At 41.6% G+C, this 144,179-nt stretch overlaps 1 protein-coding gene and 1 long non-coding RNA gene across 4 annotated transcripts; both read right to left on the bottom strand.

The window, feature by feature from the left end:
- Nucleotides 1-4,307: 4,307 nt before the first annotated feature.
- LOC308397335 lies at nucleotides 4,308-8,163 on the bottom strand. 2 transcript variants are annotated; one of them, XR_013971726.1, is made up of 4 exons: nucleotides 7,407-8,163; nucleotides 6,881-7,033; nucleotides 6,423-6,510; nucleotides 4,308-5,831 (listed from the first exon to the last, which is right to left on the bottom strand). It is a non-coding gene; the product is annotated as an uncharacterized lncRNA (long non-coding RNA). The 2 variants fall into 2 exon arrangements; XR_013971725.1 differs by having other exon boundaries at nucleotides 6,881-8,163.
- Nucleotides 8,164-51,760: 43,597 nt separating this feature from the next.
- On the bottom strand, nucleotides 51,761-132,103 carry mei4 (meiosis-specific, MEI4 homolog). 2 transcript variants are annotated; one of them, XM_080883774.1, is made up of 5 exons: nucleotides 131,955-132,103; nucleotides 130,687-130,932; nucleotides 128,944-129,461; nucleotides 102,835-102,966; nucleotides 51,761-54,222 (listed from the first exon to the last, which is right to left on the bottom strand). In XM_080883774.1, the coding sequence occupies exons 1-5, from the start codon at nucleotides 131,980-131,982 to the stop codon at nucleotides 53,977-53,979; spliced, it is 1,170 nt and encodes a 389-aa protein (XP_080739900.1). In that variant the 5' UTR covers nucleotides 131,983-132,103; the 3' UTR covers nucleotides 51,761-53,976. The 2 variants fall into 2 exon arrangements, with proteins under 2 accessions (XP_080739900.1, XP_080739901.1); XM_080883775.1 differs by lacking the exon at nucleotides 102,835-102,966.
- Between the last annotated feature and the right edge of the window lie 12,076 nt (nucleotides 132,104-144,179).

Here is a 144,179-nt window from a genome sequence, read left to right as displayed (position 1 = left end):
AAAGCTCTTCTTTGGATGTTTCTGCCTTTTGTTGTGTTCTCTGCCAGGATGATCTCACACTGCTTCAGTAATGCTGAGGTCAGAGCTCTGATAGAGTTCCCCTGTGTGTTTCTATCCAGGTTTTACTCCACAGCAGTGTGTTTGGATCATTGTCAGGCTGAAACATGAAGCTACTATAATCAGATGTTTCCAGATGTTACTGGATGGTGGATCAGACTCTGATGGAACTTTTCTTCTTTCATAATTCATCAGTTCATCAAAGATCTCCAACACCACTGACTGACCTGCAGCTGAAACCATGACAGAGTCTCCACCCTGTTTCACTGATGGCTGCAGACTCTCACAGTTGGACTTCCTCCTTATATATACTCTCTTATATATACTGATCATGATGTGGATCCATCTCTCCATCAGACTGTTCTTCTGATCTTCAGACTCAGCCTTTCCTCCTGTTTCCCTTCATTAAGAACGGTTTCCTGTCAGCCATCCTTCCTCTGAGAAATCCTGTGATGAGGCTTCAGAGAACAGTAGATGATCAGCTGACGCTCCTGAAAATGACTAGAAAATCTGTCTCCTTGGAAACAAAATATAAATAAATCAGGGGTGGCTCAAGACTTTTGCACAGTACAGGATTTGGTAGCTTTCCTTTAGAATTTTCAGCAAGGTCCGAAGAGATGTCAAAGATGTTAACAATGCTGGAAAATCAAACGCAGACTCTACATTCATGATCATTTTTCAGAGTGCGCCAGGTGGAAGTGAGAAGACGAGCAGAGACCTTTTCTCTGTGTCTCATTAATGTTAACTGGACGCGTTGCAGCCTCCTAATTGGATAATTGTGTCTGACTCGATGTGAATAAGTTGTTCTAATGAATCAGGCAGTAAACGGAGTCCCGTGGTGGTAATCAGTGTCTCCACTAATGAGCACAGCTTTTATTAATCCCCTCTAATTTCAGCGGCGCTGGCTTGCATCTGACCTCGATGTAGATGAGATGAAATGCCCCCACAGAGATCAAACGCACCATGAAGACTCCACATGGGGGGCAGGTCACCATTTCTCTTTCCTTAAAACAGCTGCAAACCGTCCAACAACACATCAGCTCTGATTCAGAGCCGTGCGTGGAGGTTTGGTGGGTCACAGAAGATTTCCTTCCAAAGGTTTGAAATATTGGCGGTGTTTATTTGTTTTCTGAGCTCTGATGGAGTTTTCCTGGTTACTGTCCCGAAGCCTGATGTCAATCAAATACGACATTTAGAACAGGTACAGGTGTCACAGAGCTTGTGGCCTGGTTTAGATTTATGCCCACTTTTCATTAAGAGGCTGGGCTCCTTTCGTCGACCTCTGTTGGATCCCCGTATTCTGGCCTCCTACCTGTGACACCAACCTGCTGAACCTTTCCTTCTTTGTCCAGCAGAGGGCAGTAGAATGATAGAGATGAGTCTGGGCCAGCCTCTCAGAGGCAGAAGAGTAACAAGTGAAGCAGAATTAAAGCTGATTTGTCTCCATGTGTGTCTCTGTGTTTGTATGAATAATGGACTGGTGGTGCTGGTCTGTTATCATGAGGGATGTTTGGGTATTTTGACGCTCACTCTGGGGGAATAAAGGAAATGGATGAGGGTGTGTGGACCAGCAGAGTGACGCAGCCTTTTCCTTTCAGCCTTTCGTACTCCGGCTGATGGATAACAACGGCTCTCCAGAGAGAGGCCGGACGTATCAGGAGGACAAGAATGCAGCAGGCGTACGGCAAATAATAAAACTCCTCCTTCACGCCTTCATCCTGCTCGCCCTGCATTAATACCGCACGCAGTGACGGCGCGCCCCCACGGATTCATTCTGTTGCACCTAAAACCCATTCGACGGCGAAGGTGACGGAACATCAGCCGCCATCTTTGTGAACTTGTTTCACCTTTTCCTCGGAGAAGATGGAAAATGGAATTGAGTCACAAGGTTCTGTATGAGGGATGAGACCCTGTAGATGAAGGTGACTCGTGTCCTGCGCTCTGCAGAAGATACCTGGACAGTTTTGGCTACGATCACTCTGGATTTCATTTAATCGTTATTATTCATCTCATGCTCTCTTCCACAGCGTGTCTTTGTCCTGTCCTTTTCCTCTCACCCCAACAGGTTGTGGCAGATGCCCACCCCTCCGTTCTTCCTGTTAAAATGCAGTTTTCCCTTCCCACTGTCGCCAAGTAGTAGCTTATAGAAGGTCGTTTGATTGTTGGGGTTTTCTTTGTATTATTGTAGGGTCTTTACCTTATAACTTTAAGAGTTCATTAGTGAAGAGGCAGTTCAGAAGAAGCACGGTTTCTAATGACCAGCAGTGGGTTAATGGTTTCAGTTGTTCATTTCAAGTTTAACTGAATGAAAAATCATGTTTTTCTTTCTTTCGGGGGAAATTATGATACTCACCAGAGTGATACAAGGATACAATGGGAATCTCTTGTTCGAGCTTTGTTTAAAAAACAACAACAAAAAACAAAACAAAACAAAACAAGATGGTGATGGCAAAAACAAAAACACTCAGCTTGATGCTTCAAAGCAGTAATCTTAACACAACTGGTTGGCGTCACAGAGGAAATGGCCATCTTTTGTGTTGTTATGAAACGGTTTTGTGCAGGCAGGAAAAGGACCCAAAGTGCAGACTCCGGAAACAGACGTGAACTCAAAGTAACAAACTTCCAAAATACAAGTGTCAATGGAAAATTGTATTTAGTAGTCAGTATAATCTTTTAGTGATATAAGTTTGCATATAGTAGAATACTGCATGTAGTTATTTGTATTAGGAAATATTCAACCATGTATACTTAGAGGCATATAATCAATTGTGTGTGATCTCTAACAGGCTGCAGGCTTGGTGTGCACTCCAGGAATGCACCCCCACGTCCTGGGAGCATGAGAGTTCGTACCTTGTTTTATTGTTTTACGGTAGGATTAACGTAGCTATGTTTGTTTTAGTTTAAGTGCTTCTTTACATATAGATGAACTGCTGGACTTCCTCACCATGTTATTTAGGGTGAGGGGGAGACTGCCCTCTTTGTGACCAAGGATGTACCTTTTGTGCCTTCATGTTATATGAAAGCACACACACACACACACACACACACACACACACACACACACACACACACACACACGCAAGTATAAATAAAGACCGGGGCAGTTTCTTAGTGCGAGTCTCAGTCTGGAGGCTGCCCTTGCTAGCAAGAAGTTCTGTGTGTTTCTCTTCTCTGAGTCTTTACTGAAGAAGTGTTTTAGAATATTTTCCCTAACAACAAGCAATAAACGCACGCACGCACGCACGCACGCACGCACGCACGCACGCACGCACGCACGCACGCACGCACGCACGCACGCACGCACGCACGCACGCACGCACGCACGCACGCACGCACGCACGCACGCCACACAGCATAGTAAACGGTAGATCGCAACACTGACACAGAGAAACACAGGGCTTAAATACACAGAGGGAGCAATCAGGGAATGGGTAACAGGAGGGAAACACAGCTGGGGTAAATCAGGCCTAATGAGACAAAGGAAGCACAACCAGACACATTCACATGAGACACGGACTTTCAAAGTAAAACAGGAAACATAACACAGACTGAACTTACAGACACAGACTCACAGGCAGGCACTGCAACAGAGGGAACAGAGACGTAGACAGACACAGCGGTACAGCAACTATGGAACAGAACAGAAAGCAGAAAGCACAACTCTGACAAAGAAACCAAAAGACTAGAAATGATAAATAAAGGCAAAAATCAAAGTACAATAATAATGAACACTCAGAACTCTGGGTCAACGACCCAGGCACCCCAACACAGTCAGTGACTCATTAACTGCCTTATAGGGGAGATTTTTCTAATGACTCAAACATTTGGATTTTATTAAGGCTCAAAGTTTCAACGATTAACTGACAAATTACATTGTTTACTTTGAGGTACTTGACATCCAGTTTTTATTAAGGTCCCAGATCCCAACAAACACAAACACTCTTTCATATGCAACTTCAAAATCTAATAAATTGTGCATGACACTGCCTGTCATTTAGGACGAACTCTATCACATTATTCCTAACTCTCTTCCTGAGTAAATACAATAAGGATAAAAAGGAAGCCCGGGTTTGTTCTTAAGGTCTTGTGCAATGGTCTTCTTGCACTCCTTTTATTTCAGCTGCTGTCCTGCTGGGAACAGTTTTTGGGCTTCAGTTTGGATGGAGTCAGACTTTTGTTTGGCGTACTTTTATCTGACACTCATACTGAGTCACATCACACACATTTTCCCTCCTGCACTGAAAAAAATATGTTGTTGGATTTACTTAATTCAATGGTGGACATTTGTTGCACACAGATGTTTTGCTTTGGCAGCAACTTAAACAATTGAGTTAAATTAACACAATTTATTCATGTTCAATAAACCTGTGCAATTTGTGTTGATAAAATGTGACTTAAACATGTTTTGATGAAGTAATTTGAGCTCTTGGAATATTTTAATCCTTCACAATTTTTTCACTTTATCCCAACACCATTCAATAACTTTTACCCAATACTACTTGGTCACTTAAATACTACATGTTATCTTCAAATTACATTTTGCTATTATATTCTAGTATCAAATACACAATTTTCAAATGGAGGCCTTATAACAGATTGTATTGTTCTCTTCCAAGATGGTTGCTGGCATCCACCAGTAACCTTTAAAAACAAAATGTCTAATTTCACTGCATTGACAGTAGGTAAAGAATTAAACTGACATTACTCCTCCACTGAATCTATATAAATCAACAGTTAAATAATGTCAGTTCTTCCGTGTTCTCTGGAATCAATCACAGCAAAGAAATTAGACTGTTTCTTTTGAAAAATGTTACAGGACAATACAAAACATTCTATTTAAGGCCTCTGACGTCAAGATTCAGTTAAACAACAATTATAACTAAACAATTTGAGGAAATGTTAGTTTCCATTAACATTAAATTAGGTTACTGAATTGGCAAACACCTTCCTATTAACATTACCCATTTTACCCCAATAACTAAAGAAATTAGCACTTGCAGGTCAAAAACTTTATTCAAGAGACGCAAAAATAACATTGATACAGTGACTGTCAAAAATTACAGCACTGATCATACTGTGACATCTTGGTTCAAAACAGCATACTTAGAAATATTCAACGTTCTTTACTTCAACTGAATGAAACTGAAAATACCATTTCACACGACCCATATGGGATATTTAGACTGTATAACTGTTCACGCTACATCTCTTCACTAGTAAAAGAAAGAAAAAATACAAACAGAAATTGAAAAATGCTGCCAAACAGACAAACAGAGAACTTGTACAGAGCAAAAGGAAAAACAAACAACAACAACAAAAACAGCTTGTCCTCATGGCAGTTGCAGAGTATATAAAAATGAACCCTGCGATCTGCTCCTGGAATTGAGCTTCAAAAATGCAGCAGAACAAGTGTGAGATTTAAATGTCCTCTCACCTAGAGCTGATCACCTTGCATGCATAACAGTGAGCTTTCCTTGCAGGAGCAGTTTTGTCTTAGTTGTGAGCTTTTCTTGAGAGCTGAGTTGCATCCAACTCCATTACCACCCATTGAATCACCTCAAAAGTGTAGCAGAGCTGTGATGGGTAACTCATATTGAAGGAATAAAAAAGGTCCAAACAGCATGGCTACTGCAAAGGTCACGTTATCCAGATCTTGAAGAACTACTATACCCTCGATGATGATGCCAACATCAGAAAAGTCATTGCCTGGCGCATCTCTGGAGACAGATGTTCATTGTGGTTTTCTCAATCTGTGCAGTGGCCTCAGTCAAGTCCTGGTTAAACACAAAACATTTTTTTAAGATTCCCTTTTAAACTCATCTCTTTTGAATCTACCAGTTCTAATGTTAGAGTAATTTAAACCATAGTAAATAGCTATAGCCAAAGAGTTGCCTGCCATGCTGCCATTCATGGTCTAACAGAGTTTCTAAGAGAGAGTGAAAAACATAATAATTTCAAATGCTTTACATTAGTTTTTGTTAGAAAGACACCGGCCCATCAGAAATCCAGGTTATGTCACTCAGAAGATGTTAGAATTTAGACTTTCAGCCCCACAATTTGGTTAGCTGTTGGTCAGTTGGTCTTTTTTTTTTTTTTTCCAAACAAAAGCTAATGTAAATATTGGGGGGATTTTTCTTTGTTCACTAGAATGACAAATTTAAAGTTTTTTCACACTGATGTGACCCCTAATACAGGGGTAGGGGTGGGGCCTCAAGGGCCGGCGGCCGAGTTCACTACTAGGCCTCATGTGAACTTCAAATTATTAAAGAGGACTACTGGTCCTAACCAGTCCAATGAGGATCAAGTGGATAACTAAATGCATTTTTAAATGTTGCAAAGCCACAATCTACTCATAAAACACTCACCATGAACTCCTGCACCAAGATGTTGCAATTGTCTTTCACACAGATGCGGAGCACTTTGATGAGACTCCCTTTGAGCATTAATGTCATCCTAAAGTATTATAACAAAGAAAACAGAGATTTGTGAACTTTTCAGTAGCACAGAAGAAAATGATCCCAGACAAAAACTTGACTTTTTAAACCAGTCAACATGCAACACCAGCATCTACAAAGCAATATCAAAAATTCCTGTTTGACATCAACTTTATGGATATATAGTTTCCAGAACATATATTTTTAAAAAAAGATAATTTTTTCTCAGTGGGCCAGTAAATGCATGACAAAAAAGAATGGCATCCTTTCAGTGGAATCAGTACTCACAGGTAATAGTTGACTGTTTCAATGGATGCAGCATAAAAATCTTTTACTGACCTAATGCAATACATATACACTTTGTAGTTAAAGAATTTTAAAGTTCTTACTGTCATCATGGCAGCTACATCCTTTAGCTTTGTGCACTGTTCCCCCGATCACTTTGCAAACACTTTCAGCAGACTGTCAGAGAGAAACTCAGCTCCGTCAGAAACCTTGACTGTAAAGGCATGGTTGGGATGCACTGGAATGCTGCATTTTATCTGAAATAACATTTTGAAATTTTGAAATAACAGCAGGCACTGTGCTTGGTTAATCAGTAATGTTTTGTTGAATAAAAACTGTGTTTCCAGATCTTATGGGATTAAAAAAATCCAAAGATGTTTGTTTCTGATTTGCAACCCAAGAACCCACAAGTTACAACCTCATTTTAGTTCAAGTGTGCATTAATGTGAGTCCAGTAATCACCTTTCTGACAATACATACAGGTATAAGTTAAACCTATGGCAGATTTTGGATTTCTCAGTTGTTTTAATAGGGTGGTCTATTTGTGTATGCATGCACCTAATAATTATACAAAACCTATTATAATTAAGTTACAGAAACCTTAAGCGAAAATAGAATATACTTTCTTACCATAACACCTTGAACCCACAATCCATCAGCTGACTCCTGGTGAAATGCAGAATAGATGTGGTCTCTCAATGTGCAGCAAAAAAAACAAAAAGAAAAGGACAGCAGGTGAGGGCAGGAGGGGTAGGGATGTAAGCTAGCATAATGCCGCTAATGATATTAGCTAAAGCTGTTCAATGTCCAAAATCTCACTAACACCACGGTGCAGTAAATACACAATGTAACTGAAGAGTCAGTTGGCAAATCTATTCACACAGAAAACCAAATTATGTTATGAGTGCCTCATAATTAGGTTTAATGTGATATTACGGCTCTTGTGCCAAAGACAAATTCAAATGAAAAAGCGCCAATTCTTTGACAACAGATAAAACAGCAAATAAGCTAATGGCTCTTTTTTAGCATGTTACATGGCGACACTCTAGACGTTTAACTACATTTGGCTGAAATATGGTAAATATTAATTCAAAAAATCAAGACATACCAAAAACGTAGAGTTGGCTGCTCGACTTGACTGAGATGGATGCCTTTTTTGAACCACGATCCAAAGCCCGCGAGATGAAATCACGCGTGGTTTCACGAGATTTAACGTTGCTATCTTATTGACTTACTTCACCTGAACATGATATGAACAATTTAATACACCCTTTCTGCATATCATGTAGTTTTTACACTATATAGTTACATTTATCTTTAAAACATGAGGTAATTGTGTTAAATACATGCAAGATGCTTACATAAATCCAAGAGATGGCCAGTCCCTTTTTTTCAGTGTGTGCCACGCAAAAAATAACTCTAGCCAAAAAGACACAAACAGTTTCTCAGAATATACTGGCCTTCGTCTTCTGTGTGATAGTTTCTATCATGTTCAACATAAGCACCATTTCATCGATACAGGGTGGCACAGTGGTGCAGCGGTTAGCACTGCTGTCTCACACTGCTGGGTCTGTCTGGGTCGGCCAGGGCCGTGTGGGTGGAGTTCCCATGTTCCTCCAGTGTCCTTATAGGTCCTGTCTGGGTGCTCCGGCCTCCTCCCACAGTGGCGACTTTAAATGGGTCGTAGGTGTGAATGGTCTTTCTGTGACACACTCTCCAGGTGTGCACCAGCTCGCCACGAGCCTGAAGTGGAAGGATGGATTTCACCCATACTGTCATGGTCAGAAGTTCACTTCACCAGGAGGAAATCTGCTGCACGTGCTCCTTTGGGACCTCTGACTCTCTCATGGTCACCGATGGACCACACTGGAGGATTTTTATTCAATGTTATGATACAGAGACACCACATTTGCTCCTCCCATGGTCAAATTAATGCTGTTAACATGACCTCCACTCCTCTTGTACTGACGTTCCTCCAACACTGCCATCGTCTTTTCTCTCTTTTATGCAGTTTGTGGTTTTTCCTGTTTGTTGTTCTTAGCGATTTATTCCTGTTAAAAAGGAGTTCTTCCTCTCCACTGTCGCCAGATTCAGCCCATAGAGAATCATGTGATTGTCGAGGTTCTGTTGTTATTATTGTAGTGGCTTCAACTTATAGTCTGAGAGTCTAGAGCTGATAATCCCCACACAGGCTGCTTCACCTGAGGTGGAGCAAACAGCGAGTGGTGAACACAGTGATTTACAGAGAAACCCATCTGTCAGCAGAACACGGGAGATACTACAGGTTAAAGAAGGCTCAACACCCGCCAACACGCCGCTCGCCACCTGTCACGATTTGCGTCACGATCTCCTCTCCGGCTGTCGGCGCACATCAGCTGCCAGCGACGCGCCTCCCACGGCGAGCACAGCGTGGAAGAGGTCTGATGATGAAGTGAGATCTGCTGCCCTGTCACAGCCGCTGAGAGTCAAGACCTCAGCTTCAACTCAATCTGTCAACCCGTCCGTGTCTGAAATCCTTCCAAACAGGCAACGAAGACATCGGAGAGGCCCCGAGGACGGAGAATCAAACTGAGGTGCAAGGGGAACACCGGAAGGGGTTTCTCTACAAAACAAGATGTCATAAATGATGGAGAGCGTGTTCTTCTCCTCATACGCTGATGCCTCAGGTGTACCCGTCTACCACCCAATCAATACATGTCAGTAGGTACAAAGAGACACGGCAATCTTCCAGAAAAACACAGTTTTATTTTTACATTCACTCTGAATCTCGTGATTTCCGCTACACGAAAAGCTTGGATGTTTTCATTCCTCGTTTTCCACCTCTCATGTTGAGAAAAAGCCATCAAGGTTATTATCTGTTCAAAGACAATCATTACCACTACCGGAGCAGCCACGCTTCTGAGGATGAAATCTGCAGTTTGCAAACGCAGTCACATATCCTGGGAATCACATTTTCTTCTTTTGAAGACCACAGACATGGAAAACTTAGATCTGCTTCCCTAAACCAGCCTCTGACTCTTCTGCTTTCACCAGCACTTCCCAGAAATACAGACAAATATTCAGGGGCTCCACATCATTTGTCAAACGATGAGAGGATTAATAAAATATTTGATTAGATGTATGAGCAGGAAATACTGCGAAAGCAGCTCAATAAAAATAAAGCTGCCAAAAGCTCACAGATTTTACTGATCATCTGTATTTTATTAGTCATGAAATTGCAATAAATCTGGTAAAAACCCAACACGAGCCCATTAAATGCTTTGCTCTGCTGTGTGAAGAGTTTGCATCTTCTCCCTGTGTCCTGGTTTCATAAAGATTTCTTTTCTTAGGGGTCACCAAAGTGGATCATCTGCCGTGTTCTCACCCTATCCGAGCATCCTCCTCTGTCACTCCAACCCTCTGGACGTCCTCCTTCACTACAACCTACAACCTCTGTGGTCTTCCTCTTTTTCTCCTCCCTGGAGGAGCCGCTACATTTAAAGGATTTTATACTGGAGTGCTTCCCGACACCCCCCTACCCCCACTGATCCGAGCTTTGGGCTTACAATATGAGCAGACTGAACCTGCAAGTTCCACATTAAATCTGAACCTCACGTTACAATATAAAGCACCTTTAGGTGACTGTTGTTGTAATTTGGTGCTATACAAATAAAACTGAATTGAACTGAATATAAAAGGTGGACACAGCAATTGATCACCTGCTGATTGATGGATGTTCTTTGGAGCCAGAGGTCACCATGTTGTACAACCGAGAGCCTAAAATATGAATAAAGGCACACTTGTTGGTTTTCAGCAGTGACTCTGGTGTTCTGCCTGCCACCATGTCGTTTCAGTCTCGGGGTCTGAGGTGACGATACATGGATGGATAGATGGATTTCCTCTGTTTGTGCTTCTACTACAAACTAAACTCTGACCAAATGTCATTGGGACAGAAAAGCATAAATCATGTTGTCAATCAGTCCCTCACGTGTTGAGCTGCACAACAACGTTGGAGTAAGAGCTCAAAAATCATTACAGCCTTCATCCTCCGAGCAGGAAATGTATCCCCCACTCTTGGGTAGAGGGTGAAAGTAAAATGAGCATCACAAACAAAACATAACAAAACGATGACCTTCAGGGAGCTGGGTGTAAATGCAGATTGCATTTACAAGTCTAATACAGTCGGCATTCAAACACACTCACCGCTCTCCGGGATTTCCGAGGACGAGGAGGGAGCTGTTATCATTGGCTTCGCGGTACGGCTCTGACGTAAGCCTGTGCACCCGAGAGCCTGAAAACCAAAACTTAGTTAAACACATCGGAAAAATGGAGCAGTATAACATTTTGGGAAATAACTCTTTTCAACCTGGCAGGAATATTTTCCACCTGGAGCCAGGAACTTCCCATCCAGATGTCCACACGGACATCCGAGAGACTGAGACTACCCCTTAGCACCCATTCTCCCCCACTTCAGTTAAGTAGCACTCCTGAAGTTTTCTATTATCAGGCAAAGCCACATGAGGGTTTTACTGTTAAACAATGGTGCCAAGGTTTCTCTATATGAGACATTTTTGGTGAATAAATGACTTTATAAAATAAATGATTGGTTTTATTGTGAACTAGCCCCTTTTTCTCGAAGGCACTGTTTCAGAGATGTTCAAGTATGACCTCCGAGCCAACACTTTCAATCACTTTTCCAAGGATTTTTAGGTTAGTGTGGTGGTAAAGACGAAGAGTGAAGAAAGCAGCAGGTGATTCTGAAGGAAGGATGTAAGCCACCTACCCAATCAGAAAAAGATACTGAAACTATGAGTGCTATTTTTCTAAACAGAAAACAAAACAAAAAAATCGATCTTGAGGGCTGAGTGACTATGGAGGTGGCATAAACTGCAGTTCCTCAAATGTCCACTTGAGGCTCTAGGTGAGTTAGTCCCCCCAAGACTTCCATGTTAAAAAGTCTGCCTTGTTTACAGCCTGATATTTAAGAGTTTTGGCTTCTCTGAAGAAATCTATCTCTTCATAACCACTGTCGGGTTACCTGAGGGGTTTTCTAAAACGACCAGCAACCACTCGCCAAACAGAAGAGAAATGTAGTTTTTTTCCCTAGCAGCTGGTGGTTACCAAGGGTCTCACTGACCAGTCTCCAGGCCTCCATGACTAGGGCTTAATCACTGCTCTGGATGCTGTAATTAGGGGTTTGGTCACTTTGATATTGTGACCATAAAATGCATGATGACACCTTGATGTCATTCCATGTTCTGAGGCATTAACCTCAGGGTTTTGTCCCAGCCCTGCCCCATAGTGACTGCTGGCCTGCACCGGTGCCGTTCAAAGAGCCGATGAAGGTTTAAGGTGTGACACACTTACAGTTAGTAGAGATTATACATCGCCAGTCCAGGATTTCTTGGCTGCTTCGGAGTTCGTGTGAGTTGTTTGCAGAGTGTCACAGGCCATAAATCAGTTTGGGGAGAAAATTTAGCGTCCACGCAGACATCAAAAATGACTTGGATTAACATTTTGATGAGATATAGGTGGAGGAGGAGAGGAATATTATTCATTCATTTCCCCACACATATTTTTTCCCAGATGGTCTGGAAGTTGGAGCCAGTGATTTGCTGCTCACACGCCCACTTTTCTATCCTTGAGGCTCGTTGGCAAATGACAGTTGGAGCAGGAGGAGGATAAGAAATACTTTCTGCCCCAGAAAAAAAGGGGGATCGGGGAAAAAGATTGTGCAGATGACAGAATGATGCTGAAGATGAAAGAGTAAAGGTGACTTATAAGAAGTAAAAACGGCGCCTTAGCACGGCCGTCCAAATCAGCGTTGCTTCTCTGCAGCATAAATTTTCATGCAAACATTTCACAATAGTTTGTTGTGAAGATTAGATTTTCCTTCAACAAAAGCCAGATGGTTAACGGTGTGTGAAGTGCTTTTGAGATGGCTCGATACCAACAGCAGCCTGCCGCTCATGAAAGGAAATCTCTCCGAGCATGCTCAGAGACCCGGGGGTGCTTCAACCATGACATGATTAATAACCCTGCACTTAAAATAGGCTTCACAAATAATTATAGAAGATGGATGGGGGAAGTGAAGTTTCTGAATCAGAATCACTTTAATTACAGAGTACAAAGGACGAGGAAGGATTTGTGTTGGTGGGATCAGTGCCAAGTCAAAGCAACGATAAAGGCGAGGGTCTGATACCGCCAGGGATCGTTGGGTTAGACCAACTCAGCACAAAAGGGCGAAACGTGCACCAAGCGACGTGGAAAACTCCATTTCCATCACATTAATCCATCAACGTCCTCTCACCGCTGAGTTTGGTTGATGTTTGATTGCATCAGTGCCGACTCCTCACAGCAGGTTTCAAACAGAGGTCGGGTTATTAGCTCCGGTTTGATCTTCTGAGCTACATGCAGTGAAGTGACGAAAGGGCTGCTGGGTTAAAGGTGAAATGACAAGAAAAGGGCCAAAATGAATGCAAGTTACAGTGGAAATGATTAACCAAATGACTGATTACATCGTTTTAGTGGGAGCGTCTGCTCATCTGCAGACTTCTTAAACATCTGGAGCAGAGGGCGGCATCACCCAGCGTAAAAAACAAGAACTCATGCACAACAAAAACTGAGCCCCGAAAACAACGAACAACAAGATCCACTCAGAGAATGCCACCATCTGCCAAGGCAGCGCACAACAGGCAGTATTTACTTTTAAGGAATTAGTATTATATTTTCTGTATATTCAGTTTTCTTTGTTCCTTTAAGTTTAAGACGTTTGTAGTGCAGCAAAACCAGTGTGAAGTGCAGCTTATTGTGTCTTTTGCCCCACTGAAACTTGTTTTAATCTACCATAAACTTTATGTGGATATAGTACATGTGCAGCACTCACTGTTTAGTACATTTTGCTTAGGTGTTTGGTAATAAATACGAAATGAAAAGGTTTTTTTTTAATCAAGTTTGCTTTCCACAAAAAAGGCACCCATGAGTTCATCTCTGCTTTTCTATTGGCGGATTTGGAGAAAGTTGACTGGACATTGGTCTGATCCAGACTCAGGAAACTGAATTGGGCACGGTGGAAACAGAGCTGAGGTTTCTGACTTGGGTCGGTGTCGTACTCATGCAGCAGGCCAGCAGCAGCAGCAGAGGTCTAACAGCAGCGACATCATCAGCATCTCTTTGTGCGTTTGCATGTTTTTTCTACTTAAACCCAAACTGCTGCCACGGATCGTCGAGGCGATGACGATGCGTTCTCCTCACAGTTCTGGGAAACTTTTATTACACTTAAGGTCACGGTAACATGTTTCCATCAACTCGGTTATTAATATTTACCTGTCTCTTATCAGCACGTAACACAGAGTGAAAACAGAAACAGCTCTGAGCTAGTTCAAATAAATGAATTTCCTCAGTCTAATTACTTTTCATTTTATTTATCCTGGGCCTAATGCCGCCTTAAACATAAAAGACACTTGTGTATTAAATTAACACTGAACTCAGATCATGCTCGGCACAGGCAGACAGCCAAAGCCAAGGTACTGGTATCAAATCAGAAACAGAGGAAGTTGGATCGGTACACAGTGTCAGAAAAAAGATTTATCGAATAACAAACTGTGCAGCTGTAAAATTGTTAGCCTGGATGTTTTCCAGACCACAGACCAACCCGTGATTCTGGTAAACAATAAAAACGTCCTCCCTACATCACAGCAGGAAGATAAACCAGAAGAATACTCGACACAGGAAGGCGACAACGGCAAATCGAAAACAAAAAATATCCCATAAAAATGCTGTAAAGCGATTTTCACAGCCAGCATCAAACTGGAGCCGCCATCTTGATCCTCTTCCTGGTCGAATGTGGTTTTATTGGCCTCGCTTGAATCAGCATCTCGGTAAATCTGTGACATCTTGTCTGTGCATGGCCGTGGAGAGTATTGACGAAAGCTCAGATTGTACTTCGAGTACAAATTCAGTGGCTTTTGGGGCGCAGTGGCTCATCTGGGTATTGACTGTTTGCTGCCATAAAATGGATCTGCTGGCTTCCTCTGAATAAAAGTTAAATAAGTTCACCTTGTGCAGAATAAACCTCACGTGTCACAGCGCAGTTTTCTTTATACCACCTTCCACATCTGCTCCACACTTGAAGAGGAATAATATGAGGCTGTGCTCTCCATGCTGCTTCTACCAAAGTTGACCTCGATGCCTCCAGAAAGATGAACTGAAGATGATCCACCTGAAAAATTCTCCACCGAAGAGCCTCTACATTCTTGAGAGCTCCCACTCTCTGTGATAGCCACACTCAAAAAACATGAATACGGCTCGAAACGGGTTTCTTCTGGAAAACGTAATTATCTTTTAACAGAAGGGCCTAAGATGATGGTCTTGTGAATTTTGAGATTTTCATCATGTTTATGCCACAGGTTTGATTTTTGTCGTTGGCTTTGAGTTAACATCACACTGCTCCGAGGCCGGTGCCTGCAGCGTACCCTATGGGAGCGATAATTAAACACAAAATAAACACAACTTTGGATTCAGTACGACTTGAAACACTGAACTGACACGTTTTCGAGACAGAGACCACAGAGTGACGGCCATTAGAAAGAGTGCAGGTTTGAGGACCTCTGCATTGGCTTGGAGTGAATTCAATTCAATTTTATTTATATAGCGCCAAATCACAACAATTGCCTCATGGCGATCTATATTGTAAAGACTAGGGATGGGTACCGGTATCATGGCGCCGGTTCTGACATAAACGGTAGTAACCAGACCGAAAAGCAGCGCACATTTCGGTGCTTTATTTCGGTGCTTTTTTTTTCCTGAGCTGTGATACACTTCTAGCCAATCATATTACGTTTCCGAGGATAGTAGGCGGGTCCAGGTACGTACGTTCTTTTAGAGCAGAGCTACAGCTTAAAAATGCCCAAGGCGAAGTGGTCAAAAGTCTGGCTGTACTTCACAGCAAAATATGCAAACTCAGCAGCCTGCAACAAGTGCTTTAAGCTGATACTGTGATACTGTCAAAGGAGGTAACACCAAGAATCCGATGAAACAGCTGGTGATGCAAAGCGTTTTTTTTTTTAAAAGCCGAGAAATGCGCCGTATTTGATAGCTTGCTGTGAGATCTCACACCGAGCACATCTACTGTGGGTGTGGTGCCTGTTATCGGACCCGGAGTTAGCAACATCCCCCAAGAACCCGAAGAGGAGAGTCCTGGCCCCTAGCCCTGCCAGTGTAACAGAAATGATGATGGCAGCAGCAGCCGTTCTTCTCTGCGTGAGTAGCTTAATGTTGTTCATGTGTAATTTACGTTGAGTAGGCTAACCACGTTATTAAATTAATGCATGTAAGGTGAACTAGCAAACATCATCATAGCTACATGTGGCTGTCTTCTTGTTTGATGGCAGATACTCCCTTCACCCTGGCCAAAAAGGCTAAAATGACCAAAGGAAAAGTGGAAAACAGTTAAACATGAGAGGTTTTTGGACAAAGTTTGTGTTTTTTCCATTGTTTAAGCACTGCTTCCAGCCAAGAGTGATACCATATGTGCCCCATAGCTGCAGAAAAGGCTAACATTGTTATCTTTTTACAAAAAAACAGCTGAACATGAGAGGTTTTTGGACCAATTTTGTGTTCTCCATTCTTTAAGCACCGGTTTGAGCACCGTTTAAGCACCGGCACCGTTTCAAAAGTACCGGTACCCATCCCTAGTAAAGACCCTACAATAACATAGAGAAACTCCAACAATCAGGCGACCACCTTATGAGCAAGCACTTGGTGACAATGGGAAGGAAAAACTCCCTTTTAAACAGAAGAAACATCTCTGGAAGAATCAGACTCAGTGAAGGACGGCCATCAGTCAGAAATGAATAATAAATAATGATTCTTTGGCTTTACCCCTAAAATACTGGTAACACTATGCTCGGCAGTCAGACCTGCAGTCAGCTGAGACTGAAGAAGTCACTTGGATGAGTGACGAAACGTTTCTCCCACTGAAAGCGCTACGTCCAGATGAACAGAATAAACTTTTGGGGGTTTTCACTGATATTACAAATATATAAAAATCAGCCAACGTCTGTGGTGGCTGTGGAGAGGCAAGTCTGGGCATCTCTACTTGGACTGCTGCCCCCATGATAAGCAGCAGAAGATGGATGGGTGGAATTTAGACATACTTTGGTAAGAAGCAACTCGCTGTTATCATTTTTCTGCTGCTGCTTGTTTCACGCCTCAAATCAGGGTGTAGGTGATGTAAAGGCTCAAGGTGGTATGAAGGCAAAAACCCATCCATCCGCTTATTTGGGTTCACAGGGGGGCTGGGGCCTATCCCAGCTGTTATTGGGTGATAGGTTGGGTACCGTGGGCAGGTCACCAGTCTGTCACAGGGAATTCACGTACTGAATTCTATACATGGAAAACATCAAATACTGAAATGGTGCAAATAATGAGGTGAACAAGCTGTTTAGCTCCATTTACTCTGATTCAGTCAGGACTCCGAACAGAGGCAGTCACTGCACTTCCCCCAAGTAATAATCCTTCACATTCGGCAGGTGATTTTAGTGCTGGTTGGGTGAGTCATGTGACTGCAACATGCTGCAGAAGTGGGTTTGAGTGGCAGTGGCAAGATCAGATAAAATGGGAGAAGCGTGGAGTATCTTTATTCTCTGCCTCCATTAGGACACTGGAGAGCTGGTCTGATGCTGCAGAGCTGTGAGCGTAACGCCACATCGCCTCACAGGCCACGTGTTTATCTTGTTGCCAAGCAACGTCACTACAGGGGGCTCCGACAAAAAGCCTCGAAAGGAAAAGAAAGGGCTTTTAAAGAAATCTCAGTTTAATATCAGAGTGCTGTGAGCATCCCTGACATGTGCAGGTGGAATAATAATACCTGCGACCTCTTTCAGTAACATCTTTGAACTCAAGGTTGAACTTAAGTGGCGTGCAATTTACACGAGTCATCCATAAACATTAAAAACTAAACACAGATATTATTTCCTTTCATTTATGGTTTGTAGTTTTAGATGCACAAAAATACCTTAAAATAAATGAACTGTAACCACTTTAATGTCAAGGCAAATCTTTGAAGTTGTTTCTGAGGAAGAAAAGTTGTGAAAGTCATGGCAAAAGCGAGAAGAGCGATATTATCAGCGCGTATAAAGATTCTAGACATTTTGCGTAGTTAGTGTGCAGTATAATCGAAACATGAGGCAACTCCTGAGGGTCGCAGGTGCTGGCGAAGAGCCACCAAAGCCACGAGGAGTGATACACCTGTGTGTCAGGCCTGTAATGTGCCCCTCTGTCTCGTTGTGGTCAGGAACTAGAATGGGACGAATAATCTGTGTTGCATCTTATTGTGACACCTGATGCTTCTGCAAATAGTTGTAGAAGAAACGCCAGAGGCACTGCCTGCATGTTAATGTAAATACTTATATATAACGTTGCTGTTTGCTGAATTTGGACATAAGTTTGCACCTCAAGTTATAAAAAATGATCTGGTCTGAAACCAGATCATGAGAAAGCCAAATGTTGATGAGGCAATGTGGCGTTACCCCTCCTGAACCTCTGCAGAGCCCCTCATGTGCTCAAACATAGATATCAGATATCCTAAAGCTGACTCCTCAGACTAAATATCTTGACTGTCGATTCAAAAGTACTGATGAAAATGTTTCTTCAGTATTCAAACTGAAAAAAACCTGATAAATACAGACTGAAGATACACTCGGGGCTAATTAGCTCCCTGGTAACCCCTCGCTAGCTCAGCAATGATTTCCAAGCATATTGTACGGTGTGCTGTAAGGCTCAGAGAGCCGTGCAGCCGGCTGACTGCTGGGTTCAAGGTGTAATTAGGATGCAAACAAACAGAGACACCCATGGAGCCGCTGACTGTCACATACAAACACAATCTGTGCAAGCAAATCTGGAATTCAATTAAAACTAAAGTTTACTTCACCGAATGTCCTAGGAAAATGTTTCCACTACTCTCTCCTGACAGCTCGAACATCTTTATTAAACTTATTTTACTGTTTTCAACGATGACTCACACACAAAGCTTTTCCAGAATCCAAAAGACTGAGAGGACATCATAAAGCAGGAAATATAAACGCACGTTCATGTAAGTCAGGAAAGAAATCTCCTCTCCTGTGTGTACTCAAGCTGTCCAAGCAATTAAAACCATCATAGAAAAGCAACAGCAATCAACAATGACTGTGTACAGGGAAGAGGTGCTCCACCAGAGAGTTCCCCCTCAACACCAGGAAGACCGAGAAGAAAATAGTGGATTTCAGGAAGGAAAGAGCCGACCTGAGCCTGGTGACTATAAACGGAGAGATGACTTTGTCAACTTTTCCTGCAGTTTAGTTCTGCCGCAATTACCCCAACACAGCACGAGTGGTGGAGCACCACAGACTGATGTACTGGAGCATTTACCTCGTTTTCACAGAGTGAACTTTTTAAATAACTGATGAGTTCAGATGTAGTCAAGCCTCCTCTCACCAGAGGAAGGACCGTGCCAGGCTAACACATCCACACCTACCTGAGCAAACACAAAAACAGAAAAACATACAAACTGCAGAAAGGTCCCAGCCAATCAGGTGGTCCAAACCAGGTGACGGTGCTAATCATTGCACAAGCGTGCCCCCATGATGGGGCCGTCGTGCTCGCTGTTCTTGTACGACAAACATGACGTCACAGCTACTCACGTGTGGCGCGCTTTGGTGTCGTTTCAGCCGGCCGTGCACGTCCTGAGTTTTGTAACCACACTTTAATGGCGGGTAGACGTGTTTTTCGCTGTGTGATGACATCACTGTCATTATATGAATCAACCAATCCAGCGGGCATAATGAACCCTGAGTCACAAGTCTTTGCTAGCAATGATCAGCTTAAAGGTCTGGTGCAGAGGTCAGCCCTCATGAATCATGAAGATGAAAAGTGTTGAACTGAACTGTTCAACTGCTGCGTGTTTACAGGAAGTTGTCCTTCCTGTTTGATAGCAGCAGTTTAAGAGACAATAAATGTTGAGGAGAAAGTGTGAGCATGGATGCGGGACACGGTCCGGACTCCTCGGGCCATGAGACTTAACCAGCCGGCCCAAGTTTGCAGCTCTGATTACTGCTGTTCACATCCACTTTGCATTTACAGACTCATGGTTGCATAATGAACATGCTTCATACATATTAATGCAAACATTACGATGCAGTGCCACAAGCACACAGCCCCGCTCGTCTACTGCACACAGACCGCCGCAGTCAGCGATCAATAATTAACGCTGGCATTTTTGCTGTTTTCTAACATAACCTGTCAGTTATTTAGTCATATAAAGTGACCAAGGTGATCCAACTCACTGACCATGATCCATGATCCACTGCCACAGAAAGTATGCAGTGCAGTGTGGTAATGCTGGGGTGTCGCTCAGAGCCACAGTATGACAATGTTTAGCTATAAGCAGTCAACCCTGCTAAGGAGCCGGCTCTGGGACCAATCCCCATCATCAGCTGTGCACACGAGACCCACACAGCAGAAAGAAACTCAACACAACGTTCAACATCAGGGGCAGCTCCCAGAGCCAGCTGCTCACAGTCGGCTCATCAGCAACAGGCAGCCTAAGACTTAAGTTTGCCTACATTTCTTTATTTAATGTATTCCTTCGTGACTCTGCACTGCAGAAATGTCAACGTTACCTCCAGGTCTCACTCAGAGAGGTCTGGTTTTCTCTTGGTTTTGGTGGTATTGCTGGATCCAGACACACGAGCACAGATGAGAACCATACAAATGACAAACCTTTAATCACACTGTCAGAGTCGACCGGCTGGCGTTGGAGAGATGGACAGAACGGCCACTTCCTTCCATTTGCTTTTGAATCTGGTGGGAATTCAGAGGTATGTGAGTGTGTAACGTAGCATCTGATGTGTGGGTGGGGTTTATCATAAAAGTTCCATCCATCCATCCATTCGCTACCGCTTTTCCTTTTCAGGGTCGCGGGGGGCGCTGGAGCCAATCCCAGCTGTCGTAGGGCGAGAGGCGGGGTATACCCTGGACAGGTCGCCAGTCTGTCACAGGGCTAACACACAAGGACAGACAACCATTCATACTCACATTCACTCGCACATTCACACCTAGTGACAATTTGGATTTTCCAATTAACCTATCCCCACAAACTGCATGTCTTTGGACGGTGGGAGGAAGCCGGAGTACCCGGAGGGAACCCATAAAAGTTTATAAAACAAATTAGGAAGAGTTGATGCTTGAGGAAAAATCTGAGATGAGCTCTATCAGTAGCTCTGATTTTGTCTGACAAGAAGTCAGAGAGGTAAAGCTGTTGTACGGAGATGAATCTGAGAAAAAGCTTTCATTCAGTAAGCTGTTCAGTATTTTAAGGTTTACATTCATGACAGTCCGGATGATTGAGCATGATTTCGGTTAAGTTAAAGCATAAGTCTGATTTTCATTGATGAGAACAATGCCTGCATCTCCTCTCAACCAACCAAGGAGCCAAAACGCAAAATGTTTTATTCACTGTTACCTCGATCAGTGGGCGAATATGGACAAACATACAAAATAAATTCTTTCTCATAAATACTGCAATGTCTCTCGAGCTAACAACCTTGATTTGGGGTTTAAAGCAAACCCAGTGTAGCACAGATAAATGCAGCAGACAGTGAGCTGCACTTTTTCCCTGTGCAAACTGATTTTGAAGTTAAAACCAACTTTCCCCGGAGAATGGCTCCCAGGAAATCACAGGGCAAAGGTTGAGAAGAAGTTTAAGGTAGAAAGAGAGCCTCGGCTCCTTCAGTCACACTGTACCTCTCAGCCACAGAGAACCTTTACCCTAATGATTCTCTCCACTTTTCAAAAGCCTAACATGAACTCCAGGAGTCACTTTTTACTTTCGCAGCTGTGTTCCACTCTGCTGCGGGCCAGGGGATGACCTGCGGAGGAGGCCGGAGATTTAGCCCAGATTTCAGAGTTCAGCTCATCTGAAGAGCCGGCACTGCCCTGCTGACCGACTGCAGACGCTGCCTCCTCAGCCAGAATACTAACAGGCCTCATCTGTGAGTGAAGAGGCTGGAAGTGGAATCTGATGACAACACGTCGGCACAGCGGTAAATTAAACTGAAAAGACTCCCGAGTCTTCAGCGGTGCCGTTAGCCTGATCCAATATCAGTATGCAAAGCAGAATAATTAGATTTCTGTCTGCCGGCAGCATGACTAAAATTAAAATATAGATTCAGACCCAATCACCAGGAATTATTCTAATTATACTTCATAATAAAATTTACTGGAAACAGTCAGTTTTAAACACTGAAACAACCCCAATTTAATTAGATTAAATCGGAGAGCAACACAAATGTTTTTTTAATGAAGGTGAATTTTAAAGCTTTAAAATAATTATATTTTCAATTATGATCAAAGACAGGAATAAATTCTGCAACAAACTCGAATTAAGTCAGTACGACAAGCAGCAGATGATTAGATGGATGAATGATGGATGGTTGGATGGATGAATGATGGATGGATGATAGATGGTTGGATGGATGGATGAATGATGGATGGTTGGATGATGCATGGTTGGATGATGGATGGATGATGGATGGATGGATGGATGGATGGATGGATGGATGGTTGGATGATGGATGGTTGGATGGATGGATGGATTTATCGATTAACCCTTGAACTCTGCGGCAGTAACAGAGGCCTGACTGTAAGGCCAGCAGGAACCAGCAGTAAGTAACATGTACTCTCACAGTGACTCAGTCCCCTTGTTAAAATGTCCAGATTTACAACAGAAAGCCAAACTCTCCTTCATAACACCTGAACAGGAGTTGCTTTTTCATATATCTCACTTATTGTGTTGAATTAACACTTAAAGTCTGCATTATCTGGTTGGTTTTACCCTTCTATTTATTGTATTTCTTTTAGCTGCTCCCTTCAGGGGTCCAATCGTCTGCCTGAATCTCACTCTGTTTTTAGCATTTTCTTTTGTCACTCCAACCCCCTGCATGTCCTCCTTCACTACATCCATGAATCTTCTCTAAAATCTTCTTCTCTTCATCCTGCCTGGCAGCTCCATCTTCATTACACTTCATCCAGCACCCCCACTCTCCCTCCTCTGCACACATCCACACCATCTCAGCCTCACCTCTCTAACCTTTTCTCCAGACTCTTGGTCCTGAGCTGTCCGTCTGATGGACTCATGTCCAATCCTGCTCACAAAGATCTCACCATCTTGAGCTCGACCTCCCGTCTTTGTGTCAGTGCCACAATTTTCAAACAAAACATAAGACCAGGTCTCATTACCATCTTATAAACCTTCCCTTTCACTCTTGCTGCTATTCACCTGTCACACATCATCCCTGATACTCATCTCCACCCACTCCAGCCTGGATGATTCATCCAAGTGCACCTTGCTTGCTAGGCAGAACTAGCGTTAGCTCAAAACTCTGCAACGTCTAGCCTCTCATCCAAGTATGGTGGCTTCAAAGCAGCAGTCCAGAAACCAAAGGATGGTGAGGTAACTTAAACCCCTGATATCTCACTCTGCAGTCACATTTAATCCTCCTGAGCTAACTCATGGAAATGACAAGAAGACAACAGGGGACAGGAAGTGGACAAGCCCCAAACTCATAGTTTTGGACTACCAAATGGAAACATCCGGGGTATGTAGGAGACCCCAGAGAGCTGTCCACTGTAGAAGACCATAGAAGACGGCGTAAGACGCCCAGACGTTCTCCTAAATTACACCAAAACCATTTTTCGATTGATTAACAGGCTTTTTAATTAGCTGAAAAAACTAAATAAAGCCACCAAACAAGCTTTGAAACTAATTAGAAATAAGGCGGAATAATTACAAGCAACCTTTAAGAAAACCCCTTGCCCCCGTTCCTTTGAGACTAACCTCCCGTCTGCTTTACTGGCTGCTGACAGCAGGGTGAGTCCTCCAGCAGAAGGTGGCAACTCTGTGCAGTCGTGACAATCCTGCGCTCATTAGGATCAGCTCTGAAGCGATGCTCTGACTGACTGCAATTTCCTGACTGCTGGCTGTATCACAGTCTCCTCTCGCAGGAGCTCACTGGGTATTTGTGTCAATCATTCCCAGCTGAAATCATTCCTGCCCGGCTGCTGACAGGCTGTCCAGACTGCTAGGCTGTAATGGACTCAATAAGGGTCTGCAGCACACGGCAGTCCAGATGGATGTGCCACAGGTAAACAAGATGCTGTCAGACACACCAATAAAACAAAAGCAGAATTACTGGCATTAGGGACATGCAGCCTGAACTTTAGAGAAAGTGCCCACCTGGCCTCCTCAAAATCAGCAATAATTTTAGTATATCTAATGAGGACATGCACTTTTCTACCTTCATATGATGAAAATTGAGTTACAGGCCTTCAAAATAAATTTAGGCAGGTTGGAATTTGCTGCCAACTACCATACAAGCCATTTCAATCATGGACATCAGAAATTTGAGTATACATCTATCCCAGCTTCATCTGACCTGCTGACCTGTTGCACAATGAACCTGCACACACCTGTAACTGCTGTCTTTACTCAAACTCTATTCTCCTCCTAAATGTGAGGCCATGCAGGCTGCCGTCTATCCTAAGTAATAAACCAGACAACCCAACTTCCTTTTACAGGAAATACATATTTACAGCAAGAAACAACCTTTCACCCCTCAGCCATCACAAGTGAAGTCCTAACCAACCATCCCAGCCGCATATCTTGGCAGAAAAATGAACTGAAGACGTGTTGGCCTTACCCTTTTAAAGATTTTCCAGCCCCCTCAACTGGTGCTAATATTTTGTCTGTTCTAATCACTTCAGTGTTATTTCTTTGTTTTGGATGATAGTAGCCTTACAGTAGCTTTGCATGACTAACAGTTCAAAATAATCCTTCTTTATCCACTACAGCACCTTAGTCCATCATCTCATTCAATGAGCTAAGACATTTTAGCACCTCTCCCTTTAAATCCAACTTTCTTCTGATTTGCTACGTCTTGTAAGCAAAGTGTTTAAATGGAAGATGGGAGGGGCTTCTGCAGCTGAGATAACCGTATTAAGGGGTATCCTCTCTCTATGATATCATATAGATCCAGGAGTAAGAAAAAACAGCCTCAAAGTGAGTGTTTGGAGCAGTTCGAATAGTTTTTAGTTTGAAGGGATTAAACTGACCTCATTTTAAATTTTAATTACTATAAATATAAATAGCTAAAAGTCATTATAGGTCCACTTAAAGTCATCATGTCGGCCTGTGGAGTCATAGAAACTGAAAACCCACTTTTGTCCTCCTGTAGCTGCAGCAGGTAAAATTGAAAAACACAAATCTGTCTAATTCAGACCCAAATCTCCTGAGTTACAATTCCCCCCTCCCTGTTTCCAGACGGGGTAAATCTCATTTTGGATAATTTGTTCCAATTACCAGCGAGTCAATGAACATGATTAAAAAAAAACATGATGTAGCTTCGGGGAGCCTTTCATCCAAATCTCTAATTGAAAACTGAGATTTTCCAAAGGGAAATACTACAGTGGCCTTGTTGGCTCTGACACACACACACACACACACACACACACACACACACACACACACACACACACACACACACACACACACACACACACACACACACACACACACACAGTTACCTGAGAAATGAAGACACTTTTTCTGTCTCCTGCCTCTGCTTTTGAATTGAAAAGGAGACACAGCATGAGTCATCAGTCACGAGTGATGAAACCGAGTTTCTCTGAGTGTATCTCATCACTGACTCCACTGCATCCTAATTAAGATGTGTTCACTGTGTTCCTGACAGCTCCACTGTGATAGAAGTGTAGGTAGTTGTTCAGCACCAAACTCAGACGGGATGTCGTGATTTACTGGAACCGACTATGGAAGACAGATGGAGTTCAACCACAGTACTGTGCAAAAGTCTGGAGTCACCCTTCACCTCTTTAAATCTTTGTTAGTAAAATGCGAAATTTGTACAAAAACAAAGTTGGTACTATTCTAAAAAACTTGAAAGTGAATATTTGGTACGACTGCCTTTATTTTTCAGCACAGCCTGAACCAAAAACAAATTATTTTCGTTGTTTGTTTTCAGTGATTCAGTTCGATCATTTGAGAATCTGCGTGTTGAACTTGAATTTGGATCCAATCCAATCCAAGGATTTTATCCCACAGAAGCAGAAAACGGATCCTATCCTATAAGTTCTGCTGATAATATCCTGTATTATGAAACATGCATGAAATAAAGGCTGTTACTCAGAGGTGGGGGGGGGGGGGGGGGGGGGGGAGGGGGTCTGTGAAGCTGCATTCATTTTCTAATATATGCTGATGGAGACTTCTCATACCCAGGAGTATTTTTAAATGTAGGCCCACATTTGTGTTTCCGATGGCAATTGAAGCACTGCTGGGCTGATCTCCTTCCTCCCTTTCAGACCCTCACATGGCTCGCTAATGGCTACAGATGGTCCTTCACCACACTGAAACCTACTTCAGAGGATCCTGGAGGGGGAAAGGTCCTCCACCTCCAAAGAACCCTCAGCGGCATTCACACTTTGTGACTGTGTTGCTTTCCATTTGTGTCTCTCTTTTCTGCCACAAACACACAAACACCCACACACACCTGTGGTGGAGATGCATGCAGGTCCATACAAAATCAAACTGATTCACAGAGCGGTCGGACTGTGTCTGAGGGCAGGGTTTACTCGAGTTCCCACAGCAGATGTTGATATTTCTCCGGCCAAAACCACAGATGGCTCATCCGTCACACTACATTGCCATAGACGAGGCATATTCAATATTAACAGGTTTGTTAGAGTTTATTCACCATTCTAGCAGTGAATAAACATTTTATGCTTTCATCAGTGGTTGTCAACTTACTTGAAAGTAGTAATTAGTTACTAATTACTGATTACTTCTCCAAGAAAGAACTCCAGTTAGTTTACTGATTACTTATTTTCAAAAGTAATTAGTTACTTTATGACTTAGTTACTTTAAAAAAAAGATACACAACCTGAATATGTAATAAAGCAATAAACCTTTCAGCCCAATTCTACTTTTTTCTCTTTTTAAAACTTGTTTTATTAGTTTTATTCTTTTAACTTTATGAACATTGCCTCAAGCAAAAATGCAATTATATGCAACAGTCTTTGGCTTTAAGAAATGTGTTTAACATTTAAACCAATTTTCTGCATATTCCAGCATATACAATAAAATAATGTTTTGTGTTTACACTCACTCTTTCAATTACATTCAAATAAAACACAGAAAAAATAAATAAAATCAAAGATTCAGCGGCACTAAGTCCTGTCGCTCTTACCGGTAAATCTATTATCACCTGTTTCACAGGAGTGGAGCAGGCAGAGGTTTGCCTGGTGCCACAGTGGTCATCTCAGTTTGGGGACCTGGGAGATTCTCTGTGAATTTCACATTCCCGTGGCAGCGTGCTCGGTGCTCGCTCAGATTTGAAGTTGAATTTTTTGCTGTAAAAAGAAGTTATCCTCCCACACAGATATGGAAAAACGGATGCTGCACGGACGCTGCATGGTCGTACGTCATTGTCATGAGACACTCTCACAAACAAAATCACGGTTTAGTAACGCAGCGTGCTTATGGGAAAGTATCGGTAATCTAATTATTTTTTTGTAATAGTAATCCCTTACTTGTTACTTTAAAAAGTAATCGGATTACAGTAACGCATTACTGCCCATCTCTTGCTTTCATGTTAAAACCAGTGAAGATTCAACTGATGTCAGGAGGCTGGATTTGACCTGTTTGTCTTTCATTTTATCACTTTTCGACACACTTTTCCTTCCATTTCACGCTCAGCAGCTTTCGTTCTGAAGTTTTTTATTAAACCTGCTGCTGTGGGTATTTATCATTTTAGTTATCAATAACATTATGAATCCCATGACTGATCTGACTCCTCACCTGCAGATGCCATGTTTGAGAAACTTGGTCAAACATCAAACTGAACTGTTCCCATCGTGGCCCAAGCAGTCATCTCATTTCTCCACATTTTTATTCACTTTCCACCGGGATTAAATCTCAGCATTCCTGTCAAAAAAGGAAAAAGCTTCTTTCCCATCCTGATAAAGGAACATCTGCACATTTGCACTTCTGCTCCGTGCACTCCACTCGCCGGCTTTCATCCCTCGCTGTCCGGAGGAGGCTCCGGCCTGGCAGCTTCTTTTCCCCCAGGAGGCGCACACACAGATGACTTTTCCATCCCTCATTATTCCTGTTAGTCACATTAAACAGCCCTGCTGTAATGAGCTGAACTGCATGCATGGAGACCACCACCCAGCAGTCGAGACAGCAAACAGTGTAATTCTGATGCCGCACAGAATTCCTCTGCAGATCCCAGGCTGTGCAGCTTCGATGTGGCATTGTTCATCTGTTCGTGCCCTCGAAGAAAAGCTGCCAATAATAATTCATTCAGTCCTCTTGGCTAAGGAGACACTTCATCATCACAACTGTGGGAAAGATTGATTTAAAAACTGTGATTTTATTCGATTAAAGCTTGTGTGTCAGTCTGCATTTTGTACAATATTCTTTAACTAAATAAAGAAAATAATGGTTTCAGTTTCTGAAAGGTGAGAATTTGATGCGTTTCCTTCTGTTATATGATCGTGTAAAGACCATTAATGATGAAGGTTAATAGATACTGGAGATGTGATCGGAAAACAGACTGCTGATCGTATATATGTAAAATAGGAATAGCAGCACGTAAAACCAGAGATTTGGTCTCAGTGGGAGAAAATGTGGATGAGGGATGTTTGCAAAACAAGTACTGCAGCATTTTATGGCAAAGCATCACCAGACGAAACCAAACCAGAGACAAACGAGCGCTAAATGTCAAAGCTATCTGAGCCTTTAAAGAGGTCTCAGCTTCTGCCCATCCAGTCTGTGGCTCTCGAACTAAAACTGGAAGTAAAACACATTACAGTACTACCGTTTACTACAGTATATGGCAATATATTGTGTTACTTGATTACATAAATATGAAATGAATGGACAGAAAAGCAAGAAAAATCAATGCAAATGAAGTAAACTGACATGTTAATGGAAGTGAAATAATGCAAACCTGTTTAAATTGTTTCATAATGCAGTTTTATTCAAATGTACTCACACATTCACTGACCGCATCATGTGAATAATGTAAGCAGAATAGTTCTTAATATTTATGCCCAGAGAATAATAAATGTTGAAGCTCAGACACTTAATTTTAAAAACAATCTGAATCTGCCTGCAAACTCAGATTTTCAATTACTGAAGAGAATAAAAAATACTTGATATTTGTCTAAGTAACTGAGGGTGCTCTCAAAAATTAAAAGAGGTAACAGGTGATGATGAGAGCTTGGGTCTGCATCGATGTTACAACCAAAACTGTCGGTAAAAGTTATTAACTTGCATTTCATGAGTGTGTGGTATGTGTGGCTTCAGCCCGACAATCTGCTGCTCCGAAAATCCCTCAGTGCTCCGTAATAACGCCCACGTTGCCATGGTTTTTGTAAGAGATGCTGGATTTATAGAGGGAAGGAAATCTATGAATTATTTTACCCTGTTTGAGGCAAAACTTTAACCCACCCACTGACAGTCAGAGGGCTAAATCAAAGGCTGGTCGGAATAATGTGACGGGTATAAGTGGGGTTAAAGTGCAGACTGTTAAAGGCCCTTTTTTAGACCTTTATGGAAGCAATTTACGACCTAGTTAACAGTCATATAGGAAAAGGGTGTAAAAAAACATGAAGAAAAACAGTATAACATTGCACTAGGGTCACTTTGGGGTTCGTTTTTTTAAATTGAAGGTGGCTGGAAAAAGTTCACAAAAAAATACCAAAGCAGCAACATTACATTACAGTTCACTGTAACGGAGCACAGCTAATTGTGCATATGTACAGTGATATGCATGCATGCACAGTGTGCATTGGGTATTGTTAGTGTTGTACAGTCATGTCATAAGAAGTCAAAGATGGCTCGTTTTACTGAAAATGAGATTGTGATTTGTTGTCGGCTTTAATGGTGTGACTGGAAGAGTGCTTGCTGGCCTTCTATTAATGTTTCTAATGAGTTATTCAGTTCTTAACCTTGAAAAGTGAAGTGATGTAACTCAGAAAAACACTATTTTTACGAGTGTGAAATGTTTGGTGAGTCAGTGTAAGGCTGCTTGCTTATGGCAAAAACCATAATCTCCAGTACATTGGTCAGTAAATGTACTTTCTTATTTTAGTCACATTTGTTGATCTCTTTCCCCATAAACTTTAAATATATTTAAGTAAAAACAATAAGTAAATAATCATGCACCACCCTGGTGAAGCATTTCATGCTGAGGCCAAAAACATTCAATTCAGTTCTATTCAATTCTATTTATACAGCTCCAAATCAGAACAGCAGTCGCTTCAAGGTGCTTTATATTGTAAGGTAGACCATAGACCAGGGGTCGGCAACCTGCGGCTCTTTAGTCCTTATAGTGCGGCTCTGCGTGGTTTGGGAAAATAAATTAGAAGTATTTAGCTGAAGTGTATTTTATTTATGTTAGTTCTTTTTTAACTTGTAGTTCTAAATTGGAAGATTATTGTGATATTGAAATATAAAAATAAAATTATATTTATTTATTTATCGAAACTTTCAGCCCCAGGTAGGCCAATTATGGATCTTCGGATCCACATTATGTCAGCAGCTGTTCTCCACCGTGAACTATGTTAAAAACAAACACGGCTCATGCCTCACAGATGACAGCTTACAGTCCTGCGTAAAGATGAAAGTGACTTCGTACAGCCCCGATTTGCAGACGCTGTGCGCAGAGGTTCAGGAGCAGAAGTCCCATTGTACCATGGCAAGCCTGACGATGTTTGCATGAACACGCTTTTCAGCATCTCTTTATTGACCACTTTTCACACACAGTTGCTGTACACATACAGCCGGCTGTAGTTTTGCAGCTCACAGCCCAACATATATACCAACAACAGCATAGATAGCACATACGTTAAGGTGGCGAGGCGTGATTGCGGGTGCCGCTCAGGTGCATCCGCGCTGCAGACCACGCCCCGCCACACACATTAACCAAGTAAAATACATATTTAGGCAGAATTTTGCCAATATCTATTTTTCATCTTTAGCAGCATAGTGCTTTTTTTCCAATAATTTTTTAAAAGTCAGGTCAAAGCTCCAAAAGCCCAAAGGCGATATAAGGGTGGCGGCTCACAACAGTTTTTGTTTGCTACATGGATCATTTTAGTTCAGCTGGGCGTCTTTCCTTTTGTTATATTTCTTTACGTTCAAAATGTGTTAATTACATAAATAAAATGTTATTTTATCTGTAGCACTTCATGGATTTCATAAGCAACACACCTTAGTTGTTCACACAAAGCATAAAGGTAAAAAACAATATATACAGTGTTATCTTCATTTTAGATGTCAAAAAGGATTTGCGTCTCCCAGTGTTTTCATTTGCGTGGAAACCGGGTCCAAATGGCTCGTTGGGTGTTAAAGGTTGCTGAGCCCTGCCATAGACTAAACATGAAAATTTTCCTACTACAGGAACCCCTGAGATTGTCTGTGACAGAAAACAGTCACATTATTAGTTAGAAACCTGCATTAAAAATGCTCCAAAAGACACAGACTCAACAAACACAGTCCAGAGGTCCAGCTCAGAGTCTCCAATTAGCTGAGGTGAAGCCTGGCAGAGAGGTGGAGGAGGATGGAGGTTGGCGCTTTGGGTAACCCTGTATTCAGTATTAATGTACACTGATGGGATCAAACAATAATAATGCTGATTAACTCCAGGAGTGGAACATGGGGAGGTCTGGGATATATTAGTGGTAGCTGGAGTCAGTACGGTGGATGTGCCGGGGGTAAACCGATAATAGCATGATGGAGGACGGGGTCGAAGCATCTCCATAATCAAAACGTGTTGGCACTTGTTCTCAGGCAGCTGCTGGCCGCTATCAGCAGGTTCTTAAGTGCCACTTTCTTAACAAACAAGAAAACCGGAGTCAAGGAACAACTCTGTGCTTTGAGGGGAAGTCTGGAGGCGGTGGGCGAGATCCTGACTTTGACTGATGGGTAAATCAATGGAGCCAGACATAGAGACCTGTCAAGACTTCAAAATATCAAAACTGCAATTAGTGCATTTTTTTTCTCCTCCTGATGAGACTCAATGTGATTTGTGATAAGGCTGGCTCAATGGTGGGGATATTTCACAATAAAAGTTTACCATCTTTGTTTGAATTCTCTGAGCCTGATAATTTAAAAAAAAAGGACATTTTGCACTCCAAATGTACTTTCCCTCATGTTACATCTAAGAAAAACAGTGGAAATTGTGTACGCTTCCAAAACACGAAAATTATACAGTTATTACCACATCAAATACGGTGTAAAGGGCTATCCACATGCTAAAAGAAAGAAAAACACAGTAAATCACTTAGTTGTAAATCTTCATGTCATTAGCATTTACTTCTACAGTAGCAGCTAGCTAGAGAAAACCTAACTGGCATGGTTGCTGTTGTTATACGAGCATCTCCAAACCTGCAGCTGTGTTCTCGGTCTACAGGCGTCAGTGTTGATCAAAGTGGTCCAAGCAAGGAATACTGCTGAACCAGCGACAGGACAGTCAAGGCTCACTGATGTACATGGGGAGGGAAGGCTGGTCCATGTGGTCTGATTCAACAGACGAGCTGCTGTCGCTCAAACTGCTGAAAAAGTTCATGCTAGTTGTCCAAACACACAAAGCACCACAGTTTGGGGCGATCGTGGTTCAAGAGTTGGGAGTTCGTCTTGTAATCGGAAGGTTGCCGGTTCGAGCCCCGGCTCGGACAGTCTCGGTCATTGTGTCCTTGGGCAAGACACTTCACCTGCCGCCTACTGGTGTTGGCCAGAGGGGCCGATGGTGCAATATGGCAGCCTCGCTTCTGTCAGTATTCCCCGCAGGGCAGCTGTGGCTACAACTGTAGCTTGCCTTCACCAGTGTATGAATGTGAGAGTGAATGAATAGTGGTATTGTAAAGCGCTTTGAGGGGTCCCGAAAAGCGCTATATAAAATGCAATCTATTATTATTATTAGTAGTAGTAGTTTGTTGTATATGGGGCTGCAGACCTGGAGACCAGTCAGCGAGCTCATGCTTAAGTGGTCCAGACAAACATCACAGCATCTTTAATCTAAAGCAGAATCGCTGGGCCTGCCTCAGTGTCCCACGGAGGACCGGGGCTGTATCTGCCGGAGAGCTGCTTCGAGGAAAATCGTGCCAGCTCAGCAACTTCTCCACTGTAAAAATAAAGGTCAAACGAGCAGCCAGAGACAAAGTTTCATCCTCTGCTGAGTCAGACTGCGCTGCTGCTGACCTTGGTCACTGCTATATGCCTCACCTGAAAATAAAGGATTAAGTTGTTGGTACTCTAAATCAATAGCTACCAGCAGCTTGTATCGACAGTGTGAGGTACTTCTGACAGATATTGTTCTTTACCTTTTCATAGTTTATTACTTATCGAGCTGCAGGTACAACATGTGACACTAAAATCTGTGAAATAAGAAAAGAAGTTGACCTCATGCTGTTAGTGTCCTCCTTTTCCTTATATGATGATATGAGGAATACTTGGAGGATCCTGGGATTTTTTACCAAAGCTTCATCTTTTAAAATGTGACTAAAGAAGGTTAAAAAAAAACCCTGAAACAAACATTTAAATCTAATAATGTGGATGCTGATCGTGTTGCTACTGACAGATGAATCATAGCGAGATGAGGCAGGTATGAGCAAGAAGTCTGATCATATTAAGCTCTGCATTGTTTGCAGCACGACAGAAATGAGCTTCATGCGTTTCATCTGAGTCATTTTCTGTCATTTCAGTCTGAAAGGTGGATTCAGCCTGGCAGGGAATTCCTAATTCATTAGTTATCCGTACAGAGTGATTAACTGAGCTTTACAGAAGGTCTCAGCCTCATATTTATTCTCTTCCACTTTGCAGAACAGAGTTGAAGTATCACGATGTGCAGAAGACTAGAAAATTAACTTCTACAGGATCATATTTAGCAGTTACTCCAAACAGACACCTATGTGAAGTATGAATAAAGTCAGCTCTGCATGTAGAGACTCGTTCATTTAATCAGTGCGAGTGTAATAAAAAAAAGAATATTTGGTATTGACATCATGAAGCAGCTTTCAGAGAAAACTCATGCTTCTCTAAAAAGTAGATTTTGTGAAAAGACATTATTTTTGCCACCAATAAAGACACCTTTGTATATATGAATACACATACACATGGATTTGTGAGAGTAGCAAAGTTTGCAATGATCTTTTTTAGCACGCCAGTCGAATCCTTTAATAAACCAGAGGTTAAGTGGTTGAATATATGCAGGGATGGTGGCCGTGATGTCACCCGTTTGTTGGTGCTTTAAAACCAGATTTCTTTTTTGCACCCAGACGAGTCACCCTGTATGTTTAGAAGCTAGCATCTTTTAAATGCAATCTATTGTGAGAGACCGTGTAAGACAGACTACACTGAAAAAAAGAGCATGTTGGATTTACTTAATTCAATAGTGGACATTGGTTGCACACAATTGTTTTGCTTTGGCAGAAACTTAAATGACGTAGTTAAATCAACACAACTTATTCATATTCAATAAGCCAGTGTATTTTGTGTTGATGAAACGTGACTGAAACATATTCAGATGAAGTAAGTTGAGCTCTTGGAATATTTTAATCCCCACAATTTTTTCATTTTATTCCAACACTATACAATAACTTTTACGCCAATACTACTTGTGTCACGGTTCGGCATGGCAAACCGTGGGGGGTGTGGGGAAGGAGGACCCAGGCGCGGTGCTCTATGTACAAGCAGTGCGTTTATTTACAGTGATGGAACTGATACACAACAATAATACATCCCCGTGTGCTCCCAACTTCCACTCCGTGTCTTCTCCCCGTGTTTGTGCCCATGTGTCTGCTCCCTCGTGCCAGTGCACTCTGTGTCTGCTGCCCTCTCATCCAGCAATCCTTCCTGGGAAAATAGAGGCAGTAGTTAGTACCCTCAGTTCACTTGGTAAGCTCACACTCACAAACAGACCAGCTGGAGAACTGACGGGAAGTCTCACGAAATGATCCCGTGTCGGTGGGAGCTCCAAGACTCTCTTAAGTAGCTCCCCCGACGAGGCCTGATCAGCAGCAGGTGTGTGGCTTCGGGTGTGGCCAGTCCACCAGCAGGGCCACACCCACCAGGCCTGAAGGCGCCCGCAGAAACACACACACACACACACACACACACACACAAGCAGGGATAACGAGGGACAGCAATACAAAATATACATTATAATATTAGTCCATAACTGCTCAGGGATCCTGGGTCGCTCAGACCCAGGACCCTGACAACTTGGATCTATTGAACCAACCACCATGCCACCAACCCAGGGTTAACAGAAGTAGAAAAGCTGTGGTTTGAAGGCTTGATGCTGAATTTCCTGTATGTTTTTGTCCTTGACAGGTTGTCTGCCTTTTATAACTCCAGTGATTTTCCTGCAGTTTGAAATCTCATGCGATCTTGTAAATTTCATCAGTCCAGAAACTAACCACTCTTACTACAGTGTATCATGTCATCTCAACTTACAGATCCTACATGATTTAATTACGTTCACCATAGAAACATTAAATTATTTTGTTCAAATTACAAGTTAGACTTTTGTAAATGTAACAACCACACCGAAAAAAGTAGAGGCGACTGCTCGACTTGACTGAGATGGATACCTTCCTCAAACCACGATCCGAAGCGCGCGAGATTAAATCATGTGAGATTTAACATTGCCATATTATTGACTTACTTTGCTCAAACATGATATGAACAATTTAATATACCCTCTCTGCATATCATGTACTTTCTGCACTATATAATTACACTTAACTTTAAAGCATGAGGCAATTGTTTTAAATATACGTAAGATGCTTACATAAATTCAAGAGATGGCAAATCCCTTTTTTCAGTGTAGACACTTCTCTCTCCTTGCTTCTGAGGGATCTTGATGTGTTCCTATGGTACATGAGATGGTTTCTGCAGACCTTTCTGGGTTGTCTCCACAAGACACCAAAGGCACTATCGAACAGTCTCCTTCAACTCTTAGCTGCCATCACCAATTGACAGCTGAATTGAGAAACATGTCAGCAAGTCGTGTTCTGCGGATGGCATAGTGGTGCGGTGGTTAGCGCCGTCGTCCAACAGCAAGAAGTCCTGTGTTTGAATCTGCTGGTCCACTAGGTCCAAAGGTGATCAGAGAAAAAAAAGAGACTATGAGCTACGATGGCAGAACTAACATACCTGGTGACAGCTGAGATTTTCTCCGTAAGAAAAGGGATGGATGTTTTTTTAGCTGGTGCTTGTGAGGACAGGAGAGGTTCTCCACAGGTTTGAAGTTGTAATGTTGTGAAACTGTGCTTGGATAGGAAGGAATTTCCCCATTCAAATAGGCTCATTCAAACCAGGAGAACTTAAAGTGTGACAAAAACTTTATAGAGACTGAACAGCAGCTCAATACCACAACATGAGAAGGGCCTAATGAGTCAGTCAATAACTGAAATGAAAGTGCTTAAATGACATTTGACAGAAATAAAAGTCCCTGTAGTACTCCATTTAAAGCTCTCTGACAGTTTGACATATGATCTTTCAAAATGTCACATGAACTACTTGAGTTACATTTCAATTCAGCTCTCCTGCTGATGGCTGAGGCCAGATGACAACACTTTGCATGATTTACAGCCTTTTCACACCTGACAGCCCAAACCAAGACTTATTTTTTATTACAAATGCATAATATTTGGTGCAGTTAGTTTCTGTTCACATATCACGTACACCCAAGGACTAAATTATTCTACATGACTTACCTATATCTACTTCAAAATGACTGGTTTGTAAAGCAGTGTGTGTCTAGCATCAATGCAGTGCTTAGAGTATTATTTGAAGAAATCAATTAACAGATTAATTTTGTAATCACACTGTATTGTGTTTGCACACTGCTGCCGCAGCTTTATTACCTCCAATACCTTGCCTCATCTTTCTCACCACCTCTTTTTTGCTTGACTTTCATCCTGCATTATTGTTTTTCTTTGTTTTGGTTCTAAAGTTAACCTGACATTCTCCACATTATTAGTCTGAACTATCCAAAATAATGAACAAAATGTCTCTAGACTGAGACCATCCCTGTTTCCTTCGACCTAGAAACTGCTGTTTGGTCAGTCCGGAGATAGATGACGAGATCTGTAAAATCACAATCACGAGAGAATTAATCGTACCAGGCTCAAACAATCAAAGAGCTGGTACAGACCAAATACTGGCCAACATGGTTGTAGCTATGAATGAAGGTTTATCCAAACCTGTCAACTTCATGTGCACATTTTCCTTACAATGACAACAAGAATCACTTAACAGTATGCTAACTACAGAGCAGAGAATTGCCGTCCTTACCAAAAGGTTTTCAAATGATTCTCTGTAGGCCTAGGTCATTTAGGTTTTATATCAAACTAATTCGTCTGATGTTCTAGGCCAAATAATTTATGCTTGCATATTTTCTCCTGCCATGTGAAAAAAAATTAGAACAAAATGTTTAATGTCGTTAGAGACAGAAATTCTGAAACGGTGCACGATGGCTTAACACAGCGGTCCCCAACCTTTTTTGCGCCATGGACCGGTTTATGCCCGACAATATTTTCATGGACCGGCCTTTAAGGTGTGGATAAATACAACAAAATAAAACTAGTACCGGTACTGAAAAAAATAAAATTTATTCATAACACATGTGAAAAGACCCAGGAAAACCGAGTAAACGATAAAAACGATAACAAAATAACGCTGAAAACCGATAAAAACCCTGAAAACTATACATTTCACACCTGAGCCTCAACTCTCACAACAATTGTTGTGCTTGTATATATCCAAATATATCGAAAGGCTTAATAATATCCCATCGTTCTGTGGCTGCCCAAACATATTCAAGACAAACGCATAAGAGATATCAGATGCAATGAGAGAGCTAAAGTTTTTCAGTGATACCAACGTCACCTTCTTTTGTACCTCCTTTCGGTGTGCCAGCTAATTTTTATGAAGCTCCACAGAAATCTCATTATGACAACTTAAACTTCTTTCAAACAGAGCAGATCTCTTCTGTGTCCAACTAACTCGACTTCTATAGGAAGGAGCTTTACTGGTGATGAACTCCTGGGTTTCAGCTATTGACTCAGCTCTGACTTTGGATGCCCATGTAAAATCTTTGGTTCGCTCCTGTTTTTATCATTTGAGAAACATTGCTAAGCTGAGTCCCATTGTATCGCGCTCCGAATTAGAAATTGTCATTCATGCATTTGTTTCATCTCGTCTGGACTACTGTAATTCTTTGTTTACTTGTTTATGTAAAGCCTCTTTGGATCGTCTGCAAGTTGTTCAGAATGCTGCTGCAAAGCTTCTGACCAAGTCCTCCAAGTTTTCCCATGTCACACCCCTGCTGATTCAGCTGCACTGGCTCCCCGTTAAATTCAGGATCCAGTTTAAGGTTTTGACCTTGACTTTCAGGGCCCTGCATGGACAAGCACCAACATATATAAGTGAACTTTTGCATCCATACATTCCCAGCAGGTCCCTGAGGTCATGTGACCAGGGCTTGCTTGCTGTCCAGCACACGAGGCTGAAAACAAAAGGCGACAAAGCTTTTGGAACTGTGGCCCCCAGATTGTGGAACTCTCTCCCTTTGAGCCTGAGATCTGTGGACTCAGTGGTCACTTTTAAAAAACAGCTAAAAACCCATCTTTTTAAACTTGGTTTTAGTTGATTTTTATTTTTAGGTTTTAGCTTCTGTGAAGCACTTTGTGATTTTTATCTTGAAAGGTGCTATATAAATAAAGTTTTACTTACTTACTTACTTACTTTCGGCTGTGACCTTTACAAGATTGACACTGTCAACGAGAACACCACAGTTTTAGCTCACCACACATCGACTTGACAGATACGCCTACCTGCAAGTTCACCACCTTTCCCCGACGTTATAATTCAAAGTTTACCATTGTGACAAGGTAGCGGAGATCCACTGAGGAATGCAGAGGGACAGGTACGAAAGGGTAGAACTAAACGGAGCTGGTCCGAGGCTCGATAGATGAAGTTTCCAAGATTATCAGCCTTTACACAAACACACACAGAAATACAGAGGAGGATCTTCAGACAAACTTAATATCTCTCAAATACATAAAAACCAAGACCTTTTTATCATGTCAATCATATTTCTGACAACCCTTTTCTATCTTTGGAAGTTCCAGAATGACCAGTGAGCACATCTTAGAAACACATCTCTATCAGTCTAGGCAACCCTGCAGGAATATCAATATTATATGCATGGATGGAAATAAAGCAAGAAACTTACTGCAATTAAAACTTTATTGCCAAATTGAAACTAGGCAAAGTCCCTGAATGCCTTGGTCTCTGGCATCATCAACATCATCTCAACGCTGAAAAATAATCCCCAACAAATGCTGTTACACCTGTCTGAGCAAAGTTTTGTAAAGGTTAACTAACTGTGTTGACAAATGACTGAAATTTGTGTTTTATATATAAAGCTGAGCCAGTTATCTTAAAGAATCATAAGCTATAAAGGAGGAAAAGTTTCAGTATCTTCTTAAAGCACACTTTGACAAAGTTGACTGCTTCCTGTCATGGCACCAGTTTTTCGAATCTTCTAACACCAGTGGACCCCGGCTCTCACCAGCTTTCACCAATCACTGCCCTCTGACTACTCTCACAAATCCATGTGTATCTGACGTGACAAAAGGTATAAAGAAGGTGATCAATAAAGGATGGCACAAGACAGAAAATAAGGGATTGTTTGGAAGGATGCACGCTCAGCTGCACTCTGACAACCGGAGGCAATTCGAAGACACCCAAGCTCCCGCTGCTGCTGGAGTTCAGCTCGCTATTTGTTGAATATTTTAGAGGGCTGCATGGCAAGAGGGAAGCAATGAAAACTTCACTCTAGAGTGAATTAAGTAGACTCTGACAGAAGTCAGATCAAACCGGCCAGTAACACAAGAAAATGAGGGTCCTTCCCGTTGACTTAGCTCTCACGACTTACAGTGGGGCAAAAAAGTATTTAGTCAGCCACCGATTGTGCAAGTTCCCCCACTTAAAATGATGACAGAGGTCAGTAATTTGCACCAGAGGTACACTTCAACTGTGAGAGACAGAATGTGAAAAAAAAAATCCATGAATTCACATGGTAGGATTTGTAAAGAATTTATTCGTAAATCAGGGTGGAAAATAAGTATTTGGTCACCTCAAACAAGGAAAATCTCTGGCTCTCACAGACCTGTAACGTCTTCTGTAAGAAGCTTTTCTGTCCCCCACTTGTTACCTGTATGAATGGCACGTGTTTGAACTCATCATCTGTATAAAAGACACCTGTCCACAGCCTCAAACAGTCAGACCCCAAACGCCGCCATGGCCGAGACCAAAGAGCTTTCGAAGGACACCAGGAAAAGTATTATAGACCTGCACCAGACTGGGAAGAGTGAATCTACAATAGGCAAGCAGCTTGGTGTGAAAAAATCAACTGTGGGAGCAATCATCAGAAAATGGAAGACATACAAGACCACTGATAATCTCCCTCGATCTGGGGCTCCACGCAAGATCTCATCCCGTGGGGTCAAAATGATCATGAGAACGGTGAGCAAAGATCCCAGAACCACACGGGGGGACCTGGTGAATGACCTGCAGAGAGCTGGGACCAAAGTAACAAAGGTCACCATCAGTAACACACTACAACGGCAGGGAATCAAATCCCGCAGTGCCAGACGTGTTCCGCTGCTGAAGCCAGTGCATGTCCAGGCCCGTCTGAAGTTTGCCAGAGAGCACATGGATGATACAGCAGAGGATTGGGAGAATGTCATGTGGTCAGATGAAACCAAAGTAGAACTTTTTGGTATAAACTCAACTCGTCGTGTTTGGAGGAAGAAGAATACTGAGTTGCATCCCAAGAACACCATACCTACTGTGAAGCATGGGGGTGGAAACATCATGCTATGGGGCTGTTTTTCTGCCAAGGGGACAGGACGACTGATCCGTGTTAAGGACAGAATGAATGGGGCCATGTATCGTGAGATTTTGAGCCAAAACCTCCTTCCATCAGTGAGAACTTTGAAGATGAAACGAGGCTGGGTCTTCCAACATGACAATGATCCAAAACACACCGCCCGGGCAACAAAGGAGTGGCTCCGTAAGAAGCATTTGAAAGTCCTGGAGTGGCCTAGCCAGTCTCCAGACCTCAACCTCATAGAAAATCTGTGGCGGGAGTTGAAAGTCCGTGTTGCTCGGCGACAGCCCCAAAACATCACTGCTCTCGAGAAGATCTGCATGGAGGAATGGGCCAAAATACCAGCTACTGTGTGTGCAAACCTGGTAAAGACCTATAGTAAACGTTTGACCTCTGTTATTGCCAACAAAGGTTATGTTACAAAGTATTGAGTTGTATTTTTGTTATTGACCAAATACTTATTTTCCACCCTGATTTACGAATAAATTCTTTACAAATCCTACCATGTGGATTCATGGATGTTTTTTTCACATTCTGTCTCTCACCGTTGAAGTGTACCTCTGGTGCAAATTACTGACCTCTGTCATCATTTTAGGTGGGGGAACTTGCACAATCGGTGGCTGACTAAATACTTTTTTGCCCCACTGTATTAGGTTGTTCCCATGGGGGTCGAAACACACAGCAAAGGCCAAAATTAGCCTAGATAAATTGAAACTGAACTTTAGCAGTACCCGACATGCTTGGAGAAAAAAAATCTAATCATGGTCATTCTGTGTTGAAGTAACTTAGTGACTAATCAGCAGCTGCTAAAAAGTCATTCTGCTTCAAAGGGAAGGCTCTCTAAGAGGTTTGACAGTTCATTTAGGGTCACTTTTAACCTGTAAATGACATAATAAAAAAGAAAATTACTTAAGGTGGATTTTTTGTGTGTTCAAAATAAAAATAAGACAGCTATACTGTTTATTTTATACAGTTTGATTAAGGAAATATATTAGCTTTAAAACAATCTGGCTGCCGTGTAAGAAGGAATGAATTAAAATCAGATTCTGGCATTTATAGATATTTTACTCCACTGCATAACAATCCTCTGCTGCTGCTTCTGCTTACTCACATATGAGCCAACACTGTTTACAAGGAAAAGCAAACACTCTTCTTGTGCTGCAGGAAAGCTACAAGTAATTTCATTCTGCAAAACAGATTCAGTCTGGCAGGATTTTCAAATTCATTTCATCATCCTACCAATCCAGCTGCCCTGCACTGCAAATACACACTGTGTTTGGTGCTTTATTTCTAATTTTAATAGCCTGGAGCCTTTTGTAGGACATGTCAAAACAAGTACAGAAAAAAAGTATAGAAAATGTGAACACTAGTGTTGTTTCTGCATTTCACAGCCATACAGCTACAGTCGCCTACACCAGTAAATTATTTTGAGACAGAACTAGATGATCCTGGTATCAAATTTAGGTAAAAAGGACACCTGTCATACGTTCTCACTTGTTCTGAGTAGCCATCTATCCTTCGTGGTGATACAGCCAGAGGGTACCACATGTTACAGACAAGAAACTGGTACAGTTTTCTGACACTGGGGTATAGCCCATGACACCAATGTGCAAACTCTAGCCCACTCGTAAAGGTCAAAGATTTTTATAGTATCAAACTATAGATCAAGGGTCATTAATATACAAAACAATTGCTGATTCTGAGGGGATCAGATGGGAGCTTTGAATGACTCTATATCGAATGACACATTTATTGTGTCATAATTTAAAAACAATGAGCTGATGATACAGTTAATATTAAAAAGACTGTTTAGGAGAAACGGTTATTTTATTCCTTACTGTACAGAAGTGCAAGAGATAATGACAAAGCATTCAGTTCAGTGTAGATGTATAAATAAAAGTATAAACAATATATTCATTATTGTTGCATTTAATTTCTTTTATAAAGTGTTAATTTTAAGTGAAAAAAAAAACCCAGCAGCTAATATTCAAGAATCTAAGTGTGTCCGCATTTTGTAGAAGGACCCGGGATCGAGCCCTGAGGAACACCAAATGTTTGCGCAGTTGCACTAAAAAACACACAGTTTCACCTTACAGAAACTGATTTTAAGAACTTACCACGAAGTCTTATGATTTCCTCTCTGGTTTTCATCTGAAAGAAAAGTTGGACAGGTCCTCCTCTTTCTGACTGGTGGTATCAGGAAATCCTAGCTAATAGGTTTTCATGATGTAAGACAAAACAATCCTATTTTATTGTTTTAACCAATGTTAAAATATTTCAAGTCATGAAATGTGGATTTGCCTCCGTTTGCATTACCAGGCGCAAATTTCACATCAGCAAATGTGTACTTCCAGTCTGAGGTGCTAGAGTGGCTTATTCATACACAAGGTTTCCTCCGGAGGCGGAGCTTGACACACCTGATTATGGCATTATTGAGACATATGTCACTCCTGACTTAGACTGAAGAGAAAATAAAAGAAAACCCAATTTAGGAAGTATAAAGTTCCCACCTGCACGTTATGCCTGGTCTTCTGGCTCCAATGGACTCACAATCAAACAGAACTTTAATCTGCAAAAACATGTACAATTGGACTAGCTACATTGTTGAACCAACAATACAACAGCACAGGTGTTAATCTTGAGAGTTTTTAGCAGGTAAATCACACTGAAAAAAAAGAAGTATTTTTGTAGTGGTGAGAATAATATCCCCTATTCTCCTGAGTGAAATAGGGGACATCAGTATAGTTCTGAGGTATTCAGGTGGTTCATTTTCACCTGCAGGAGTTTCTGTAGGCTCTCGTAATATGCTTTTTTTTTTCCATGGAGGAAATTAATTAGTGAAAACTGTAAACAGCTTTTTAAACTCCCCACATAAATGTCCCACAGAAAAGAAGCAGAAAGAAAGTCTGTCAACCATCCAAGAATTACAAATGCCGCAGATGACAAACTCAGAGAGAATGATTCAGAGCTTTGACAGCCTGAAAGAGGAGAGTCTGCAAGAGGTTTTTATCTATGCATTAGCGGGTCGTTATCATTCCGTGGGTTTGAAATAATGTTTGTGGCATGAATAAGGCACGGCGGGACCACGGAGCGACGTTCAGAGCCAACTTTATTTGATTCACGTCACACCACACCACCACCAACCCCTGAGTCCCCGTGTTTTAACACGGCGGGCGTGATTGCGGATGCCCCACCACAATGTTGTTTTGTCAAAGCTGCTGGAGAGTCTCAGTTATGCACACCATGTACTTTGGAGGTGGTGCATGACACACAGGGTTATGGTATTACTGATATGAGGCTGTCACTCACAACTTCTCATTTTCCAATGCAAAGGTGGCGTGTTTTTCACCAGACCAGCGGGTTTTCCTAAAACCAGATTTGGCAAGGAAAGAACATTTTGACACACCTTTAGGTGGATGAAGTCCATCATCTCCTGACTGATGACACCTGATGAAGAGAAATGTCTTGGATTAATGGTCCTCAGAAATTTCCCCCAATGTTTCCCCAATGTTCATTAATGTTTTTCCCCTCTTTTCTGGGAAATCTGAGGTATTTTTTCATCAGGGTGGCCCTTTATTCAGGTAATAATAAAGATGGGGTTCCAGGAGTCCTAAATAGACCACGAAAGTCCCCAGAAATATAAAGCTGAAATCCATTTATCGGGTCTAAATTAGATTCAGGTGCAGAGTGGAATTAAGATGAATGAAAACATTCAGCTGGCTTTTCGAATCAATCATCTACTTGCAGGTCTTACTTGAAAACTTCCGGACTGGAGATGCGGTCTCCGGGTGGGGGAAGCTTTTTAACAAACATGCACTCAGCCGCTGTGGCGGTGGGACTGGCATCACAAGCAACACTTCCTGCTGACTGTGTTATTGACAGTATGCATCCATTACTGGTTGTGCTCCTGATAAATGAGTGTCATTAATGAGGAGTGGACAGCACCTGGTACTGATGGTCACAATCAGCCTCTGGAAAGACTGAGAGCTAGCCAGCAGGAAGCCGTGGAGGACAGATGCTGGCTGTCAAATTAGCCTAAATTAAAGATAAAATCATCCATTTACCAGAGAGGATGGATTCAGACGTGTAAATCAGATTCAGAGGCACAAAGCCTCAGCTATTTTCCTTTTTTTTTATTCTAACACAGATTTAACACGGAAAACACGGAGGTCGTGTTGGTGGCTCTACGATGGAGCTTATGATGAATCGGTGTTTGGAGTCTGACTCTGTGTTTATACTGTTGGTCATTTGATCACGAGTTCTAAGCTAACATAGTTAATATGGCTGCCTTTTAATCCAAGAGCAGAAGAGAGGCAGTGGGGCGTTCAGGAGAGAGCATTGATTTTGTCGCTCCACCGAAAGGTTTGAAGCAAGCAAGAGAGCTAGAGAAGATCTCATTTTTTAAATTAAGTTACAATAAACTCACACATTGGCAATAAAATGTTTAATACATGAAAAAAGGTAGCAAAAGGTGAGCCATTTCTAAAATGAGCCGCTGAGATGACAAAACTATGACAGTGAAAATGAGATTTCCTTTCCCAACATGACTCGGTCACATCATGATAAACAAAAGAAATGAGAAATGTGAGCACTTTCCCTGGCTGGTATTTGCTCGACAGTGTGTGCGTTACTAAGAAAAGCTTTATATACTGAGATTGATTGACATCATCTCTTCCCCTGTGTATTTCCACTGATAAGCTGAGACACAAACTGAACGTGACCGGGGTGGAAATTGTGCTGCAATATTCCAGTGATGCAAAAACCTGTAAAATTAAGATGAATGAGCAGAGTCATCCTGAATTTACAGCTTGCTAAAGCACATTACATTCATCAGCCTGACTGTGTTCCCACAGAGCAACCATGGGAATAAGCGGAGGCAGTCACTATGTTTGCACTGACTTGACAGCAGGTTATTAGGGGGAAACAGAAGGCTACAGGGACACTGGCGGATACGGATACAGCTGAACACGTCTGCTTGAGTTAAAGACACTTTCTGTTATTACATCAGGGTGCAGCGGTTTACACATAGTAAGAAGTTGCAGTGAGTAGCTGGTTCCCCAGTGGTTGAACGCTCTGAGCGACTATTTTTGACTCCAAGACACAAGGTGGGAGCCAACCAATCTCTAACCTTTTTTCCTATTGTGGCCTGCTTTGGACTGACTGCAGTCACTCTCTCAATGTTTTTAGATTACTGCTGTTTTTCTGCAATAAGGGATTCGACTTGCCTGGTCACCATTGGGCTGGAGTCTCCTTATATAAAAGCGAGGTTGCCAAGTTTGCTGTAACACAAAAATTTGTGGACGAATTTCTGAACATCTGTTTCACATTTAGGAAGCTCGGGCTGGATTTTGAACCAAAGTGGTTAATAGGAATTTCTGTGCATCTAGACAGCAACAAATTTGTGATTGTCACCAACTTCTCACATTTAATTCACTTTTTATCACAAATCGATTGCATGTGATTCTAACCTGACTCCATTCAATTGTAAATTTATTACTATTTTATCAAAATCTTAACACATCAAATTTCTCAATAACTTTATCTCTGACCTGTCTGGTGTCTAAATCCAATTGAGAATCTGTGGCAAGATCTGAAAACTGCTGTTCACAAATGCTGTCCATCTAATCTGACTGAGCTGGAGCTTTTTTGCAAAGAAGAATGGGCAAGGATTTCAGTCTGTAGATGTGCAAAGCTGGTAGAGACATACCCTAAAAGACTGGCAGCTGTAATTGCAGCAAAAGGTGGTTCTACAAAGTATTGACTCAGGGGGCTGAATAATTACGCACACCCCACTTTTCAGTTATTTATTTGTAAAAAATGTTTGGAATCATGTATGATTTTTGTTCCACTTCTCACGTGTACACCACTTTGTGTTGGTCTTTCACGTGGAATTCCAATAAAATTGATTCATGTTTATAATAATAACATTGCATTTATATAGCGCTTTTCGGGGCCCTCAAAGCGCTGTACAATTCCGCTATTCATTCACTCTCACATTCACACACTGGTGGAGACAAGCTACAGCTGTAGCCACAGCTGCCCTGGGGCAGACTGACAGATGCGAGGCTGCCATATCGCGCCATCGGCCCCTCTGGCCAACACTAGTAGACGGTAGGTGAAGTGTCTTGCCCAAGGACACAACGACCGAGACTGTCTGAGCCGGGGCTCGAACCGGCAACCTTCCAGTTACAAGACGAACTGCCAACTCTTTGAGCCACGATCGCCTACATGTTTGTGGCTGTAATGTGACAAAATGTGGGAAAGTTCAAGGGGGGCCGAATACTTTTGCAAGCCACTGTATATATAAAATGTATTGAACTGTACTCTGTTAGTGAAACAATACACAGGGACCAAGATAAATAACACAAAAAGTATTTAATCAACGTATTCAGATTTCAGCTCAGTGTAAAAGTCTTTACTGCTCTTACTTCCATACACGTTAGTTTCATTTCTCAATGTCAGTGTGCATTCTCAAACAGAGCAGATAAGATTCAGGTGATTTAATGAAAACAAAATGCTATGTTGCAAGAAGGAAAGTAAAAGGTTAAAAAACAAGTGACAAACCTGACAGAACAACAGTGAAAGTTAGTGCATGTGAGAGGCAGGTGATGAGTTCTAGTCTTTGGAGCTTCCAAACCAGGGGTGTCAAACATAAGGGCTAGGGGCCATCATTGTTCTGACAATCTGGCCCTCTGGACAGTTTTGGAAAATATGAAGGAGGGCATAGATCTGAGACTTCATAGGTTTTCCTTACTGATAAAGACCCTTCCTATGGACATTCATACTACAAAGAAAGTAAATGAGTAATAGATAAACAAATGACAGAAACTTCCTGTTTTTCCACTATCCACAACAGAAATGTATGACTCTTGCAGTGGATTCACTGTAGGAAATTTAAATTAAAGTGTAAACATACACGGCAGACCCAGTGGCATTTTGATGCTTTTTATTAATGCTTTGACGGTTGCTGTCCACAATACTCACAGAGCTGCAGCTCTCCCGCTGCCGACTCAACATTATCACAACAACAACGCCAACCACAGGACCCAGTACAATATTTAATTCGGCGGGGCGTGATTGCGGATGCCGTGCAGGTGCGTCCGCCTCCTCTGCACGGCACCGCAGACCACGCCCCGCCACATAAAGTCTCTGAAATTGTGTCAGGTAACACAAATTTTCAGTTTTGCGCAGACTGTCATTGCCCAGAACAGTCTGCGCAATGAGGTCACAGACCTTTTCTTATAATTTTGATGAGGGTCATCGATGGGCAAAGACAAACGGCATCATACGATGGGAAGAAGAAGAACAGACCAAACCTCAGCCACAAGAACACCTTACATGATCCATCCACAACATGAGGTCATTCATTAATATGCTGCTGCATGGTTTGGATAACTGGCTGTGAAAGTCCTGATCCTGAGCTTCATGTCCATACGGAAAGAGCGTTACTTTTCCAAGTCTTCAAATATCTGGTGTCCAGGCCACTGTGTGCCCAATTTTTAATGTTTATAAATCATAAATCAATGTAAGAAAGCAAGCACTTTGTTTTTTACCAGATAAATCACATTTATCTGTCTTCTCACGCAGAGAGAGACTAACATCAGTTCAACGAGCACCTTGCAGCCCAGTTATTAATATCCTTTCAAGGTCCCAATTTGGTGTGCCAATTACTCTCTGGTAATAAAATGATTCGCTGCAGTTACAGTTGATTTCTGAATCATCTGTCATATAAAGCCACAGACTGAGCATCTGGAAGTTCAATCAGCTCCCGGATCAGTCAAGGTCACAACAACTCAAGAAGTCATCTTTATCAGTCTAAATGGATCAACCCCCCAGCCCCAGCCCTCACGGATATAAAGAAAAAGTCTTTATACCTCCCATTTGACTCCCTTTAAACCTCCTTTGCATCCAAAATGTGCCAACACATAAAGGCTTAATCCTCTTCTCTTGCTCAGAGGATTCGGATGCATGTTTCTTTGAATCAGTTCTCTCACAAATTCAATTCTCTCTGTATTTATGGTGATCCTCATGTTAGCCTCCATGCTGTCTTTTCTCTCTTCACTTGTTCTGCTGCTTAACTCCATTTTTGTCATCCTTTCAAATACAGATTTGATGAAGCATGTGCTGAATTTAATAAACCTGTAGAAAGCTCAGAAACCTCCAACTTCACATTTCTGACCTTTACACCACTAGATGGTTTTAAGTATTTTCCTTACCTATAACAGCAGTGACAGAACATATGGAAAATTAGCTTCAGATCAATCAGGGTTGTGTAGTTTGAAGAAGTCAGAGCTCATAAATTATCCAATCCCAATGGGAGAGTGTGGATAAAGCTTAGTGATGCATTATTTACACAACCTGCTCAGTTTCTGTGGGGCTTTCCACACTAAGCCGTCTCACAGCCTCACTGATTTATGCTCTTGCACCCGAACTTCAAGCTCTCTGTGCTTTTCATCATCCCTTCAGTATTTCACGGTCAGCCCGTCCAGCAACTGCCACAAACTAGATTCATCTCCGTCACAACAACTCGCAAATAAATAAGCATAGACACACTTGAGGGTGCAGCTTTTTGACCCAACAAACGCCATGAAATTACCAAAAACTTGCCTCTAATGGTTTTCACTTCTCCACACCGAAGAGGATACCCCATACAACTTCAGCAGTACAAACTTAAATCAAGCCTTGTGAGGCTGCAATGCATCTCTTTGAGTCTTCAGTTTGGAGTCTTCATTATGGTTATAGGGTTGCACTGCCTCCCCCACCGCTCAGTGCAAATCACAGGGTTTAACGTCCCTTATTTTCCCTCAGTACATCACTGTAAATAATAATAATGATGATAATAATAATAATAATATTACAGGCAGTCAAAGTTGTTGAATTAATGATAAGTGAAAAACAATACATCACTTATATTCCTCAGAGAGGTTTGGTCTGCTGCCTAAAGTACCACTGCTCCTTCAGAGGAAGTATAAGAAAACATTTCTTCTGCCACGCACGAAAACTAAACATATTTACTGCTGTAACCAGACTATATTTCCCACTCACACACTGACTCGTGATCTTCATGACTCACACGATGGGAGGCGGGAGCATCGTCTCTCAGGACGACATTTGAGGTGGTAAAAAATATTGGGAATCCCCATCAGGTGTCAGAACTGAAGAAGCCTTTTGTTATCCAGGCACCTGTTTATTTGGCATTTTATTCTGCCTCCACAGTCTTCTCCTGAGGTTTTGCAGATATGTGACCACCAACTACGTAACTTTGACCTGTTTGCCATTTTCAGTGTGTGAGAAGCAAGGTAGGCTAGTGTAGGCTCCAGTCACACAGGCCTAAAGTCTGATCTGCAACCACCTGGCAACCAGTGGTCATTGGGGGACAAATGTATATTTCCGACTGTTTTGGCTGTTAGCATACCGCTGCAGTCATAGATTGAATGGAAGCAATAGACTCGTCCACAAACACGGAAACTAAAAGTTTTGCCTTTGAAAAAGTTTGCCTTGCACTTTCTTGAGTTGTTAGCAACCATTTGCAGATAAAAATGAAAAACCAGGCAATCTTCTAACAACGCCAACATGCCTTCTTGGGAACTGATTTCACCCAGCAAGAGCCAGAAACCTCCAACAACTACTGCCAACCAGAATAAATGTCTCCTCAGCCAGCGTTTGAATCGCATCCAATATGGCACACAACCCTTAATTCATGTCGTGTGAGAAATCTCAATACACGCAGATGTCATTTTTCAAACACAGGTATTGCCCCCTGGTCGCCATTAAATAGAATGCAGATTTCAGGAACTTCAGCAGAGGCAGTGACACTAATATTTACAGACATTATCCAGTCGAAAGACCAAACAGAGCCTGAACCAAACAACTCCTTTATGATTCGAATGGCCAGCTAATATAGAGCTTAGATAACGTCAAAGGAAAGAAGATGAAACTAATGTTTGTCCAATTACTAACTTTGAACCTTTGCTGGAAGCATGCAAGAGGAACCACATCACAACAGGGGCAAATTTTCATGTAAAGCTAAAAAGCTAATAAAGTTTGAAGATTTAGAAAGTGCAGACATGTAAAAAGAAGAACAAATGATTCAGGCTCTATATGCTAAACACAAATAAACCAGGACCAGCCTCTGAACTTCTCATGTTATGAAGTCATTTTCCCATCATCCATCATTGGGAGTGCCTCTCACTGGGGTACTCAGCTGATGACCCAATCCGCCATGCCTGCGCCCGTCAAACACCCCCAACAGGAAGAGACGTATCCACCTCTCCACAGAGGCACATTAACCAGCAGCGCACGTATGAGCGACCCAATTTTCTTTTTTTCTAATGCGAGCCCTATGCCTGGTTTGCTGTTCTCAACAGGATATGAAAGATGAGGAGATCACAGACGGAGAGGGCCAGAAGCCTGCAGCAAACACAATAGGAGCGATGGTATCGATGACGTACCAGGAAGCTTATTTAGCCGCGCTCGTGCCCAAATTATTATTTCACACGCCGAATGAACAGCAGGGGAGAGAGCAGCACTGCTGATGGAGCCTCTCGGCTTCCCGAGGAGGGAGTTGGAAACCGAACGATGGCAGCCCACATCATTAGGATGCTGACAGAGATACAGCCTCCATTAGAAGAATCCGATACCAGAGACAGTCAGGGAGTCATTTACACTCCACATAATAGAGCACGTCTCCTCTGACTTTTTAAAACCTCGTTTTAGTCCCTCTACATTTTTCCCTTCCTAAAATTCAGAGAGAGAGATGAGTGGATGTAAAAGTCAAATAATTTCCATCAGCCGTAACATTTACAATAATTTCACTGTAATAACCACAGTGAGTTCTATTTTCATTTATTTTTGACTGCAAATTAAAATCGGAAAAACTATCGGAAAACTAAGCCATTACTTAAGTCCCAAAACATGCAGTTCCTCTGAGGGTCTCTAACAGTGCCTGAGTCCCCACAGGCACACATGTTAAGATGTCCAATCTTACCATAGAAATAAACTTGTTTACAGCCTAATAAAAAAAACAACCTGTTACTAGTTTCTATGTATAGTTTGCCTGTTAATCAGAGGCAGTGATTTTTTTAATAACGCAGCCTTAAACTTTGCATTATTAGGGCCGTGACTGTTACAATCATCAAAGATTGTGCTCCAATTTTAGTGAATAAGGAAACTTAGTTAGCACTAATTATCAGCCACAGCGTATGGACACAGTTTAGTTTTGATCACTTCTGGCATCAAAACAACTAACATGGTGGATTTAACGCCGAAGCTGATGTTTGTAAGCCGTCAAACACATCAATTCCCTTTGTGGATGACGGAGGAAAGGAAAACTTGAAGCTCATAAACGACTAACCATTATTTCATCATTATCCAATGCATTCTGGGAAATAGGATCCCTCTGTTTTATTATCCAGATGGACTATTAACCTGCAGGAAACAAAAACTGAAGCTTGATTGCAGTTTGAGCTTAACTGGCCAAAATGAAACCAGAAAACAAAACAGCTCCTATACACTGCCTACAAATGGTTTGTTTTAAGTGATCAGCCACGTAATGTCTTTGTTTCAGAAAGAAAAACTTTTCTCATTAGTTAAAATGTATTTATTAGATATTCTGTAAGTCTTAAAAACTCAAGTTGGTGCAAACTTCTTTTTAGGTTCATGAAGATGTTTTCAGCCTGCACAGAGATATGGTTATGCCCGGCTCGCTAAGGACATAAAGCAGATTCCTTTGTTAAGTATAAACTGAGGAAAAGAAGGACAAAAGAAAACTACGTGCTAACCTATAACCAACACGTGACTGAAATTAGAAATAACTACAAACCAAAGCAGAAAGATGACCTAAGTGGGGCGCCAGAAAGGCACCAGCTTTCTGGGAGGAGAGAGAGTGAGGAGCTGCCATCTTGGAACGATATCAGCTCATATAGGCTCCCAAACAAGTGAAGTTCTTTTTTCCTAAAGAATGGGAGGGGCAGTTAATGAGGACCCGGACAGAAAGAATCAAAACAAATGGATGGATGGATGCATGAATGCTTCACCTTTTATCTGAAAGGCTTCTTTAGTTATCAAAGCTGATGAGGAGTTTGAGATAATGAACCTCTAGTGGGGTTGTCATCTTGAGGTGTTGCCAACCTATCAGGGTCACATGGGCCTAATCTAAGGCTGCCATGACCTGGAAGACAGCAAACCCACGGGGACCTGCTGTACATGGCCTTTAATAATAAATGGTACCATTCATCATGAGTCATTCATAGTCTTTACCCAAACGTTAACAGCGTGGCCTAAACCTGTAGAGGAGTTTAAAGACCTCCAGAACGTTTCATCTATTCCATGTCAGATTTTTAATGGATTCATTTTATACCTGCGTTAAGAAATACATGAATAAAATGGATGGATCAAATTATCAGATCAAAGTTTAAACACTTGCCTTCCAACAGCTAATAAGTTTCACAGACCTGCTCTGACTCTGTTAAACACCAAAAGCTCTGATATCAAAGGTCAAGAGCTCCAGTCATTATTCACAGAAATAAAGCGGGTCTGTGTCGGCTTCACGGGGAAATCAATCCTATTAGCGCTCACCGTGAATCATTTCAATTATGTTTCAGTGTCATTCATCCAAAGACAAACACTTTAAAGTCCAGCAAATCCCCACAGAGCTCATAATGAAATACTGAGACAGTTAATGTTTTTGTACCACTTAGCAGAATAAAGACGCTTAAAAAAAACAGACTCCAGTAGAAACATTTCACACATTTTTGGTGGTTTTATCTAAAGTGATAGAAGGAAAATATATTATCTCCTAACACAGGAGCTAACGCAGATAAATTCATTACAAATAGATCAAATTAAGGCTGTAAATAGAGAAAAATACTTGCTATGTGTTTTTAATTTTTTAATATGTCTGTGAGACTTCTGTGTATGGGAGGGTTGGGGTCGTCTACCAATGCCAATTAAAGCCTTTCTTTTTTTACAATAATAGGGTGTGCTGGAGCTCTGTCTGCTGCACCATCTGACGCCTTTGGTATTTGTGGCAAATAAATGATGTGTTTTGGTTAAGAAACTACAGTGTGTGCCCGCTGTGGCACAAAGAAATGAGATATCTGAAAATAAAGCACTCAAAGCGATACATTTATTTAATGTTTGGGGGTTTTTTTGTCAGATTTTTTGCATTAAGAGAAAGGAATAATGTTTCCAGACATATCCTATCTGCTCAGAGGGGTGAGGAGACCTCGTATCCCCCACATTCGGATGGAAAATAACGGAAACTCATCGGACAGGAGGAAGACTTGCTGCTCCCAATGGCTCAGGAATTCCAACTGTTCCGGGCCCACCTCGACCCTGTGCGCCACCTCGGGTTTCTGCAGGAGCTCCTCCAGGACGGTGAACAGGTAGCATGACTTCTGGTACCGGTCGACGGGAAACGTGTCAAGCACCGAGCCGTCACGCCCCTGTAAAGGAAAATTAGTTTAACCAAAACTCGAATCTATGAAAGGACCAGTTTCCTGTGTGAGGTTTAAGGTCAGAATTCAGCACAAAACAAGGAGTACTTGTTCCACTCACTTCACTCACTGTTACAGCGATACAAATCTCATCAACATGAGGGGAGAAATGCGGCAAAAAGATGAACAAGGACAAGAAAAGGGGCAAGAGGAAAGACAAGGATGAGAAGACAGAAGATGATGATGAAGAGGAAGGAGAAGGAGGACATGAAGAACAAGCAGAAGGAGATAATTTTGTATTGTTGATCTTTTTAAACGGGGGGTTTCCAAACTGGTCTCATGTGATGGAGGTCTGCGTAAGGTGCTGGCAGGTCTCAGACATGACAACAGCGAGACGAGCTGTCGCAACTCATCCTCGTTTTTAAGGAGACAACAACAACAAAAAAGTAATTTGAAATATTTTAGCGTCAATTAAGGGCTTATTTTCAAACTGAGATCATTGACTTTGAAGACTTGAAGGATCTGCAGGAGCCCAAATGATTATTAAAAGAACTGGAGCACTGGGGTAATCCCTGAGACGATGGGTTTTTAGATGATGAAACAACAAATACTCGTACCACGAGTTATTTAACTGCAGATGAAAGATGAGAAACATGAGATCCGACTGTTTTCAGAGCACAAACTGAGTGAAAGGAAATACAACACACAACAGCTCAAATCAAAACGTAATTATTCAAACCAGCAGAAGCTGCCGCATCTCATACCAACTACATCCCAGTGAGAGAGAGAGTGTGTGTGTGTTATTTGCATGTCAAAGTTGGTGTGTGAGGGATATCACAAAGAAAAACAAGCGCCAGATGGCTGTCAGGTATTCCTCCTGGCAAAAACCTTCAGAGAACCGACAGGATGTGACAACAACACCCTCTTAACCCCACACACATACACACGCACACACACACACACAAACACAAACACAAAGGCCCGGACCCCATCAGCATCAGGTCAGCAGCCATTTTTTAAAATCCCGATTCATGTTTTTCTGCCTGAAAGCTCTCCAGCTTCTCCTCTGCTGACACAAAGAGACAAAACATTGAGAGACACACAGATTCACCAAAAACACATAAACTGTCAAAAAATCATTGAAATATTTCAGGGAAATGTGAAATTGTGAACACTTCAAATATGTCATCTTCCACTGTAACAACTGTAAAAATCTAAATCTTTGGGATCTCTGGTCCTCCGGAAGCGCTGATTCTGTGGAGACTACGGATCAGGAACACTTCCAGAAATCACTGAACACAGATGCCATCAAATTTAAAGTGACTTCAACTGTTTCTCAGTGTAAGCATCTGATGCTTTGTGCGTTGTACTGTGAATAAATATTTATATTTTCCAAAGTGTCCCAACATTTTTGGGATCCTGGGTGTATTTTAACTTCCGCTCACGCAGAATACTAGAACTGTGTTTTTGTTGTTGTTCATTACTTGAACTCACTGAATTAAAAATGCCTCTGATAGTCTGACTGGAGAAAGGAAAAAGCCAATTTCACCATCACCAAATAAGATAATATTTAGTCGTTGTTGGGTCTGTCTAGCACAGGCCCACCGCTGGAACGAGACAGTTTAACTACACAGCCAAAAGCATTGAACAGCAAGTAGGCAAAGTTCTTCGTGTTACTCATGCATGAGGGAGACCTGCCTGGAGCCAAGTGTCGTTCCACCCACTTGACCTCCGCCAGACTCTCAGCCAGGTTCCCCATAGCACTCCTGTTATTGTGGTTTACATGAATATGCATTGGTTCATTAACATATAACATCTTACATAGGTATACTTGTCTGTGTGTGTGTGTGTGTGTGTGTGTGTGTGTGTGTGTGTGTGTGTGTGTGTGTGTGTGTGTGTGTGTGTGTGTGTGTGTGTGTGTGTGTGTGTGTGTGTGTGTGTGTGACCCCATAAATGACTTCCCTAAATCTGGAAGTCCAGCAGTTCATCTAAACAAAAGGCACCTAGCCTAAAACAGATAAGTTTATCCTACCATAAAACAATAAGACAAGAATGTGGGTGTGAATGCCAGAGTGCTCTGGAATGCACACAAAGTCTTTGCAGACAACTAAGGATCACACATCCTATCACTACACAATCGATTATACACCTCCAAGCATATATGGTTAAATATTTCTAAGCATAAATGACAATAAACAATACAAATCTAACAGTCGTGATGAGTTGCTCAATCACTGCGTCACATTTCTGAGATCAGAGCTCCAGAAACACCTGCAGGTACATTTAATCGTTCCACCAACACATTTAAACCCAAGCAGCTACAGCACTTTAACTAACTAACCTTTAACTTGTATAGTTATAAAAATGTCAGTAATTCCTGAAGAGTTCATGAAAAACTTTTGTTGAACTCCTTGAATTAAAGCCAAAAAATTCTTGACTAATTTAAAATCTACTGTGGTGTTGTACAAAGGCAAAGCTACAAAAAATCAGTTAAAATCCTAAAACGTAAGAATTTAAATGTATTAACCCTTTCACGCATAGTGGTGACTACAGTGGACAGCTAGTCAAAGACTGTTCTCTTGTATTTGTGTCAGTGTTAATGGTATACTTGCACATAAACCACAACATTGGACAGCGATGTGTCACTCCACACCCTGCCACCCACTGGTCGTTTAATGTAACTATAGATGTATGACATGTTTCATGGTAATGAAAAGAGCTCCCAAAAAGCCAGCTGAAGCTGAATTACAACCGATAAGACACTGTTAATAAACAGATTCAGGGAACACTCGATCGGCTCAGTACAACACAAAGTCAGGGATATCAAACCACTGTTAATCCATTTCAGCTGCTTTCATCCAAACTGACGTGAAAACAGATGAACAGGAGAGGGAACAACAAACCAACCCTCACTTCTGCAGGTGGTGGTCACAGACCGCTGCATTTTCTTCACTGATTTTTCTTAGTGTCCTCTACGTCACCTTCAGCCTGTTCAGCTTTATGTTAGCACAGGAAGTCCAGCTTATCCATACGTGTCACCTGAAGAAGGTTTGCCAAGTGTCCTGGCACAATCACGGGGGTGTGAAGGAGACACCAGGAGGCACCAGTAGGGATGCGAGCTCCACCGAGGCTCAGGGTGAAATAAAGGATGTTTATTATGATCCGTAAATCATGCAAAGCTACTCTAATAGAATCCAAGAGTAACAATACAAAGCTGGAAATGTTTAATGTTTATAGCTCGTTGGAGGGCTCACACATAATGATTATTCAATATGTGCTGTGCTGTTTCCAGACTGCACCACACACATGCAAAGCTCATGCTTATGTAACTGTGCTGTTTATTTAGAGGCATGTCAGTCAGTGTGAGCGTGACAGCAGGTTACAGTCCTGTTAGCTCTGCGTCTGAACCGTGAATTTATGGTATGCACATACTCACAGCATGTGGTTATATTTGGTGGAACACGAAGAGGCCGCAGATATTCGCACAATCGGCCGTCAGCGGCTGTCAGCAAGATGGAGACGGTTTCATCTGATGTGGTGAACACAGGCGTGAAGGCAGAGACGAGGCTTCGCAGGTCTTTGCTAGAGAGGCGACTCAATCCGCTCTGAGTCCTTCCTCTTTCACGTCGTTGTGCCGCCGACAGGCTTTGGTCTACCATCCGTTTAAAACCAACAAACCAACCAAGTGGTGAAGCTGAGACGAGGGAATGAAAGCGGTTCACACAGAGGGATAAGTGCAGAGAGAATATCATGATTAATTTTTAAAAGAACCTCTCGCTTTATACCAGAAAAACAACCAAAGCTCTGCACTGATCTCAGGAGGGCTGTCAACCAGTGTTTCATAATTTGATTATATAATCAGTTAAAAAAAAAATTTGACATTCAGCTGTGAAATTAATATTCAATCGTGGGGGGGAAAGCAGCTCGCACAACTGCTGTCTGTCTCCTGAGCAGCAAAGTGGAAAACCTGACAGAAATACATGGAGCTATTCAAACATAAAAAGTCCTGCTCATTACCTGCAGATGAGCCGGCCCTTTGTTGTGTTACACCCCTCGAGTGAGAACGTTCTGTTATTGTTTAATCTAAATGCGGCGTTTGATTAGTGAGAGTGGACCAGCACTGGTAGCTAATCACTGAATGCAAACGTCTGTGTTTGGAGCATACTAACAACACCAGGAGAGTCAGAGCATTAAAGACTATTAGTGCATCAGCTCGGCCAGCAGATCCATCGCCTGAGTGAAATACAGCAGCTGTGGATGAGAGCAGAGCTCAGGCTTACATGCTGCTTGATTAACTGCTGTTTGATATCGGACACATTCAGCGTCTGATTTCAGATTTTCAGTTCAGTCTTAAGGCTACATACGTCGTTGCATTTACCCTCAGACTTACACTCAGGTCATTTTCTCCAGTTTGCATAAAAATGTTATGATAAAAAGTTTGGACACATATATAACGGTGCCTGTGAATTAATCAGTTAAAATTAGAGTAGTAGAAATCTGTTCTATTCTATTCGGGTTAGACCGTCAACTTTTTGTTTTTGTGGCACAGCTTGTGATATTTGCTAAGTCAAGCATAAAAGTGAAAATAGCATTTACTTCATTTTTGTGACAAAGAATTTACAAAAAGTATTCTGTTTTATTTGAGTATTAATGTGAAATATAACTATGTACAATTCAAAAATGATCACTACATAGTTTTTGTGCTATAAATTTTTTTGTTTTCTTTTTAACGCTCAACTAAAGGACTTTGAATGTTTGAATATGCAAAATGTCAATCACACTTCGGGCTTCACATGAAGCCGCTGACTGTAGTTCTGTTATTACCTTCACTGAGTTTATGTAACAAAGATATGACCTATCTTTGTTCACCTCTGTCAGTGCGCCCCAGGGTGGCTGTGGCTACAAAGTGTGAATGTGTGTGTGAATGAGTGGATGAGTGGTTGTGTAAAGCGCTTTGGGGTCCTTAGGGACTAGACCTCCTCTGACCACTGGTGGTGGTCAGAGGGCCCGGTGGCGCCTGTGTCCGGCAGCCTCGCCTCTGTCAGTGCGCCCCAGGGCAGCTGTGGCTACAATGTAGCTTGCCATCGCCAGTGTGTGAATGTGTGTGTGAATGGGTGAATGACTGAATGTAGTGTAAAGCGCTTTGGGGTCCTTAGGGACTAGAAAAGCGCTATACAAATACAGGCCATTTACCATTTACTCTCTTGTAATTAGCACAGGCCTAAAAACAACCAGACCTAATCACTGTTGATGAAGTCCAGTTATTTTCATTACTACCCATCACTGGTTCAGCTAACCGACTTGCGGTTTAATTGATAGAAATCTAACATGACAAACCGGCCAGAGGACACACAGAGGGGCTGCTAAACTGTTCGCGAGTTCAATCAGTCAACTTATTGGGGAAACATTTCAGTTCTAACAAGGTCACCAAAAAAACAAAGTCAATAATTTAATGGCTCTTATATTATGACTCATCAATATCAGTGAAATCCATCAGCCTAAAAGAAATACTGCAGGTGATACAAAACCAATCAATTCGAACAAACCGACAAGGAATTCGTGGTCTCTGGGTCCTCCTTCAGGAAAGTCACAATCTCATTTGTGGGCTTTGGACTGTTGATAAGAGGAAAACAATAAAACCCAACTTTTACCTTTGAAATATGTGCAACCTGAATGGTTTATTGTCTGCAGACCTGTGCGTCCACCAGATTTAAACCTCTGTAAAGGAGAATATACCACGACTTTCATTTGACAACAACAAAGCAACGTCAAGGAGGTCGAGCAGCTTTATGCCCGTGAGGTTGGCGAGATATTCCATTTTAATCTCCAACCTGTCAAACACTCACATGCCCATGAAATTTATGAAGCCATGAAGCGAGATTCAATGAACGGCAGAAATCGATAACTGGAACGAGGATCCAGAGGGAGCGGTGATGGAGCATCTGCGAGGAGCATATAGAAACATAACGGGGGCTCGAGCTCCGCTGCAGGAGACAGAAATACTTTCAGAGGACCTGCTGGGCCTCCTCCTATCAAATCTGATTAAGAAACTCAACAACCTCCCAAAGTTTCTACATTTACTCCAATAAAACTCATTTTTCAGGGAGTTTAATGTTTCTTTAGTCACAGGCTGTATTTTACAAAACAACAAAATCAACTTCAGGCTTCATTCAGTGAGCCAAGAAACTCATCAGGAAAGCGCTTGCTGAGGTCACAGAGCAAAAGTGTCAAGATCTGCGGAGGCAGATCGTGCGGAAATGTGTGTAATGGACCCAGGTGCGTACACAAGTGAGTAGACGGGAGTGAACTTAACAGAAAGCGAGCCTTTATTATGGCTGGAGACAAGGTGTACAAACAAAGCAAGGATAGCGTGGCTAGGCTATAACTAAACTGGGAAAACTACTACTGTGACAAACTAAGGAAACTCAGAGACTATGATGTTCGCTGTAAAGACTGACCGGGAAAACATGGAGGTGAGAACACAGACGACGCGACACAGACTGTATGAAACACAGAGTCTAAATACACATGAGGGATGATCAGGGGAAGTGGCCACACATGGGAGCACAGCTGACACACATGAACCTAACGACAGGACAGGAGGAGTGAAACTGAATACACTGACAGTGAATACAGACTTTCAAAGTAAAACAGGAAACATGGAGATTAGACATGACACATGAACCGGGGAGACTTAGTACAGGGGAAGATGACATAAACAACTAAGGAACAAAACTAAACTGCAGTCTAGAAATTAACTAGGTGAACTAAGCTAGGTGCAAATGAATACAGAAGATACATGGAACTCAAATACTGGGTCGCTTGACCCAGGACCATGACAAAAAGCACCTAGGGCCTTTCTGCAACGACAAGAATCGCCCCCTGCTGGTCATTAAAAATAATACCAGTTTAAAGCACTGAAAAGCTTCATTTTTCAGAATCTGAAGCTGCATCCAGCTTTCTGCATCCACCCACTGGTTAAAGGAGCCTCAGCATTAGCTTTGCGGCTGCTGCCATGTTAGTTTCAGTTAGAGGTCACAGAGTTATTGAACAACTGTCCACCATGTTTACATTAAAGTCTCTGCAAAGACACAAATTGGTGGCAGGAAAGGTGAACATATATGAATCTGCTTCTGTGGGACTACAAATAAAAAACTTTGGGAATAAAATCAGCTTCACGCCATGTTTGCTAAGATACTTCCACAGACTGGATTTTCACGATGCCACCAACAGTAAGAAATGGAGGGCAGGTTTTGTCGTTGCTGTTAAATTTTGTTTTACAATACAGAAAAACAGAGAGAGGAAGCTTGGAGGAAAGCGAGTAAAATCATGAAACTTCGTGTTAAGTCCTGAAAACATGTTTGTGATTGTAGCCATCACCTCATCGCCTCCTCCTCATCCCATTGGCTGTTGGGGTGAATATTTATGGGATTTCAGTGTGACTACAGAACTTTGCTTCTTATTTAAAATGAAAGCGAAATGAGGATCATTGAGTGAAATCTGAGCTTGTTTGGCTTTGTGTCATAATTAACTTGTAAGTCTTCAGTTAATTCAGCCTGTGATTTATGGCATTTGTGTGAATCTTGCAGGAGAAAGCTCACAAAGAAAACCTTCATTTTGTCCCATCTTTCACCCGAGCTGATGGGAGTATATTTTCAGGCTGTAAATGTGTTAATTTCTCCTATAAAGACATTTTAACCTAGGCGGTTATGAGGACTGACTGCCAGCCACTAGTGGACATTAGAGGAACTGCAGCTTTTGGTGCTTCCACGCTGGCTTCACTTCTTAGTGATCAGATATTAGAAGTGTGAGGTACTGTACTGTAAGCTTCTGTAACATTCAAATACATCTGTGACTTTTCAGCAGACTGCTTAAAGGCAGTCTGAACCAGTCCTCCTCCTCCAATCCAAAGTACAATGCACACCAAACCAATCAAACCAAACCATTTTCTCTCCCTCATCTAGGAGTATCTGCCCCAAAAACACGAGGTACAAACACCACAGACTTTAAATAATCACTCTTCCATTTCCCCCGCTCAACAGCACATCTAACTCCTCCTTTAATGTGCTGCAAAAAAAAGTCAGCGTGAACTCTGCTGTGACTACAGAACTACAGTCCGACCAGAGAGAAAACAAGCTTTCTGAAGAAAAAGTGGTTAAGAGCGTCCGCACGCAGAGACGAGCAGCATCTCATCTACTGCACTCTTCCTCAGGTCGTCTCCAAACAAAGGAAAGGAGATGTTAAAGAGACTTTCTAATGAGCTGAGACCCCTCCATCAGTGGGTGCTTCTGATCCTCTCTGTGGGTCTGAGAGATTAAAATCTCCCTCGGGTAATACTTCTCTTTTACAATCCACCAGATGATTTTAATGAGTAAACAAAACCAAATAAACCTCCAGTTAAAATTGTGGGACCAGCAAAAGAACAGACAGCAGCTGAAGGGAACGAGAAATCCAGTGGACCAAGCAGAAACAAACTTATTTGCAGAGTTTCTCTTTTTGTGTTCATTCAGCAACTTTGACAGAACTACAATAACAATAATAATAATAAAAAAAAAAGCTTCTGCTACATGAAAAATAATAAAGTTTGTGTTTCTGGCCACACAAGCTTCAGGTCCCTCCCTGAAAAGCGGACCTCCTCTTCCTGCAGTTCTCTTTACAGTGATGAACTGATTGTGTTGATTGGTTAACGTTTTAATTTTCATTTAATGGTGCTACAGGTCTGAGGGCTGAATGCTGCATTCAGCTGAACTAAACTGCACATATGGCAGCAGATTTGCATTATTTACACCCAGGAGGGATATGAGAGGATCATTTATACTTAACAGGCTGTGTCTATTATAGGCTCAAAAGCAGCTTTAGAAGTTGCCAGATCCTGGTATAGGCAGGAAGGCAGCAGCAGCAATCATTATAAACTCACTGTAAACGTGGTTATTCACAGAACCACAGAGCTGGCATACAGGAGAAACCAGGAGACAGCAGAGGATAACTGCATGTTTCCTGCTGTAAACGCAAAGCTGGAGACAACATGATGGGCTGAGTGTCGGGTCGTTAGCGCTCCTCCTCCTCTGCAGGCTGACAGTGATGAGACAAGCTGATCCTGATAAACTGCCCTATCCCTCCACGCCAGGTACAGATTTTTAATCCAGGCCAAACCATGAGGTCACAATGAACCTAAACATTTTCACAGCGACCTGAGTCTGAGGCCGAGGTCCAGGCAAGTGCTAACTTTGAAAGCTGGCAAAATGGAGTTTGAGCCAATTTTCTGGAGGAGTGCAGGAAGTTGAGATGTTACAGAGACGTGTCCTCTTAAAAGACCACAATTAGAATCAGTTCATGTTTACTCTGTGCAGCAGGAGCTCAGCACCCAGATTTTAGTTTCATTTTAATGTTATTCAGTAACTCCACAGGAAATAATACATTTATAGCATGTGATCAGAGGTGTTGTGTGGTGTTTAGGGCTGCCACAAACGATTATTTTGATAGTCGACTAGTCACCGATTATTTATGCGATTAGTCGACTAATCAGATCATCATCCACTGGACGTAAAACTACAGCTTATTGCACCAGCAGCATCTGCTCTTATATAACTATCATTAGCTTACAGCTTTAAGCTTTTAAGGTGCTAACTAAAAATAAAGACAAGATGATAGTTTATTCAATTTTAATGAAATTTGCAGATTGTTTCGGTGAAGTTTAATGAACTCCTTGCTATCTAAAATATAACAGGACAACGGAGTATATTCTCCAGCATCTCACACTTCTGATAATCAGCTGTCTGCTTGACGTTTATTCAGCTGTGTAAAAACTATAACTTTAATCTCAGACAAACCGATTTACTCAGGAACAAATAAAATACAAAAAAAAAAAAAAAAGCCAAACAACAACATTTTTAATTTATCTAAGTGACTCATATATATTTAACCTGAGTAGCGAAAGACGGCGGTGGGTTTGAAAACAATTTGCCGGGAGTCCGGTGTTCTCACCGCGCTAGTGACCTAGCCCCCGGCTAGCTATCGAGCTAGTGGGTAACAGATGTCTCCGAAAACGTCGGAGCGCTTTTGAAAATATGTGGTGTCCTGATAAACTGAGCCGATATTTGAGGTTTACACAGCTACATTCTCGGCTGAAAATATGTTAAACGTTTATTTTGTGACCCAGAAAGAATAATAAGAGTAATATTAAAACTAACTAGCTGCCGCCATTGTTGGAAACTGAGCTGGGCCGCGCTATGAATTCTGGGACACAGCTGCTTCTTCTTCTTCGGGGTTTAACGGCAGCTGGCATCCTTGTACATGCAGTGCTGCCATCTTCTGTTTCAGTCCGTTATTACACTCTTAAATCCTGCTACTTATTCCTGCGTCTTTTGGGATCTTACAAAGCTTCAAACGACGCGTCGACTATTAAATCAGTCGTCGACGATTTTGATAGTCGACGTAATCGTGACTAGTCGACAAATCGTGGCAGCCCTAGTGGTGTTGTGTCATTATTCGATTTGAATATGGACTTAACTGTACTACAGCTCCTGACATGTTTAAAAGCAGCAGGTAAGGAGACTTACCTGGAGAAAGGAGGGGAAAGGAGTTTGTGCTTCTGACTCTGCAGTTACCTCTTGATATATTTCAGGTGTTCATGACGGTGAAGTGCAATTGAGTTATAAAGGCATTAAAAACTTGTGGGCCTTTAAAGAAAACACTTAGAGTACCTGATTAAATTATCAAAACACAAACAAGTCTATGTTTTTACAGTTCCATAAAAAATATATTCTTTAACTGTGCTAGCAGTCCATCACATCGATCCAGACTAAAATATCTACGTTATGAGCCAGAGTCCATTAGACTGGGACATACATTACTGTGTCCCTCAGGAAAAGTTGTAACAGCTTTGGTGATTTCTAACCCTGTCATCAGCGGGTCGAAATCTCCATTCATTCACCCATTTCCTCCATCATTCATCCAAGCGGGGTCGCAGCGGGTCATTGGCTAACAGGCTGGGTGAACCTGTTAATTACCACTTCGGGGATTTGGAAATATGCGGGGCAATTTGCACTGAGGTGGATGGGTGGAGGTGGAGGACCTGCACTTGGCAACCCTTTTAGATCTGTATGCAGCGAGGCAGTCTGAAGCACCACGACCCAGATAGCATCAGCTGCCCTGAGATTAAAGCACAGCATTCTGAAAGGTATTTAATCGTCCATTTGATTAGACTCGGAGCTCGTAACACCACAACTGGACCGCAGCAACGCACACCGTTGATGGTGATGGAGGGATGGTCATGCCGAGGTGTTAATCAGAGTTTCTCCAGTAGAAGAAAACAAGAATGGAGGCAGAGAGAGCGAGATTAACAGTACATAATCACAAAAGGAGTCCAGGAGTCATGACAATGATGTCAAATGTGTTTCCTGGTCTGAATATCAACTAAAAACTTTGAGCTGAACATCTCTGACCACAGAGACAAGACGCTACCACAGGCCTGATTTTTAAATCTTAAAGCAAAAATTAGACAATACAAACACAAATATGTTCACAGCTGCATCTTCAAGAGAAAAAATACACCAAGATTTGGCTTGGAAGAAGTATCACCCCCCCCCACACACACACACACACACATCCGAAAGAAAAATGCTTTTAAACCTTCTTTAACCTCCTAAGACACGAACTCTTCCACAGCATGCATTTTTAATTTCTCTTTGATATTTGGGGATATTGGGGCCCGATGAATGTAAAAACAAAGAATTACCATTATTTTTTTTTTACCTTATTTTTGTTTTTAAGAAAAATAAGAGCCACATATGAGGATATTCGTTTAAAATTTTGATAGAACAGTAGCAGTAAGTGGATATCAGGCCCTTGTAGAGCAAAATGGAGTATTTTGGTCTAAATAACCCAAAATGTGATGTCCACATATGTGGACGCCAGGTCCTAGGAGGTTAAAAGCATTTTTAAGCATTTTAAGCCAAATTCAAGCAGGCATATGTGAAACCATGTGATGTATTCAGCTTATTTGCTGTGGATCTAAACTTAGGTCAGATTCATCAGTTTCCTTGAATTTTCCTTAAGACATGTGGAAAACGTGACTGAAGCCCACCGGCAGCAAACTGAATAGATTACACAGAGTTAACGACGACTCGCACCTTTGGTCCTGGCGTTTACACCAAACATCAGGACAACAAAACTCAACTCTCTCTATATGATCAGACCCGAACCCAACCGAGACCGACAATAAAGCATCGAGGATCACACACACCAAAGTTCAGGCCCTTTTAAATGTGAACCGGCTGATTTCTGGACTTCAGTCCTTCAGAGGAGCTTCTTACCATTGCTTTCAAAAAATCTCACATCAAAGTGCTAATTGACGAAACTCCTTTAAAGCAGATAAATGGTGCTAATTAGATTTGAGCCTTCAGTGACTCATCGCTGCACGTCTGTTTGCAATTCTGATGTAGACTCCAGAGTTTACTCAGTTTTTTATATGCTCTTTTTTATAACTATGCAGGTGCAGACACACAGGAAACCACATGGAAAAGCAGAGGGAAGGTGGTTCACAGAAATTGGTCCAGAAAGCCAAACGGAGAAGTCTTTTTTTTTTTTTTTTTTTTTTTAAAGGAGGAGAAGTGGGAATCAGAGGCAGAGCGGCAGAGGGAGAGGCACATAATGAAGCTGTGCTCGGCCGCCAGCATGAAGGGCAGTAATTTACAGATCAAGGACGGGCTCATCTGTCACCCGAGTGCAGGGGAAAGCCCACAGTGAGAGTGAGAAGCTTCAGCTTCTCAGCCCACACTCACAACAACTCTGTCAGTCAGTCAGCCTGCACAGCAGCACCGTACACAGAGCTTCAACCCACCCGCCATCACTCATTATATTTATTTCATATGTTAGAAATCACAGAAGACATAAGAGCTTTAGATTTGGAACTAAACTGGGTATTTTACATCATTGTGACTCAGTTTGTCTCGATCTGAACGTGCTGTCGGCTTTTAATCACTTTTTTATTCCAGAACAGTAAAGCCTGGAAGAACACGAGCTTTCACTGAGAAACTAGAGTAACTGATGATAATCACTTCACACCCTCCAGTGGGATGAGTTCTCTCTCTGGGCTCCTGCTCCACTGGGAGTTACAGGTAGCTTGGCATGTCACGCATTAGCTCCAACGATTTTAATTGCTCGGAGTTGAGATCAGTTTAACTTCCTGTTGAGTTTAATGATAACCACATCGCTGTCAGTCTCTTCTTGTTACTGCATATAGTGTTGGTGGAGTGTTTATATCTATGTCAAATTTTAAAATCTACTATTGTATCTTAAAATCTGGTTTCTTTTTCCTTTTAAGGGAACTCTGATTTGAAATTTGGGATTGTAAGGTTATTCTAGATCACTAAAATAAAAAATAAAAGCTTGACACTGGAAAACAAAACTATGTGAAATGATTTTGTTGACTCTGAAAACTAAACTAAAACTACAACTAAGCCCTAGCTTCAGTATTCATTAACTTGGAGAGAACTGGTTATCACAGTTTGCAGATGAAGCTTAGATGGGCCTGTTTATTGAGCCTTTGGAGATTCTTTCAGAAGATTCTGTGTTTTTATGCTGATTTCCTTCTGGCATTAAACTAACACTAACACTAATAAAAACTTAAGCAAAACAATCAAAACTCACTCTGGAAACTAAATGAGACTAAACTGAATTAATAACAAAAAGTCAAAACAAACTAAAACTGCAATAATTAGAAAATACTCCAGACGTGTTTGGATGTGAAGAATTGCTTCCTTTCTTAAAGCATAATCAGTTTTACATTGTTGCGCTGCTCTTTCAGGCTGACTCACTGCATTTATTAGCTGTTTATACTGTAAAAATGACCAAAGTATTTAAACATGAAGTACTGTAAAGTTGGTAATGGGCATTTTGAGCAGTGACTATTCACTGAGAACTATTCGACAGAGTTCAGCAGTGGCAGACTTTTTGATCTCTGAATGTCTACATGTGTCAAAAAGCATCTGTTATGCTTCCAGAAATATTATTTCCACATAAATAAAACCACAATAATCTTAATTATTATTATCTTAATGTTTTGTTGACTCTGTTTACCTGGACCTAAGGTGAGGAACACAGACTATTCCTGTTGGTTCTGCACTGACGTGAACACGACCACTCTCTGCTTTCCGCACAAACAGAGGAGGAAACAAGTCCCCGAAACTGACGGCTTCCTTTTTCCTCTCTTTGTCCGTTCAGGAGCCTCTCCTACCCGTGTTTTATTTTCCTTCCCTGCTAACCATCTGGTTCAGGGTGGTCCACTGATTCAACTGACAGAAAGTCGATACAATCTCATCCTAGTCGGCGTTCTCTTGGCTCATATCTTGACATCTCGGCTGCCCGGGGAGGTGGAAGAACACAGGTTTCTCTGACACACACACACACACACACACACACACACACACACACACACACACACACACACACACACACACACACACACACACACACACACACACACACACACACACACCTGTGAGTTTCTCATGATCAGAAACTTAGAAAGTTCCACTGGGTTGGGTGATTTGTCAAGTGGAGGTGGCAGATCTGACAGCGGCGTTCCCCCATAGACCAAACCACAGTATTTACAGTGTTTACCCAGTTGGAAAGACTTGATAGAGTAGAAATGCCAGAACTGACAAATAAGCTTTACTCTTTTTCCTCCTTCTGTTTGCCTCACTGTCTCTGAAGCCTCTGAAGGTCAGAAATAATCCAGAATATTAATGTTCAGACACATGATGCATCAGCTCAGGTTAAAGGACTGTTGTAAAGTCTGTTTATTACACATTTAACTAAACTGCCTTTGCTGCAGTTACTTGTTCACAGCTCTCCTGTGCAGTGACTAGGGTTGCCACAAACGATTATTTTGATAGTCGACTAGTCACTGATAATTTTTGCGATTAGTCGACTAATCAGATCATCCATTGGATGTAAAACGTACAGCTTATTGCACCAGCATGCATCTGCTCTTATATAACTATCATTAGCTTACAGCTTTAAGTATTTAAGGTATTTTCTAACTAAAAATAAAGACAAGATGATAGTTTATTAAATTTTAATGAAATTTGCAGATTGTTTCGGTGAAGTTTAATAAACTCCTTGCTATCTAAAATATAACAGGACACAGGAGTATATTCTCCAGCATCTCACACTTCTGATAATCAGCTGTCTGCTTGATGTTTATTCAGCTGTGTAAAAACTATAACTTTAATCTCAGCCAAGCCGATTTACTCAGGAACAAATAAAATACTAAAAAAGCCAAACAATAACATTTGTAAGTTATCTAAGTGACTTATATATATTTAACCTGAGTAGCGAAAGACGGCGGTGGGTTTGAAAATGATTTGCGGGGAGTCCGGTGTTCTCACGGCGCTAGTGAGCCTTGCCCCCGGCTAGCTATCGAGCTAGTGGGTAACGGACGTCTCCGAAAACGTCGGAGCGCTTTTGAAAATATGCGGTGTCTTGATAAACTGAGCAGATATTTGAGGTTTACACAGCTACATTCTCGCCTGAAAATATGTTAAACGTTTATTTTGTGACCCAGAAAGAATAATAAAAGTAATATTAAAACTAACTAGCTGCCACCATTGTTGAAAACTGAGCTGGGCCGCGCTATGAATTCTGGGACAGAGCTACTTCTTCACGGTTTAACGGCAGCTGGCATCCTTGTACATGCATTGCTGCCATCTTCTGTTTCAGTCCGTGGGAAACAAATTTCCCACGTGTGGGACTAATAAAGGTTATCTTATCTTATCTTATTTTATCTTATCTTATTACACTCTTAAATCCTACTACTTATTCCTGCGTCTTTTGGGATCTTACAAAGCTTCAAACGACGCGTGCGTGCAATGGCACACGCGTAACCCCCATTTCAACTCCCCACGCTAATACGTCGGCGCCACAATACGATTGGGCTGAAAAAGGTGAAACACCCTCACAAATGAGTAACTGTTTTGCCCCAGTGTCACGCAGAATGTTAACAGCAACTTTCTTCTCTCCTCCCACCAAAGAAGCAAAACCTTTTTTTTTTTTTTTGCCTGTCCCGTTTGGCTCTTTTGCCATCAGAATTGTTGTCTAAAGGCAAAGAAAGATGCCCAACGGATTTACTTTACCAAATTGACCATCCCAGCCTTGCCGTAATGGTCCATTTGATTCACCTTTTATTGTTTATTTTATTTTCACTTACTGAATACGGGACAGACTTGACTGGGGGAAAGAAGGGGAGAAAGAAAGAGGGAAAGAGAAACAGCTGAGAAGAGGGACGGGGGAGAAGGGCAAAAAACAAAAACCAACAGAATGAGCAGAAAAAAAAATGCATATATCAATCACCTGGATCACCTGCTGAGAAAGAAAAAAGAAAACAAGCAGAAGAGAACAAGAGTAATAGAATAAACAGCATCACAATGATATATGGGAATATGACAGTAAATACTAAATATCAAACATTATTGTGCAGCACATAAGATCAACAGAACACAGTGTGCTTTGAGGTAGGAGCCAAAAAGGGTGTAGTTTGTGGGTGTGATCACCCGTGTGTACACCTGTGAACATGGACGCGCTTGTTTTTTTTTTTTGGTTTTTTTTGTTTTTTAAAGGTTCCTTCATGTAATGATCTGCTAGAGGGTGTGGGGGGGCCACAGCCCCGTCCTCCAGGGCATGAAGCAGGTATGGAGGAGATCAAAACTCCAGACATCCAGAGGCCCCCAGAACACAAGAGACCAAGAAAGACCAACAGAGGGGCAGCCGCGCCACTGTCCCAGAAAGAGCTGAGGAGAGTCCCAGATGAGGGCTCACTCAGCAGCCGCGGAGCAGAAGCCAGGGGGAGTTGCAGTGACGCGCCCGTGAGCTCCGCCGGCAGCCAGCCATGCCTGAGTGACCGAGCCCCAGGCCGAGAGGCCGGGGGCACCCCACCTCCGAAGTGGCCCGAGCGAGCCCCAGGCTCCAGGCCCCGATAAGCGGCCGCCAAGGAGTGAGCCGGTGTGTACCTGGACGCCCATCCCCGGACACAAAGAACCACCAACGCACCGATGTCTGAGGGAGTCCGCCACTGGCAGGGGAAGTGGTGGTAGGGGGAGATAGGCCTCCAAACCTTGGAGGGCCTAAGATGTCCCCAGAGAGGTGGCGCCTGACACCCAACCTGACATATAGACACAGAAATACAGGCACACACATATACAAACATCCATTCCCACCCTCATGCTCTCATATGCACTTACTCCACACTCAACCAACGTGGAGACAGACATAAAGAGACGCTGTACACACGATCACACTCCCCAAGCGTACTCTACAAACCGGGTCTAGGTACCCTTGCCCCTGGAGGGGGGAACTGCACCCAGACCCAGGTGGTGTTACCCTTTTCCCTGCGGTGGGGGGAGGCAGACCGCCCCGACTCCGCAGCAGCAGGGAGGCCCCACACTCCAGACCGCAGTCGGACGGCCAACTCCTCCTCCTAGCCCCCCCGCTCCAGCAGGTCGCAGAGAATGGGGGTGAGAGAAGACTCCAAACCTCCCTCCACCCGCTCATTGTAGTGTTGATGCATGTGTGTTCTAAGGTACATTTAAAACCCAGGAGGGCTTGGAGCTACCTGCCAGAGAGCAGCAGGTAAGCGCATGGTCCCTCCTGCTAGCCCTCAATGTCTACGTGTATTTAACCTTGAGAGGTGGGCAACGACGCCAGGAGTGGGGTGTACACCCTGATGGTACTTTGGATTCCGTGTATCGTGCCCACCCCCAAGATCCTATATGTATGTGTAATGAGAGTGTGAGTAATGTGAATGTCTAAGTTGTGGGATAAAATTGAGGCAGAGGCAGCCAGAAGGGGACAGAGGGGGGGGGGGGGGGGGTAGCCTCCTCTGCACCCTGGTGACATACCCCTACTCCAAGGTCCTGCATGTGTGGGTGGTTGTGGCGGAGCGGGAAGAGGGAGGCAGCTGGAGATGGGGAGGGAAGGAAGGGAGGGGCAAGTGAACCCTCCCTGGGGCCAGCTCCCCCGCTGACCCCAGTAGGCACCCCCATACTCCGCGACCCGCCAGGGAAAGGGGGCCCAGGCCCATCCAGACCGGGGCCCAGTGCAGCAGCGCCCCCCGGCCCCACAGAGCCCGGGACAGTCCACCCAACCCCACCACAGAGAAAACTGCACCCACCCCACCATCCACTCATCTTCCAGACTACATAAGACAATAAACACCCAGGCTGAGATCTTCCTCCACCTCTCCTGTATCTCCCCCTCCTGCAGAGAAGCAAAACCTTTTTACACGAACGGTTTGAACTCGTCATCTATCCTGTCCTTCTCAGTTTTAAGTACGGCCACCCCTTCTAGAGCATACGGTTTGGTTTGCAGAAAGCTGATTGGGGAAGGAGATTTAGCCTTCCTGGACTGCTCCTTTCCTCTTAAGAACGGGACAGGCAGCAATGAGGTGTCCTTGCTCATGGCAATAGTAGCACTCTCTATTTTCAGTGGTTGCGGATGTGATACTGCGGGTGTTCTTTGGAGACCAGATTTTTGGACTGACTGAGTTTGGTGTGCTGTAAACAGGAGATGAAAACACACTTTTGTGTGTCAATGCAAACTCATCGGCCTGTACAGCAGCAGCGGCAAGAGTTGTAACTTTCTGTTCATTTAAGTAGGTTACTACTTTCTCTGGGAGTTGACTTTTGAACTCCTCCAACACCACAAGCTCACGCAAATCATCCAAGGTTTTTACCATGGTAGCGTTACACCATTTATCAAACAGAGTTTTCTTTTCCCTGGCAAACTCTACATAAGTCTGGGTAGCAGTTTTTCTAAGACCTCTAAAGTTTTGCCTGTAAGCTTCTGGGTCAAGCTCGTATGCACGTAGGACAGCAGCCTTTACCATTTCATAATCCAAACTGTCCTCCAATGAAAGAGCTGTGCACACCTCCTGAGCTTTCCCCACCAATTTGCACTGGAGTAGAAGAGACCATACAGTCTTTGGCCAGTGTAGTGCACCTGCAATGTGCTCAAACACTATGAAATACGAATCTATCTCAGTCTCTCTAAAAGCTGGGACTAATTTGATGTGCCTACTTACATCAAAGCCGTCCTCTGACTGCGGGGATGGTGACTGCGGGGCTGACCGAGGTATAGGAGGACTGGCAGATACAGCGGCTCCCACCTCCAACTGCTGCTTCTGTAACTCAACCTCCTTTATGCGCAGTGTTAACCGCAGAAGGGCCAGTTTGAGGAGGGAGATCTTTCAGTGGGGCAGGAATGCCAGCAACAGCTCCCGCCTCAACTCCCTCTGCAGGAGCTGGCTCACCAAACAACCCCCTTTCATGCAGTTTAACACACAGGAGCTCTTTCAGCTCTTTCTTCTTCACGTTCAATGGCACAGGTACATCAAAAAAGTTTGCAATGAGCACCAAATCACCCTTTTTACACCTTTCCAACTTCCCCTTAGTTGGACTCATGGTGAACTCCTCTAATTTAAACTCCATACTAACACACCCACTACAAACACCCTGCCCCCCACACAAGAAAAAACTGCCAACCAGAAAAACAGAGTCAACAAATGACACCGGCAACGACGACTACAACAAATAAAGAACGAACGAGCCCACGCCCCAAGCCAACCCAAACAAGACGAAAAAAAAGGAAAGGACGAGCCCCCAATTACGTTACACCCCAGCCCAGGGAAAACCGGCGTGCAACATAAGGAAAATAAAAATAAGGAGAAATGCCCCCACACTCCCTGCTCTCAAGGAAGAAACCAACAAAAAACAGCTACCACGGATTTCACAACAGCCAGTCAGTTTATTAAGTTCCAAAAGGTAGCAGGCGTCAGGGTGAGCATGGCCAAAACACCAAACAAAAAACTCTAGAAATGAAATGCAGCTGGCTTACCTTCACAGAAAACCCCAAAAGAAAATTACAGGTGTCTTACCTGCCTCCCTAACCAAAAACAGGAGAAAAGGTTCCCAAAGAAAAATGGCTTCTCACCCCTACAGCCACCGAGTAAAAACAAGTATCGACAACTATTTACATCTATATACAACAAACTATTTACAACACGGCAAAAGCTCCCAGAATACAAATTCACACGCAGCCACATGCACAGTTCATTGGGAACAGGAAGTAGGCAAGGGCGTGTCAGTTGAAAAGGGTCCTCATTTATAGCCGGCCTCTCCCAGTCCTCCACCAATGGTCAGCCTCCACCTGTAACTCACATAGCAGCAATAACACAGGACACAAACTATGGCACCCTCTGGGGTCCGTTCTTCGTACCTCGCTTACTACATCCAAGATCAAATGACACATCCAAGATCAAATCATCGCGCCAACTTTGAGCTCGCTATTCCGGTTCTCCGAACACACCTGTTGTTGACGATTAGTATAGCTGGATGAAGTAATGTGAGATCACTGGGTGGCTTAACAGGGGCTACGCATCGATAGTAGAAACATTGATCGGCAACCCTCTGATTGGTCGGCGAAAATGTCGAAGGAGCGCGCTCAGTATTTTTCGGCAGCAGAGCAAGAACTCTTGATTGAGGGATTTCAGGAGTTTCAGAGTTTAATTAAAACGCAAGGGAACACTGCAAAGGCTGCAAAAGCAAGGAGAGAGGGCTGGCAGAAAGTTGCTGACAAATTAAACTCGTAAGTAATTTAATAATAATAATAATAATGGATTGGATTTATATAGCGCTTTTCAAGGCACCCAAAGCGCTTTACAATGCCACTATTCATTCACTCTCACATTCACACACTGGTGGAGGCAAGCTACGGTTGTAGCCACAGCTGCCCTGGGGCAGACTGACAGAAGCCAGGCTGCCATATCGCGCCATCGGCCCCTCTGGCCAACACCAGTAGGCGGTAGGGTAAATCTATTATATTATATTACATTAAATCCTCTTTCACATTAGAGCCACAACAGGACCCACTAGAACATGGGAACAAGTAAAGGTGAAATATAAGAATATTCTACAGAATGGTAAGATTTATCACTTATATTGCTTTTAGTCTCTTGGAAAGAGACCCTGAAATAATCTGTTTGTTTGTTTATAACAGCAACCAAGAAAAGGGCAGAGCAAAAAAAGACAGGTGGTGGTCCTGCACCCCCTCGTCAACAAGTTGGTTAAGTAAATAATACCCTCACGGGAAAATCGATATCTCTCAATGAGCACACTGTCGCGCTGAGCTAAAGGATCCTGTCTATCCCGCAATATACGCTGAATTCTGAGGACTCTCCTTATCAATCTTGCACCTTCCGCAATGGGTGGCTCGCGTATACGGACAGGACATGGCTGCGACAGACTTCCCAAATCCCCCTTCGTTTTTATAGCCGTGGTCTCTCATCTTGATTACACGAAGTAATTTACTATTACTACTCTAAAATATGAATTACATCTGAAATAATCAAATACATGGAATAGAATGATTAATAGTACATTTCCCTTTTTTTAGGAAATGGCCTGTATGTATCTGTATGAAATCAATAACAGAATCAAATACTGCATTAGCTTTAGTTACATTGATAATATTTATTTATGGAAAAACAGTGGAAAAATATCGCTGTTGCTTTCATATAGATGAAGCGGACATACCTGAGTGGCCGTGATCTAATCCTGTTTACATAAGATAAGATAAGATAAGATAAGATAAGATAAGATAAGATAAGATAAGATAGAACTTTATTAATCCCTCGGGTGGGTTCTTCTGGGAAATGCATAAAGTAAGCCTGCTCCCAAGCAGGTTTACGCTTACGGATCTGTTGCTATGACAGCAAGTCCCGGATGAGCTTCGGAGAACCGAACGATCCAAGATCATGCGAAATCGTCAACAATCAAATCCAGCTAACTTACTTAGCGAGGTACGAAGAACGGACCCCTGGTGTGGAAGACAAAAAACACAGTACAAAAAAAATATCCATGACACTGAATCATAACAACTTATTCCTGCGTCTTTTGTGATCTTACAAAGCTTCAAACGACGCATCGACTATTAAATCAGTCGTCGCCAACTTTGATAGTCAACATAATTGTGACTAGTCGACTAATCGTGGCAGCCCTAGCAGTGACACATTTTATTGGAGCTCACTTTCAGTTTAACATACAAATGAAGTGGTTCATAAACCACTGGTTTTAATGTTAACAGCCCAAACTTAACAAACATAGGCCAACAAGGTCAAGAAAGTTCTGTAACAGCACCACTGCCAAAGCTTCAGCACTTCAGTCTTTCCATCAGCAGGTAAACTTTACTTCACAGCCGGCTGGTCAGGTTAAATTTGTTTTTGACGAGATCAGGGGAGAGCGGGTGACATCACGCAGAACCTGCAGCAGGTACCGAGCCGCTTCGTGTGCCACGACACCACCAACACCAAAACTGAAGAACAGGACCAACACAATCGCTGGCTGCAGGTTAAAATGCTGGTGTTCGCAGAACAGGAGCACCATTAGAGAAACAGCTGAATGACACAGAGAACCACCATAACAACACCAGACCAGGGAAATTTCAGTCACTACTAACTCTCTACGAACCGGGCATGGAGCGCTAAATATTTACCTAGCAAGCTCAATTGGCAAACTACACCTTTAAACTGTACAGGTACAACACACTACATGGATACTGATACACTGATAAAACAGTTTTATTACCACCTTCTTGGGTGGTCTGCACCACACAGGAGGCCTTTTTGGAAAAAAAATTATTAAAATGCTCCAAATGTCAGCAGCAGCAAACACACAGTCAAAAGCTCCAGTTTAATGACTTGTTCATTAAACTGGAACTTGGCCACTATACCCCTACCTTTAAACCTTCACTGTAACCAAATGGATGAGTTATTAATAAATGAATCCCCCACACAGCTGTTATGTAGCAATAAATGCCAAACAGTTTTAGTATCAGGCTGTAAACATGTTTACAGCTGTTGTGAAGATTTAGCATGAGTTTATAAAAGCATCAGAGGAAATGCAGTTTTTGGTGTGCTCAGGACAAAAAACTGAAATGGTGAATGCTTTCTATGAGAAATAATCATCTTAGAAATTCTAAAATTAAGATTCAAGCAGTAATCTTTCCCCGTTTGTAAATGGATGGGCAGAATGTTAAAAGCCTGTTTTGTATGACCTCGTGTTTGTGACTTGGAGCTTGTGAGTAGTAAAGTGACCCCTCAGAGGCTTCCACGTTTACTTTTCTAAAGTGACTTTGATCAGCTGCTCTGAACATTCCTCTAATGAGGCCGGTGTGCTGTGAGGACAGAGGACAGCTTTGATCTGCAGCTAACTGTCCGTCAGTTTATTCGCCTCATCCTGTTTAATCTGACCATTCTTCAGATGTCACACATGCACCGGTGGACGGACAGAGCCCACCTCACCGCACAGAGAGAATGTCCATCATCAGGCTGTTTAGGCGGAAAACCAGCCACCAGTGGTCTCTAACTCTAAACAGATCTCTAAACCTATGCTGAAAGCAGATGAAATATCTGCAGTTTTAGGAGGCCTCTCAACCTCATTTATCTCCGTTATCGGATTAATGATTCAATCTGGTTCTGATTTAGGCCAGAGTTAAAAGGAGTAGAGTGAAAATAGCTGGGCTTAACTGCAAATATGCATAGTTCTGCACTGGTAGCACACTATGGACTACCAAGAAAACCCCTTAGATAGAAAAGGGGGGCTCTGCAGTAAGAGTTTGCTCTCCCTGAATATGAACTTGTGTGTTATTTATTGCCTCTTCAATAAAAAAAATTGTCCTGATTGCTCTTTTCGTTCCAACAGATCTGCTAAGGTTCCTTTATGAAACTTTAACACCACTTTCCAAGAATAAAAAAACGATTTTACTACCGCTACACCACTGCTAGCACCCTTAACACAACCTTGATTAGTTTTGTTTCTCTTTTGCCTACATTATGTGCTTCTGAGGTCGCTAAAGTTAGACACATCAGTGGATTTTGGAAATAAACTGGCAGACAGTCTCTCTCTATGTGAGCTCAGTCATAACTTGGATTATAGTCCAGAAAGTTTTGGCGAAAACTGGCTTTTGTCTGCCAAATTTCCGCTCTTTAAATGTACTTGGCAGCACCGGAGATCGGTCTAAATATTGGCTCAATTAATTTTATATTTTCTCCAGCAGTGACAGCCAAAGTTGAGCTGCTATGCAGACACACCACAGTGTCAGGATGTTGCTTCTCAGCAGATTTGTAGGCCAGTCAGACAGTAGCTCAACTGAAAATGCCAAAGACGTTACAACTGTGAGGAGCTGGTAGCTTTACATGAAAATGCTGCAGCTTGCATTTACGTGGGGAACAATTAACTGACAGTAAGACACTAAATAATGCTTTTGAGCACTAAAAAAAAGAGTCAACGAAGGGAAAGAGGAATATCTTCTCTGTCTTTTCTGCTTATATTAACTCATCATGTTACATGAAGGCCATAAAGGCGATGAAACCATATATTTCCCATCCTGTCTTTGCCAATTCATTAGAGTCACTGCAGCTCCTCGATGTGGTTATCCATCCCGAGTCGCCTGACGCATGTGATACTAAAGACTAAGCAGAAAAGTGGATCCAATTGATTATTTAAGTGACAGCTGAGACAGGCGGGCACTGTAGGAGGAAGACGACAAATAGAGATAAAGACAACAGACAGCCCGAGAGCCCAAGAATGCTAATTAATTAAGCCGTCGCCACAGATGCCACCAGAGCTTCAAGACAAAGGATGCAAAGGAAAAAGAAAACTCCCCAGAAAAGGAAGAAAAGTATAAAAATGACATTAATTCTTCTGTGTGGCTTCCATCTGTGACTTTAAAGAAAATAACAGACCTGCTGCTTACCACACTAGTGTAACACACATCATAATCATCATCATCCTCCAGTGTGTGAATGTGTGTGTGAATGGGTGGATGACAGGTTGTGTAAAGCGCTTTGGGGTCCTTAGGGACTAGAAAAGCGCTATACAAATACAGGCCATTTACCATTTACCATCATCATTTTCCAGATCCCGCTGGTCTTCATTCTGCAATCCAACATCTTCTTCAGTCAGTTTCACACCTCTTGGTGCCTGGCTCCCTATTTCCTCTTAACAAAATGACATGCCAGCAGGAATGAGACAGCAATTTCATATGATGCTCGAGATCTTCAGTGGGCTTTTGCAGAGCTGCATGCTAGTGATGTAGCTCCTCCAGGAAACAGGATGGTACGAAGGATGCAACTGGCAGTGCTTCTGAGATGCATGGAGAAGATCAAACCTCTGACTAGGCTGAAGTTCGAGTAACATCTGGAAGAACAACTTTACTTCTGGACCAGCACATTTCAGCCTGTAGCCTTCATCAGGATCATCGAGACATCTTCCAGACATACTTTAAATAGCACTGATGTTTTAGTAGAAAATATTTCTAGTGGACAAAACAACCAACTGTAAATATCCAACATACACATCTACCAATGGAGCACCAGCAGGGATGGGCTGGCCATGTGGTCATTCAGTATAAGGCCAACTGAGGAGTGACCAATGTAAAACCTGAGTTTTAATCACAAGAGTGCAACTTTAAGATGGTCTTCATCAATAAATGTTGGTGAGAAGACTAAAAGTTCATGCCGGGGATCCTCGATGGCCTCGCTGGACAAACTCCATCATACAGCAGGAAGAAGGCACCATAAATGGAAAAAACTTCAGTCGAAGAACATCTGAGCACCGGGTTAAGTCATTAATATGTAGCTGCATGGTTTGGGCAACTCGATATAAGTATTCTGATCCTGAACTAAATGTCACCACTAAAATCTGAGTGATTCTTTTCTTGGTGTTTGGGATATTGTGTGGCCATTAGGCCAAATCTTAAAGGTGTGCTGCACGTAAACCGTGAAAATAAAAAGCTGGAGAGGCAGAGAAGACAATAAGAAGCAAAGCACTGCAGCACATGACATGACGAGAACCTGATCGGACAGATTCAGCCAAACTCATGCATGCTGCTAGATTAATGATGTTGCATCTTCAAGTGTATTACCGTAACAGCTATGGATGACTGTGGGTAATCCTTTAAGTCATTAAGTTTATTGAAAGGAGATGCTAAAAAACTGCAGCTCCTCTAACGTCCACTGGAGGTGGGCTCCAACAGAGTACATGCCTCAAATCATGAAGTTGGTAAATTCATGTGTTCTTTCATTCACAAAACCATAGATTTGGGTGAAGCTTATTGTTTGTGTCAGACAGGAAACTTAATTAAAACTAAAAGTTAATTTCTTATTTTTGGTACCAGAAATAAAACGTTTAATTTGGACCTGCTGATCTGCCTTTTTCAGCCTTGTCAGCACCTGACGGTTCACTGATTATTACCTGACAATGCCTCCCGTGTTCTCAACCGCTTTTCAACGTACTGCTGACTCAACTCAACATGGCCGCATTCACCAACTTTAGCACCGCCTCTAGGATTGATGTCATCATTTGTTTTTCCGTTAAGGTGTTTTATTGGTTTTCTGTCCCCGCGAGGAACAGAGCGGAGCTGGTGAGTGAGGATAAATAAGAAAGCCAAGAAGTCCTGACAAAGCTTGCTGCAGGAACTCCAGCTGAGACTCGGGCTTTTTATAATTCAGTTTTTAATGTTCATCCACGTTTTCAGAGTATAACTGACAGAACTGCATGCTGCACACTTTGCTTGTGAGCATACGATTCATATTTTTCCCTTTTGTGTGGAGATGAGATTCAACATCACACACAGAAAGGTCCTTTTTGCTCAATTGTTTCTTATCAAACTGATTCTCTCATCACCATCTCAGTGTGATGTCCTTAAACCTCAGTGTGAATCTTCTGTATGAAGAGACATTTGTGGGAAAACTTACCCAATTCCTCAATACAGCAGCCCATCATTTTGTCTTCAAATGATGGGTTTTAACAGCTGATTTACCAACGATCACTTTTATCAGGACTTAACCGAGTCAAGGATTTCAGTTCTCACCGTCACACCTACAGAGGCTGAACGCTTTTTGGAGATTTCATCAGTTCACCTCTCATCTCTCCTTGAGACTTTCTCCTTCAGAACACCTCTGCCACTCAAACTGAAAGCACAATCCCATTAAAGCCACATTTTTCTGAGTCAGAGATCACCAACAAGCATCAGGCGGCTCTGGAGAAAAAAAAGAGGACTGAGTATTTGAAAGTCCTGATATTTGAAGATTAGATGCAACACACAGCTGAGGCCCAACAGTGCCGGTGTCACCGCCTAGGCTTTGGACCCACAGTTTGGGGTTTCTGTGAACAGTTGTGATTTTGTTTTAGTTTTGAGGATCATTTGTGTTTGAGTTTTGCTCCTTTTGCATCACAGGCTGTCCGTTTATGTTTTACCTTTATCTTGTGGAGGTCTCTGTGATGCTTGGGTAAATAGTATTGAGTTTATTCCTTTTTTGTTCCTTTCTGTTCTGGTCTTAGTTTTTTTGTCCTTCAGGGTGTCCTGTGTGGAGTTAGTCTAATCTCCACAGTCATCTCCTTCTTAGGTTTCTCTGCCTTTGTCTCATAAAACCAATTAGTGTCAGCTATGTTTCATCATATCACCTGTTTCATTACCTGGTGTGTGTATACAGCGGGGCAAAAAAGTATTTAGTCAGCCACCGATTGTGAAAGTTACCCCACTTAAAATGATGACAGAGGTCAGTAATTTGCACCAGAGGTACACTTCAACTGTGAGAGACAGAATGTGAAAAAAAAAATCCATGAATCCACATGGTAGGATTTGTAAAGAATTTATTCGTAAATCAGGGTGGAAAATAAGTATTTGGTCAATAACAAAAATACAACTCAATACTTTGTAACATAACCTTTGTTGGCAATAACAGAGGTCAAACGTTTACTATAGGTCTTTACCAGGTTTGCACACACAGTAGCTGGTATTTTGGCCCATTCCTCCATGCAGATCTTCTCGAGAGCAGTGATGTTTTGGGGCTGTCGCCGAGCAACACGGACTTTCAACTCCCGCCACAGATTTTCTATGGGGTTGAGGTCTGGAGACTGGCTAGGCCACTCCAGGACTTTCAAATGCTTCTTACGGAGCCACTCCTTTGTTGCCCGGGCGGTGTGTTTTGGATCATTGTCATGTTGGAAGACCCAGCCTCGTTTCATCTTCAAAGTTCTCACTGATGGAAGGAGGTTTTGGCTCAAAATCTCACGATACATGGCCCCATTCATTCTGTCCTTAACACGGATCAGTCGTCCTGTCCCCTTGGCAGAAAAACAGCCCCATAGCATGATGTTTCCACCCCCATGCTTCACAGTAGGTATGGTGCTCTTGGGATGCAACTCAGTATTCTTCTTCCTCCAAACACGATGAGTTGAGTTTATACCAAAAAGTTCTACTTTGGTTTCATCTGACCACATGACATTCTCCCAATCCTCTGCTGTATCATCCATGTGCTCTCTGGCAAACTTCAGACGGGCCTGGACATGCACCGGCTTCAGCAGCGGAACACGTCTGGCACTGCGGGATTTGATTCCCTGCCGTTGTAGTGTGTTACTGATGGTGACCTTTGTTACTTTGGTCCCAGCTCTCTGCAGGTCATTCACCAGGTCCCCCCGTGTGGTTCTGGGATCTTTGCTCACCGTTCTCATGATCATTTTGACCCCACGGGATGAGATCTTGCGTGGAGCCCCAGATCGAGGGAGATTATCAGTGGTCTTGTATGTCTTCCATTTTCTGATGATTGCTCCCACAGTTGATTTTTTCACACCAAGCTGCTTGCCTATTGTAGATTCACTCTTCCCAGTCTGGTGCAGGTCTACAATACTTTTCCTGGTGTCCTTCGAAAGCTCTTTGGTCTTGGCCATGGCGGAGTTTGGAGTCTGACTGTTTGAGGCTGTGGACAGCTGTCTTTTATACAGATGATGAGTTCAAACAGGTGCCATTCATACAGGTAACGAGTGGGGGACAGAAAAGCTTCTTACAGAAGACGTTACAGGTCTGTGAGAGCCAGAGATTTTCCTTGTTTGAGGTGACCAAATACTTGTTTTCCACCCTAATTTACGAATAAATTCTTTACAAATCCTACCGTGTGAATTCATGGATTTTTTTTTCACATTCTGTCGCTCACAGTTGAAGTGCACCTCTGGTGCAAATTACTGACCTCTGTCATCATTTTAAGTGGGGGAACTTGCACAATCGGTGGCTGACTAAATACTTTTTTGCCCCACTGTACATATTGTCTCCTTTTGTCCTTTGTCGCACCATCCCTCATTGTTGTGTTTCCTTGCCCTGGATTCCCTGAGAATTTGGCTTTCTCTGTATTTTGAATTACCACCATTAAATCTGTGTTTTGAGTAGACTCTTGGTTTCCTGAATCATGAGCGTGTGGGTCCCCAACCTGCCAGCCACAAAGTCATCAGATGTCTAAAAACTTACCTGACCCCCAAATCCAAACTTAGAATCATTTAGAGATGCTGGAGTTAACCCGTTAACTCCAGCTTCCTGTCTTGGATGTTATTTATGTCACAAAGAGCTTGGTAAGAAATATCCACATTGGAAAAAGACTGGAAGACTTGATGTTATGGTTTGTGTGCTCAAAAGCATACAGAAAGCAGGTTTTCCAGCTGCTGCTGAACGTGCAAACGTCTGGAAATCAATGAATTTTCTCTCTGCTTTAAAATGATGACATTTAGTTGAAAGCACCGCTGTGTCAGAGCAGACTACCACAACTTTATATGAAGCAAAAGCAGTCATTTGCTTAGTCACAAACCACAGAGAACCTCATCAAACGTTGCATGCTGATCTCTTCCAGCTCACGGTTTGTGTTTGGTGGCAGCAGCGGGCAGCTGTTTTCATCAAACTAGCTGCAGTAAAGTCACCAAACACCACCTGCCCGGCACAAAGCAGCAGGCGGACGCAGGCAGGAAGTGAAGAAAGGCGGATGTTTAGCATCCAGAGCCAGATATTTGTCTCTGGAGCCTTTAGAAAAAAAGCCGGTTCTGCCTTCAGCTCCTAAGATGTGTCCGTTTGTGTTTCTTCTCTCTTCCTCGTCACTTTGTGCTCACTGGCAAACTGTCATGCTCTTTATTTTCCACCATTTACTGAGTCCAAACAACCATCTTCTCAGGTATGTCCACAGCTTTTTTTTTTATTTCTGACTTCACTGCAGACCCCAAAATTGTTTCAAACTGACCTGAATTTATATTTAAGGATCGTCCTTTAAGAGCTGGCACTGCAGCTGAAGAGTCCGCACGTTCCAAGCCCGGAGACAGCGCCTCAGGTAACTGGGAGGATTCACCGGATCATGCACCGTGAATTTGTCCCCAGGGTGAGACTGAGAACGTGAGACCTACCATGATGTCCTGAGGCTTGAGGGAGAAGATTCAGAGGCACCAACAGAACTGCAGCGGTGACGTCACATCACGCTGAAAACGCTTTTACCACACCAAAGATTTATTTCCTGCCATTTCCTCCACATCCTAGAGATTAAAATTGACCTGAAGGAATATTAAGTACCTTCAAACAAAGGGAGGCCATTTTTATGGTCTGTTTTTACCCTGTAATAATTTTTACTGGATTAATGTTGATTGTTCACTGGTTTTAACTTTTGATTCTTACATTTTTAAAATTCTACTCTTGATTGTAATCATTTTCTGTGTCTTCTGTAGTTTTAATAAGTTTTTAGCATCCTCTTGTTGCCTTTCTGTTTGTGTTTGCCGGTGACTGTTGTTTCTTTTTTTCTGTTGTTTCTCATTTTTATCTTATTAATTAACTTGCTCACGTCGGTCTGTTGACCGAGTTTTACATCTTCTTGTGTCGTGCGTGCAGTTTCAGTGCTAGTTTATAGAGTTTTGCATGATTTGGGCCCATTTCCACCGTAAAGACATTTATTTGTCGTCTGGTTTTCAGCTTGTTCAGCAGCTGAGATTTGGTGCTTTTGTCTGTTTTCACCCTCCTAAAAATCTTCTGCACTATCAGTTTAAAAAAAAGAAAAAGAAAAGGATGAAGTATCCACCGACACTTTGCATAAAAGGCAGACGCTGGGACAGCAACCACTGAGGGTGCATAGTAATGGCGTCAGAGTGGCATTTACACTGCCCAGAGGTTTGGCGGATCTCTGCGTGCTTTGTCCTAAGGGGCTGCCACCGAGTGTCACGGACCTCTGACAGAACAGCGAAACGTCCAGATGGTGAGGCTTATCTGTATGCTGCGTCGCTCCAAGGACAGCGGCACTGGGCTGGAGCATCTCTGAGGGCATATGTCAGACAGGAACGCCCGCCTACACAGTGCCGCAGCCCCTCATCCTCTCGCCCTCCTCACTACTCACTGAGAACTCGTGTCCTTGAAGCCGTGCATGTGAAAAAATAAAAAAAATTCCTTAGTCGTGACAGCTCTGAATTTCAGTGATGCGCAGTTTATCATCTTGCACCTCAGTGTCATCATATGGAAGTTTACATGCTAGTGTCTGCTTTGCTTTAGTACAATCATCAAGTCTACCTACACATTAACACAGAGCCTCATCACAGACTCACATTATCTGATTATCAACATTGTAATTCAGGTTTATGATGAATTCTTGACCTCCAGCGGGTCAGTGTGCATTTTAAAGCTCCTGGTAGGACGTAATGTGCTACAACCATCAGAGGGTGGTGCTAATGCAGCTATAAGCAGGTTGCAAACCTCCACTAAACAAAAGCAGAAGAAAAAAAGCATGACACTGCCAACAGTCTTCAAACAGGCGTTTGAAGATTAGGATCTCTCCTTCAACTAGGATCAGAAGGGTAAAAGCGACATATATGAAAATCCAAAGACAACCACAGCTACCCATCTTTAGTTAAGTCAGTGGGGTTAGGACTCTACCGTGTTAGCACTTCTGCCACAGCCATGTTGGTTTTTTAAATACAATCTTTGAACAAGAGGGAGGACTGCTAAGTTATCAGCTAAGTTATCAGAGCTAACTCTGGCCAGGTTAGTGAGTAAGCTGCAAGGCAGCAATACAGATCCCAATTAATCATTTCTGAGTAACGTCCAATTTTAAATCCTAGAATATTACTCACTAAAACTGGAACTCAGGTGTCATGGACAGCGTGACGATTAGCTGCACAGCAGACGATGGCAGATAAGCCTAGCACACAAATACCTCTCTCACCATACACCTGTCAGTCCAAGAGACCACACCCCTAAGGATTCAAACTTTAAAGCCTTAATAGAGTTTAATGCTCACCAGCTGCCTGGACTGCTGTTAGGAATACGGAAACTATTCCTAACAGACAGCAAAACAGTTTATTGCTGGACATTTTAGTAATGCACGCAATGAGAACCGACTCTCTGTTGGAAACCCTAGTGGACATTTGTGGAACTGCATGTTTTGGTGCTCCATTTTCCAACAAAAACATTATTACAAGCTTCGGCCTGAAGAAGACAAATCTGTTCATTATGATTAATCTAATCAAACTGTGGGACTAAATAGTTTGTTGGGTCTGTCAGTTAGGCTGCTCGTTCAGTTTATATATTTATAATAGGAAAATATCTCAAACTAATCTGGATCCAGGCATTCATAGTGTGGAAGACATTTCTACCTTTCAGAATGTTTTTAAAGAACATTTTTGAATTAATATATCACAAATAATACATATATATTAAATTATAATTTTGTATGTGTTTTTGCACCCAGTATTGAATGCTGACTTGTTAAAAGCAGTTTAACTGCTGACATACTGACATATAAACTGTAATAATACAGTTCACAATAGTGTCATCAGCACTTGCAGCCACTGAAAAACCAACAAATAACATCCCTGTGCTGGTATCCATTTTAATTCTCGCTTGAATGTGCTTCCAGACTGGCTCATAGCACAATGTTCAGGTCTCTGACTAGACAGCACGATTGACAACAAGGAAATAAGGTTGATGATGTGTGAACCTGACACCACGCCCTTCAGCCATCATCGCCTGTCCTTTCCACCACTGGAAAAAGAAGGCCTGAGTCAGCGGAGAGTCCCCGGACAGATGGGAACAATCTGCTCTCTGAACCACCAGCTGGAGAAAAAGAGGGCCGGCAGTGTGCCGATGACCTGACCACTTCAATTAATTACTGCTTTAACAGTATCCGTACACACAGCCAACCAAATGGAGCTTCCTCTTCATTTATTATTTAAAAAATGTTTCCATGTATCAACAGTTACTGGTACAGCGCACTTTAAATGGAAACTGAGCATAAAATTTAAGATATGGAACCAACATGTTATTCTGAACACTTGTTACGCGTTCGTAAACCTGAATGTCAGTGCTCTCTGGTTTCTTTCCAGAAGGACAAAATTATGATTAAAGTTAGTTAGTTGGGTAAATAGTAAATAGTGTTAGTTTCTGGGTTTTGTCCAGTTTTGCTCATTTCTATTAATATTTATGAAAACAAGAATAAAGATACTGTTTTAAAATCTACTTAATGACAAAAGTGGGGTCTGAACTTCGAAAAGGGAAAACCTGCCTCTTCAAAAGTAACAATAAAAATCTAATGACTTTATAGTGAGATTTAAAAAAATCTCGATGTTTCCTCAGTAAAGCTAAATGTCGGGAATCTGTGTTGAGGTTTGCAAAAGAAATGCTTAAAGTCAAGTTTTTGTTCGGGTAGATGAACTGCTTCCTGTCCGGGGGAGGGTCCTACAGAGAGGACTGGAAAGCCATCTGCTTCTGTTATCAGCAGGAGTGAAGGGTTAACTGAATCTCAATGCCCACATAAATCACTCACTGACAGACACTAAAAATAGAGTGCACAGTACCTGGATGTCTGAGTAACCTGTGGGAACACAGCATGGGACTCAAATTCTGCCTTTAAGTCTTTTTCTGTTAAAGTTACAAAGTTTCAGCTCTCGTCTCCCAGGGGAAACGTTCTTAATGCACCACCTGAGCGCCCAGTTCAAGCCTTTCTTCAATAGCCACCAACAAAAGTCAGCATGTGGGAGTTTATAGTTTGACTTGTTTATCATGGCTTACGTCTTCGACAGCAACATTTACATCCTTGCTTTTAGCTGAAGGCGGTACACTGGTCTATTACACAAAAATCAATCAGCAAACCTTTGCAATAAATGTTCTGGACGTGAGTGAAGCACTGCAGAAAAAGGCCAACAATAAAGCCACCATTATTAAAGAGAAAGAAAACTGCGACAAATGATTTGTTAAACTTAAAGAAACAACCAAAGGGGAAAAGAAAATCATCAAAACACAATGTGAAAGGTTTTGAAATAATCTAAAAAGTTTCAGTTTACTGAAGCCAAGGAGAGAGGCATTCATAACATTAAGTTTGTCCCTTCAATGGAAAGAAATTACTAATTAAACAATCAACTGTTCAATTAACCAGCCTATCAGCGTCGTTCTAAAACGATCTGGTAGGTCTGCAGAAATCCAACATCCTCTTACTCACCGCCTGAGAACCTCAGTTTAGCCCTCAATGATGTATTTCATTTCTAGGGAAATACAGCAGAATGAATGCCAACAGAAAGCTGCATTTATTTTCTTCATTTTTCAAGGCAAAATCACAAACCCAGAGAGAGGCACGCTCAAACCAAACAAGGTTTCAAACCAAGGTTTCTCATCACTCCAGCTCCCAAAGGTTTCCTGTAAATTTCAATGTGCTGCTCGTATGACTAATGCTCAGCTCTGATTAATGTAATCAGTGTTTTTTATCAAGAGTAGACAGAAATGCATAGCAACTCACTATTTGATGGATAACTCATGACGCACACAGCTCTATGATCGTGTGCTACAGGGCAGCAGCGTGTTTGTCAATGCAATCCAGAGTTTAACGTTGTTTATATGCATATTTAGATTGTCCGGTGTCACAGATCTCCCACAGGAATAAATGATTACGAACATTATTAGATGCTGTTAGACAGAAAATCAACTGAATGACATGACAAATCACAGACACAATAAATAAACTGACCTGCTGATCGCATGAAAAACATGTTATTTTTGCGAGTTATTTACATCGTTCAGGTATTACATGAAGACAATAAATCTTCATGCAATTGCAAAACAGAGACTAAAACATACACCAAAATATGTCCAAACCACCAAACCACGTTTAAAGCCAGTCAAAAACTAAATGTACTCCAAACTCATCTGCCATAAAGTTCAGCCCGTTCTTATTCCCAAGGCGTTCCTGAGGAACGCGAAAGGTGACCTTCAGCGTTCTTATGCTATGCGCCAGGTTATGGGTTAAATCCAATAGAATTACGGTCCCGCGGTAATACACATTCCAGCCATGTATTCCAGCCCTAACCCTAACCTGATCCCTAACCTTATCCAGCACTATAATGACATTAAGGCTATGTCCACACGTACCTGGGTATTTTTGAAAACGCAGATTTTTCTATGCGTTTGCACCTTTCGTCCACACGTAAACGGCGTTTTTGGTCACTGAAAACGAAGATTTTTAAAAACTCCGGCCAGGGTGGATATTTTTGAAAACTCTGTTTTTGCATTTACGCGCGGACGAAAAAAAAACGGAGAAAATGCAGCGTCAAATGTGTGCGCATTTTTTGATGTCACACTGTGCGCCACGTTATTGTTTCGGTGAAATGAATTTCTACAATACTGTTACTGTTAATTGTACTCTCTGCAGTGTTTAAATGCTTACATATACACATACAGTTACTGTCCCTCCACACATACGACTCGGTTCTGCTTCTATGCCCCAGCTTTGTTTACTTTTTCCCACCGAGGCTTCTAGACTTCTGATTGGCCAACATTTCTGCACGGTTAGGAATATATCGCCACCTGCTGCTTTGGCATGTTCCTAGCAGCGTTTTCCTTCATTTCTGCCTTTACGTGTGGACGGGATTATTTTTTAAAACGAAAACGGAAAATCTCCGTTTTCAAAAATACCCGTGTACATGTGGACGTAGCCTAAATAGTGTTTTCCAAAGCGATTTAAGTAAAATGAACAAACATGTGTAGATTGATTCCAAACGGTTCTCATGTTTCCTAATTTTTCCGATTTCATAATTAAGGGACGTGTTGGGTGCCCAGAAGTGTAAGATGTTGACGATTTGTCACCTAGCATAAAATATTACACTTTGGGAGTGAGAATGTGTTGCAAAGTTTTAGTCACTTTAAGCCCGCGTGGGACTGAATCTGATCTGAATCATTAGTTTAAAGATGAAGGTTAGCCAAAAAACTGTAGTATCTCCAGCTGAGAACTAGGGCTGCTATACAGCATTAAAATGACTAAAACTTTCTGGCACATTCCTTAACGGCACCACACATAGCAGCTAATTTCAGCCTGAATGTTTATGTCACTAATACTGACTGCGTGATTTGGAGTGACATTAAACTACATATTACTTTGCTGCCACAAACGATTATTTTGATAGTTGACTAGTCACCGATTATTTTTGCGATTAGTCGACTAATCAGATCATCACCCATTGGACGTACAGCTTATTGCACCAGCAGCATCTGCTCTTATATAACTATCATTAGCTTATAGCCTTAAGTGTTTCAGGTATGTGCTAACTAACAATAAAGACAAGATGATGGTTTATTAAATTTTAATGAAATTTGCAGATTTGAAGTTTAATAAACTCCTTGCTATTTAAAATATAACAGGACACCGGAGTATATTCTCCAGCATCTCACACTTCTGATAATCAGTTGTCTGCTTGATGTTTATTCAGCTGTGTAAAAACTATAACTTTAATCTCAGCCAAGCCGATTAATCGTGGCAGCCCTACTGAGAACTGGATGTACTTTTATACTTATGTGGCCGGATGGGTTAATAATAATAATAATAATAATAATAATAATAATAATAATACATTTTATTTAAATAGCGCCTTTCAAAGCACCCAAGGACACTGTACAACAGATAAAAACTGGAAATATACACAATGATAAAAATAGAAGATAAAAGTTAAAACATACAGAAATTTAAGAATAGGCAATTTTAAACAGATGAGTTTTGAGGGTGGACTTAAAAAGAGAGAATGAACTAATATTTCTGAGGTCCGGGGGTAGGGAATTCCAAAGTCGAGGGGCAGAGCAGCTAAAGGCCCTCCCTCCCATTGTGATCAGACGAGCAGAGGGAACAGAGAGAGAAAGAGAAGATGAAGATCTGAGGCAGCGGGATGGGAGCTTCATCTGTAATAAGTCAGAGAGGTACGGTGGAGAGAGAGAATGAATAGCCTTGAATGTATACAGAATTATTTTAAAATGGATGCGAAATTTGACCGGGAGCCAGTGAAGTTGCTTCAGGATTGGGGAGATGTGGTGGGTAGAAGAAGTCCTAGTAATAATACGGGCAGCAGAGTTCTGGACACGTTGGAGCTTGTTGATAGATTTTTGTGTAAGGCCAAATAATAATGAGTTGCAGTAGTCAATTCTAGAGATAACAAGATTATGGATGAGAATGGCAGTGGCGTGAGGTGTGAGGAAGGGGCGGAGGCGATTAATGTTACGGAGTTGGAAATATGCTGCACGTGTAATATTATTGATATGTGAGTTAAAGGATAATGTGCTATCGAGAATGACACCCAAGCTTTTCACAGAGGGAGAGATAGGGACCAGCGAGTTATTGATGGTGAGAGAGAAATTGTTAATTCTGGATAGCAGTCGTTTAGTGCCAACCAGAAGAAGTTCCGATTTATTGCTGTTGAGTTTAAGAAAGTTGGAGGAGAACCAAGAATTAAGTTCAGCTAGACAGAGGATGAGGGAGGGTGGAGGAAGAGTAGAGTCAGGTTTGGTAGAGAGATAGAGCTGGGTGTCATCGGCGTAGCAGTGGAACTGAATATTATATTTACGAAAAATATGTCCGAGTGGAAGAAGGTAGATGATGAAAAGAAGGGGCCCGAGGACAGATCCCTGGGGCACCCCAGTGGATAAAGGAGAAAGCTGAGAAGTGAAGGATTTTAATTGAATGAACTGAGTGCGGTCAGATAGGTATGATTTAAACCAGGCTAGTGGAGTGTGAGAGAGACCAATAGAAGCTAATCTGCTAAGGAGAATGGGATGAGAGATGGTGTCAAAAGCTGCACTCAGATCAAGAAGGATAAGGATGGAGAGGAGACCAGAATCAGCTGCTATAAGAAGGTCGTTTGTTATTTTTATAAGAGCAGTTTCAGTGCTATGTAGAGGACGAAAGCCAGACTGGAACTGTTCGTAAAGGTTATTATCAGTTAGGTGAAGATGGACTTGTGAAGCAACTATTCTTTCAAGGATTTTTGAGAGAAATGGTAGATTGGAGATAGGATGAAAATTATTAAAGTTGTTGGGATCTAGACCAGTTTTTTTCAGAATTGGGGTAATAGCAGCAACTTTGAAGGAAGCAGGAACAGTTCCAGTGGTGAGTGAAGAGTGAATAATAGCAGATATGAGGGGAAGGAGAGGGAGTAAGCAGGCTTTGACGAGGACAGTGGGGATAGGATCGAGCTGGCAGGTAGAAGGCTTTGATTTATGGATGAGATCAGCAATATCAGCTAAGGATGGAAGTTGAAAAAAAGAGAGGAAGTGAGAAGGGGGAGAAGTTAGGACAGAGAAGCTACATTGAGCATTAGGGTCCAGGTCTAAGTGTATTTTATGAATTTTATCAATAAAGAATAGCATTAGAGCATCACAGAAGTTAGATGAATAGAGATGAGCAGGGAGAGAATCAGGTGGCCTGTTAAAAGAGTTGAATAGTGAGAAAAGGGTCTTGGTAGAGTTCTCACTTGAGCAGACAATAGCAGAGTAATAAGCAGATTTGGTTTGACTAATACATTCCTGGTAAAACAGAACGTGGTTATTAAACATATCCTTATGAATAGTAAGGCCAGTTTTCTTATAGAGACGTTCAAGCTGTCGGCCTTTAGCTTTCAGTAGCCGGAGTTCAGGGGTGTACCAGGGTGCAGAGCGAGAAAAAAGTACAGTTCTGGTTTTTTGTGGAGCCAGGGAATTTAAAATACTACTAAGGCTATGATTATAAAAAAGTACCAGGTCCTCTTGAATAGCTAAGTTGTTAGAAGACAAGCAGCTAGAAAAAGCAGAGGAAAGGATATCAAGATTTATATTCTTGATATTCCGGAAAGAGATAATATGGGGATTGTTAATTACAGAGAGGGTCATGTGAACATTAAAGGAGAGAAGTAGATGGTCCGAAATTAGCAGTTCGTCAGCTCTACAGATGGAGGGGGTAAGTCCAGAACAGCAGACTAGGTCCAAAGTGTGGCCCTTAATGTGGGTAGGGAAGTTTATGTATTGTTTAAGGCTGAAGCTATCAAGGCAGGATAGAAGGTCCTTGGTAAGGGGATGGTCGCAGTTATCCACGTGAACGTTAAAGTCACCCAGCAATATTATATTAGGGGAGACAGTAGCTAGATTGGTCAGCAGATCGGCAAAGTCACTGATAAAAACAGAATTAAATTTTGGGGGGCGGTAGATGACAGCTATTACAGTTGGGGTAGGTCCTGAAAGTTGACAGACAACAGATTCAAAGGAGCTGTACGTAGGGGCGGACAGCGGCGAGACTTTCCAGTTCTCGCGATAGATTATCGCGAGGCCACCACCACGGCCGGACTCGCGAGGTTGGCAGGTGTAAACAAACCCCGGGGGGGTGGAGTCGTTGAGTTGCGAAAAGTCATTGGGCTGTTGCCATGTCTCAGTCAAGCAGAAAAAGTCAAACTTACGGTCTGTTAGGAGATCCTGGATGAGATGTCCTTTGTTCGTAAGCGAACGGATATTAAGCAGGCCAAAATTGACAGAAATACTGTCGGACTGGATGAGAGTGTTAGCCGACCTAGGCAGACTAGTCAGAACATTGTGGTCAATAGACCTGCAGGGGTTCCGTTGAGAGCGACCAGAGGTGGACCAGAAGGACTGAATTGGTTTGGAATTATCCTGATGGAAATACCGACGGGAGCCTCGATGTACGTACTTTCGACGAGGGAGGAAGGCAATGTCCGTGTGGAAATGAAGAGCAGCCAACGGCGGAGCAGCTAAAGAGAAGCGGAGCCGGAGGAGCTCATCAGCTGTATATTGATGAAGTCCAGTGCCGAGTCGGTAGATCGATGACATAAGGATCCAGACCCACACTGAGAGTACATAGATCCTGAAAGGCCACATCATGGACAGGAACAGCCGGGTAGGGACACCGGTGGGCCTTAGAAACAGGAGTAGGACAAAAGTCCAGAAGTCCAGAGTTCAGTAGCGTTAGCGATAGTGGTGAGTGGCGGCCGGTGAGTAGCGGCAGCCAGTCGCGCCAGCGTTCACTCAACCGGAAGTGCAGATGCTGGTTGCGCGTGTCTCTCTCTGTTGGTTGTTTGCTTGCTTGCTTCACCTTTTCTCTCTTTCCGCTGCATTCGCTCCTTGTATCATGTGATTGGGCTAATTAGGAACCTACCTGCATATTGATTACAGGGTGGTGTCTGTCTGTATGAAGGGAAGCCGTTTTTTTTGTTGGTTCATTCCTCCCGAGCTTCTGGCGCAACACAGTAAATGCTGGCCTATCGTTACAGGTTAATTTACCGAGATGATCGGATCATGTGACTGCTACAGGTAAGTAGTGAAACTAGTAGTAATATTTCTGTGGCAGAGTATGTTTAGAATTAGATTATTAATTAACCTAAGCTAAAGGTTTAAAGGCACCGTGAGGTGAAATAAAGACACACCACTGGGTATTTTGTTTTGAAATGAATGTGTTGGTGATAAATTTCTGTCACCCAGTGATATGCTATTATGAAGGAGTGTTCACTTTCTCTGATGGTCCTGTTAATGTTGGCAAGAAAAATCAAAACATTTGAAAATGAAAGGAGACAAATAAAATCCACCCACTCACTTCTGCCACTGTCATGATGGTTCTCCTGTCAAAAGAAATCCTCCATGCTGAGAACTACTTTTCACTCAACACTGCTCATGGGGTCTGCTGCTACTGACAAAGAGCTGAGGCAGGGGTCTGTTCATGGCGTTGACTCAGCCTGCCGAGAGTGTGAAAGATCTCAGTTCTGTATGGGGCGAGCTTGTAACTGCAGAGCTCAGTGGTTTTCGAATGACGAACAAGAAGCTCTTAGAGGGTCTTTGTAGCGTCCCAGCGGGTCGCCGGCAAAGTAATATGTAGTTTAATGTCACTCCAAATCACGCAGTCAGTATTAGTGACATAAACATTCAGGCTGAAATTAGCTGAGGAAGGAATGTGCCAGAAAGTTTTAGTGATTTTAATGCTGTATAGTGTTGAATTGGTTCATTAGTTGAAAGACTAAAGTTAGTCATTAAAAGAGGATTTGAAGCACTTTGGACTTTTTCTTTGGGCTTTAGAAGCCTATTATATCACTTTAAAATGTAGTCAAACTATTTTTACCTAAAAACTGCAATAGAAATTAAGTAAATGTTAAAGCATTCATTCTAGACCCAAAATCTAAAATGTTAGATTTTTTCTGACACAGTATTTTATTCTATTGCATATAGTTTTGTATTTACCCTGGCCCTGAGGTCGTCAAGCTTGTTCTCCAGTGACTGGACGTTGGCGAGCAGGATGCTAGGCAGAGGTGTGCGGTGTGCACGAGCTCTCAGCCTGTTCCTGACGCCGGCTCGCTTCCCTCTAGGCTGCCACCGCTTCCCTTTGTTCTCCCTCAAGATCTCACTCGGCCAGCTCGGATCCGGAGTTAAAAACTTCGAATTGTGAGTAAATTGTATACCAATAGAGACAATAGTGTCACTGTCATACCTAATGTACCCAATGGTGATGATTTTGCCGATTTAGAAACGCTGAAAACTAACTTAAAAAACAAAGACAAAGAAAAAGTGGTCGGAGCAGTCGTGACGGCAGCCGACCTCACCGGCGCCATCTTCATCTTCATCTATGCTCGCTTCGAGGCTGCAGCTAAGGACTCCAACAATGCTAGTGCTAGCGGCGCTAACGGCTGCAGACAGGAAGATACTGCCAGCACCGGAAACGTGCTCGTCATCTCCGAGCATGAAGTAAGGAGAGCCTTTATGAGAGTGAACACCAGGAAAGCAGCAGGACCAGACGGCATCCCAGGTCGTATCCTCAGAGACTGCGCATACCAGCTAGCTCCTGTGTTCACTGAGATATTCAACATCTCTTTATCTCAGTCGGTGATCCCCACATGCTTCAAAGAGTCCATCATTGTTCCTGTCCCGAAGAAACCCCACCCTGCTTCTCTCAATGACTACCGCCCTGTAGCCCTCACCTCAGTAGTGATGAAGTGCTTTGAACGCCTGGTCAGAGACTTCATCATTTCTTCACTACCAGACACACTGGACCTACTACAGTTCGCTTACCGTCCAAATCGTTCCACAGACGATGCCATCTCTCATCTCCTCCACACATCACTCACTCACTTGGACACTAGAAGGGGGAATTATGTTAAAATGCTCTTCATAGACTACAGCTCTGCATTTAATACCATAATTCCCTCCACACTCACCACCAAGCTGGAGCATCTGGGACTCAGCTCATCTATGTGTCAGTGGATCTTCAACTTCCTAACTGGCAGACCACAGGCAGTAAGGATGGGCGGACATGTCTCAGCCTCCACCACTCTCAGCACTGGAGCCCCCCAGGGGTGTGTTCTGAGCCCCCTGCTGTACTCTTTGTACACATATGACTGTGTGGCCACTACCAGCTCCACCACCATCATCAAGTTTGCTGACGACACCGTCGTGGTGGGCCTGATCTCTGATAACAACGAGACGGCCTACCTGAAGGAGATTAGGAATCTGGAGAACTGGTGCCAGAGGAACAACCTCCTTCTAAACGTCAGTAAGACAAAGGAGCTGATAGTGGACTTCAGCACTAAGCAGGAGAGGAACTACCAGACCCCCGTCATCAACGAGTGCCCAGTGGAGAGAGTGGACAGCTTCAAATACCTCGGAGTTCACATCACGCAGGACCTGTCATGGTCCTGTCACATCAACACCGTGGTGAAAAAGGCCCGTCAGCGTCTCTACCACCTCAGACGCTTGAGAGACTTCCAACTGCCCTCCAAGGTGCTCAGGAACTTTTACTCCTGCACCATAGAGAGCATCCTGACGGGAAACATCTTAACCTGGTTCGGGAACAGCACCATGCAGGACAGACGAGCTCTACAGAGGGTTGTGCGATCAGCTGAGCGCACCATCCGCTCCGAGCTCCCTGACCTGCACTCAATCTACAGCAGGCGGTGCTGGACCAAGGCCAGGAAGATCGTGAAGGACCTCAGCCATCCCAGCAACGGACTGTTCTCTCTGTTGAGGTCAGGAAAGCGATTCTGCTCCCTGAAGACCAACACAGAGAGACTGAGGAGGAGCTTCTTCCCGCAGGCGATACGGTTTCTCAATCACACCACCACACAGTACTGACCCACACATATAGTTCTTACACACACACTGGACATTCTGGACATTGTTTTCACTTCATCACTTAAATCACTTTAAGCATATTTGCACTGCACAAGACATAATGTGGATTGCACAACACTGGTCACTACATTCTTCATTTCCAGTTAATAATTGTACAGCTGCTGTTATTGTGTATATATTTATTTATATTTCTTCATACATTCTTATATAGTTCTATATTGTGTATTTTGTTGTACAGTTATTTTATTTTCAACTTTAATTTATATATTTTATCTTATTCTTTCCCAGTTAAATTTACCCTTCATTCTAATTTGTGTTGTACAGTTATTTCATTTTTAACCTTAGTTTATATTTTATTCCTTCCTAGTTAAATTTACCCTTTTTAATTTTTCATATTTATTTCCTATCTTATTCATAGCCTTTTCCTTTTTTGTTTTCTTTAGGTCACGAGCAGTTGTCCAAGCATTTCACTACATATCGTACTGTGTATGACTGTGTACGTGACAAATAAAATTTGAATTTGATATTTTGATTTGTATTCTATTGTTTAGAGTGAGTTATTCTTTTTATCTTATCCTATTCCATAATTTTTCTTAATTTTTGCTGTTAAACTAGATCTAAAACCAGCCCAAACCTAAAACAAAGTCTAAATCCAGTCCAAACTCAAAACTACATCTAAAACCAGCCCAAACTCAAAACTAGATCTAAAACCAGCTCAAACCCAAAACTACATCAAAACCAGTCCAAACCCAAAACTACATCTAAAACCAGCCCAAACTAGATCTAAAATGAGTCCAAACCCAAAACAAAGTCTAAAACCAGCCTAAACCCAAGATCAAAACCAAGTCTTAAACCAATCAAATCCCTAAACTACCCAAAACTAAGTTCAAAACTAGATTTAAAACCAATCCAAACCCATAATAGATCTAAACCAGCCCAAAACCAAAATAAATCTAAAACCAGTCCAAACCCAAAACAAACCTGTCTACAAAAAGGCCCAAACTCTAGAACAAAACCAAGTCTCAAACTTGTCTAAACACAAGTTCAAAACCAAGCCTAAAGTGAAGAGAAAAACTTACCCACAACCAAAACTAGATCTTAAACTACTCCAAACCCAAGCCAAAAAGCCAAAGCTAAGTGTAAAACCAGTGCAAACCCAAGAACGTTGACCTTTAGGCTTTGTTATACAAAAGTTTACATAGATCTCTACTTCTGTGTATCAGATTATTTATACACTGTATGTATTTTCAGGAAACTAAAGGTGCTGGAGCATTTTAAGAACCTCACAGTTGGGGAATGACCTACATGCACAAATCAGACTAGAGCCTGTGACTGCTTTTCAATCTTCTTATCTATGACATAGTACAGTTTTCACTGAACTTTCACTGGATGTTTCTGTTTCACTAGTTAACATCCCGCAAGTCTCTGGTGAAATGTTTAAGGGGTTATGTTTTACTCTACTTACATTTCAGCCCAATAGACCTGAAATCGCTGTTGTTGAGGAGTTTGCTTGGTACTTAAGTTAAAAGTGAAGTTAATTCCTCATGAATGCTGACAATGAGTGTCATTTACCTTTACTTTGAGTTTTTTTTTTGTGCACTTCACCCTTGGGGTGAAGGGCAGAAATTTCTAAAAATCAGTCTGAACTCATATAGTCACTAATCCCCTACTTGGACATAGCAGTCTTACATAAAGCACTTCTCACTTTGTCCTGAGGCTTTCCATTTGGTTTTACATTAAATAAGTGGACAACTCAGCAGTTTCCCCTTGTATATAAAACTGTACAGAGTGCAAATAATGGGTTTAAAACATTTTCCTGATATAAAAAACTGGCCCAGTGTTTTCTTTTTTCCTTAGGCAAATGTATGCATTTGCTTTTTGTGCAATGAAGCAAAAGTAGGACCACAAGGAAGGAAAAATCACCAGGAATTTGGTCAAAATTGGTTATTCTGAAGTAATGTTTAATCTGCTACAGCTTAAAATAAATGTTTGTTTATTAAAACAAAGGGAAAATGCACAGATGGTGTATGTAAGCAAGGTGATGCAGACTTTCTTTTCTTCATGTGGACCAATCTCACTGAAGGTCCATTTTGGGGCAGAAAAACTACTACAGAGTCAAAGACATCCTCTAATTTGAGTCCAGCCAGCTCTACCCCAAACCACGAATACATTCTATGTGTTTTTAATAGAGATGGGCCGATCCGATATTACGTATCGGTCTGATACTGACCTAAATTACTGGATCGGATATCGGAGAAAAATAAAAAATGCAATCCGATCCATTAAATATCACGAAAGCACCTCACAAAACTTGCAACACACCGTAACTCACCTCAGAACGTTAGCACGTCGGAGCAGTATGCATCACGTGATAGAGCGGCTGTGGCATGCGGGACCTGTCGGTGGTCTGGATAGCATTTGGAGCTTTGCTAGCAACCCGGCATTTCATCTCCGACAAAGTTATCCCCGAGAGAAGTAAAGCAAGTGTGTAAGTCCATCTCTGAATGTTTGTAAAGCATTCCTGCATTAAGCTTAACAAGCGACTGCCTCTTCTTGCTGCTACTTCAATCATGAAACTGCTTAATGATCAGCTGATCGGCTTTTCTGTCGCGAGTCCGTCTCTCTTGTTTGTTTTTGGCCCACTTTGCACCAGAAAGAGGAAACCAGCGGCTGAACAACAGCAGCACGTTTAAGCTTGATCAGCTGTTGTTAGAATGTATTTAATATTACTTTCTACTCGAGGATCTTTTTCTACGTAGCTGACGCTGGTAACTGTGCAGGGGCGGATCTAGCAAAGTTTAGCCAGGGGGGCCGATAGGGCATGAACAGGGAAAAGGGGGCACAAAGACATACTTTTCTTTCTTATTCTCATTTAAAATGTCGAGCTTTTAATAAATAATTATCTGACACCCAAAGTTTTAATTTGATGTAAAATGAATAGAAGTCAATTACTGTATATAGTGACTATTAAGTCTAATATATATACACCCTAGTAAGCTATAGTACTTTTTCCTTTGGGAAGGTACCATCTGTGCAGTCTGCAATTTTGTTGAAGAAAGATGTTGAATCTATTTAATATTTCTTGAAAAATAATTGATTTCTGTGCATTTTTTTTTCACACTGCATCAAATTAAAGTTGATTACGTTGATTAAGCATCATGAGGTGGAGCGTGAGGGGTGGTTCCCTATTTTTTATTTATTTATTTTTGTTGTTGCTGGGAGTTGGAACCCTATTAGTTAGGTTGCTTAATATTTACGCTAAGTACTCTTTAAAATACCAGAATAGGGAGGATTGTCATGATCCTGGGTCCTTTTGACCCAGCATTTTGTGTTTTCTCTTCGATTTTGGTTCTGTTCTTCCTTTGTTTAGTGTTTACTCTGTTCTGCCCGTGTGTTCCTGTTTTATTGTGAAGGTCTGCATCTTATGTGAGTGTTTTCAGTTTGCCTCCCTAGTCTCGTTATGTTAATCACTCCCAGCTGTGTTTCCCACCTGTGTGTAATCTCCCTGTGTTCTCTGAGTGTATTAAGTTGTATTTTCTGTCTTAGTAATTGCTGGTTCGTCTGTGTTGTTTCCCCTCGGTCTCCCTGCGTCTCTCCGTATGTATTTCCCCAGACCTCTGCATCTTCGTTTCTGGTTTGTTTTGTTAGTTTTACCCAGTTTAGGTTTTCCTGTTTCACCTTCACCCATGCCATTGCTGTTTGTATTTTCTTTTGTTAAATAAACACTCACCTGCTCCAGAGCTGCTGCCCTTTGGGTCCTTTTCTACATTCCACACGGCTTGCCCCGGCAATCCGTGACAAGGATGGTGTAGGTTTAAGTTTATTAGATTGATCAGTATTGCTGAACTATGAAACTTTTTTTTTTTTGCATACAGGTATAACAGAATAGCTTTAGTGTAGTTGTTGTTTTAAACTTGAGTATGAACTTATACAAAATGCAGCAAGATATTTAAAAAAACAGTTTTGTTGATTAAAAAACACTATATCGGATTCATATTGGTATCGGCAGATATCCAAATTTATGATATCGGTATCGGACATAAAAAAGTGGTATCGTGCCATCTCTAGTTTTTAATAGCATACTTTGTTAGGAGAAGGCATTTAAAACATATTGAGGACTGCGGGCTGAAATAGTTTTCTTCTGAAGGCTGTGATTGAAGAATTGAAGGTTCAACAGAGGCAGCCATCATCATTTACTGTGAAGCAGAGCATGATTGTGTGTTTCAAATGCTGCTCTCCAGTTTTTTACATAATGGGAGCCACACAGCTCTTCCCCCGAGAGGCTGAACCACAGAGAGCTGCAGGCAAATATGGGACCGCCGTCTGCAAATACCAATCTCAATCCCATCTCTCTAGCCTTGAAAGAAAAGAGGAACAAAAGGCTTGTGGGGTGGGGAGGGATGGTCTCTGAGACATTTCCATGGACACACTGATGGCTGCCCGTGTGCTTGGAAATGTCACACCGTCATAGCAACAGGTTTAACATCCTGCTTAATTCAAGTTCGCAATTACAGGCCTCGTGCATGCACACAGGATGATAACAGGGCCGCACTTTTACGAAGGACTACCTCTTCAGAGTCTTGCTTACAGATACCCATTACTGCTAGTTTGCTGGAGACAAAGGCTTCACTGCAGCTCAAGGCTGTTTTGCATTGTCAATATCTCCAGTGAACAGTGTGTTCAGCTGTTTGTCCTCTTTAACTTGGCTCTAAAAAATGCAGCATGGATAAATTTCAAGTGAGCGTGACCGACCCTGCTGAGTGGGAGGGAAGCTCAGCAGGAGCAGTGAAGGGGGAAAATTGTCTGTATCCTTTTTTTTTAAATTTTGATTTTTACACATTTCCATTTCGCAGGACCCCGGAGGCATGACACCTGCCTCTGTCTTTCACAGGAAGCAACGCCGGTCACACGCAGCTCTCACCTGGTCAGAGAAACCCACTGAGAAACTCTTGAATACGGTGGACAGGAAACCTGTAGGAAGCGGTATTGATTACGGTCTTTCAGACGCGACCGTGGCAATGAGTCGATAAGGGCAAACTGTTTGGGCCTGAAGCCTCGTACAAAGGGCGACTTTGAGGAGCAAAAAGGTCAAATAAAAAATAGATGTATGAGAGAGAGAGAGAATCTGTGGGGAAGAACAATAAAAACAAAACAAAAAAAACAGTGAGCACAAGTCACACATTTATGATCTGAACATGGTTTTTAAAAAAAAGAGCTGCAAAGCTGCAGAGACTGGGAAAATAAACCTGCAGTTTATCAGCGGGCAGCGGAGGACGAAAGAAACAAAAGGGATCAGCATTGTCACTGAGCCAAAAATAAAGACACAGGAGAAGAGGTGGAGGAGCAGGTGTGGGGAAGGCAGCGGGCGTTTACCTGGAAGGCTTGCCAGAGCTGATCGGCCAAGGCGCCGATCTCTGAGAGGATGTGACGAACGAGCAAAGATGCTGACATGCGGCTGCTACCCAGCGCGATCACGTACTCCATCAGCTTCTCCGCAGGCTCGAGCTGAGTTTGGAAAAACACCACGATGATGCTTCCTTAGAACTTTAGAACTTAATAACACAGAACATAAAATCTGTAAATACACTGATTCTGTTTCTCAAGATTCTAAACTAATCATAAACAGAGTTTCTGCAGGATTCACCTCCAGCATCAACAGTTCATCATGATATCTAACTTTGTAAAATAAACTAAAACGTGGACATCATTTAGTGATGCATTTAACATGGATCTCTCTACACTCACATTTTACAACAGACACAATAAATAGTTAGTTTATGAAATTAATAAAGCTTTTTCTATTGACACATGAGGAAAAGGTAGAACAATGTTTCCCAGTTCAAAATAAGCTTTCTTAATCTGATACTGGGCCTTTGTGCAGCACCTCATATCAGCCTGTGACCGGAATAAGCTGTTTTTTAACAGAGGGTTTGTCACACAGCAGCGGCACGACCAATGGCAACTCAATAACGACTTGAATTCACCAAACTTTTATGAAAAAAAACACTGATGTAACAAAACAAAGACAACCAGAATCAGGATCAATCCTGATCAGCAGGTCACGAAAAATGCAATAAGTGAGACCTTTTCTGAATAAACCCAGCAAATAAAGACATAAAAAAGATAAGAATAACATTGTTATGTTTAATGTAAAAAATGGCTCCAGTGAATGGTTCAACCTGAGCCAGAAGAAACCACTTTCACGATCTGTGATTTTTTTTTTAAATTTAACATAATTTTCATTTAACCTTTATTTATACAGGTAATGATATTGAGTCTCATTTAAAAGAGAAACCTCTTTCAGACAAACATACTAAAGTATTGAATATTAATGGCTGTAATTGTACTTAGAGCAGGGCGATATGACCAAAAAATATTTATCACGATATACATTTGAAAATTTGCAATAACGATATAACTGACAATATAATTACACTAGATAGAATACTTTACAACTCCACAACTTTATTAGTGCAAAAAAAGAAAACCATCAATGTATTTTCACTTAAACAGCAGCTGTTTTTTATGTGCATTAAAGTTATATAAAAATTTAACAGTGCAAATGCAAATTCCTCGCTGACAGTTTAACCAAAAGACATATCCTCAGCATAACCATGTATAATATCCACAAAACTTAAAAAGAGGTTATACACACACAATACGGTAATATTATGTTGAAGCACAGTACGTATCACTCCGCGAGGCTCCTGCCAACGATAGCCATAATCCTCCGACAATCCATCAAGCGGTGCGGGTTCGTATCCATCAAGGGGGCACTGTCGATTTTCAGAAAAATCAAAGGATTGATTTTAAGTGTGCCGTATTTTCCAAAAAACACGGTAATAACGATGGCCCGCTAGCATGCTCTACCAAAAATAGTGCTTTGTTGTGTATCTGACGGACGAAAGCTAAACCAGTTCCACACTGAAGTTGCAGCATTTTTACAAACCAATTCTGGTTCATCCGTTTCATTCAACGATCTGCTTTTGCCCTTCTTATTCTCCGTTGCCGCCATGCTTTTTCCGCCATGTGCTTATGAAAACAAAGGCACTGAGCATGCGCGTTTTACCCATATTCTATCACGATATTTCATTTTCTTATTGTTGCCCAACATTATACCGGTATTACCGCGAACGGTATGATATAGCCCAGCCCTAATTGTACTTTAGGTTTATTTTATGTCACATTTATTTACTTATTTAATATTAGTTAGTTGGTTGGACACAGATTATAGAGCATATCTAACGCACATCTTCCCTTATTGTCTTTTATTTTCTGCATTATTTGACTCAGGAATGATGAATGGATTTATAAGAGATCAGGACCCTACCTATTTCAGATTTTCCTTTTATTTTGTGCGCCACAAAGAAACTTCTCCACACACCAACACATCCTCTGTGCTGCTCCACAGTCTCCAGACGCCTCACATTTAGAACAAACAAACACTGCCCGAAGCTCATTAACAAACTTTTTAAATTATTTCAGCTGCTGATTTAACTCCAGTCGGGAAAAAAAAATCTAATTTCACTGAAAAGCTCTGCTGAGCTGAGAAAGTGCTCCGACACCCGATGACAGAGGAGCAGCCAAATATTTTTAGTCTTGAGAATATTTTAGAGCATGATTTATAGCAGCATGCTCAATATCTGACATGGAAATACTCAAGTGGAGCAAAAGTTGCTCCATTTTGTAAAATAATGCAGTTTTGTCAATGGAAATTCCAAAAATGAATACAGAAGAATAAGTTTTTTACTTCAATGATAAAACACTCAGACTTCGATCCAACCGCAGCAGAGCTTCTTTCCTTGTTTTCCTATAACTGGATGCCCCAGGTGTAGAAGCAGTCGACTCAGAAAAGCTGTTTTTAAATTCCAGATTACGCTCAGAGCGCATCCTTTGCCAAGGCTCCAGTTTTGCAAAGATGGATGAATAAACTGAACTCTAGCATTTTTCTTTTCCTTTTTTAAATCAGCCTTGTCAGTTTTCCATTGGTGGAAATCATAAAAACATCTTTATATGAAAACCCTGTGGTGTATGTGCTCTATGTGTTACATTTCCACTTTTTCATGTTAGTTCCCTTTCTGCCAAATCAAACACGTGGAGCTCCTCGCTGTGGCGACCTCTCGTAAATAAATACCAGCTGAAAATAACTTTTCTAATTATCAATTAAAATCTGTGAGTTTTGTCTGTGAAACCAAAAAGATAAATTAGTGCTTGTGTATCTAATACAGTCACAAAACATGTATTATTATGCATTATTCTGTTAAAGAAGCTGGGGTTCACCTACCTTTACTTGCATGTGTGCGGTTATTTTGATCGGTTGTGGTTTTCAACGAACGTGCATATTAGAGGAAAATGTCTTTTGTACTGTACTACTGTAGCACTAATTTAATTTTGCAGATTCATCTCATTAACATAAGTTAATAGGTTTTTACAGATTAAGTTACCCGGGAGTGTATAAAGTAATTAACACCGACTCCAATAATTCCATGTATACAGTTCTGCATAATGTGCACTTCCAGTCTGGGAATTTAAATATACTTTGACACATTTCCAGTAAGATTATTTTTGTTTCATTATTTCAGCTTTTACTTAATGATCTTTCACCTGTGGACTGGAAAAAAAATTATGCTGGTAGATCGATTCTGTGGAAAACAGGTGCCTTATATGTGATAATTAAATATTGATTTGGTGAAGATTATGTGATTTTTGTGGTTAAATACTGTGGTGGTTGGAAAGCTCGCCAAAGCAGGCTGAATGTGCGACTGAATCCATTGTGAGAAATCTGTTTTGTGAGGTTAGCTCCTGTCTGAAAGTTCTTCAGAACCTTCGACGATTGTCGTCTCCTTTGCTTTCTGCAGCATGAATATTAGAACAGACTTCAGTCACAGTCTTAAATCCTTCTGAGAATTCGCAACTCTCAAACACACGAGAATCCTGAAGGCAACAATCACTCGACACTGATTGAGGCTGACACTACGAACTTAAATGACCTCCCAACCAAACAGAAGCTGCCCGATTAAAGGTTCACAACAGAAACCAATCAAACAAACTCAGATTAATATTCTCAGGTTGGGTAAAACTATGGGCTCAAAATGTGGTCATAAATATTTTGTACTTGTAAATCAGTTTCCTTGTAAATCAGTTTCGTATGTGTAAAAAGAATTTGTGTGTGTGTAACAAAGATTTGTGTGTGTAAAAAATAATTTGCGCGTGCGTAAAAAAGATTTGTGTGTGGACTTAGCCAAAAAAAACCCTGAAAGTTACAAGTACGAATTTTGACACTATTTTTCTTCCTTTTATCTGATTGGTCAATGTCATGTCAATCACAAATGTAACAATCCAATCAGAGAACAGATGGGTTTGGCTGTCGGAGGGGCGCTTTTTTTGAACTGCAGGTCCTTGAAGGGTAATACAGTTTGAAGCTGGAGGATCTCTATATAAATATCCGATAGCAGCTAGGTCCCCTAACTGTTGAAAGGATAAAGTTGTGGTATATCAGTGGTTAGAAATATTATTATTACTTTAAGATTAGTTTAACACAAAGTTAGGGCTGACCCGGGACCACTGCTGTGAGTCACAGTGCGCAGCATAAAAGTCCTTTCACATCGGACGCAGGATGTGCTGCTAATGCTAACTGCTAACTAAAAGCAAAGGATCCAGAATTTGTTGCGCTGGCTGCTGGGCTCTGTGGGTTTTTGCAGCAGCTCTACCTGTACTAGATGCACCTGCTCCTTGTCGTTTCTATCTCTGACTTTATGTCCTCTACAAGAGTTTCTGGTTTTTTTGCTAGTTCTTCAAATGTTAAATAAAAACATCTATGCTAATTCATAACGAAGAAAGCTTTGTAATGAAGACTGTCATTTCCAAAACACTGCCCGCCCCCACCCCGCGGTCCGCAGCGCTGTTGAAAAGGCTGTGGAAGTCCCTATCCGGTTGTTCAGTGATGACGCGACGAATCCTACTTCCGGGTCTAAAGTAGTCTGCGTTTAATATGGCTTTTGTGTTGTTAACATGTTTAATGTTTTGTATTTTCTTCTATTTGATCTCAAAAAGCTCCTAAAACAGTCAGTGATCCCTGTTGACCTCCCTCGGCTTTTATTACCACTAATCATTTATTTAAGCTCAGTTTTTAAAACCCTAGGATGTAACTACAGCCCAGCCCATGCAGCAGTATATGAATGACTAACCTCGTATTGTGGATGGATTATCTCAGTTGTTCTCCTGGCTGAAGTTTGGTCCTTTTACAGCATCCTGCCATGCGATTACATTTGTTTCTGACCACCGAGAACACTCACGTTAACTTTTATCGAGTGGAAAAAAGGTTAGCTTGTTTATATTATGCTAACATAGCTGTGTCGCTAGCGGTCACGTAGCACATCATTATATACCAGCTAGCCCAACTTCAGTAACCCTACAAACGTCACTGCTGTTTAGTTTTCTGTCTTCATTTATGCTGGAAGTGATAACAGAGCTGTACGTTTTAATTTGTTTCCAAAACCCCGCAGTCAGGACATGCTATATTGTATTTAGATAGAAGCTAGCGAGCTAACTCCCTGCTAACTTCTAACTCCGTTAAATGTCATAAATTCGGTTTTCATGGATGCCTGGATGTTAAACTCAATTGTTACACCTGGTAGAGCAGAACGCTGATCATTTTATTAAAGATGAAAGACTTTAGACAGTTTTTCAACTCTCAGTAATGCCATAGTGATCGTTTGATATATGGACCTGCAGCGGAGTTTAGACCCAGACACGGCTAGTGACGTCAGACTGAACAACCGGATATTAAACACGTAAATCTGTGACACAAAAATCACCAAACTCGGACAACCACAGACTGTTTTCCTTCGTGGTGATTAAGGAAAATGCTGGGTTGGCATGTAAAAGGGCATTTATTCCCTTCAAAGACCTGCAGTTCAAAAAAGCGACAGCCAAACCCATCTGTTCTCTGGTTGGATTGTTACATTTGTGATTGACATGACATTGACCAATCAGATGAAAGGAAGAAAAATGGGGTCAAAATTCGTACTTGTAACTTGCAGGGTTTTTTTGGCTAAGTCCACACACAAATCTTTTTTATGCACGCACAAATCTTTTTTACACATACAAATCGTGATTTACAAGTACAAAACCGATTTACAAGTACAAAATATTTATGACCACATTTTGAACCCATATGAAACCAGCAGATCACCAAGTCCTCACTCGGTGACACACCTCCAACACCATCTTTAAAAAAGGGGTCTTTACTTTAACCAGGCAGCTAGGTGATGTTGCACCCATCAAACATACAAAAACAGTGCATTTGTTTAGGACTATTTTCAGTGGCGTGTTTGGTGCTTTCTTGAGTATTTGTGGCAGCAGGACTCTTCAGGGTAGCAGTGCAGCTCACTGACGTGTTTTTAATAGTTTTAATGGAGCACACAAGAGGTTTTTTGACTAGAATATTAAAAGTATACTGATCCCAAAACACACTGTCAGCCATTTTACAGCCGACACATCCAAACTGTCCTCTGATGTAGTTCCGCCTGGCAGCTCCAAAAACAGCAACCAGGGGGTGAAATACCCAACTCTCAGACTTCATTAAAACTTCAATTTTGAGCAGGGACCACGTCCAGTTAACCTACGACTGACCTGGCAGTTTGAAGCCCAGCAGAGAGGTGTAAATCTTTATTTATTTATATGAAAGAGACAAAAAGCCAGCCTGCATCTCCTTTCTGCTGCTGGAAAATTTTTTGCCTTTCAACCAGTATGACACACTCTTTGTAAAGGTTTGTTATTCTCCTTCTGTTCAGCTGTGAGACAGACTGAGGATTACTCACAGTCTTTGGTTTGATCGTTGGAAGTTTTTTTTCCCCCCTTAAATTTACTGCAACATCTTCTTATTTCATGTCTTTCATGCGTTACCTGCACATCCTTTAAAAATGCATTTATTTTGTATGCCTTTGGAAAAATGATGTTACAGAGTACAAACCTGTGCAAGAGGCCTATTTTTTTAAGCCTAGCTTCCTGATTTGTCTGCATATGTGAAGGCACTGTAAGAGTGAAAGGCAGCACCGTCAGAAAAATTAATGGTGTGATATGAAGGCGAGTTTAAACACTGGCTGGATCCAGGGTACGAGAAGGTAATAAAAGTTCGTCCAGCAGACAAAAGGATGACATGGGTAAGATGAGGCAGCGGTGGAGTTATAAGAAGTCAGACAGACACCAAACTGTTCACCCTCTGAAAGGTTACTGCATGAAATATGTCTGCAGTTCAGCACAGAGGGAGAGTGACATTTGAACGAAGCCGCTTGGGGATCTGGAGCTGGCAATTTCACCCTGTGAGCTCTTCATCTTGTCCAATCGCATTCGTCTTGGCACACAACAGCTCGTCCAGGTGTGTCTGAGAAATGCAGGCAGAAATAAGAGCTCACCGTGAGGACCTGAGCAGCTCTGAAGGCAGGACCTACCACCGAATAAACTGCAGCTGTAAACTGAGGCTGTAAGCAGTTTGCTGAAACTTGCAGAGGACTCTTACTCAGCTGTTTTCACTGTTTGAATACACAGCCAGGGTTTCAGAAAAAGGCCAAACAATGATGGTATAAAACTGTCTAAAGCTGTCACATGGGTCTCCGTTTTCAAATTTAGTAACACCAAACAGTGAAATCTCTTGTTATTCCTTTCTGCACGACTACAAAATGACTGAGTGGCTCAACAAAATGCTGAAATGCATCTAATGAAGACTGTAGCTGATAGAAGTGATCAAGTTAATGAGCACAAAGGGGTTAAGTGCTAAAACACAGGCATGCACAACCTGTAGCAACTTATCCAAGAAGTCTGGAGCATGTGAATGAATACGAGGTAGGTTTGTCAGAAGATCCCAACTTTTAGAAGAATGTTAAAATTATAAACGCCCTGTCTCACAGTGATGTTGAAAACCCTTTCCAAAGTCGAAGTCTTGAATAATCAGGCCCCATCATACCTTGAAGACCTCATAGTAACCGAGCAGAGCTGTTTGCTCTCAGACTGCAGGCTTACTTGTTGTTCCTCAAGTATTTAAAAGTAGAATGGGAGGCAGAACATTTCAGGCCTCTCTTCTTTGGAGCCAGCTCCCCGTTGGGATATAGGAGACAGACATAAATAAAACTGGACCTTTCGAGTGTTATTGAAGGGTGAACTGGGGTATCTAATCTATTTAAAAACTAGTTGCATAAACAGCAGCAACAACAAAAATAATCTGTGTAAAAACATGAAGCAAATGACCTGAATATGAGCAGATCTGTAAGGTGACACTTCATAACTGCCAGTTTAGCACTTATTATCTGTAACTAAACTTTAGTTAATAGTTTTTATTAAAACTGACATTACTGACATTCAGCATTGAGCTGTAGCGACGATCTTTGCTGTGATTCTGACAACGCTGACTGTCACTACATAACAGATAATTTAGCTGCTTCCTTAGAAGAGTGCCATCTAAAATGTCCTCAGAAGTCAGTGTGCCATATGATTGCATTAGCAATAAATTTAATAACGCTCTATATGAACAGTTACACACTATATAGGACCACTTTATAGAATTATATTTGTGCGCAGATGTTGGCAGCTATCAGCGAATAGTTATCAACTATTTTGAAACAAAAAAAAGACTTTTTATCCATAACAGCAAATGAACTGTACAACAGAAAATACAAATGCTATTTATGGCCTCCTCACAACAATGATAAGAAAAGTAAACTGGGCCAATATGGCATGTTTGTTAATACAGAGACACACATGTCAATGTGATCTCTGGTCTCCCACTCAGAGACACAGGTCTCCGAGTGTCCAGCGTTCAGACCTGAAGACACTCTTCATGTGAGAGAAAATCTGCTCACACAGATATGTAGAGCCAAATACTGTCAATAAGGCCTCTGCAATGTTCTGAAGACAGTTAAACTTGTCAGGTAGTGATGTCCAGCAGGTGAAAAGCTCCATGAACACGCACAGCTGTGGATTCCAGCGTTCGTAGTTCTGCAAACTTTGACCCCCACAGAGTCGAGCTTTTCAGTTCAATCAGCTGCATTTCGATGTCCTCTGTGTCCAGCCAGTTAATGCAACACAAATCCAGCTGCTCATTAAAGCTTTCTGGTTTGATCAGAAAAGAAAACATTGGTCCATACACAAGAAAGTCCCAAAAACCCATTGTGAATTCTGACTCGAGTATCCGGATGTATCCGTGTATTTAGGTGGTGCTGATGCTCCTGAAGCTTTTGAAGTGTCTGAATATGGAACGTTCAACATTGCTTGAAAAAACTGCCAGCAAGCAACGTCCCTCTCACCGGTAGGCTAAGTTATTTTTAGCCAATTACAAGTTTAATCTGGTAGTTGGGGTTGTTAGCTAAGATACCGTCATTAAGAAGTGGCACAACTAATGTGTCTATGCGAGTTAATTTGCGATGTGCACCACTGGCCAGGTCATTTATTTTCTAATGCACCATCTCAGATTAATTCACTGTGTGTCATGCCCGGGGGTGGACTGGGAAAAAAAATTGGCCCGGCACTTTGACTAGAGACGGACCTACCAGGTATTATAGGAAAGGCCATAAAGCGTTTCAATGAAAACAAATGCTGTTGTGACAGTGATGTACACTGTCTTGTTGGTATATGTATACATTTTACATCAGATAAAAACTTGTTGTAAGATTCAGATAATTATTTATTAAAAGCTAGACATTTTAAACCTTTAAAACCGGTCGGAGCGGGCACGCTCCATTTTCTGTAACTATTTTTTAAATCCCTGTAGAACCGGAACCACGTAAGCTAGCACAATAATTTGTACTTACATCTTATTCCATCAACTTGTCCTAAGTCACGGTTTCCTTCTACATATAGCTTTGCAAAAACAGCATAAAAAGCGCTTGAAGCAACAAAACCATAATATTCCAGAAACACGCTTTGCCGATCCGATCACCTGTTTATAACACTTCCTATGTTGGAATAGACGTCAGCGCGAACTGTCGCGTGTCCACCATTACCTGGCCAAAACTGGAACTGACGTCATTTTCGTGGAAAATGTAGTTTTGTACCTTCGGGGCCTTATAAGCCTGTACTGGTGTTTTTAAAAGTCATGTTTGACTTCATACTTTTCTGAATAGTTTCTGGGATGCTTAGAACTCAAATTGCACTATTTATTTTCATTTTTCCAGCAGTATATAAAAATTTGTGTATCTCAAAACTAAAACTATGAAGACACTCAAAATAAATTTCCTGTTGTTAGAAACTATTTTGTGCAACCTTAATGTTTACAGTTTTGAGGAACAAAACTTAAATTTCTCTAACTAGAAATATATGTAAAAAACAAAAAAACAACAACTATTTTTTGTAGTTTATTGCACTTTTTTGCAATTTATGTAGTTATTATAGAGTTAATGCATACATATTATCAAAATCTGGGCTATAACAGTTATATTGATGTATAGCAACTTGAAATACTCCCAAAAATGGCACTACAGCATGTACAAATATAAAGATAACTCTGGCAGACTTGGTTCTATGGTAGGTCTTAAAGGGTTAAATGAGAATAAGAAAGAAAAGTATTTCTTTGTGCCTCCCATTCCCTGTTAATGCTCTACCTGCCCCCCTGGCAAAACTTTGCTAGACCCACCCCTGCACAGTTACCAGTTTTCAGCTACGTAGAAAATGATCCTGGTGTTATTTGTCTCTCAGAAACAGTTCATAACTTCCCTTCAACTCATTCATTTCACCTAAAAGGTAAACCTGTTTGTCCTTTACCTGTTCAGCTCACCACATATCCAAACCGATATCATGACCAGCAGCTTTACAGCTGTGGCTCCAGCAAACATCGGCTGATACTAGAAATTAATATTAAATAAATTCTAACAACAGCTGATCAAGCTTAAACGTGCTGCTGTTATTTAACGCGACATCTGCTGGTTTCCTCTTTCTGGCGCAAAGTGGGCGATAAATAAACAAGAGAGAAAAGGCGATCAGCTGATCATTGATCAGTTTCATGATTAAAAAACTCCTGCTTTGTGTCTTTTTTAATTCTAGCTGAAGTACGGGACAAACTGTGTTCCTTCTCAGCTCAGTACGAAACGCGTAATATTTTCTCTGAATACGGGACGATTCCGGTTTTTACAGGACGGTTGGCAACTCTATTAACTAACCTTATGAATAAAATAAAGTTCACTATCAGTAACATCATAGCAACCGAACAGCTGTATAGAAACTCCGTCATGCTAGCTAGTACACAGTAAGAGTTATTGTAACTGACTGTAAAAAGTCAGCACAACGAAAATAAACTAAACTTGGTTTAAATCTGACCCAGATAGACTGCAGGTCATAACTTCTTACCTGAAGTTCAGTTCTCTCCTCCTTCTGCCTCCCCTTTCCGTCATCCACCTGCTGGCCTCTGTGGAAGCTCCGCCATAGCCACCACCAAACAACTGAGTTATTTTTACACATCGACCAGCATCCGGCCAGTCCACCACCTTTCATTGTTTATATCGTTACAAAACAAACAAACAAAAAACAATCGGCCCATAAAAATGAAAAATCACCATCACAATGCCCGGTGGGCCGATGGCCAGTCCAGCTGTGGCACGCGTGCCCTGGGTTGCCGACCCCTGCACTACTCTATATTTCTAGGAATACAAAGTTTTTAAAAAGCAGTGATTAAAGTCACTTTATGGTGTTTTTAACTTTTTAAAACCTATTTCTTATGAGTCACTCAATTCAACATTTCAAGTCATAATAAGAAAAACAAAAGATTAAAGAATAAATCACTCCATCCTGGATGATCAGTTGTTTTATAGCTGTCCCCCAACAAAGAAAAACTGCGAGAGGACTCGTGTTAAACTGCACCTGAACCTCGCCTTCCATCTCCAAAACCTAATTTCCAGGACCTCTGATTCATGTATACAGACCACCTCTTGTTTTGTGGGGAAAAAAAGTCATCACATAAAGAAGAGTTAGAGCGTCGATTTTGATAAGACTTGTGCTGGATGGTGTGCGGTGGGCCTGTGCTAGACAGACCCAACAGATGGCATGAGTGAATATGTCCACACAGCAAGATGAGATAAACAAGTTAAATATTACAACATGCAACTGTCAGCCACAGCACCAAACACACTGACAGGTGAGGAGAATAACACTGATTATCTTGTTACAGTGGCACTGCCAACGGGTGGGATACATGAGGGCAACGGGGGAACAGTCAGTTCTTGGTGTTGATTCACTGATGGAAAGAAAATGGATCTGAGACTTTAGAAAGTCACAGATTGTGATGGTTGAATGACTGAGACAGAGCATCTCGACAACAGCAAGGACCAGTGATGAAATACCCACCAAAAGTGGTCCAAAGATAATCAGTGAGCCAGCAACACAGTCAGCCCGATGCTCACTGATGTGTGGAAGGAGTGAACTCTGGACCGAAGCATATTCAAGTGCACATTTGTTTTATTTGATGCCATTCACACACAAATTGGAGAAAGGGTTTAGGATATGGAACCTCGTCTTTCTCAGGGCCTTGAATGTATTGTAACAGCACATTTCAAACAAGTTTGGGCAATTCTTTTACATTTCTTCATCAAATAAACATGCAAAGAGTCAAGACTGTGGCTCTCTGTGCAAGTGAAACAGGCATGAGAGCCAAATAACTTAATCTGAAATATAAAAAAAATTCTTGATGTCGCTACAGGAGAGAACAGTAGTGGTGGCTGATCACAGGATCCTCTCAACCTATCAAGATAGCAAAGTCTACCACAGAGAGAAGACTGAAAATATGGAGGTTTCAGGTAAGTTGGATGGGTTTCTCCCAGAAGGTCGTCATGTTAGCTTCGTGTCAATCAGTTCTGTTTGACGCTAGACTGCTAACAGCCAGACGGACAGACAAACATAGTTTGAGAGATATAATTTTAAAATTTTGTGTGATGGCAGATACCAATAACCATTTGAGCTGATTTAATTTTAGTGAAAATCAGGTCAAGGTCACAACAAATGTCAAAATCAGTAAAAACATCTTCAAGCTTCCCAACAACACACCTGATCTTTGGGGACATAAGTACCTAGGTTTGCTAAGCTAACCTTCACCTTCATTATTAGTGCCCAAAGTTCACCTCGGGAAAAAAAATGTCTAGAAACCACATAGAGTAATACATCATATGAACAGGCACGAAGACAGCTGTCCAACACGCTTTTTATTTTTTCAATTCAGCATGACAGTGACACAATAACAGGCTAACGTCATCATAAAAACAAAGTGCTAATACAAGTTAGTGTAAGTGTTAGTACAGCCCTTACCCTAAAGGGGAAGGGCTGTACTAATTCTCTGAATGCTTTTGTTCTTAAAGTGCTGGACTGTTTGATTGGATCCCTTTAAAAACGAAATTTCATGTATAAAATTTCACTTTAAAATTTTAGATAAGTCCCTACAAAGTAATGGTTCAATAATTCATTCATTACTTTTGTATGCTGATGTATATTAGAATAATAAAATACCAAGGCCCGCCTTAACTCACACCAAACCTTTCAGGAACAATGAATTAGACCAAAAATGACCCAAAATAATCAGCAAAGTCGATCCAGAAATCTTTGAAGGTTGAGGTACGACTATGTTGCTCATTAATCTGATTTTATCAGCATTTCGACCCACAAACAAACGAAGACTAAAAACAGCTACAATAAATCCTGACAAACCATCACAAATGACTGAAGGGTCAGACTGAGCCGCATGCAAAAGACTCTCCACAGCGTATTACAAATTAGCATTTTAACAATGATTATGACAATTTGCCCAGCTACATGTTAGTCCTCGATAAGAGGAAATTGGGTATAAAAATGTCTGTAAGCGCTTGAGTTTTTAAACCTAAAATTAAAGCTGAGACTGTGAATCACACCTAGGTTTTTTAATTTCAGATAAATTATGGTGGGGAAGCAGATCCAAAATTATTCGCTTTATATAACCTATAATTTCCGCACATTTGGTTTATGTATTTGCAAAACGAAGAAGAACTCCGGGCAAGACAAGGAATACTTTGAGTTTAAAATCCTGAAAGATATAACATTTAAGTCCTCTCTTTTTTAAAGCAATTGCATGAGGTAATCACAAGCAGATTAATCATTTATTTAAAAGTAAGTTTTATTATTTTGTGTTCAATTGTGTTTGCAATTAAACGAAAGTTCCTGACAGAAACAGAGCGACTGCTTGTGTATAAAACATCTCACGATAAACTGGATCAAGACTGATGTTGTTTATTAAATGATTTCAACAGTTTTAATAGGCAGGGAGGTCGTAATAATGCACGATAGTGTTCTCCCTCATCTCTGTCAGTTAAAGGGAGACACTGAAATCTACTCAAAGCTCCACGAACTTTGCCAGACAATCTCGTCTGCTCACAGATATGAAATTGTTCTTGAACGGCGTGTTTAATAGATTAGTCTGGTGTCAGAAAGCTTTACAGTCGTGTCCCAGCTGCCGTTTTTTCCTCCTCGATCATGTCAGGAGCCGTTTCCAGTATTATAATTACCCCTGCCCTTCATCTCTGACCTCCTCTGATATATACGAACTGTCTGTGACAATCAGTTTGACTGGCAGAGCGATGGCGTGTTCGTCAGAAACAGAAAGAGTTCATTAAACGGCTATCCTCAAAGTCCTTTCCAACGTCCTGACCCAAGAAGTTACAAAGAATGCAAATTTTTAATGGAAGCTGAGAGAAGGCTATCAGCTGCACAATGAAAATGCTTAGTGTGCTGGAGACCCCAGAGCCCCGCGTTTAAAGATAGAGCAGTGAATGACCACATTTTGCTTCAGATATAAGCGCTCTTAATTATTTAATAAGACGGTTCATAAGGTGCTCCTCTGCAAACTACTTAATAACAAATACGTAGAATAAGTGGGACCTCTGAGTATTTAAAAACCTAAAAATAAGTGAATGTTTGGATGGCATAAAACATGTGACACAGCAGGGTTCAGTGTGTTTTCCATTTTAACAAGTGAAAACGCTTCACATGCTCAACAATGAAGGCCGTTACACCTGGTTTCTGTAGCCAGGTCCACACTCCTCCTGCCAGGAAAATCAAGCTAAAGGGGTTTTTGTATGCTTGCATTTGATATGACAGAGCAGCTGTGTTTATCAGTGATGAGCTAATGATGAGCCGTATTCCAGTCCGGTCGTGTTACAGGTTAATCAGGAGTGACAGGAAACATGTAAACAGACAGCATCTGCCTCTCCAACTGCCAACCACGAGGTCGAAGAGCTCAGACTTCATGAAAACGTCGTGCTGAAAAGTTTCATTACCCTATTTTCTGTTAACACCGACAGACTGCGAACTCTTAACTTGGAGAATGCAACATTTCATTCATCAGACCAAAGCAAACACTGGAAACAAGAGGAGAGCAGAAAACTACAAAACCTGTGCCATCCCCAGTCAAAACAAAGGATGTGCATGATTTTTAAATATTCAAACAGTTATAATAACATATACCTTATATATCAGTCATGGATGGGCCTCCCAGAGCCTGGACCTCAGCATTTCTGAAGCAGCATGAGATCATCCTGACAGAGAACAGAACAAAACGTAGAAGCATCCAAAGAAGAGTTTTGATTGGAGAACGATTCCTGAAGATCCTCACAGAGCTGACAGAGAGCTGCTCAGAGCTTTACAAAATCTTTAAACCCATTTCCCATTTTCCCAGATAAATTTAAAGGGATGGCTCTAAACTTTTGCACAGCACTAGTTATTCCAGAAATCATCATCTGCTGCTGCTTTTTAATGCTTTAATGAGTTAAACACTCTGTAAAATGTTTTTACAGTATTACTGTTAGCAGTGCGCATTATCTGGGATGTTTCAGTGCCAACAGCTCTGAATTGACATGCAAAGGCTTCGTCCCAAAGCTGCTGTTTTGTTCTATAGTTCATCCACCACACCAGAGCGCATCGATAACAGAAGAGGTAGAAAAACCAGTTTCTCCAGGCTCGGCAGCATCAGTGCACCAGAGTGCACCACAGCCTGGAGCTGCTGCATTTTAAGAACGGGCCCAGCTGAGCTCAGTGAACTGCATCACCTACAGAAGAACGATCACATTTTAAAAGCTATTTCTCTGCCTGTGTACAACCATGTCTGACTCAGAGGAGAAACTTTACACCTCTGTGCTGAGCGCTGCTTCATTCTGCAAAAAAAAAAATCAAACCCCAGACTGAAAGAGGAGGGAGCACATCAGAAACAGTGATTGCACATGCATCACTGATTGGTCAAATCGAACCATCAAAGAGGATTTTTGCTCTGAGTTGGAGTCACACTGAGGAAAACTGTTGGAGGAGAAGTTACTGGAACCGTATGCAATAAACTTTGAATCTCGCCCCCTGTGAAATGGGCGCTTCAAAGACAGGGACCACATCGTTTTCAAAGTGACTTTTGCTCCATGAAGATGGTGATAAAACATAAAAAATAACAGGCCACTGCATGCAATCTGGTTCTGGTTCTGGTTCTGCTAGTACGGTCATTAAATGTGATAAATCAGTGAAAAATCACAAATCTACGGAAGCGTAGAGCAGCCACCCAGGCAAAAGAAAAATACAAGTGTATCACGTTATAACGTGAAAGGTTTATTGTTCTAACAAGATACTTTTCCTGTTTGTACAATATACTATCATGTTTGTACAATATACTTTTCACGTTTGAACAACATAATATCACGTTATTACAATATACATAATTATCACGTTCGTACAATATAAATATTATATTGTACGAACGAACCAATTTTACTCCAGCTTTCCGGTTTTCTCCAGACTGTTCTATTTTAAAGACTGAAAACACCCAAAAATATATAATCTCAGCATAAGAAAATAAGGAAATTTGTACTTTTTTTTGAAAAACTTGTTCAATCTTCCCCCTCAGTGCCAAACAGCTTTTTCTGCTGTTGACTTTTGTTTGGTTGGGCTTGTTGGATTGGATGACTGAAAGGTCAAGAAGCGACACATAATGGCAATTTAGCAATTTATTGATTTAGCAAACAGGGGGATCAGTAGTATGTGGAAGAACCGCACACAGCCACAAACGCCTGGCACTAGGGCTGCTCAATTAATCAAATTTTAATCACCATTACGAGCTGGGCTTTCAACGATCATTAAAAATGACTGAGCCGATTATGAGCCCCTCCCTCATGCTTTACTCTCGCGCTGCTCCGTGTGGCAAATCGAGCGCACCTCTCTGCATTTCGAACACCCGTCACAACAATTAGGAGGACCCGAGGGAAGCTCGGAAAGCTAAGCAGAAGTTATTTGGAGAGGAGAGTGACTGCCGTTGGTTGAAAAGAGGTAAAAAAACCCAAAAAACTTCAGTGGTGTGGAAACATTATGGGTTCGCGGAGTCAGATGTGGATCAAGTAGACATAGTGTGTAAACTTTGCTATGGTGTGGTAGCTGCACCACAGAGCAACACTGCAAAGTTCACTAAACATAGATGTTTACATTTTTCATTTATTTTTTATATTGCAAACATTTGCACTGTTATCAGTATTTGCACACTGTTTTATATTATTTTTTTAAAGTCATTATTCAATACATTGTTATTTTTAACCCTTTAAAGCCGGTCAGAGCAGCACGCTCTGTTTTGTGTAACTATTTTTAAATCCCTGTAGAACCTGAACCATGTAAGCTAGCGCAATAATTTTTTTTGCATATGAAACCAGAGGAGTTGTACTTACATCTTATGCCATCAGCTTGTCCTCGGTCACGATTTCCTTCCACATAAAGCTTTGCAAATATTGCATAAAAAGCGCTTGCAGCAACAAAAACATAATACTCCAGAAACACGCTTTACCGATCCGATCAGCTGTTCCTAACACTTCCCACATTGAAACAGACGTCACCGCTAACTCACGCATGTCCGCCATTTCCTGCCCGAAACTGGAAGTGACGTCATTTTCGCGGAAAATGTAGTTTTTTACTTGTAGGCCTTAAAAGCCTATACTGGTGTTCTTAATAAGTCAGGTTTGACTTTTCTGAATAGTTTCTCTGATGCTTAGAACTCGAATTGCACTGCTGGAAATAGTTTATTTTGATGCACATGCTGTTTTCTTTGCAAATTTGCATCATAGGATTGTTTTTCGTTTGTCCTGCAGCATATAAAAATTGCTGTATCTCCAAAATAAAACTATGAAGACGCTCAAAATAAATTTCCTGTTGTTGTAAACTATTTTTTTGCAACTTTTTTGTATTTAAAGTTTTGAGGGATAAACCTCTTAAATTTCTCCAAGTAGAAATATATGTAAAAAAAAAACAAAAAAATGATTTTCAATTTTTGTAGTTTATTGCAATTTTTTGGAATTAATGTAGTTACTATGGACTTAATACATACATATTATTAAAATATGGGCTATAACAGTTGTATTGATGTATAGCAACTTGAAATGCTCCCACAAATGGCACTACAGCATGTAAAAAAAATAATATAAGCTCTGGCGGACTTGGTTCTATGGTAGGTCTTAAAGGGTTAAATAAATATCGTCAAATAATCGAGATCTCAATTTCAGTGAAAATAATCGTGATTATCATTTTTGCCATAATCGAGCAGCCCTACCTGGCACCTCCTCCTCATGGTGGTCACCAGCTTGGCCATGCTGTGAGTGACAGCCTCCTAGCTGCAAATCAACAGGAGCTCAGCAGCCTTGCTTTTATACAGAAATATGGCCAGTTCAGTCCCCCAATGCAAAGAGATAAGCTGTACTCGTCAGTGCAGGCTGACCCTGAGTAGTTGCAGTTTCTTGGCAAACTCTCTACATTTCTACATCAGACGGCAGTTATTTGCAAACCTTTACCAATGTCTCAGAGTGACTGCAGTCAGTCCGATTCAGACAGTGATTGTTTGGAGACAGTTTGCCAGGCAAAGGTGTTAAATGCTCAACCTCCAGATGGCCTGTTGGTCGCTGCAACTACTTTCAGTGCAACTACTGATTTTTGATGTTTATGTTTTTTTGTGTAGTGGCTATACAGGTTTACATTCATAGATTGTAAAGAATCACTAACAGCAATGATAAATACGAATTACAATTTTGAGGCTCTCCAGGCTAAATTTCTTTTAATGCGAGTGTAGCTTAAACAGATCAAATGTGCCCATTACATATATCCAGTGTTGGGACTAACGCGTTATTAAGTAACGCGTTACAGTAACTACGTTATTATTGTGGTAACGAGCACGGTAACTAGTTATTATGCCAAAACTGGGAACGCGTTACTCGTTACTGGGATTTAGATAGGCTCGTTACTCGTTACTTCGTGTGGTGGCTATCGCGGAGCTTCCACAGATTCAATAACATTAGCAAGTGGTGGAGGCCAGCAGGTGGATGAGGGAAAAGGGAGGCAAGAGGAGAGACCCGAAGTGGCCGCTGGTCCGAGAGTGTCAGGTGAACTGAACTTCAGGTAAGAAGTTATAACCTGCAGTCCATCTGGGTCAGATATGAACCAAGTTTAGGTGGAGTTTATTTTCGTTATGCTGACTTTTTCGTACTGCGTGCTAGCTAGCATGACGGAGTTTCTATACAGCTGGGTGGTGCTATGTTACTGATGTTGAACTTTATTTTGTTCATAAAGTTAATTATTAGAGTTGCCAACCGTCCCGTAAAAAACGGAATCGTCTGGTATTCAGAATTACGCGTTTCGTATTGAGGTGAAAAGGAACACAGTTTGTCCCGGACTTCAGCTAGAATGAAAAAGGCACAAAGCTGTATTTATTCTGTGTCTTTGCTGCACAGCTGCCTCTTCTTCTCTCATTCTCTGCCCCTCCCTCTCCTGTTTCTACTTCAGTCATGAAACTGATCAATGATCAGCTGATCGGCTCTCTTGTTTATTTATCGCCCACTTTGCGCCAGAAAGAGGAAACCAGCCGATGTCGCGCTAAACAACAGCAGCACTTTTAAGCTTGATCAGCTGTTGTTAGAATTTATTTAATATTAATTTCTAGTATCAGCTGATGTTTGCTGGAGCCACAGCTGTAAACCTGCTGGTCATGATGTCTGTTTGGTTATCTGGTGAGAGGGAAACATGAAGATGAAACCAGGAGATGTCCTTACTGAATCATCAGAGCTGTGATGGAGAAACAGGTTTACCTTTTAGTTAACATGAATGAGTTGAAGGGAAGTTATGAACTGTTTCTGAGAGACAAATAACACCAGGATCCTTTTCTAAGTAGCTGACAGCTGGTAACTGTGCAGGGGCGGGTCTAGCAAAGTGTTGCCAGGGGTCCATGTAGGGCATTAAAAGGGAAAGGGGGGCACAAGGAAATACTTTTTTATTCTCATTTAAAATGTCTCACTTTTAAAAAATAATTATCTGAATCTTACAACAAACAATTGATAGATTGATGCATATATACCATCAGAACAGTGTACATCACTGTCACAACAGTGTTTGTTTTCATTCAAAGGCTTTATGATTTTTCCTATAATGGTGGGCCAGTCTCTAGTCAAAATGCCCGGGACGATTTTCTTGTCCCAGTCCAGCCCTGTATGCAGCTCATCTGCAGTCTGGTGTTACCTACATCTTCCTATTCAGAAGGCAGAATTTCCGAGTTCTGAGTACAATTGAAAGCACCACGACTGCAGTTTTTGTGTTGGATGTAAAAAGCAGGCTAGGATAGAATCAGGCATGGGATTTCTCTCGTGGGAATGTGCACATTATCTTTTCCTTTCTATTGGTTGGTGGCACAGTGCACTTGTGGCAAGTAAGCAAGCTAGAAGACTGGCAATCTTGCTGGGTTACGGAAGCAACACATTAACAAGAGAATTCTGAGTAAAACCAAAGTTACTTTCCCTAGTAACTAGTTACTCTGAAAGTAACGAGTAACTTGAAGTAACTGAGTTACTTTTGATAGAAGTAACTAGTAATGTAACTAAGTTACTAATTTAAAGTAACTTACCCAACACTGCATATATCACATACTTTTAAAATGATCAAGCGCTGCTGCTGGTGTCGTAGTTAAACCCTGTTCTTCCGGCTGATGTTGCTCAGTTTGAATTCACTCTGCATTATTGTGATTATTAGTAAAATATATAAATATATAAAATAAAGCGCAGAATAAAATTGTAAATGTAAATCATTTACAATCACATGACTTCTCTGGATCTTCAGACATGCTGGTTAGATATGCTGTAATGCTCTCTCTTTCTCTACATCTGTTTGATGTATTAACAGTTTTTATTATTTTCATATTATTGTCCCTTCATTTGCATTTCTTTTAAATGGCTCCAGGAAGCTTAGAGCAAAGATATGGCTGCCATTCCAACCAGGCCGTACTTGTTCAGTCTTTTTCGTGAACTTTAACCTCCCACAGGCTGACTGAGGCCGGTAGAGTCTCAGATGGAGCTCTTGGGTCTTTTGCTGTTTTGCACAGTTTGACCTCAGGGTGAATCTGAGATGGGATGTCTAATCCAATGTGGCAACTGAATGCTGCAGATCAGCAAACTGCTGTAAGCACATACAGCAGCTGTTTTACAGTATGTGTTCACAGTTACTGATTATAAATCAATCAAGTGGATTTGACTGGCAGCACTTCAGTGTTACTCACACTTTAATTCATAGTTCCTCATCCAAACCAAGCCGAGGATTTTCAGTAATGAAAATACACCTGACCTGTGACCCCCACTACACATCCTATCAGTCTTCTATTATTAATCTATAAACATCTGCAAATAACTGACCAACTGCAGCTTTCAGTCACCCCTGTTGGCTACAGGCACTTCTATTAGAAAGAAGGAGGACAGCTGCTGTTGGCCTGCAGCAAAGTTTACAAGAAATATGAGGAATTGAGAGACTGGAGAAATAAAACTTCATCTGCATACAGAGAGCTTTAGCTTTTCATTTATTTTGCTGTATAACACAAAGCAGTGGTGGCTGGATGTTTCTCTTCATCTTGGTTGGAGGAAATATAATTTTTTTACATGTGAAGGTTTTGATGTCGACTGTAGTGCATCCAGGTTTAGTGTCCCGTAAACTGGACATCGGGCCACCGGTTATGTCGAACTGTGTACACTTACGGCAGAGCAACATCGAACAAACACTGTTCAGAATTCATGTGGAAAAAAGAAAAATCTCCAGTTTCATGAGGATGAAAACAAAGACAGCAACATGTTAACTCTCTGCACAACAAATATCTGCATTGCTACAGCCACTCGCAGCCTCTCTGAGAGCCTCAGAGTTGCTCCTCTGTTTTATATCTTTGTAACTGAGTCTTTTCTTTCTTTTTTCTGTTTTTTACAGAGTAATTGATCAAAAGAAAAACTGGAGAGACTGAAAACAGTTGTGCTGTTTGCAGAGCCGGCTTTTAAATCCACCCCAGCGACGCGTCTCTTTCACCCCTAATCACACTCTGTGGTTGTTGGTGGTTCACTGGGCTAATGATCATTTTTTACATTTGCCTCTGAGCTCTCCGTTGCTGCTACATTCAGCTGAATCGACACATATTTTCACACAAACCCCCCAAAAATTAAATAAAGACAGACACAAAGACAAAGGAGATGATCCCTGTGTGAATGAAACCGTTAGCATGAGCCTTTGAGCACGTTTCACACAAAATACCCAAACAGAAAAGATCACAAAAGAAAAACTGCAGTGCAAAAACACATCGATGAGACATGATTACAGTAAGCACATTTTGGGGGCTGTAGTCTTTTCTCCATGTTGGTGTCCAAACTCTGAAAATCTTCACATACTTTGTCTATGTTGTCATAAAAGAAGTGTGAGGCTGACTTTAGTTTAGGACATCAGTGGTGCCCTTGAACGTCTCCAAACAAAGACACTGTTTTTTTCTGTGACTTTCACCATCATTCATTCTTCTGTGCTTCTCTGTCTGCCAGTTACTCTGCAGATCTCTGCTGCATGAAACAAAGAAACTCCCCACGATACACACTCACAGCACTGGGCTGAAGCCAAACTACCCACGATTACCACCGCTGAAAAGAGGATACGACTGGCTCCAGTCATAACTGACTGGCATACTGAAAGCCAGCAATGGCTCAACACACAACAGTCCAACTGGTCTACAAACTGCAGGGCTCGCAAAATTTTAAAATCCCTGGTAGCCCTTCGGGCAGGCACTCTTTAGTTTTTGGTAGCCCGAAATAAATTTGAGTAGCCCGAATAAAAAAAGATTATTTTTATTGTATAATATTGTAAAGGAAACAAAACATCAATCAAAAAATTGTTAAAACACAAATTACAACAACTGTGTAAACATTACAATCAACTCAAATATCTGGTTCTAATTAAACAGAATTTTCTGTGAACTTGTTAGAACTGTGTAGAACATGAATTAGTCTGTGTCAGATCCTGAATCTGAAATTTCCACTGAAGTCTCGGATGAGAAAATGCCACTCGACGTTGAGGGCATAGCATCTCCTTCATCAGCTTTCTCTTCCTGTGCATTGCCCTCCATTTCACTGCTCTTTGTTCTTGTCGGGGTTTTATGATCCAGGTGTCTTGAACCTTTTCCAGAAAACATCCAGAAACGAATCGACTTGTCAGGGCAAAAAGATTCAACTGTTTCCCCATTAATGGAGAGTTGCATGCAGTCATTCAGTGTTTTAGGGTGTAGAGAGGTACGATGTGTTGTCTTCACTCGGTTCATGCAAGAAAATCCTCTCTCACAGATGGCTGTCGATGGACTAAGTGTCAGCATTAATTTCACCAGCAACAAGATATGAGAGAGATGTTCTGGATTCTCAGAGAGGAGATCTCTGTACAAGCAATCTACTTTGCGACCCCGGCGTTCTGCAAGCCACACTTTTAGATCCATCCATTCTTGTGGAATTTTCTCTTTCTCTTCTGCATCTAGCAAACAGGCAAAATGTGTGACAAGATAATCCACCTCTTCATCCCCATAATTTGCTAGTTCTTCTCTGGGGTAGGGAAGAGTGGAAGGGTCAAAAACCTTGAAACAAGAGAGAGGCTTTTCGTGGAGATTTTTAAATCTGTTGTCCATGTACTTGACTGTGTTGTCAATAATCTTCTGGATCTCTGCACCAAAGGTGTCTTTGTCTGTTCCCTCACCTCTTCTAGCAGGTCGCTGACTTTTTGTTAGCCGAGTTCCACAGTAGCAAATGCTACCATCCTGGTTCGCTGTGAACTTTGTGTCCAAGGTTTTCTGATATTCTCCTGGTTTTGTTTTTAGGCTGAGTAAGCGTGATGTTGTGCTCTCAACTAACTGATTTGTTCGTGTGATGTTTAGGTTATCATGCTGAAAATCAGTAGAGCACTTGGATAAGATGGTACTGTAGTCCAACATGAAATGCAGGAAGCGAACAAATTTCTCAGTCTTCATCTCCTGCACCACCCCCTTAGCCTTGGCTGCATCCTCGGCTTTGACATCACTTCCTTCTGCCATGTTCTCCATATGAACAACAGTGGGAGTGTAATTTTTTTCCACAGCCTTTAGACATCTCAGCCGGCTTGGAAGCCACCGTGTGCTCTTCAGCCCACTGAAATGTGCCAGCCTCTCATTTAGCAGTTCACTTATTTCTGTCAGCTCTCTTCGCTTCTTTGGGGAATAGTAGTACATCTTAAAGATGGTTTTCAGTGTATCTTCAAATTTCACCAGGTACTCACAGACTTTCACGCTATCCAGCACGGCTAGCTCTAGTTTGTGTGCCACACAGTGGATTGTTATGATGTGGGGTATCCTCTGTTTCAGTCTCCCAGCTACTCCTGTTTTCTCACCCATCATCACTGCAGCACCATCAAAATTTGCACACACTACTTTCTTTTTCCATGTGTCCTCTCTGATACCCATGGTGTTCACTGCTTCATCAATAGCCTCTAAAATACCTGCAGCATTTGCACTCTTGACTGGCTGACATTTGATCATGTATGTGGCTATGTCACCATTATCCCTCACATACCTGACGTGAACCAACTCCTGTTCTATTATACCAGTGTCTGTACTGCCATCTGCAAGAATGGATAAGAACCTGCTTTCTTGAATTTCCTTTTCAATCTGGTCTCTTGAAGTTTGTGCTATTGCTCCAATAAACTCTCTGCAAGCATGGTCATTGAGGTAAGTGGAACCAAGATCTAGGCCATTTGCTTTCTGAAGTTTGCAAAGACTGCTAAATTTTGCCAGTGGTAGTTCACTCTTTGCAACATAGTACGCAGTTCTAAACAGCTTTTTCAGGACTTCTTGTTGTGCTTGGTTTATTTTTAGTATGGTTTTTGCAATTGGTGTTTGTTCTGGGACAGATGCTGCAGACTGAGCACCAATGCATTTCTTGTGATGCAGAGATTTCTCATGAGTTCTGATGGGGTCTTTCCTAAAATTACTGGTCCCAGTAACAAAGGCGCTTGTCGACTCAGCAATAGAGGGAAACTCACGACACACCCGGCAGAACATCATGTTATTTACCTTGTCATATTCCAGCCACAGAAATTCTTTTGTCCATGAATCCAAAAAACTGCGCTTTCTTTTTGCCTCGTAATCTGATTTATGATAACTTTTCCGCTTTGTGGTAGGTCTTTCTTTGCCTGTCCCTTCTTCATCCTGACCTGTCTTTTTTGGCTCAGCAGAACTAAAATACCTGCGTAAATCCATCTGTCTTTACACATGCCAGAGATTTTTTTTTAAATTCTCTGCGCAGTCAACCTCTAGCACGTTTAAGCTTGCTGCGGGAGATTTCACGTGTCACGTTTGAAGAGTAAGCTAGTGAGTGATGTTGTGTCCTGTCTGACTATACCATATTGCACCACTAGAGGGTGGTGTCGTGAAATAAGAGGAAAGTGCAGTCGGGAAATTGTAGAGTTAGAATATAGTTAAGACGGCTATCTGATAACTCGATATGTCTCCCTGTTACCTCTACGATGTAAAGTTATGTGCTGCATTCATTAAAGAGCACTGTTCTTTGATGAGGACTCAGCTAATTACTCAGCTACATTTGCGAAAGAAAGTTTACTTCCTATGATAGCCCGACGGGCAGGGCTGAGATAGATTTTGGTAGCCCGACTGGAAATATCACTAGCCCCGGGACGTCGGGCTAGCGATTTTGCGAGCCCTGAACTGGGAGCGTTTGTTGTAAATGGCCTGCAAATGGTAAATGGCCTGTATTTGTATAGTGCTTTACATAGTCCCTAAGGACCCCAAAGCGCTTTACACTACATTCACCCATTCACACACACATTCACACAGGCTGTCTTGAGGCGGAAACTAAACAGAAAACGATGAGGACATGTCCATCAGGCAACAAGTTAATGAAAACAAACACACCCAAAAACTAAATCCAGGAAGTTGGGAAAGGTTTGGTGAGACAGCAAAAGAATGTAAAGAAAAAATCTCTTTGAATCTGCAGATCATTGCAGACTAAACAAAAACTGTAAAATAGCTCAAAGCTTCTGTAAACAAAGCGACTGTGTAAATTATGGAGACTCAAACAGAGCAAACCCTCTGCAGCCCGCACTGAGAAGCTTAAACCTGTAACTGTACAGCTCTAACCTCGGGGAAGGTTTTCCTGTACTCACCCCGTTGGGCCAATCACTGTGCAGCAGCATCCTGCTCAGCTCCCTCAGTGGCTCTTCCACACGTTTTACAAGCTCAGCCGACGGCAGCTGCTGGGAGCAGTAGAGGTCCATCGCTTGGGCAGCGATCTGGCAGGCCTTCAGGAGGAGGTTGTGTGATTCCAGCGTGGAAGAATCCCTGCAGGCGGCCGCCACAGAGTCAAGGAGCTGGCACACGGTGTCAGCGAGTACTGACCCCACGTCTCCATCACACCCGAACCACAGAGCTTCCACTCCTCTGCTGTTCCCATCCACTCGGTGCAGGGCACACAGCGACTGCATGAACTGCACATGAGGATGCAGCGTGGCTTCATCACGGTGACTGCAGGGAAACAGCGGTGGAGGGGAAGCGGCGGCAGGCTTGGCTTTATGCAGGAAGAGCTCGGGAGTCTCTGAGTCAAAGTCTTGCTGATGTTCTTCGCTGAACTCCACTCTTCCTGGACCAAACAAATCCTGGGAAGGGTCATCCATCCTGCTGCTGTCTGCAAAAAGAATTACACAGAAGAATGAATCGAGCGCACAGCATGTTCGTTTCCTGCTGCCTCAATGGGTTTGTGTGTGTGTTTGCGTTAATTTGGTATTTTAACATCTGAATTCTGAATGCTTTAAGTTAAAAGGCGAATGAAGGTCAGGAGACTCTCATCAATAAAGCGGTTTTGGGGCAAGAGGCCATCGCGGCCTGTGGGCGGGGCAATACTGGCAGCATATGTATGGCTTGGTTTAATATAAATAGTATAATAATCATGTAATTATGCCATAAAGAAGATAATCACAGTCACTTATTTCCAATATGATCCCCGTCGTCAGGACAAGCTGTCACTGAGCTGCCTTCAGCCGAATTTTACTGTCGACCTTGGAAGTTACAAGGTGCCGACATCTCATAAACTGGAGTTTATGTTTCAGCCTGCGCTCTTCTTCACACTCAAAAACATCGAGAGCTCACACCTCTAAACACCTCATTTTTTTTAAAGAGGGAAACTGTTTTAAATACTTTTAGAACATTATCGTTAATGGTGTGGCATTTATAGTATCTAATGAAGAAGCATTAGGGGCCAGACTGATAGTCTAATTTCGTATAAATATGTATTTACTTAAAGTGTACGTTTAAGAGTTTCTCAGAGGTAAAACTTCATTTTTGACCTTGAGATGAACCCTAATGCTTTGTTGTTTTAAAGGTCTCTAAAAACAGATCAGTGGGCTTCTGATCTCAGAATTACAGCCGTCTTACCTCGTAACCCTGACAGCAGATGCACCTCGGTAGCCCTAAATGTCTCCCTACGGCCCTTGAGGTTTAGATTTAGGAGGACAAACGTTTTCCTTGAAACAAAAGGTTTCATAAAGGTGGCTCTATTTATAGCTCTGTTTGTTTTTATATGCAACAGTCTGTTAAATGACAAAAAGATGGAGCCTCTGCTGGGAACCAGGATTCATTCAGGTATGGGAAATGAATGATATCATCATTTAAGCCTGTCATGGCGCCTGGCGAGAACCAGCAGGCAGCTACAGGTCTCCCACATAAAAGAGGAATGATGGGCAGTAAGTGTGGAAAGAAGGAGAGCGCATATAAATGTGCCATATAGAGTTTTAGAAGTAGACTCTGTAAATAAGCAGCATTTCTACAGGATTTAATTCAAATTAAAAACTCTTTATTAATTATACTAATAAGCCACTCTGACTTCAGTGAGCTGACTCTGGAGGAAGGCCTACCTGCCACCTGCGTGCTGCTCTTTGAGGCACATGTCGCTGTGGCGATCAGTGCTTCCTGCCGCAGCCTCAGCACCTCCCGCTGCAGCTCCTCTGCTTTCTTCTTCCAGCCTTCATCCTGACTCCTCAGCCTGCAGCCCAGAGCCTCGGCGTACTGCCTGCCACTCATACCCGGGGGGCGGTTTCTTATTAAAGCCACCGCCACCGCCACTTTAGCCTGCGTGGAAAACCACTCGGCTCGACTCAGTCCTAAAAGATAGGGGCAAATATTTCAGGAAGTCCACATTCCAAAAACTGATGGGCTGACTAACTGCATGAATGTAGAATGTAGAAATGTTATTAGAAACATAGTTTTATTAGGTTAAGCATATTTAATGTGTGGTTTTTTTTAAAATAATATCTATATTTTAAATAGGTTTAATTATACTTTCTTTCAGTCTTAACTTAAAATAAAAAAGTGAAACTTTAACTTTTGTTCTCCTTCCCTTTAATTAATTTTACTTCTCAGGTTTAATTTTATTGGATAATATTTACATTTTTTGCTCATTGGAGTTTTTTTCCTTTTACCTTTAATGCATTTTTTTGGGGGGGGGGGGGGTATTTTTACTTCTTATATTTTATTTAAATTCTTTACTGACTGAACTTAAATATTAAACCCAAATTAACAAAAATTACACATTTTTCCTTTTTTCTGTTTATTGTTTATCGCTAATTTTACTGTTCTTTATAGTCTAGTTTTTACATTTGAAGGTGTTAATTTATTTAATTGTTATAGTTTAAGTTAACTAAACTAAGTTTAGTGAGTGTCTTCTGTCACATTTTAACTGAGTGCTTATCCAATGAGCCACAGTATAATAGACAGTACACAGGACAATGCAAAATATATAACGCATTTATTCACTGATACAATGAAATTATGTCCTTCATGCTGCATGTGGTAGTGGTGATCATTTTGTCCCAATTTTATCCAAATATATTATGCATCTATTTTTGGACAGGCAGCTAATAGAGCGCTAGAGAGAAATAAACCCATGACTTTATTTTACAGCTCACACAGTCCATCCGTTTTTATTTTCTATATTTTCATATACCCTTAGCTGAGAGGAGAACTAAAACTGAGTGAAACTTTGCTTCAGGTGAAGTTAAAACTACAAACTACAAAATCTAATGGGACCTAGCTAGCTGCACAGCTAACAGTCCAGCTAATGTTCACCATTTTTCTCTGCACTCTTCAACAAACTGATATACAAACTACACAAATAACTATTTACCTGTTAAGCCGTCATCCTCTTTCTCCATTAGCCGCTGCCTGTCCTCCTCACCTTCCGAATAAACTTAACTGAAAGTCCTTCACTTTCAGAGCTAGCCTATCTTCAGCAGCTAGAAAGATGGTAGTGATGTGTCGGTGCGAACGAAATGGCTCTTAGAGCCGACTCTTTGATGTGAACTACGTGAGCTGGCTCCTTTTGTTTGTTTTTTTTCTTTCACCCTCTCTCTCTCGCACTTTTTTTCCGCTTCACTCTGCATGCCAGCCTTGTGCTTTGCGCTGAGCAGAGGGGGGAGGGGCAGTAGTTACACTTGCAGTAGCACAGGTATGGGCTCAAAATGTGGTCATAAATATTTTGTACTTGTAAATCAGGATTTGTATGTGTAAAAAAAAAATGTGTGTGCCTAAAAAAGATTTGCATGTGTAAAAAAATTTGTGTGTGCATAAAAAAGATTTGTATGTGCGTAAAAAAGATTTGTATGTGTAAAAAAGATTTGTGCGTGCATAAAAAAGATTTGTATGTGTAAAAAAGATTTGTGCGTGCATAAAAAAGATTTGTGTGTGGACTTAGCCAAAAAAAACTCTGCAAGTTACAAGTACGAATTTTGACCCTATTTTTCTTCCTTTCATCTGATTGGTCAATGTCGTGTCAATCACAAATGTAACAATCCAATCAGAGAACAGATGGGTTTGGCTGTCAGAGGGGCGCTTTTTTGAACTGCAGGTCTTTGAAGGGAATAAATGCCCTTTTACATGCCAACCCAGCGTTTTCTTTAATCACCACGAAGGAAAACAGTCTGTGGTCGTCCGAGTTTGGTGATTTTTGTGTCACAGGTCTACGTGTTTAATATAGGGACTTCCACAGCCTTTTCAACAAGCTGTGGATGATAAAGGATTCAGAAAGTTTATTCATGCAGGCCCATATGACAGAGAATGTGCATCTTCTTTTTGTTTTCATATTGTAATTTATATTTAATTGTGTTGTGGTTTGCAGGTTTTGTGTTGTTTCATTTTAAATTTGTTTAAAAGGAAAAAGCTGAAAATTTAAATAGTTAAAAGTTGAAATGTAAATAGTTGGTTTTTGTATTTAGGGCTGTGCGATATGACCAAAATCTCATATCCCGATATTAAGACATCTATCGTCTAGGGGTGGGGGAAAAAATCGATACTGTATAGTATCGTGATATTTTGTTTGCTAATAATGTATCGATACAGGGACAGAACAAATCGATATTTTGTTACAAAAAAAGTTTTTGTGGACTGGAACTCTGACTTCAGAGCATGTTGATCCTTTTTCTGAGCAAGAATCCTGACATTCCTTCACTGTCCAAATGTGTTTAACTTGTTTTTTGGCAGCAATAAACATGACAGTTTACTTCTTTTAATTTAAGACATGATTTATTTTAATTAAGTTTAAAACTTTTTTATTTAATGTAAAATTATATTTTGTTTTAATTTACTTTCAAATTCTTCAGTTGCTGAATGGGCTGCATAGTTATCATAAATTGCATAGTTCAGAATAGCTATAATTATACCAGATGGTTGCATTCAGTTAAGTTGGACTAGACTGTAATACAAACCGTTCAGTTTGTCACCAATAAAACTGACTGAAATGAGACAAAGACTGAGTGTGAGACTTTGACATTAGATAAAATGAATATTGATAAAGTTTACCTTTATGTACAGAATCTGAATACCGCAAAATATTTTTAAAAATTGCAATAATATCGTATTGTGCGTTAAGTATCGTGATAATATATATGGTGATTCCCACCTCTACTATCGTCCGATAACGATATAAATCACAAAAATGTAGCTTTTTTATGTAAATTCTGTGAATCTCGGGCAGCTCAACTTGCGTGAAGTGTTTCCAGCTGGGCGTCATGTACCTGGAGTCGAGTGTTTTAACTGATGCATGAAACTATACATTTTTAGACACAAGTTGTAATGGCCACCGTTTTCTTTGTGAGTATTTATTACACAGCGTGCTGCAGGGAAAAGCCTGTTCTAATGTTTGAGTCTAAGGTTTATTTTTTAGCACCTGACGGCTCTTTTTTTGCTTCTCATCCGCAAACACTCTGCATACCCTTTCACGTGATTCAGTTTATTTTGAAGTCTGAAGTCTTAACAGGATCTTGAGCTTTATTGTGAAAGGTTTATGTAGAACAAGCGGACACGCGGTGGTTTTACCGTCGTTGTTGATAACGACAACGCATAAAAACAAACGCCTGTCTGTCTGTAGTGTGGTTATATTAAATATAAGAGAAAGAGAGAACTGTAGGAAATTAATAAAGCCACTACAATAACCATCAAAATAATGAAAAAATATTGCCGTAAACAGTTTATTTTGCGACACCACAAAACAAACGATAGCGTAAAATGAAACGATAGATGTTTTTATATCGTCATCCGATATATATCGTTATATCGAACAGCCCTATTTGTATTATATGATTTATTTATTACATTTTATGTGGAGTGAATAAATAAAAGTATATTTACGGTGGCCCCTAGAGACAAAGCACGTACAAACTTCAAAACACGCACAAACCCTGAAGCACGTAAAAACTCCAAAACATGTACAAAACACAACAGAAGTGCTCCAGGATGCTAGGCCTGGCGTTGAGCTTTTGTTACCTAGAGGCTACACAAGCCAGCAAGTACCAATGACCGGGTTTGGTGTGTGGTAGTAGCAGGTAAATGAACATTTTTTTTAAAATTTTTGAATATATATAAGTGCTTGTGTAGAAATACACAAACAATACACATATGCTTTCAATTGTGTAATTTAAGTGATTTAGGTAGCTCTGTTTTGAAGTTCAGTTAACGCTAGAAATGTGTTTCGGAGTTTGTACGTGCTTTTTGGAGTTTGTATGTGTTTTGTCTCTATGGGCCACTGTATATATTTATGTATAAACATATATAAATAAAACCACTTTTTTTTTACATTAGTAATTCCTTTTGTGCATAATTTCATATTATTGTTAATAATAAATTAATTAAAGCAACAAAACAACCTGAAGAGCGGTTCAGAGCCGAAAGAGCCGGCTCTTTTCAGTGAGCCGAACCGAAAGAGCCGGTTCTCTAAAAAGAGCCAGAAATCCCATCACTAGAAGATGGTACACTAAAAATCTGTTACTGGGAAGATTCTGCTTCTCAGAGGTAGCCATTAGAAAAAAGGATATAAGATAAGTTATGAGATTTAAATTACTGCATTAAAAATGTTATTTTTAATTTTAATTTTATGTTTTTTTAATCTGGTTATTTAAAATATCTATAGCTGTTTTAAAGTGGAAAGTAGAAGCAAACATTTTAAAATAAAAGCATAACCTACTGCAGAGGATAATTAGCTTGTTTGGATGTTGCATATCAGGTGTTATTCTTTCCTTTCAAGACCAGATGTTTAAAGTGTGATGATTATTTTTCTTAAAGTACTGGTCATTAAAGCAAAACTTAATCAACAAGATATTTTAATGCAACACTGCTCCATAAAACTTTTCTCTTTGCGCTAAAATGTGCCATGGTAGTTAAAAGAATAAAACAAATAAATAACTATACTAATTTAATGTGATTTTTTTAAATATATATTAATATTTATTGTTTGGTCTGCTGAAGATCACGCCCATATATAAGATGGAAAAAGTCAAAATATCGTAAAGGAACATTCAAATACATTAGACACATACATTAATTTGCTTTGATTATTTATTATTTAGGTAGCACACAGATAAAACGGGTTGAACTGAAGAGTTCTGTTTTACTTTTTTCCTCATGTCTTCCTCTGGCTTCACCTGTCTTGACATTTTTAAGGACTTTTATTCACCTTCTTTTTATACCTTCACATGCAGTGGCAGTTACACACAGTAAAGCTTACACTGTAAATGCAGGAGTGTTGGACATATATTTTTTAAATAAAAAAATAAAGATAAAAAATATAAAAGACTAAAGGATAACCAGAGACACAGACACAGTTTAAAATGTTCCCATTTTAAAAGATTTTTATTGGGCCTTTGAGTTCACAGTGTCATGTATACACAAATATATTTATATGTATTTCACTTGCAAAGCTACCACAGTGGTAAACATAGCTGGAGTGGCCATCGGGCATACCGGGCATTCGTCCGCTGGCGATTTTTTGTTTTTATGGGCCGATCAATTTTTTTTTTTTTTTGGAAGGGTATAAATGATGAAAGGTGTTGGATTGGCCAATTGGTCATGATCGACTCTGGGCTGGACCAATTACAGCCGAGGAGGTCGGATGCACCCTCCCCCTTGTTTAGCAATCTTATAGACGAACTAAAGAAAATGGAGAACAAAAAAAGGAAAGGAGGTGCAGAAAAAATTAGGGCCTCTGGATGTCTGGAGTTTTGATCTCCTCCATACCTGCTTCATGCCCTGGAGGACGGGGCTGTGGCCCCCCCACACCCTCTAGCAGATCATTACATGAAGGAACCTTTAAAAAAAAACAAAACAAGTGCGTCCATGCTCACAGGTGTACACACGGGTGATCACACCCACAAACTACACCCTTTTTGGCTCCTACCTCAAAGCACACTGTGTTCTGTTGATCTTATGTGCTGCACAATAATGTTTAATATTTAGTATTTACTGTGGGGCGATCGTGGCTCAAGAGTTGGGAGTTCGTCTTGTAATCGGAAGGTTGCCGGTTCGAGCCCCGGCTTGGACAGTCTCGGTCGTTGTGTCCTTGGGCAAGACACTTCACCCGTTGCCTACTGGTGGTGGTCAGAGGGCCCGGTGGCGCCAGTGTCCGGCAGCCTCACCTCTGTCAGTGCGCCCCAGGGTGGCTGTGGCTACAATGTAGCTTGCCATCACCAGTGTGTGAATGTGTGTGTGAATGGGTGGATGACTGGATATGTAAAGCGCTTTGGGGTCCTTAGGGACTAGTAAGGCGCTATATAAATACAGGCCATTTACCATATATCATTGTGATGTTGTTTATTCTATTACTCTTGTTCTCTTCTGCATGTTTTCTTTTTTCTTTCTCAGCAGGTGATCCAGGTGATTGATATATGCATTTTCTTTTCTTTTTTTTCCTGCTCATTCTGTTGGTTTTTGTTTTTTGCCCTTCTCCCCCGTCCCTCTTCTCAGCTGTTTCTCTTTCCCTCTTTCTTTCTCCCCTTCTTTCCCCCAGTCAAGTCTGTCCCGTATTCAGTAAGTGAAAATAAAATAAACAATAAAAGGTGAATCAAATGGACCATTACGGCAAGGCTGGGATGGTCAATTTGGTAAAGTAAATCCGTTGGGCATCTTTCTTTTCCTTTAGACAACAATTCTGATGGCAAAAGAGCCAAACGGGACAGGCAAAAGAAAAAAGAAAAAAAAGAAAAAATTAGGGCCAAAAAGAAACAAGCCCTTCAGGCAGATGCTGCCAAATGTGTAAAAATAACTGAATTGTTTGTCTGTAGCTATGGCATAGCTTCCACAGATTTAGCAACATCAGCAAGTGGTGGAGGCCAGCAGGTGGATAAGGGAAAGGGGAGGCAAGAGGAGGAGTTATGACCTGCTGTCTATCTGTGTCAGATATAAACCAAGTTTAGTTGTAGTTTGTTTTCGTTGTGTTGACTTTTTACAGTCGCTTAAAATAACTGGTACTGCGTACTAGCTAGCATGACGGAGTTTATATACTGCTGGGCGGGTGCTATGAAGTTACTGATAGTAAATTTTATTTTATGCTTGAGGTTAGTTTCTCAAACTCCTCAAAATCTTAACAAATTGTGCCAATCCTTACATGTTGCACCAGGCTGATTTATCATCAAAAGTGGAGAAGTCTGTGACAGAGGAGACAGAAGAGCAGCAGAGAGAGATGGAGCAAGAGAGAGAAATAAAAGAGCAGGAGAGAGAGATGGAGATGGAGAGATGACTTTATGTCATCCATGAGGGATGCATTTGACATATGTTTCACATATTATAGCCCAACAAGTTACTTATAGCAATTTAAATACGAGCAATCAGTTTTTGGCAAATACCGGAAATCAGTTTTTGGCAGACAATCACTTTTTGGCACAACACCGGCTATTGCAGTTAATAATACAACAGCTTCTTGCCATTTTTTGTGTTTCTTTTTATCGCTGTGTAACTGAGTTCAATTGAAAGCCTGCATGCGCTAGTAACTCTTGCCACAAGTTCCCAGAATCCTTTGCGGTTTTACCCCTGAATGACGTCACATTTTTGGTGGGCCAGTCTCTAGTCAAAATGCCCGGGCCGATTTTTTGTCCCAGTCCAGCCCTGGTGGTAAAAACTCAAATATACATGTTGGATCTGCATGATATTAAGGATCAATTACAACCTGGCTTCCTGCGTTCAACATCAAATCTACAAACGGTGTTTTCAGCAGGAAAAAAAGCAGCTTGTAATTTTTTCTCCTGGTTCAGCTAAGAATTCACTGGAAATTACCAACGTTTCCATGCAGTGATGGCTCACCTTTTGAAAGTTTGCTGAATGAAATGCTGAAGTGTACGCATGTCAGTCAGTTTGAAGAAGCATGGCAAAAACACTGCCTTCACATCTGCAGAAACACAGCTGCACCGGTCTCAGATGCAGTCGCAGCATTTTTATTAGTGTGGAAATCATTTCAGACTCCAAGCAGAATTATTTTGACCTTAATGCTAAATGTAAAAAAAAAAAATTATTCACCTACATTCTCCATTTTCTGTCGCTTATCCTGGTTCAAGCTGTCTAAACATACATGTCCTCCCAAGCCATCACCTCCAGCTCTTCAAGAAGAAGCCCGAGGAGCCAGCTGAGCCACATGTTCATCGTGTGCTCCCAATGGGACACACCCAAATGCCACACCCAGCAGGCATCCTAATCAGATGCCCAAACCAACTCGACTGGAGGCAAAATGACCACAAACAGATTCAAAATAATCACAAAGTGAACCCAGCAGATTCCATCCATCCATCCATCCATCATCTTCATCTGCTTTATCCGGGGCCGGGTCGCGGGGGCAGCAGCCTAAGCAAGCAGATTCACAGTCATGATAACTGACAAATGACCACAAAGAAGAAAAAATATGCATGCAAAACAGCTACAAAATCAAGTACAACACCCACAAAGAGACACACAACAACAACAAGCCCTGTATCTGCCCTCTCTCCTGGACCCAACTGAAGAAAGTGAAATTAGTTTCTTGTCCTTAGAAACATTTTATTGTCTTAGCAGTTTTAGCCGTGTTTGTTTTTCTCCAGCTCTACATCCCACAATCGCCTCCACTCTGGATGGAGATGAATGTTTGCTGCTGCTGAAATGAGCCAGCCAGCTTTTCTTCATTGTGAAGAAGCAGCAGCTAGTTACAGAGGCCCTTTTGGTTCACTGAACGCCTCATTCCCCCGCTGAGACCGAGGCCTTTCCAGAAGAATTCATTTCTGAGTGTCTGCAACGTGCAGGTGTACGGGTGAAGGTCGGCAGGAGTTTGGGTGGAGGAAAGGGAGCATTGCATTGACTCAGCTGGCTGAGCTGCACAGCATGGACGCGACGTGGACAGAAAGAGAGATGAAGTGTGCTGAATGATTTATGCTGAAAATCTTGCTCTGATTGATATTGCTGGAAGCTCAGAGCTTAAAAATTGAACATCGTTTGCTGAAGGGAAAGAAGTGTCCACAGGATTCTTCAGCTAAACTAAGGCAAACTTTTACTGATGTCTCTCTAAGGTGGTTTAACATTATTTATAACACTGGCTGCTTGACATGTCGACCCTGTTTCCTTTCCAAGCGTTTGCTGAAGCTCCTTTGTTCCTTGTTTGCCCCCCAAAAACTCATCGTTCTCGACCTTTACAGCTTTTTATTAGAAGTATTCACATGCAACACGTCTTTAACATCAGTTTTTAAAAACTTGTCACATACACTGCAGCCTAAATCCACATTTAAACCCGAAAACCTTGATTGAATATGAACATTTATTAAACTATGAAATAGCCTGTAATTTAAGCTAGAAGACAGTTACTTGGCTCCCAGGAAGACACAGGGAGAACATGCAACATCTACACAGAAAGACCAGGGCCAGATGGTCGATTCGAACCCAGGCAACAGTGCTAATAATGACCTACCGAAAAGATATGTAAAATAATGATAGAGACACTCAAAATGACCACATATTGACATAAATTATCCACAAAGACAATTAGAATAAATACACACAAATGTAAAAACAACAACAAGAAAATAAAACACAAAAAAATAAAATAAGCAATACACTCAAGATTATGACAAAACTACATAAAGTCGCCATAGATACTCTGAGCCACTTCACGCCACTCTGAGACAGGATATTTCTAATTTTAGAGATGTTGCACAAATGAAAGAAAGCAGTCTTACATATTTGTTTAATATGTGCATTGAAGGACATATCCTGGTCAAAAATAACTCCAAGGTTCCTCACAGTGTTACTGGAGGCCAAGGTAATGCCATCCAGAGTAAGAATCTGGTTAGATACCATATTTCTAACATTTTCAGGGCCAAGTAAAATAACCTCAGTTTTATCTAAATTTAGAAGCAGAAAATTACAGGTAATCCAGGTCTTTGTGACTTTAAGACATTCCTGCAGTGCAACTAATTGGTGTGTGAATCTGGTTTCATAGATAGATAAAGTTGGGTGTCATCTGCATAGCAGTGAAAATGTATCCTTTACCTTCTGATGATACTGCCTAAGGGAAGCATGTATAATGCAAACAGAAATGGTCCTAGAACTGAACCCTGTGGAACTCCATAATTAACCTGAAGAGGACCCTTCATTTACATGAACAAATTGGAGTCTATTAGATAGATATGATTCCAACCACTGCAGCTCAGGAGTTAAAAATAAGTTAATTATATTTAAGACTGAAGCATTAATTAATGGTGGGACTTCTTTGAGCAATCTTGTGGGAATGGAGTCTTAAAGACATGTCGGTGATTTGAAGGAAGTAATTCCTGAACTCAGAAAGATCAACCGAAGGAAAAGAGTCAACATAAATAACAATGCTATTGAAAGTAGTTGTACATAATGCTATGTCTGTGTGATGGTTACAAGTATTTTTTTTCTGTAATGGTAAAAATTTTATTTGTAAAGAATTTCATGAAGTCATTACAAGTTAATGTTAAAAGAATGATTGCCTCAAAAGAGCTCTGGCTTTTTGTCAGTCTGGCTACAGTTTTGAAGAGAATCCTAGGCTTGTTCTTATTTCCTTCGATCGGTGATGAATAATAAGATGTTCTAGCTTTACAGAGGGCTTTTTTAAAATAGAGCAATAAACTGACTTTCCATGCTAAATGATGATCTGCTGGCTAAATGAGGAACAGGAAATGATACTCTACCGCAGAGTGAACCAACACCAAGTGAGTGTAAAACACCAAACAAAAACACCACAAATTGGCCTGAAATAGCCAGAAAGACACCCACAATAATCACAAACAGATGTAAAATAACAATATATTGACTCAAAATGTTCACAAATTAAGAGAAAATGACCACATATTTACATAAAATAGTCAGAAAGGCATTCAGAATAGCTGCACACAGATTTAAAGCCACCATAAACATAATTAAAGCAAAAACTGTTGTAAAACATCCACAGAGACACTCAAACTATTCATGCAATAAATAAAATGACCACACATTGACATAAAATAGAAACACGCCTTAAAGATCATAAAAATACTCAAATTTACCAAACACTGATGTTAAATATTCATAGAGATACTCCAAATTCCCAAAACACATGTAAACTGGTTATAAAAACACTCAGAATTACCACAAATTAACATATGATGACCATGAAGATGAAAATGACTTGTGAAAATGGTTGGTTTGTTTGTTTTTTTAAACCACTGAGTTATGTTGAATTAGCTGCACTCATGCATGGGGTTTATTTAGTTGATTCTTAGTGAGTATCAGTGCAGCCTGGAAACAGTGTGTTACTCAGACACAGTTGTTATCTGAACTAAACTGTCTCTCCATTTTCATCTTGATAGGACCTGAAGGCTGCAGAGGATCGAAACCGTGTGACCTCAGTGACCACAATCCATCACGGCAATGATGCCGAGCACCTGCTGCTGCCGCCTCCAGCCGTCATGTGTTCAAATGGACATGAAAGGAGAACAGACGAGGAGAGTAACAGCAGACGTCTGCGCTGGCAGCATTTACAGTATGTTCCTTAACAAGGTCACACCGGGATATGAAACAAACAAACATTTGTGTGGAGACGTCCAAGAAGACTTCAGATAAAACTAGCAGCAAGAAACACATAAGATAAGATACCTTTACTAGTCCCACAAGGGGAAATTTCATGTTAAGGCTGCCGACCTATTGCACGCAGTGGCGGCGCCATCTTACCCTCCGACCATACATACATTACACAAAAACATCACATGGGGAAGACAGGTCAGAGAGGTATAACAATGGAAAATGCACCACATGAGGAAAAATAAGGAGAAAAAAATAACTCCCCCCAGACTGAGCTCCAACAGGGAGATCAGTTTGAGAACAGAACAAAAAAAACACCTCTGCACATAGCACATGAAAAAACTCTTAATACACCAACACATGACAAGCAACAGGGATGGGTAAAGGGTGAGAGACAGCCAGTGTAGACAGTGCATCCGGGCCTGCAGCATAAGCGCTGGTCTCCTTGATCCACCATCAGCATCGGAGCGTCGAAGGCGTTTGGAGGGGGAGGGGGGATGAGTGTACATCTGCATGTGTATATATGTCTGTGTGTGTGTGTGTGTATGTATGTGTCCAGAGTTCAGCTGAGACAGTGTCCTTCGCCCTGCCAGGCTAAGGTGGCCTTGCATAGGATGGGAAGAACAGTCTAAACACAGTCGTTATCAGGATGTTGTTGTTCAGCTCCAGCCTTGAGACCGCAGCTGGCGCCGAAAGGGTAGGGTGAAGTGATGGTGGTTTTTACTTTAGTGCGACAACTCATATGAATTTCAAAGCTGTTCTAACAGTGCAACACTGGTCTCTCAATCTCCCGTTGGAGAGCCGCGAGCTTCTCCATGATTTTATCAACCTTACGCTCCGTGATGTTGTCATTCTTGTGCTCAAAGAGCCGATTCTGAAAACTCATGACCGCAGTGAGCTTCTCCAAGATGTGATCCAATTTGCGCTCAGAGGTGTTATTCCGAGCGAGCCCCTCCAAGATGTAATCCAGTTTGCACTCAGAGGTCTTATTCTGAGTGTTCACGGCAGCCATAAGCTTCTCCAAGATCTTATCCGTGCTGCACTCAATGAACCATTTTGAGAAACTCACGCCTCATCCCATCGTTCCAATCCCAGCGGGCAGCCTTGTGGGGGTTTGAACAGCCGATTCCGCTTTCTTAATTCTTCGATAAGTCAGGGCTGTCTCTTGCTCTCCCTCTTTGTATCTTTCACTCACTCACTCACACAGACACACCACCATCAACTTTGCTAAATTACTAATGAAAAACATTGACTAGGCAGCTGCAATTGAGGTTGTTGTAGTCATGGTAATTTTGTGAGGCCACATTGAAAAGCCTCGGATACGTAAGAGTAGAGCTGCCACCCAGGCAAAAGAAAAATAGAGCTATATCATGTTAGAACGTGAACAGTTTATTGTCATAACAATATACTTTTCATGTTCGTGCAATATACCTTTCACGTTTGAACAATATAATTATCACGTTCCTACAATATAATATTTATATTGTATGAACGTGACATTATATATTAATGCGCCAGTGCCCGGCAGCCTCGCCTCTGTCAGTGCGCCCCAGGGTGGCTGTGGCTACAATGTAGCTTGCCATCACCAGTGTGTGAATGTGTGTGTGAATGGGTGGATGACTGGATATGTAAAGCGCTTTGGGGTCCTTAGGGACTAGTAAAGCGCTATATAAATACAGGCCATTTACCATTTACCATTACTCTATTTTTCTTTTGCCTGGGTGGCAGCTCTACGCTTACGTACTCAGATGAGCTTGAGAGCAAACTGCTGCTGAAGCTTAACTATCACCTCACTGAGTGAAGAAATGGCACATTTTTGCTAAATATGCAGAAATAAATGCACACCCATACAATTTATGGTAAATTGAGCTGCCTTGTATGTAAGATAAGATAAGATAAGATAGAACTTTACTAATCCCTCGGGTGGGTTCCTCTGGGAAATTTGATTTCCAAAAAGCACAGCACCGACAGAAGTTACAGAATATTATATATATATATATACACACACACACACATATATAAATACAGAGACAAATATAAATAAAATATA

This window comes from Rhamphochromis sp. 'chilingali', assembly GCF_963969265.1.
Source record: "Rhamphochromis sp. 'chilingali' genome assembly, chromosome: 5".
Lineage (NCBI taxonomy): Eukaryota > Metazoa > Chordata > Actinopteri > Cichliformes > Cichlidae > Rhamphochromis > Rhamphochromis sp. 'chilingali'.
The sequence above is the reverse complement of the archived record's forward strand: the minus strand, read 5'-3'. Positions and strand labels throughout refer to the sequence as shown.

Excerpts from the sequence above, each read along its gene's own strand:
- mei4 (XM_080883774.1), bottom strand. The coding sequence starts at position 131,982 with ATGGAGAAAGAGGATGACGGCTTAACAG. Across the intron at positions 129,462-130,686 it reads GAGCAGCACGCAGGTGGCAG|ACAGCAGCAGGATGGATGAC; the intron begins GTAGGCCTTCCT and ends TTCTTTTTGCAG. Across the intron at positions 54,223-102,834 it reads AGCTCTGGCAAGCCTTCCAG|GGGCGTGACGGCTCGGTGCT; the intron begins GTAAACGCCCGC and ends TTTCCTTTACAG.